This window comes from Erythrolamprus reginae, chromosome 10 (assembly GCF_031021105.1).
Source record: "Erythrolamprus reginae isolate rEryReg1 chromosome 10, rEryReg1.hap1, whole genome shotgun sequence".
Classification (NCBI taxonomy): Eukaryota; Metazoa; Chordata; class Lepidosauria; order Squamata; family Dipsadidae; genus Erythrolamprus; species Erythrolamprus reginae.
In genome coordinates this window covers 44,323,637-44,448,275 of record NC_091959.1, presented here as the reverse complement: position 1 = coordinate 44,448,275, position 124,639 = coordinate 44,323,637, and the positions used below count along the sequence as shown (strand labels likewise).

General features: G+C 43.4%; 1 protein-coding gene and 1 long non-coding RNA gene across 3 annotated transcripts; one reads left to right on the top strand and one right to left on the bottom strand.

Annotated features, from left to right (window-relative positions):
- Window positions 1-5,322: 5,322 nt before the first annotated feature.
- Window positions 5,323-101,570, bottom strand: RBM19 (RNA binding motif protein 19). 2 transcript variants are annotated; one of them, XM_070762971.1, is made up of 25 exons: window positions 101,448-101,570; window positions 99,439-99,621; window positions 98,532-98,663; window positions 97,495-97,536; window positions 94,473-94,647; window positions 90,478-90,773; window positions 89,014-89,094; window positions 88,727-88,805; window positions 87,745-87,816; window positions 86,368-86,568; window positions 83,119-83,249; window positions 81,631-81,752; window positions 79,863-79,959; window positions 78,517-78,627; window positions 76,134-76,334; window positions 73,478-73,592; window positions 70,966-71,117; window positions 68,761-68,821; window positions 67,150-67,229; window positions 63,225-63,280; window positions 61,474-61,590; window positions 33,074-33,179; window positions 25,403-25,523; window positions 10,841-10,955; window positions 5,323-6,308 (listed from the first exon to the last, which is right to left on the bottom strand). In XM_070762971.1, the coding sequence occupies exons 1-24, from the start codon at window positions 101,481-101,483 to the stop codon at window positions 10,864-10,866; spliced, it is 2,859 nt and encodes a 952-aa protein (XP_070619072.1). In that variant the 5' UTR covers window positions 101,484-101,570; the 3' UTR covers window positions 5,323-6,308; window positions 10,841-10,863. The 2 variants fall into 2 exon arrangements, with proteins under 2 accessions (XP_070619072.1, XP_070619073.1); XM_070762972.1 differs by having other exon boundaries at window positions 5,931-6,185.
- Window positions 101,571-111,351: 9,781 nt separating this feature from the next.
- LOC139172952 (uncharacterized) lies at window positions 111,352-113,972 on the top strand. Its single transcript, XR_011559958.1, has 2 exons — window positions 111,352-111,448; window positions 112,029-113,972. It is a non-coding gene; the product is annotated as an uncharacterized lncRNA (long non-coding RNA).
- The last annotated feature ends 10,667 nt before the right edge of the window (window positions 113,973-124,639 follow it).

Here is a 124,639-nt window from a genome sequence, read left to right as displayed (position 1 = left end):
TTTCGCAACGGCATCACCATCGCCAAGGCCTGCATGCAAATTCGGTTGCGGGCCACAGCGACAGAGGCAGGAAACGACACTGCTCAAAAAAATAAATAAATAAAGGGAACCCTTAAACAACACAATATAACTCCAATTAAATCAAACTTCTGTGAGATCAAACTGTCCACTCAGGAAGCAACACTGATGGACAATCCATTTCACCTGCTGTCGTGCACATTCAACTTTGTACAGAACAAAGTATTCAATGAGAATATTTCATTCATTCAGATCTAGGATGTGTTCTTGAGTGTTCCCTTTATTTTTTTGAGCAGTATAGATAGATATAATGTAGATAGATAGATATAGATTAAATAGCTAGCTAGCTAGCTAGCTATAGATAAAGTAGAGATAGATAGATAGATAGGCAGATAGATAGATAGATAGATAGATAGATAGATAGATAGATAGATAGATAGATAGATAGATAGATAGATAGAAACATAGAAGCCTGACGGCAGAAAAAGACCTTCTGGTCCATCTAGTCTGCCCTTATACCATTTCCTGTATTTTATCTTAGGATGGATATATGTTTATCCCAGGCATGTTTAAATTCAGTGACTGTGGATTGACCAATCACGTCTGCTGGAAATTTGTTCCAAGGATCTACTCCTCTTTCAGTCAAATAATATTTTCTCAAGTGGCTTCTGATCTTTCCCCCAACTAACCTCAGATTGTGCCCCTTTGTTCTTGGGTTCACTTTCCTATTGAAAACACTTCCCTCTGGAATTTTATTTGGCCTTCTCCGGGTCCCGTCGACCAAACAATGTCGTTTGGCGGGCCCCAGGGGAAGAGCCTTCTCTGTGGCAGCCCCGGCCCTCTGGAATCATCTCCCCCCCGGAGATTAGAACTGCCCCCACACTCCTTGTCTTTTGTAAATTACTCATCTATACCGCCAGGCATGGGGGAGTTGAGACACCTTTCCCCCAGGCTTTTTTTTAATATTTATGTTTGGGTATGTATATGTTGTTTGCTTTTTAAAATATGATAGGGTTTTATGTGCTTTTTAATATAAGATTTGTTTTCGTTGGAATATTGTTTTTATTATTGTTGTGAGCCACCCCGAGTCTTCGGAGAGGGGCGGCATACAAATCTAATGAATTGAATTGAACCCTTTAACACATTTAAATGTTTCGATCATGTTCCCCTTTTCCCTTCTGTCCTCCAGACTATACAGATGGAGTTCATGAAGTCTTTCCTGATATGTTTTAGGCTTAAGACCTTCCACCATTTTTGTAGCCCATCTTTGGACCTGTTCAATTTGATCCATCTCTTTTTGTAGGTGAGGTCTCCAGAACTGGACACAGTATTATTCCAAATGGGGTCTCCCCAGCGCTCTATACAGCGAGATCACAATCTCCCTCTTCCTGCTTGTTGTACCTCTAGCTATGCAGCCAAACATTCTACTTGCTTTCCCTACTGCTTGACTGCAATGAGAAACGGCCACAACTTGGCTTTTTCCCCCCAGCGCTGTTGTTATAACTTTGAACAGTCAGTAAATGAACTGTCGTAAGTCGGGGACCTTCCCTAATTGGTTGACTTGTCCCCTGTCCCTTTCGGCTGTTCCTTGTCTATTGTGCTGGCTGCGCCCCCTGGTGGCGAAAGGAACGAATAAAAACGGAAGGAGAAATTTGGAAGCGGAAGCAAGAATCTGCATGTCGGAACGAGTTGAGAAAAAGCCTGGAATGGAGCAGAGAAGTCAATTTGCAATGGCAGAAAACATTTTGCTTTCTTTCTCTCCCACCTTGGATTTTTCTACTCAGCTCTTCTTCCTTCTTGGGTTTAGCCCTTAGACCTATATACCGCTTCGTAGTGCTTTTACAGCCCTCTCTAAGCGGTTTACAGAATCAGCCTCTTGCCCCTAACAATCTGGGCCCTCATTTTACCCACCTCTGAAGGACAGAAGGCTGAGTCGACCTTGAGCCTGGTGGGATTTGAACTGCCAAATGGCAGGCAGCCTGAAGGCAGAAGAAGTAGCCTGCAGTACTGCAGTCTTAAGCACTGCGCCCCCATGATAGATTGATAGATAGATAGATAGATAGATAGATAGATAGATAGACAGACAGACAGACAGACAGACAGGCAGACAGAAAGTAGGTAGGTAGATGATAGATAGATAGATGATAGATAGACAGACGGTAGGTAGGTAGGTAGATGGATGGATAGATGATAGATAGATAATTAGATAGATAGACAGACAGACAGATGGTAGGTAGGTGGATGGATGGATAGATGATAGACAGATGGTAGGTAGATAGATAGATGATAGACAGACGGTAGGTAGGTAGGTAGATGGATGGATAGATGATAGATAGATGATAGATAGACAGACGGTAGGTAGGTAGGTAGGTAGATAGATGGATGGATAGATAGATGATAGATAGACAGACAATAGGTAGGTAGGTAGGTAGGTAGATGATAGATAGATAGATAGATAGATGGTAGGTAGATAGATGATAGACAGACGGTAGGTAGGTAGGTAGATGGATGGATAGATGATAGATAGATGATAGATGGATGGATGGATGGATGATAAATAGATGATAGATGATAAATAGATATAGATAGATAGATAGATAGATAGATAGACAGACAGACAGACAGACACAGACAGACAATAATGGGTGGATGATATGGTATATGGATATAACATAGATGAGAAATAATATATATGGATGGATGGAGGATGGATAGATGGTATGGACATAGATGAGATAATATGGATGAATTACTTTTGGAAGCTATTTAGACACAAGGTTGGAGACCCCTGGTATGGAGTCTCCTGCTCAAGCTGGGGGTTGGATTAGAAGACCTCCAAGGCCCCTTCCCCACTATTATTCTACATTCTCTTGAGCGACCTTCTGACCAGGAGAACATTCCAAAGTGGGCTTTCCCCTTCCTGCATGAATCAAACCTATCGGACATTAGCTAGGCCACCTTTTTCTCGCTTCTGCCTCTCCCTTAATCTCTTTGTTTTCCTTCCTTCCTTCTTCCTGAATCTTTGTTTTCCTTCTTTCTCCCTGAATTTTTCCTTCCTTCCTTCCTTCTCCCTGAATCTGTTTTCCTTCCTTTCTTCTCCCTGAATCTCTGTTTTCCTTCCTTTCTTCTCTCTGAATCTTTGTTTTCCTTCCTCCTTCCTTCCCCCTGAATCTGTTTTCCTTCCTCCCTTCCTTTCTTCTCCCTGAATCTGTTTTCCTTCCTTCCTTCCTCCTTCCTTCCTTCTCCCTGAATCTGTTTTCCTTCCTTCCTTCCTCCTCCCTGAATCTGTTTTCCTTCCTTCCTCCTCCCTGAATCTGTTTTCCTTCCTTCCTTCCTTCCTCCTTCCTCCCTTCCCCCTGAATCTGTTTTCCTTCCTCCCTCCCTCCCTATCTACCCTTCCTTCAAAGGTCTGAGATATTTAGCCCCCAATCTTCGACCCCTCCTGCCTGAAGAAGTTAACCAAGGCCGCTCCGCCAATGGGGACCCCCACCCCCCACCCTTGATGGAAAGCTGCTTAGCTGTCAAGCTGCCAACTCTACTTCTCTTCTTCCCTTTTCGTCCGCTAACGCGGCCGCCCGATTATTTTCCTGGCACACGGAGGAGGCTGGTTTGCATATTTCGCCGATTCAGGTCACATCCCCGTTCACACACGCGCGGGCGCTGTAGCCAGCGTCTGTTGATATTCTCGGTCCCTTGCCCAATTTCCAGTTTGAGGTGAAAGCCTTCCTTATTAGCCAATTTGGGTACCCATTTACTGTGAATTACTCAGCCTGATTATTATTCATGAATGGATAAATCTCAAATCTCGGCTCCCCCGCTAGGCCGTTTTGCTCGTCCTCCTCTCTCCGGCTCGCGGAATGAATATATTTTAAAAGGAAAACAGAAGGCCGCGAACGACGACGCTTCGATACCGCAAACACCACCGACGGCTGAGAAAGGATGTCAGGCTGGCAAAGACATTGTTTACCCCACAGGCGCGATGTGCCAAAAATAGAAGAATTCTTTATTGGCCAAGTGTGATTGGACACACAAGGAATTTGTCTTTTGGTGCATAGGCTCTCAGTGTACATAAAAGAAAAGACATAATAGAATAGAATGGAATAGAATAGAATAGAATAGAATTCTTTATTGGCCAAGTGTGATTGGACACACAAGGAATTTGTCTTTGGTGAATAGGCTCTCAGTGTACATAAAAGAAAAGACAGAATAGAATAGAATAGAATTCTTTATTGGCCAAGTGTGATTGGACACACAAGGAATTTGTCTTGGGGGCATAGGCTCTCAGTGTACATAAAAGAAAAGACAGAATAGAATAGAATAGAATAGAATAGAATAGTAGAATAGAATAGAATTCTTTATTGGCCAAGTGTGATTGGACACACAAGGAATTTGTCTTGGGGGCATAGGCTCTCAGTGTACATAAAAGAAAAGACATAATAGAATAGAATAGAATTCTTTATTGGCCAAGTGTGATTGGACACACAAGGAATTTGTCTTGGGGGCATAGGCTCTCAGTGTACATAAAAGAAAAGACAGAATAGAATAGAATGGAATAGAATAGAATTCTTTATTGGCCAAGTGTGATTGGACAGACAAGGAATTTGTCTTGGGGGCATAGGCTCTCAGTGTACATAAAAGAAAAGACAGAATAGAATAGAATGGAATAGAATAGAATAGAATTCTTTATTGGCCAAGTGTTATTGGACACACAAGGAATTTGTCTTGGGGGCATAGGCTCTCAGTGTACATAAAAGAAAAGATAAATTTGTCAAGAATCGTGAAGGAATCATAATCCCCTCAACATTGTTTTTTCCCATCACTCATGTCACCCATTTCCTCCCACTTATGATGCAAGGGGTCAGACTGTATCTTGTTGCTTGTATCCTTAAGATTTTTATTAATATTGATTGTTTCTTCGTTGCTTATTTGACCCCTATGACAATCATTAAGTGTTGTAACCTCACGATTCTTGACAAATGTATATTGAGAGCCTACGCACCAAAGACAAATTCCTTGTGTTTCCAATCACACTTGGCCAATAAAGAATTCTATCTATCTACAACACTTAATGATTGTCATAGGGGTCAAATAAGCAATGAGGAAACAATCCATATTAATAAAAATCTTAAGGATACAAGCAACAAGTTACAGTCATACAGTCATATATGGGAGGAAAGAGAAGAGGAGAATAGAATGGAATAGAATAGGAAATAATTGGAATGGAATGGAATAGAGTATGGAATAAGAATAAGAATAGAATGGAATAGAATATAGTAGAGTAGAGTAGAACAGAGCAGAGTAGAATAGAATAGAATTCTTTATTGGCAGTCAGGAAACAATTTAATAAAAATCTTAAGATACAAACAACACATTACAATCCTAAGTGGGAGGAAAAGTGTGATAGGAATGATGGGAAAAACTAGTAGTAATAATAGTGCAGACTTAGTAAAAGGTTTGACAGTGTTGAGGGAGTTATTTGTTTAGCAGAGTGATGGCGTTTGGGAAAAAATTGTTCTTGGGTCTAGTTTTCTTGGTGTGCATTGCTCTGTAGCGACATTTTGAGGGAAGGAGTTGAAAAAGTTTGTGTCCAGGATGCAAGGGGTCAGTAAATATTTTCACCGCCCTCTTTTTGACTCGTGCAGTGTATGGGTCCTCAATGGAAGGCAGTAATTGTTTTTTCTGCAGTTCTGATTCTCCTCTGAAGTCTGTGTCGGTCTTGTTGTGTTGCAGCACCAAACCAGACAATTATAGAGGTGCAGATGACAGACTCAATGATTCCTCTGTAGAACTGTATCAGCAGCTCCTTGGGCAGTTTGTGCTTCCTGAGTTGGCACAGAAAGAACATTCAGAAAGAAAAAAGCAGCATCCAAACAGTCTGGCATCCTCCTATGTTGGCAAGAAACAAACCAGGATTTCCTTCATGTAATGCTGGCTTTTATTTTATTTCTTTTTTTGGAAAAGAGGTGATCCTTTTCCCCAGGTAGGCCGCGAAAGCTGCTAATCCAATTAACACATCTTGGGTTTAAATTCTCCCTTTCCTTTGTCTTCCTCCCCTGGAGGGGAAAGCTCTGTCGAAATCGATCGCCCGGAGAACTCTGACGCAAATCCCTTCGGCGGGCGCGGAGACCTGTGTAGCCTCCTGAGTTTATTTATTTTTTTGACCGGAGCTGAGAAAAAAAACCAGAGTGGGAATTTCTCCCAGATGTGGGATTACCAACCGTCCTTATACCGAAATGAATGTGGTGTAAGACACATGTCTTGTAGCTGTGACTCACTGCTGTGCGACACCGCTGTTACAGAGTGAAAAAACAAAAAGTCACAACAACAACAACAACAACAACAACAACAACAACCCTCTCTCTCTCTCCCCTCCACCCTGGATATTTAAAAACAATAAAGCTATTAAAACCAGTGCCAATCATAGGCCAAATTATTTCACAAGGAGTCTTGTTAGGCAGATAAAATGAGAATCTTCTCACAAAGAGGGAGGAAGAAGAGGAGGAGGAGGAAGAAAAGGAAGAGGAGGAGGAAAAGGAGGAGGGAAGGGTGAGACGGAAGGGAGGAGGAAGAGAAGAAAGATGAGGGGGAAAAGAAAAGGAAGAAAAGGAAGAGAAGGGGGAAAAGCCGGAGGAAGAGGAGAAGAAGGGAGAGGAAGAGGAGGGAAGAAGAGAGGGAGAGGAGGAGGAAAAAGAGGAGAAGGAGGAGGAGGGGAAGGAGGAGGAGGGGGAGCAAAAGGAAGAGGGAGGGGGAGGCTGGAAGGAAGAGGAAGAGAAGGAGGAAAAGAGGAAGAGTGGAGGAAGACGAGGAGGAGAAGGAAGAGAAGAAGGAAGAGAGGAGGAGCAAAAGTAGGAGAGGGAAGAAGAGCGGGAAGAAAAGGAGGGATTTGCAATATTAATATGTTAAATGAAACTGTATTGGATCTGTAATAACAATTTTATGAATTATCCTTTTTTTAACAATAAAAGTTTAAATATTTTTTTAAAAAAAAGAAAAGGAAGGAAGGAAGGAGGAGGGGAGGAGGAAGAGGAAAAGGAAGAGAGGACTGTGGGGTTCTTGGCGGTCCCTGAGCTTAGCTGTTTTCTTGCAAATCCTTCCTTCCTTCCTTCCTTCCATCCATCTTTCCTCCCTTCCTTCCTTCCTTCCTTCCATCTTTCCTTCCTTCCTTCCATCTTTCCTTCCTTCCTTCCTTCCTTCCTTCCTTCCTTCCTTCCTTCCTTCCTTCCTTCCTTCCTTCTTCCCTCCCGGAATCTCTCTTTTGAGTTGTTGGAACTGTACCTGTGAAAATCTACAAAAACATATATATCCATATACATACATATATATTTTAAAAAAGATTTCCATAAAACTCTACATAAGATTTTTAGAAGAGCGTCTGTCCCCTTCTCCTCTCCTCCAACGTCCCACCCCTAACTCTCCCCTCCCCGTTTCTCAACCCCCGGTAACCCCGAGCATCTGACTGGCAAGCATTTCACATATCAATCCCAGCAGAACAAATTGAATTCGATGTTGAAACCAAGCTGGGTTTCTGTTTGCCAAAGCCTACCTACTCTGCTCGCACTAATCCTTTCCCGGCTGCTGAAGACCACAGAAGGCGTCTTACGGGGAGACTTGGCTTGCCATGAAAAAAAAAAAAATTACACGGGGAGGGAAGAGATGACGCCCAAGTACAAGTAGCAGAGACCTCCCTAACTCTTGTCGGTGTCCTTTTAACTTGGATGTTCCCCTAGAGCAGTGTTTTTCAACCAGTGTGCCGTGGCACACTAGTGTGCCGCGAGACATGGTCAGGTGTGCCGCGAAGCTCAGAGAGAAAGAAAGCAAGAGAGAGAGAAAGCAAGAGAGAGAGAAAGAAAGAGAGAAAGAAAGAAAAAGAAAGAAAGAGCAAGAGCGCGAGAGAAAGAGAACAAGAGAGAGAAAGAGAGAAAGACAGAGAGAGCAAGAGAGAGAAAGAAAACAAGAGAGAGAGAAAGAGAGGGAGGGAAGGAGGGAGAGAGAAAGATATAGAGGGAGGTAGGGAGGGAGAGAGAAAGAGCAAAATAGAGAGGAAGGAAGGAAGATAAAGAGGGATGGAGAGAGAGAAAGAGGAAGGAAGGGAAAGAGGGAGAAACAGAGCAAAGGGGAGGAAGAGAGAGAGAGATAATTTTTTTGCCCAAACTTTTTTTAGCCCCCCTCCCCTCCCCCGCTCAATGTGCCCTAGGGTTTCATAAATGTAAAAAATGTGCCGCGGCTCAAAAAAGGTTGAAAATCACTGCCCTAGAGGTAAATTTTCTGGCTTGGTATAGAAGAGAAGGCAAAACCGCAGTGGAGGTGGCGTTAAGCTTGTCATCAGCTTAGAGCCTTTACGTTGCCATAAATGTGATCCAATTTCCTCTCAAATTCTGTTTTTATCCTTATCTGGTGCTCGTTCAAATTGGCGGACTAGAGTCTTGGATGTAGGTAGTCCTCAGCTGACCCCACATTTTTGCTGCTGAGCCAAATACTCATAAGGGGCTAAGCCAAATGTAAAACTTTTTTAGTTGGTTTTCCTTGAATGCGGTCGATTTTGTCGTCTGCCAATTATTAGTCCATAATTTTTCCCAGTTCAATTGTGTAACCAAAATTTATTCCCCAGCTTATCACATTTTCTTTTACAATCTCCACTTCTGTTTCATAACAAATCAAAAATGTATATATTTTGCCAATAAGAAACATAGAAACATAGAAGACTGACGGCAGAAAAAGACCTCATGGTCCATCTAGTCTGCCCTTATACTATTTCCTGTATTTCATCTTACAATGGATATATGTTTATCCCAGGCATGTTTAAATTCAGTTACTGTGGATTTACCAACCACGTCTGCTGGAAGTTTGTTGCAAGGATCTACTACTCTTTCAGTGAAATAATATTTTCTCACATTGCTTTTGATATTTCCCCCAACTAACTTCAGATTGTGTCCCCTTGTTCTTGTGTTCACTTTCCTATTAAAAACACTTCCCTCCTGGACCTTCTTTAACCCTTTAACATATTTAAATGTTTCGATCATGTCCCCCCTTTTCCTTCTGTCCTCCAGACTATACAGATTGAGTTCATTAAGTCTTTCCTGATACGTTTTATGCTTAAGATTTTCCACCATTCTTGTAGCCCGTCTTTGGACCCGTTCAATTTTGTCAATATCTTTTTGTAGGTGAGGTCTCCAGAACTGAACACAGTATTATTCCAAATGTGGTCTCACCAGCGCTCTATATAAGGGGATCACAATCTCCCTCTTCCTGCTTGTTATACCTCTAGCTATGCAGCCAAGCATCCTACTTGCTTTTCCTACTGTCCGACCACACTGCTCACCCATTTTGAGACTGTCAGAAATCACTACCCCTAAACCCTTCTCTTCTGAAGTTTTTGATAACACAGAACTGCCAATGCAATACTCAGACTGAGTAATTAATTTTTCATCGTCTTTTAGGAGTGTCCTGTCCGCTCCTTCTCACTTTTGAGATCAACTGATTTAATCTCTTCAGGCTTAAGATGAGATCCTCTCCCATCTGGTGCTCCGAAGGTGGGCTAAAATTTCCACTTCCAAGATCTGAGCTCGTAAGGGATTTGACTGTGTTATTTTCTCCCTTGACTCCTAAAAGATTCGGATGTTCTTTCCCAAATCCTGAAGGATTTAAGTGAAGGCTTGACCACGCTAACCCTCAGCGTTCTGCCCTTCTCTCTCCATCTCTGACTTCCCAGGGAGTTAGGGGTCTTGATCCTACAGGCAATAAATTCTGGTGGAATTTAGAAGCTGCTTTAGCTGGGATTAACTCTGGGCTGCCCTCTTTTGTCCTCTCCACCCCATACATGCTGCGAAAGGACCCCGAGGCGTCAGGAAAGGATGGTCTTCCACAGGGATAAACGGATACCCCTGGAAGCTTGGGCTTATTGCAGAAACACCATGGGAAATAGCTTTTTCGTCTGCAGAGGATTAATCTGGCAAATCTGCCTCGTCTCCTACCAAGCCAGGTGTGTGTCATAGGAGCTATCGGCCACCTGTACACGAAGCCTTTGCCTTACGGGCCAAGTTTTGAGCCCCAAACGTCCATCGCTCCAATGAGGCAAGTGAGTTTTGACCCGTTTAATGCCATCCTTGACATAGTTGTTAAGTTAGCTGACGCGCTCGTAAAATGAATCGGGCTACCCACCTTGGATTGGCTTGTAGGCAAAGGGGACATTGCAACCATCAGCAGGAGGAGGGAGAAGAAGAGGAGGGTTAGAGGGAGGAGGAGGAGGAAGATGAGGGAAAAGAAGAAGAAAGGGGGAAGAAGGAAGAGGAGGAGGAGAAGAGGAAGGGGAAGAAGGAGGAGGAGGAGGAGAAGAGGAAGGGGAAGAAGAAGGAGGAGGACTAGGAGGAGGAGAAGAAAGAAGAACAGGAGGAAAAGGAGGAGGAGTAGGAGGAGGAGAAAGAACAGGAGGAAGAGAAGAAGGAGAAGAGAAGACGGAGAAGAGAAGAAGAAGAAAGAAGAAGAACAGGAGGAGAGAAGAGAGAAGGAGAAGGAGAAGAAAGAAAGGGAACAGGAGGAAGAGAAGGAGGAGGAAGAGAAAAAGGAGGAGGAGGAGGAAGAACAGGAGGAAGAGAAGAAGGAAGAGGAAGAAGAGAAGGAGAAGGAGAAGGAGAAGGAGAAGGAGAAGGAGAAGAAGAAGAAGAAGAAGAAGAAGAAGAAGAAGAAGAAGAAGAAGAAGAAGAAGAAGAAGAAGAAGAAGAAGAAACAACAACAAAACCAAAACCCTGTAAGGAGATAAATTGTATTGGTGAGGACCAAGTGAAGATCTCAATCAAATTCCTTAGAAACAGGATACTTCACATACCTTTAGGTTTCGAAGTGGCGATTCTAGCTAGTCTCCTCATTGTCTCCTTCATCATCCTCAAGCTTCCCCATGATTTCTTCTAAAATGGCTGTCCGCTTTTTCTTGACGGGTGGATCTGGGTAAGACAAAATGACACCGTTGAGTGGAAGTGGCAGAGCAACAAGTTTTCTGTCTCCTTAGTCAAGTAACCCCAACACTGTCCTAGTGGAGATGCCCTAGGGCCCAGGCAGATAGCACTAACCAGGCTTACAGAATGCAGAATAATACACCTGGAAGGGACCTTGGGGGTCATCTAGTCCAGCCCCCTGCTCCAGCAGGAGATCCCATATCAGGGGTCCCCAAACTTGGCAACTTTAAGACTTGTGGACTTCAACTCCCAGAATTCTTCAGCCGGAGCTCTGGCTGAAGAATTCTGGGAGTTGAAGTCCTCAAGTCTTAAAGTTGCCAAGTTTGAAGACCTCTGCCCCATACCATTCCGGACAAATGGCTGTCCAATTCTTTTCGTGAAAACCTCCACTGATGGAGCTCCCACAACTTCTGGAAGCAAGCCATTGTTGATTTTTCTCATGTCTACATCGAGGTTGGATCTCTCTGTTATGATCTTAGAAACATAGAAACATAGAAGACTGACGGCAGAAAAAGACCTCATGGTCCATCTAGTCTGCCCTTACACTATTTCCTATATTTTGTCTTAGGATGGATATATGTTTATCCCAGGCCTGTTTAAATTCAGTTACTGTGGATTTACCAACCACGTCTGCTGGAAGTTTGTTCCAAGGATCTACTACTCTTTCAGTCAAATAATATTTTCTCATGTTGCTTTTGATCTTTCCCCCAACTAACTTCAGATTGTGTCCCCTTGTTCTTGTGTTCACTTTCCTATTAAAAACACTTCCCTCCTGGATCTTATTTAACCCTTTAACATATTTAAATGTTTCAATACTGTCTCCCCTTTTCCTTCTGTCCTCCAGACTCTACAGATTGAGTTCATTAAGTCTTTCCTGATACGTTTTATGCTTAAGACCTTCCACCATTCTTGTAGCCCGTCTTTGGACCCGTTCAATTTTGTCAATATAAATATATAAATAATAAAACAGTTTGCCTCATTAATGTTATTTTGAAGTATCGGTATATTTTTAAATTACTTATTAATAATAAAATATGCATGGAAAAATATTTCCCCCCAAAAAAATGCTGGGGAAAAAAGTTGTAAGACGTATTGGGGGTTTCAGGGGGGTCGGCTAATATAAGCCGTACCCCAAAAGTTAGACATATGTCTTACTTTCGGGGAAACACGGGGGTATTGCCGGGGGGGGGGGGGAGCCCGATGACGTCGCTTCCAAGCTCCCCGCGTGCCCCTCGCCTTCGCCTCGCCGCCACCGCCTCTTCCCCGGCTTGGCAAAGCGAAGGACGGCGCTGGTCCGAAGCGAGCCGAGGCGGGCGGCGGCTTGCAGCGAAGGCGCTCGTCCCAGCAACCGAGTCCTGCCGAGGCTTGGCTGCAAGCGGCCAGCGAGGCCGACCGGCTCCGAGGCGAGCAGCCGGAGCTGCGCCCTCCTTCGCCCGCCTCCTTTCCGGCAGGCAGGTGGGGCTGCCCAACTGCGCAGAGTGGCTCCTCCCCTCCAGACACACGCTTCCCCGACACGCGTCTGCGGCTCCACGCGTGCACCGAGGGAAATCCTTTGTGCCTTGCCGCCGAGCTCTCCCACCTGCTCGGCGGCCGCAAGCCTCTCCCTGCCACCGCACTGCCGAGGGAACCGCCGCCAGGGCTGCTGCCGCGCTGCCGAGCAGATCAGCTGCTGGGCGGCCGAAGAAACCTTCCCTGGGTCTTCCCCGCCGCCCACGCAAAGGAGAAACCCCGATCTTCGGCTCTTCGCTGCTGCACCGCCGAGAGGATCGCCGCCAGGGCTGCTGCCGCGCTGCCGAGCGGATCAGAGGCCGGGCGGCCGAAGAATCTTCCCTGGGTCTTCCCCGCCGCCCACGCAAAGGGGAAACCCCAATCTTCGCCTCCTCGCTGCTGCGCCGCTGAAAGGACCCTTTCAATTTTTTTCCAATGTAAGACATACCCCGAAAGTAAGACGTAGTGGGGCTTTTGGGGGTAAAAAGAAAGTAAGACACTGTCTTACTTTCGGGGAAACACGGTAGAATCTTCCACCCATTACTTCTTTTTCTGCCTTCAGGTGCTCTGGAGCAGGGGTCTCCAACCTTGGGAACTTTTAAGCCTGGAGGACTTCAATTCCCAGAATTCTGCAGCCAGGAAAGCTGGCTGGAGAATTCTGGGAGTTGAAGTCCTCCATGCTTAAAGTTCCCAAGGCTGGAGACCCCTGCTCTGGAGGATAAGCCAACTCCCTCTTCTCTTTATTGTGCCACCCCTAGTCCTTTCTCTTTCTTAAGCTCAAAATATCGCTACAGAGCACCACACACCAAGATAACTAGACACAAGAACATTTTTCCCCGAACGCCATCGCTCTGCTAAACAAATAATTCCCTCAACACTGTCAAACTATTCACTGTCTGCACTTCTATTTCTACTAGGTTTTTCTCATCCTTCCCATCACCCATTTCCTCCACTTAAGACTGTAACTTGTTGCTTGTATCCTTAAGATTTTTATTAATATTAATTGTTTCCTCATTGCTTATTTGACCCCTATGACAATCATTAAGTGTTGTGCCTCCTGATTCTTGACAAATGTATCTTTTTCTTTTATGGACACTGGGAGCCTGTGCACCAAAGACAAATTCCTTGTGTGTCCAATCACACTTGGCCAATAAAGAATTCTAATTTTTTTAAAGGTCTTTACATAGAACGAAGATTTGCCGCTGGTACTATATGCCATAGAAATGCTATAAGGTAAGAAATATGTCTATTAAGACAGCTGGGTGTTGGTGGTTGTATTTGTCATTTGTTGTATTTGGCTTTGTTTGTATTTGTTGTTGCCTTTTTTCTTCTTTTTGTATTTATATGTTTAACCCAAGACATTGTATTATATAGCTGCGGTGGCGCAGCAGGTAGAGTGCTGTACTGCAGGCCACTGAAGCTGTCTGCAGATCAGTAGGTCAGCAGTTCAAATCTCATCATCAGCTCAAGGTTGACTCAGCCTTCCATCCTTCCGAGGTGGGTAAAATGAGAACCCGGATTGTGGGGGCAATATGCTGGCTCTGTTAAAAAGTGCTATTGCTAACATGTTGTAAGCCGCCCTGAGTCTAAGGAGAAGGGCGGCATAAAAATTGAAAATAAATAAATAAATAAATAAATAAATAAATAAATAAATAGCACCAAACCCCCCCAAAAATAATTCTATTCCATTCTATTTCACTCCATTCCATTCCTTCTATTCTATAAAAAGCGATTATAAAATGGAATAGGATAAAATAACCATTTTAAATGAAATTTGGAATAAAAGACGAATTAAAATGAAGTTGGAATAAAACACAGTCTTAAAATAAAATTTGGAATAAAACACAGTCCGAAATGAAATTTGGAATGAAAGATGAATTAAAATGAAATTTGGAATAAAAGACGAATTAAAATGAAGTTGGAATAAAACACAGTCTTAAATAAAATTTGGAATAAAACACAGTCCGAAATGAAATTTGGAATAAAAGACGAATTAAAATGAAATTTGGAATAAAAGATGAATTAAAATGAAGTTGGAATAAAACACAGTCTTAAAATAAAATTTGGAATAAAACACAGTCCGAAATGAAATTTGGAATAAAAGATGAATTAAATGAAATTTGGAATAAAAGACTAATTAAAATGAAATTTGGAATAAAAGACTAATTAAAATGAAATTTGGAATAAAAGACTAATTAAAATGAAATTTGGAATAAAAGATGAATTAAAATGAAATTTGGAATAAAACACAGCCTGAAAGGAAATTTGGAATAAAATACAATAATTTAAGAGTATTCCTAAGTAAAACCACTAAAGTGGAATGCCTCGTGTTATTTCGCTTAGTGGTACATTATTGGATTCTAGGAACCTTCACTTCTGCCACTGTGCAGATGTGTCAGCTTTTTCCAACACTTTCCTCTACGTCCCTACCCTTCCCCCCCTTGCTCTTTCTGGCTCCGGTAATTGCTAAGAAAAAGAAACTAAGGAAGGTTTAAGAGAAAAGTGCAAAAAAAGCTACCATGAAAGCAATCATTCCCACCCCCAACCCAGCTCCTTGGATCTGTACAAAAATCCTTTTGTTGACCTCAGCTAAAAGTTTTGCAGAAGAGTCAAAAGTTGACCGCGTTGAGCTGCTCCATACCTATAGGGGTTTTCCGCGGCCTTTTGAGGATGGGGGATGGATCCGATCAGGAAGAACCAAAGATGAGAACAATTTTCCCCCTTTCCTCCTGGACAGGTTTTATTTTTTTTTTAATCATTTTTTAAAAATTTATTTTAATTTATTTACCTACTTAAGAACTTAATTCGTTCTGTAACCAGGTTCTTAAGTAGAAAAGTTTTTCAGTAGAAGCAATTTTTCCCATAGGAATAGATGTAAAAGCAAATAAGGCGTGCAAACCCATTAGGAAAGAAATAAAAGTCTCGGAAGAATATCGAATAGAATAGAATAGGTAAGAATGTAGAATAGAGCAGAGAAGGGAAGAATATAGGATAGAATAGAACAGAACAGAATAGAATAGAATAGAATAGGTAAGAATGTACAATAGAATAGAGAAGGGAAGAATATAGAATAGAATGGAATAGAGCAGAGACAGGTTACAAGCGGTGTGCCACAAGGGTCTGTTCTGGGTCCTATTCTTTTTAATATGTTTGTGAGTGACATAGGGGAAGGTTTGGTAGGGAAGGTTTGCCTATTTGCCGATGACTCTAAAGTGTGCAATAGGGTTGATATTCCTGGAGGGGTCTGTAATATGGTAAATGATTTAGCATTACTAGATAAATGGTCAAAGCAATGGAAACTGCAGTTTAATGTTTCCAAATGTAAAATAATGCACTTGGGGAAAAGGAATCCTAAATCTGAGTATTGCATTGGCAGTTCTGTGTTAGCAAAAACTTCAGAAGAGAAGGATTTAGGGGTAGTGATTTCTGACAGTCTCAAAATGAGTGAGCAGTGTGGTCGGGCGGTAGGAAAGGCAAGTAGGATGCTTGGCTGCATAGCTAGAGGTATAACAAGCAGGAAGAGGGAGATTGTGATCCCCTTATATAGAGCGCTGGTGAGACCACATTTGGAATACTGTGTTCAGTTCTGGAGACCTCACCTACAAAAAGATATTGACAAAATTGAACGGGTCCAAAGACGGGCTACAAGAATGGTGGAAGGTCTTAAGTATAAAACGTATCAGGAAAGACTTAATGAACTCAATCTGTATAGTCTGGAAGACAGAAGGAAAAGGGGGGACATGATCGAAACATTTAAATATGTTAAAGGGTTAAATAAGGTTCAGGAGGGAAGTGTTTTTAACAGGAAAGTGAACACAAGAACAAGGGGACACAATCTGAAGTTAGTTGGGGGAAAGATCAAAGGCAACTTGAGAAAATATTATTTTACTGAAAGAGTAGTAGATCCTTGGAACAAACTTCCAGCAGACGTGGTTGGGAAATCCACAGTAACTGAATTTAAACATGCCTGGGATAAACATATATCCATTGCAAGATAAAATACAGGAAATAGTAAAAGGGCAGACTAGATGGACCATGGGGTCTTTTTCTGCCGTCAGTCTTCTATGTTTCTAATATAATAGAATAGGTAAGAATGTACAATAGAATAGAGAAGGGAAGAATATACAATAGAATAGAATAGGTAAGAATGTAGAATAGAATAGAGAAGGGAAGAATATAGAATAGAATAGAATAGAATAGGTAAAAATGTAGAATAGAATAGAGAAGGGAAGAATATAGGATAGAATAGGTAAGAATGTAGAATAGAATAGAATAGAGAAGGGAAGAATATAGAATAGAATAGAATAGGTAAGAATGTAGAATAGAATAGAGAAGGGAAGAATATAGAACAGAATAGAATAGAATAGGTAAGAATGTAGAATAGAATAGGGAAGAGAAGGGAAGAATATAGAATAGAATAGAATAGAATAGGTAAGAATGTAGAATAGAATAGAGAAGAGAAGGGAAGAATATAGAATAGAATGGAATGGAATAGAATAGAGAAGGGAAGACTATGGAATAGAATTGGATAGGATAGGATAGAATAAAATAGCATAGCATAGCATGGAATGGAACAGAACAGGATAGAATAGAAGGCATGGCATGGCATGGCATGCTCTTGGGTCTTCTTAACCAAAGTCCTTCTGCACTGGTGAGAAAGTTTCTTGGAGTCTAAAATTCAATTTTCCCCCCACCTGTTCTGCGTATCCCGCAGGAGCCCATGGCTGAAACTACTCCTTATTTGCTCCCCCCCCCCTCTGTCTCCCTCGACAATTGTTAAAAACACAGGAGCAGAAGTACCACCATCCTGGCTTCCTGTCAAGGAATTAATTGAAAAATAAAATCATTGGTGTATGGAAGGAGTGGGGGGTGGGGGGGAAGCAGGGTGGATTCCCCCAAATGCAGAACCGTTTGGGTTTGGAGTGGGAACAGGATTTGGGGAAGGGGATTTGGGTGGGAGGGGGAATGTCCGCCTCTTGTCAGGTTAATTTCCCTTATATTGATGTTTTCCTGACATTTATTTGCTGTTTATCTTGGGGAAGCAGCTGTAATGCTAGGAGAAAATGCAGCAGCTTGTTCTGTCTGTTTATTTTACACCCTATTTTCCCCGAGTCCTGGGGAAAAAAAAAAGTACATTTATTTGTTTGTTGGAGACGGGCGTTTTTGATGGGGAAGATTGGGATTTGAACAGCTGTTCTCCACATGGAGAGAGAGAGAGAGAAAGAGAGGGAAAGAAAGAGAGAGAGAAAGAGAGAGGGGGGGGAAAGAGAGAGAGGGAAAGAGAGGAAGAGAGGGAAAGAGAGAGAGAGAGAGAAAGAGATAGAGAGAGGGAAAGAGAGAGAGAGAGAGAAAGAGAGGGAAAGAAATAGAGAGGGAAAGAGAGAGAGGGGGGAAGAAAGAGAGAGGGAAAGAGAGAGAGAGAGAGAAAGAGAGGGAAAGAAAGAGAGAGAGAGAGAAAGAGAGAGAGGGGGAAAGAGAGAGAGGGAAAGAGAGGAAGAGAGGGAAAGAGAAAGAGATAGAGAGAGGGAAAGAGAGAGAGAGAGAGAAAGAGAGGGAAAGAAATAGAGAGGGAAAGAGAGAGAGGGGGGAAGAAAGAGAGAGGGAAAGAGAGAGAGAGAGAGAGAAAGAGAGAGGGGGGAAAGAGAGAGAGGGAAAGAGAGAGAGGGAAAGAGAGGGAGAGAGGGAAAGAGAGAGAGAAAGAGATAGAGGGAAAGAGAGAGAGAGAAAGAAAGAGAGAAAGAGAGAGATACAGATTGAGAGAGAGCAAGAGAGAGAGGGAAAGAGAGCGAGAGAGCGAGAGAGAGAAAAAAGAGAGATTGAGAGAGAGAAAGAGAGAGAAAGAAAGAGAGAGAGAGAGAGAGAGAGACAGATTGAGAGAGAGAGAGGTCTCCTGAAATGAGGGAAACGGCAGAAAAGGAAGATTATATCAGGGGAAGGATGAGTTCAACCATCTCCCACAATTCACTAGTGACTTTAAAAACCAACAAACTTGGGCCATTACAGTGTGCTATGCAGAGATCATCCTGGACTTATGTCCACAATTGAGTCTGAAATGGGTGAACAGTGCAGTCAGGCGGTAGGGAAAGCAAGTAGAATGCTCGGCTGCATAGCTAGAAGTATCACAAGCAGGAAGAGGGAGATTGCAATCCCATTGTATAGAGCAGTGATTTTCAACCTTTTTTGAGCCGCGGCACATTTTTTACATTTGCGAAACCCTGGGGCACATTGAGGGGGGGGGGGCTAAAAAAAGTTTGGACAAAAAAAATCTCTCTCTCTCTCTTCCTCCCCTTCACTCTATTTCTTTCTCCCTCCCTCTTTCTCTCCCTTCCTTCCTCTTTCTTTCTCTCTCTCCATCCCTCTTTCTTTCTCTTCCTTCCTTCCTCTCTTTTTTGCTCTCTTTCTCTCTCCCTCCCTACCTCCCTCTATGTCTTTCTCTCTTTCTCCTTCCCTCCCTCTCTTTCTCTCTCTCTCTCTCTTGCTTTCTCTCTCTCTCTCTCTCTCTTTCTCTCTTTCTTTCTTTCTCTTGTTTTCTCTCTCTCTCTTGCTTTCTTTCTCTCTCTCTTGTTCTCTTTCTCTCTCTCGCGCGCACTCTTTCTCTCTCTCTCTTGCTTTCTTTCTCTCTCTTTCTCTCTCTCTCTTTCTCTTGTTTTCTCTCTCTCTCTTTCTTTCTTTCTCTCTCTCTTGTTCTCTTTCTCTCTCTCTCTCTCTCGCTCTTTCTCTCTCTTGCTTTCTTTCTCTCTTGCTTTCTCTCTCTCTGGCTTTCTCTCGCCCTTGCTTTCTTTCTCTCTGAGCTTCACGGCACACCTGACCATGTCTCGCGGCACACTAGTGTGCCACGGCACACTGGTTGAAAAACACTGGTATAGAGACCACATTTGGAATACTGTGTCCAGTTCTGGAGACCTCACCTACAAAAAGATATTGATAAAATTGAACGGGTCCAAAGACGGGCTACAAGAATGGTGGAAGGTCTTAAGCATAAAACGTATCAGGAAAGACTTCATGAACTCAATCTGTATGGTCTGGACTCTGGAGGACAGAAGGGAAAGTGGGGATAGGATCGAAACATTTAAATAGGTTAAAAGGTTAAAAAAGGTTCAGGGGGGGGTGTTTTTAATAGGAAAGCGAACACAAGAACAAGGGGGCACAATCTGAGATTAGTTGGGGGAAATATCAGAAGTAAAGTGAGAAAATATTATTTTCCTGACAGAGTAGTAGATGCTTGGAACAAACTTCCAGCAGACGTGGTTGGTAAATCCACAGTAACTGAATGTAAACATGCCTGGGATAAACATAGATCCATCCTAAGATAAAATACAGGAAATAGTATAAGGGCAGACTAGATGGACCAGGAGGTCTTTATCTGCTGTCAATCTTTGATGTTTCTATGTCCCTAGACCAGTGTTTTTCAACCAGTGTGCCGTGGCACACTAGTGTGCCGCGAGACATGGTCAGGTGTGCCGTGAAGCTCAGAGAGAAAGAAAGCAAGGGCGAGAGAAAGCCAGAGAGAGAGAAAGCAAGAGAGAAAGAAAGCAAGAGAGAGAAAGAGCGAGAGAGAGAGAGAGAAAGAGAACAAGAGAGAGAGAAAGAAAGAAAGAGAGAGAAAACAAGAGAAAGAAAGAGAGAGAAAGAGAGAGAGAGCAAGAGAGAGAAAGAAAGCAAGAGAGAGAGAGAGAAAGAGCGCGCGCGCGAGAGAGAAAGAGAACAAGAGAGAGAGAAAGAAAGCAAGAGAGAGAGAGAAAACAAGAGAAAGAAAGAAAGAGAGAAAGAGAGAGAGAGCAAGAGAGAGAGAGAAAACAAGAGAGAGAGAGAGAGAAAGAGAGGGAGGGAAGGAGAAAGAGAGAAAGACATAGAGGGAGGTAGGGAGGGAGAGAGAAAGAGAGCAAAAAAGAGAGGAAGGAAGAGAAAGAAAGTGGGATGGAGAGAGAGAAAGAAAGAGGAAGGAAGGGAGAGAAAGAGGGAGGGAGAAAGAAATAGAGTGAAGGGGAGGAAGAGAGAGAGAGAGATTTTTTTTGTCCAAACTTTTTTTAGCCCCCCCCCTCAATGTGCCCCAGGGTTTCGCAAATGTAAAAAATGTGCCGCGGCTCAAAAAAGGTTGAAAATCACTGCCCTAGACAAACCATTGTAAGTGAAGGATTCCTTGTATTCACCAAGCTGGATTGCAAAATTGGTATGCATTTTATATAGCGGTGGGTGTATTTTGTACACATCTTTTGTTGTTGTTGTTATAATTGGCATTTTGTGTATAAAATTGCTGCAAGCAGGCTTTGATCACACCCAGGTACGATTGTGTATTGTACAGAAGAAGCACTTGGTGTCTTTGAAGGCACAAGAAATATATATATATATACACACTTTAAAAATGGCTCGTTTCTAGAAATGATTCTGCGACTTCGCATCTCAGCTATGCTCACGTTTTGGGTCTCACCTCGCTCGGCTCATTGTTTTTATTTTTGTTATTTACTGGGATTTATACAATCACCCGCCTACTGTACGTGACTCTAGGCAACTTAAGAGTAAAGTAGATGAAGCCGATAAAATGCGTAACGTATAAAAATAAAAACAGGGCCCTCTCTTCTTTGGTACTGCATTTTTCCCCTCTCATTAGATTCTCAGCTCAGGCTAACGAGATAGGATGGGGAGGGTGGAGGAATGTTACAGGGGGAATATTTAAGCGTGGGTTCATACAATACATTGGCGGGAGCTAAGATCGAGTCGCGTTCCATGTGTTTTACAAACTCACCTAGCGTGGTGCCAGACGATGGAAGAGAGAGAGAGAGAGGGAGATTGGGAGGAGGAAAAAGAAAGATTGAGAGAAAGAGAGGGATTGAGAGAGGAAAGGGAGGGAGGGAGAGGGAGAGAGAGAGAGAGGAAAGAGAGGAAGAGAGGAAGACAGAGAGAGGGGAGAGATTGAGAGAGGAGAGACAGGGAGAGATTGTGAGGGGAAGAGAAAGAGATTGAGAGAGGAGAGGGAGGGGGAGAGGGAGAAGGAGAGGGAAACCTTGAGAGAGGGAGATGAAGATTGAGAGAGGAGAGGGAGGGAGAGAGAGGAAAGAGAGAAATTGAGAGAAGGAAAGAGGTAGAAGGAGAAAGAAAGATTGAGAGGAAAGAGATTGTGAGGGCAAAAAAGAAAGATTAAGAGAGAGAAGGAGATTAGAGAGGAGAGGGATGGAGAGAGAGGAAGAGAGATTGGGAGGAAGAAAAAGAAAGAGAGAGAAAGAGAGAGATTGAGAGAGGAAATGGAGGGAGAGAGAGAAAGAGAGTGAGAGGGGGCAAAGAAAGATTGAGAGGGGGGAGAGAAAGATAGAGAGAGAAAGAGAGATTGAGAGAGAAAAGAAAGAGGAGAGAGAAAGATTGAGAGAGAGAGAGGAAAGAGATTGAGGGGAGAAAAGAGAGTGAGTGAGAGAGAGGGAGGGAGGGAGGGAGAAAGATTGAGAGAGAGGGAGAGAGAAAGGGAGAGAGGGAGAGACAAAGATATATATGTATAGAGAGAGAGGAAAGAGAGATTGAGAGAGAAAAGAAAGAGAGAAAGATTGAGAGAGAGAGAGGAAAGAGATTGAGGGGAGAAAAGAGAGTGAGTGAGAGAGAGGGAGGGAGGGAGAAAGATTGAGAGAGAGGGAGAGAGAAAGGGAGAGAGGGAGAGACAAAGATATATATGTATAGAGAGAGAGGAAAGAGAGATTGAGAGAGAAAAGAAAGAGAGAAAGATTGAGAGAGAGAGAGAGAGGAAAGAGATTGAGAGAGAAAAGAAAGAGGAGAGAGAAATATTGAGAGAGAGGAAAGAGTGATTGAGAGGAGCGAAGAGAGAGAGAGAGAGAAGAAAAGAGAGAGAGAGAAGAAGAGGGAGAGACTCATCTCAATCTCTCTTGACTAACCCAACTGACATCCTTTCCGTGTTGTTGTAGAGGCCTCCTTCTTATGCATTCCCCTGACCCTCCCAGGCTGACTTTGCCTTCTCAGCTCGCTCCCACCACCACCCTCCCACCCCATTCCAGGCTTAGCCCGGTCGGTGGGAGAATTTTCCTCCTGTCAGTTTAATTCTTTGATCGATGGGGAAGAGCAGGAAGACGCAACCCAGCGCAGCTGGCCTCTCAAGTTACCCCTGGCAGGGGATCGCCTTCGCGGTTGGGGACGGCGGAGTGGAATGCTGGCGGAGCGCGCCGAACACAAGTCAATAGCAATTTAGCGGGATTGGGAGCAGGTCCTTCCTCCTCACGCTCCGCGGCTCCCAGGAGGCAGGAGTCGCATGCAGGATTATTACCGGCTCGCTCGGAAATATTTCCAAAACAATCCTCCGAGAAGTGTGTGTTTGTGTGTGTCTTGCGTTTGTGTGTGTGTGTTTGCTTGGGGTGGGGAGGGAGGAAAAGGAAGCAAAGAGCTGGAGCTTCGAAAGCCGTTGGCTCCAATTGCAGCGACGGAATTCGTTTGGGAGTTTCTTGCAAACAGCAACAGCTCATAGAATAGAATAGAATAGAATAGAATATTGGAATGAATAGAATAGAATAGAGTACAATAGAGAAGAATAGTATAGTATAGAATAGAGTATAATAGTGTAGAATAGAATAGAATATTGGAATGAATGGAATAGAATAGAATAGAACAGAATAGAATATTGGAATGAATAGAATAGAGTACAATAGAGAAGAATAGTATAGTATAGAATAGAGTAGAGTAGAGTAGAGTAGAATAGTGTAGAATAGAATATTGGAATTAATGGAATAGAATAGAACAGAATAGAATATTGGAATGAATAGAATAGAGTAGAATAGAATATTGGAATGAATAGAATAGAATAGAATAGAGTAGAGTAGAACAAACTCCCAGCAGACGTGGTTGGTAAATCCACAGTAACTGAATTGAAACATGCCTGGGATAAACATACCGTATATCCATCCTAAGATAAAAATACAGGAAATAGTACAAGGGCAGACTAGATGGACCAGGAGGTCTTTTTCTGCCGTCAATCTTCTATTCTATTCTATTCTATTCCAGTCCAGTCCAGTTTATAGTCTATTCTACTCTACTCTACCCTACTCTAGTCCTGTTCTATTCCATTCCATTCCATTCTATGGATGATGGAGAGCCTCCATCGACGCAGCTCTAAGGTGAGGATGGAGAGAGGACCGACCTTCTGCAGGAATCAGCCCAGAAGCAACGAAGGAAACACGAGAAAGAGGAGGCAGAAATCAAAGCCGATACCGAACCCATTTCCCTCCTTCGCCCGAAGAACGGCAAACAAAAGATTTTTATTTTTATTTTTAAAAGAAAAGATACCACTGCTATTATTACGCTCCGGCCAATGGATTTCCCAGACCACCGCGGCCACAAAATAAAGCCTGAAAGGCCTCTTCTGCTGCGGGCATGCTGTTCGAAATACTCTGGGCTTTGAATAACACACAGCCAGAGGTTGGTTCTTTCCTCCCTCCCTCCCTCTTTCTCTCTCTCGTTCTCTCTCTCTCTCTCTGCTATTTCCTTCCCGGCTTCCAAATAGAATAAGAGCAAAGAATGCTTTCTGGGCAGGAGAGGTGGGGATGCCCCAAATGTTTTGAAAGTGGGAAACAGGTTGCGTGGTTAACAAAGGGGGAAAATAACCCCCGAGTGGGGTGGAGTGAGTAGAAAGACACATGCAGTCACTTCTTCCGAAACAGACTTTTGTGGATTGAGGAAGTTCTTTCTTTCTTTCTCTCTCTCTCTCTCTCTCTGGACATTAGCTTTCACTGTGGCCGGAGTGTATTCTGGGGGAGGGGGTTTCTTTTCTGTTGCACCCCCCACCCCCCTGCATCCATGCTGTTCCTTTGAACAGGGAAGGGGTTCAAGGCACTTTGCTGCCTGAAGTGGAGGCCAAGCGGTGAGGCTAAGTTTGGTTAGTCAACACAAAGGCGGGGGAGCAGGAGGGGGAGAGAGAGAGAGAGGGGTTGGCTGGCAGGGGGAGGGGGGCACTTTCTAAGCCCCAAACTTATCCATTTCGCTGGAAGGGGGGGTAGAGCAAAATGCAGGTGTTCCTGCATTGACTGAAAAGGAGGAGAGGGGAGAGGAAGAAGAGGAGGGGAAGAAGAAGAGGAGGAGGAGCAGAAAAAGAGAAGAAGAAGAAGAAGAAGAAGAAGAAGAAGAAGAAGAAGAAGAAGAAGAAGAGGAGGAGGAGGAGCAGAAAAAGAGAAGAAGAGGAGGAGGAGCAGAAAAAGAGAAGAAGAAGAAGAGGAGGACGACGACGACGAAGAGGGGAAGGAGGAGAAGAAAGAGCAGGAGGAGAAGAAGAGGAAGAGGAAGAAGAGAAGGAGCAGAAGAAAAAGAGAGGGAGGATAAGGGGTGGAAGAGGAAGAGGAAGAAGAGGAGGAGCAGAAGAAAAAGAGAGGGAGGATAAGGGGTGGAAGAGGAAGAGGAAGAAGAGGAGGAACAGAAGAAAGGAGGAGGAGGAGAATAAGAGGAGCAGGAGGAGCAGAAGAGGAGAAGAATAAGAGGAGGAGGAAAAGGAGATGGAGCAGAAGAAAGAAGAGGAGGAAATGAATAGGAGGAGGAGGAGAAGGAAGAGGAAGAAGAGGAGAAGGAGCAGAAGAAAGAGGAGGAGGAAGAGGAAGAAGAGGAGGAGGGGGTGGAGGAAGAGAAGGAGGAGGAGGAGAAGGAGGGGAAGGAAGAGGAGAAGGAAGAGAAGGAGGAGAAGGAGGGGAAGGAAGAGGAGGAGAAGGAGGAGAAGGAGGAAGAGAAGAAGGAGGAGGAGAAGAAGGAGGGGAAGAAAAAAGAAGAAAAAAGAAGGAAAGAATAAGAAGGAGAAGAGAAAGGAGGAGGATGAGAAATGAAAGGAAAGGGAGAAGAGGAGTAGGGAAAAGAGAAGGAAAAACAAAAGAGGTGGAAGAAGGCATCCGTTTCCACCCCTCCAAATTGCTCCCATAAGCTTTCTTTCACCCAAAACAATTCAAAAAACAAAAGAATAACTCAGATCAGGCGCATACCGTGAAAATGCTCGGCTGTTTTTCTTCGCAGGGACTCTACCGTTTCCTCCGAATCTGCCCATTCCAGCACCAGCCTCCTGCCGTACAGATGGGTACTGTGGCACAGGGCACCGAAGGCTCTCTGCGGGACAAGGGGAAGGAAAAATAGAGTGGTTTTCAGAAAGTTGTCAGAGAAACCTGGTTTGGGCCCGTCAGTATATTGGGTTTGTCAATATCCAGCAATGTATATTTGGAGGAAATAGTATAAAGTTGCTTTAAGAGCCAGGCTGCAATAATGTTGCTTTAAGAGCTCGGCTGCAATTAACCATAAAAGGGAGACAGCTATGTTGCTCTCTATTGCATTGTATTGTTGGTTGGTGGTGGCTATTGTGGTTAGTATTGATAATGCTTGCTATAGTGTTCGGAAACTTCAGATCGTGCAGAATGCAGCTGCGAGAGCAATCATGGGCTTCCCTAAATATGCCCATGTCACACCGACACTCTGCAGTCTGCATTGGTTGCCGATCAGTTTCCGGTCACAATTCAAAGTGTTGGTTATGACCTATAAAGCCCTTCATGGCACCGGACCAGATTATCTCCATGATCGCCTTCTGCTGCACGAATCCCAGCGACCGATTAGGTCCCAAAGTGGGCCTTCTCCAGGTCCCGTCAACTAAACAATGCCGTTTGGCGGGACCCAGGGGAAGAGCCTTCTCTGCGGCGGCCCCAGCCCTCTGGAATCAGCTCCCCCCAGAGATTAGAATAGCCCCCACCCTCCTTGCCTTTTGTAAGCGCCTTAAAACCCACCTCTGCTGTCAGGCATGGGGGAACTGAGATATTCTTTCCCCCTAGGCCTTTACAATTTATGCATGGTACGTTTGTATGTATGATTGGTTTTATAACAAGGGTTTTTAGCTGTTTTTAGTATTGGATTGTCACATGCTGTTTTTACCACTGTTGTTAGCCGCCCCAAGTTCACGGAGAGGGGCGGCATACAAATCCAATAAATAAATAAATAAATAAATAAATAAATAAATAAATAAATAAATAAATATATTGCTGTGTGCTAAGTTATGTTATGTGCTAAAGTATCGCTGTGTCCGAAGATATTGCTGTGTGCTAATAATATACTATATTGCTGTGTGCTAAATACTGGTCTATGTATTTGCTGTGTGCTGAATGGTAAATGTACTTGCTGTGTGCTAAATACTGCCGTGTGCTAATAATATGAGATATATTGCTGTATGCTAAATGGTCTATTCACTTGCTGAGTCACTCACTGGCAGTTGGAACAGAGTTCTTTTCAGGTGGGGAGGGGCAGTAGAACACCTTAGTGTCAGAGCATGTTAAAAACAATATAAGAAATGACTAATGATCTAATAGTCATTTCAAAAAATCCTTTCTTAACGAGCACCTAGAAGCCAAGAGGAACATACGTGCCAAGGTTCAAGTTTGTAGGCTTTACCGTTCTGGAGATTTCGTGATGATGCGTGAGTGGCATTTGGCATTTATATAGATACATAACCAAGAAAAAATATATTTTTTTCCAGGTTCAGGACCCTGGACAGCAACCTAACAGCTAAGACTACAAGGATTTATCACGAATGTACAGATCGGCTCTCATCACATGGAGTCAACTGTTTGCATTGTACCATTCATTAAACATACACACACACCACACACACACACACCAAGCCAAGTTGATTCAGTTTTCACTTGGGACAATGACTGGATTCAGGAGCATTTTACTTTCAAAAGTTCAAACACGTCAGAGCCTTACAAATTACTTTGGCAGTGTTCTCCTCCTGCTACAATTTAAATGGCAGCCTCAAGTTAAAACAAAGATCATAAAACTGCCCCCTAGTGGTTGGCAAGTGAACGGGTGTAATTGTGCAACCTTTGTGTAATGCACACCTGACAAGTGCAGGCTTCGATGTCAGCTCCAGCATCAGGAGTCTAAGAAAACAATCTATTCAAGCAAGTATTATAAGTTGGCAATAAAGTCATTTGTGTATCCACGTCGTGTTTACCAACCATGAGTCACTGTTTGATTAGGGGACTGCAAAAAACACTTATACAGTGATCCCTCTATTATCGCGAGGGTTCCGTTCCAAGACCCCTCGCGATAATCGATTTTTCGGGATGTAGGGTTGCGGAAGTAAAAACACCATCTGCGCATGTGCGCCCTTTTTTTTCTATGGCCGCGCATGCGTAGATGGTGGAGTTTGCGTTCCCCGCCGCCCACGCAAAGGGGAAACACGATTCGGCTCCTCGCTGCTGCTGCGCTACCGAGCAGATCAGCTGCTGGGCGGCCGAAGGAACCTTCCCTGGGTCTTCCCGGCCGCCCACGCAAAGGGGAAACCCCGGCTCCTCGCTGATGCCCGCCGCTCGCCCGCCCGCCAGCAAGAGGGGGAAGACCCAGGGAAGGTTCCTTCGGCCGCCCAGCAGCTGATCTGCTCGGCGCAGCAGCAGCGAGCAGACGAAGATCGGGGTTTCCCAGCCGCCCACGCAAAGGGGAAACCCCGGCTCCTCGCTGATGCCCCCGCCCGCCCGCCGCCCGCCAGCAAGAGGGGGAGAGATAGAGAAAGAGAGAGAAGGAAAGAAAGAGATGAGAGAGGGAGGAAGAGAGTGTGAGAGAGGAAGAAGCAAGATAGAGAAAGAGAGAGAGAAAGAAAGATGAGAAAGGAAGGAAGAGAGTGATGTCATCGGGTGGAAAAATCGCGATATAGCGTTTCGCAAAGATCGAGATCGCGAAACTCGAGGGATCACTGTATTTTAAATCTAAAAATACTCCATTTGGGGAGTGAAATGTTTCAAATATTCTGAGCTCAGCAGAGCATGCTTCGAACTGAAGCAGCCGTCTGTATTTTAAGAAGTACTTTTAAGAAGTATTTTAGATATATAGAACCTCTAGTGGTTATTCGATAAGTTGCTGTTGAATTAATTAATCTCATGTAGAAATGAAAGTTTGAAGTAAGATGGGTATAATATAGAGTTTGATATTGTTTATAATGATGTGATGTAATTTTTCAATGTAAGGTGGGGGGGAAATTTATTTATTTATTTATTTATTGGATTTGTATGCCACCCCTCTCCGTAGACTCGGGGCGGCTAACAACAGTGGTAAAAACAACATGCGACAATCCAATACTAAGACAGCTAAAAACCCTTATTTTAAAACCAATCATACATACAAACATACCATACATAAATTGTAGAAGCCTAGGGGGAAAGAATATCTTAGTTCCCCCATGCCTGACGACAGAGGTGGGTTTTAAGAAGCTTACGAAAGGCAAGAAGGGTGGGGGCTACTCTGATCTCTGGGGGGAGTTGGTTCCAGAGGGCCGGGGCCGCCACAGAGAAGGCTCTTCCCCTGGGTCCCGCCAAACGACATGGTTTAGTTGATTGTTGGTTTTTGAGGTTTTATTTTGATAATATTACGTAAGTTCTACAGAATGTTTTTTTATAACGGAAGGAAATAAGTTTCCACTGAATGATTAATAGAAAGAGAAAATGTTTATATATGTTTTACTTTACGCACGGTTTTAGTGTTTATACTTACGTATTGTTTTTTATTCTATGTTGGAGAAAAATAAAATTTCTATTTGCAAAATGATCAGGATGGGACGTTTCCAATTTGAGAGGGTTTAAATGTGCTACGTTTTGCTAATCGGAAATCATTGGTTTCAATTCTTGCTGGACTTCAAAGATGCAATCCAAGGAGAATGACATCTGAGAACTGTCGACATCTCCCAAGATTTGGGTCCAGACTGTCAAGGTCTTACAAGTTGGATCCCCTTTGTACAAACGAACAGGCCAGAAAGAAATGTTCACAACCTAAGAACGTGTGGTGTTCACATTTGCAATTGGCTGTCATAGATGCTATTATATGGATGGGCAATCCAACATGCATATACAGTGATCCCTCGATTTTCGCGATCTCGATCTTCGGGAAATGCTATATCGCGATTTTCCCCACCGATGACATCACTCTCTTCCTTCCTTTCTCATCTTTCTTTCTCTCTCTCTTTCTCTATCTTGCTTCTTCCTCTCTCACACTCTCTTCCTCCCTCTCTCATTTCTTTCTTTCCTTCTCTCTCTTTCTCTATCCCTCCCCCTCTTGCTGGCGGGCGGCGGGCGGGCGAGCGGGGGCATCAGCGAGGAGCCGGGGTTTCCCCTTTGCGTGGGCGGCTGGGAAACCCCGATCTTCGTCTGCTCGCTGCTGCTGCGCCGAGCAGATCAGCTGCTGGGCGGCCGAAGGAACCTTCCCTGGGTCTTCCCCCTCTTGCTGGCGGGCGGGCGAGCGGCGGGCATCAGCGAGGAGCCGGGGTTTCCCCTTTGCGTGGGCGGCCGGGAAGACCCAGGGAAGGTTCCTTCGGCCGCCCAGCAGCTGATCTGCTCGGTAGCGCAGCAGCAGCGAGGAGCCGAATCGGGGTTTCCCCTTTGCGTGGGCGGCGGGGAACGCAAACTCCACCATCTACGCATGCGCGGCCATAGAAAAAAAGGGCGCGCATGCGCAGATGGTGTTTTTACTTCCGCAACCCTACATCGCGAAAAATCGATTATCGTGAGGGGTCTTGGAACGGAACCCTCGTGATAATAGAGGGATCACTGTATACTGATATGAGTATACAGTGTTCCCTCACTTTTCGCGGGGGATGCGTTCCGAGACCGCCCGCGAAAGTCGAATTTCCGCGAAGTAGAGATGCGGAAGTACATACACTATTTTTGGCTATGAACAGTATCACAAATCTTCCCTTAACACTTTAAACCCCTAAATTGCAATTTTTCATTCCCTTAGCAACCATTCAGATTATTACTCATCATGTTTATTTATTAAAGTTTATTAAAAAAAATATTTATTAAAGGCAGGCGAAAGTTTGGCGATGACATATGACGTCATCGGGTGGGAAAAACCGTGGTATAGGGAAAAACCCCACAAAGTATTTTTTAATTAATATTTTTGAAAAACCGTGGTATAGACTTTCCCCAAAGTTCGAACCCGCGAAAATCGAGGGAACACTGTACTACAGTATAGTATACTATATACTCATATCAGTGGCTGTGGTATACTGATTTATTTTATCTCAATTATCTTTCAACTGATCAGAGAAATCCCTTTTCTTAAAGAATTCCATTCCATTCTACATTCTATTCTATTCTTATTTTATTCCATTCTCTATTCTATTCTATTTCATTTTATTCTATTCCATTCTATTCCATTCCACTCTATGTTGCTGGTTCTGTTTGATAACCAGCAACATTTTGGCACGATCTCCCAAGGGACAATTTGGTTTGGTTAAACTTGCTCAAACATTAGTAATAATTCTTTCAATCCTCCAGTTGACCTGTTTCTACCTTCCAATAACCACTTAATTAAAACTCTATGGCTAATAGAAAACAGAACCTCAGAGTTGGAAGGGACCTGGAGTTTTTCTAGTTCAAGAGAGCCTATACCAGAGGTAGGCAAAGTCGGCTCTACTATGACTTGGGGACTTCAACTCCCAGAATTCCTGAGCCAATCCTGCTAGTTCAGGAATTCTGGGAGTTGAAGTCCACATGTCACTCATTTATTTTATTCAACTATCCCAAAGGACAAGATAGATAACTTTGAACCATCGCTAAACCTACAGCCGTCCAGTCGAAGGTCGACCCGTAAATAAAGAGGCAGAAGGACCATCCACACGAGAGTGCAAAACAACCCACAACATCATGGGGCAGGACCATGTGGGCTGACACACAGATGGAAGCCGTCTGGGAACCGTCTGGGGTTTCTACCATGACGGACGTCGTAGATCAAGCCAGGAAGCCTCCGAGGTCACCTCCCCCGGGGTCCCCCCATCTCACCAGGTCTAAATGGTTGCAATTTGGCGGATGGGGCCACGCCGTCCCCTCTTTCCCCGCTGCCCTATTAAACGCTCAGCCCGGCAAACCCAGAGGGAGTCGACCATTAGTGAGGTACAAAAGAGTCGACAGCATTAGGAGGTTGATAGATTTCTCATTCTTCCTTCAAGACAAAAGGGTGATCGGAGCCGAGGGCCTGGCCAAGGCAGGGCAGCTGAGTCTCTTCTGCCAAAGGGGAGAAGATTCATTCCTTGGTTGGAAGGGGTTTTTGTTGTTGTTGTTGTTGGAAAGGACAGTTGACTTTTTAATGCTCTCCTGCACCCTCCGCACCGTAGGAATATATCTAAATCTATATAACTATGTCTATGTACAGTACATGTGTATGTATATCTATATCTATATGTGCTTGTCTACGTATATGTATATGATGTCTGTGTGGGTATACACACATATACAATACACATACACACACATCTATTTATTATAGCTATAGATGTGATATAGATAGTTGATAGATAGAATAGATAGATGATAGATAGTAGATAGATGATAGAGAGACAATAAGATACTCTGGATAGATGGATAGGATAGATAGATGATAGATAACAGAGAGATGGATGATAGATAATAGATAGATGATAGATAATAGATAGATGATAAATAATATAGATTGATGATAGATAATAGATAGATGATAGATAGAGACAGATAGATACTGTAGATGGATGGATAGGATAGATAGATAGATAGATTAGATAGATAGATGATAGATAAATAATAAGTAGGTAGATAAATAGATAGATAGATAGATAGATAGATAGATAGATAGATAGATAGATAGATAGATAGATGATAGATAAATAATAGGTAGGTAGGTAGATAGGTAGATAGATAGATAGATAGATAGATAGATAGATAGATAGATAGATAGATAGATAGATAGAGACAGATAGATACTGTAGATGGATGGGTGGATAGATAGATAGAAAGAAAGATAGATAGATAGATAGATAGATAGATAGATAGATAGATAGATAGAGATAGATACTGTAGATGGGTGGATGGGTGGATAGATAGAAAGAAAAAAAGATAGATAGATAGATAGATAGATAGATAGATAGATAGATAGAGACAGATAGATAGATACTGTAGGATGGATGGATGGGTGGATAGATAGATAGAAAGATAGATAGATAGATAGTTAGATAGATAGATAGATAGATAGATAGATAGATAGATAGATAGATAGATAGATAGATAGATAGGATAGAGAGAGAATAACACCTAAGGACTTGGGAAGCAAAGCACACGTGGACACTGAATGGCCCTTCTGGGGAATAAATAGAATGAAAGAGGAGTGGTGGTCATAGGAGACAACAGTTCGTATTTCTGAAGATTTTGCTCCTAGTGTTCCGTGCCACAAAGACTGCTTGCCAGAACTTAATTTGCAGCCTTTCAGGCTGGGAGCTCATCCCAGCCTTGCAATTATCACAAAGACCTGATAAGGTCTGTTGCTGCCGTTAACTCCTTGAAGGACTCTTGCCTGGACTTTTTGGTGGGTGTAATGCAATTATTCACAGGAGGTAAATAAAGAGGGGTTTTTTTTTCGTGACAAGGAGTCTATTTCTTGCTTCTGCGAAGGCTGGGCAAGAACAGCAGATGAGACCGTCACTCTCCGGGCTTCCTTTTGTCCAGGGTTATATGTCAGAATAAGGGCTGCCTGCTTTTTGGGAAAATCCTAGGATAGGGTGTTTCAGAAATTGTCAGAACACATGCAGACATATGGCGACTGTTCAACCTCAGACGACAATTGACCTCAAGGTTTCTGTCATGGGAGAGTTCGCTCACCTTGGCATCCTGCTTGGTAAGGAAATCCACAAAGCCGAAGCCGCGATGAGATCCGGTTCCGAACATTTTCTTCGGCAGACGGACTGTCTTCAGCTCCCCAAAGGTGCTGAGGTCCAAGGAGGAGGAGGAGGAGAAGAATGAAAAGGAGATGAATTTCAAAGTTAAAGTTCAAAGGTTAGCCTCCAATCTCCTATAATAGGTGTCCCCCTGACCCTGTGGACTAGCATCGACGTGCAGCATGCCACAAACCTGGCCACATATATAAGCAAAGCCCCATTCTCATGGGATGCAGGCAGCACACAACCCCACAGCCGCTCTGGGTCCTCGGAGAGGGGCGGCCTACAAGTCTAATAGAAACATAGAAACATAGAAGACTGACGGCAGAAAAAGACCTCATGGTCCATCTAGTCTGCCCTGATACTATTTTCTGTATTTTATCTTAGGATGGATACATGTTTATCCCTGGCATGTTTACATTCAGTTACTGTGGATTTACCAACCACGTCTGCTGGAAGTTTGTTCCAAGGATCTACTACCCTTTCAGTCAAATAATATTTTCTAATGTTGCTTTTGATCTTTCCCCAAACTAACTTCAGATTGTGTCCCCTTGTTCTTGTGTTCACTTTCCTATTAAAAACACTTCCCTCCTGGACCTTATTTAACCCTTTAACATATTCAAATGTTTCCATCGTGTCCCACCCTTTCCAGACTATACAGATTGAGTTCATGAAGTCTTTCCTGAAACATTTTATGCTTAAGACCTTCCACCATTCTTGTAACCCGTCTTTGGACCCGTTCAATTTTGTCAATATCTTTTTGTAGGTGAGGTCTCCAGAACTGAACACAGTATTATTCCAAATGTGGTCTCACCAGCGCTCTATATAGCGGGATCATAATCTCCCTCTTCCTGCTTGTTGTACCTCTAGCTATGCAGCCAAGCGTCCTACTTGCTTTCCCTATCGCCTGACTGCACTATTGAAATTGAATTCAATAAATTGAATTGAACTGAATCCCCTGCAGTCCAAGGAAAAATCCTGCCCCAAACGGTCAGGGCCCTCTGCCCTAGAATGAGCCCCTGACCCAATTCACGTTTGCCCCGCACGCCTGGTCTGAGCTATGAATTAGTTACTTTCCCCCGACACTTTGCCCAAAGCAGTGAACCCTAAAGGAATGAAATGTGCTCTACTGGTGCCAATTCTATTTCCAGAGAGTCAAAAGGTCTCGTCTAAAAGTTTTCTTAAGTCAGCACTACTAAATTTTGGGGTTATTTTTTTTTCCGTCTCGAGAACAAAAGTACTCCATGTATAGCACAGTCCCACAGAGTTGGTCTCCTCTGGGTCCCGTCAACTAAACAATGTCATTTGGCGGGACCCAGCGGAAGAGCCTTCTCTGTGGCGGCTCCGACCCTCTGGAATCAGCTCCCTCCAGAGATTAGAACTGCCCCCACCCTCCTTGCCTTTCGTAAACTCCTTAAAACCCACTTCTATCATCAAGCGTGGGGGAACTGAAAGATCTCCCCCTGCCTATGTAGTATTTTTTGTGTATGATATGACTGTATGTATGTTTTTATATATTGGGGTTTCTTGTTCTTTAGACTTTTTAAATGTATTATTATTATATTAGATTCTAACTATTAGATTTGTCATTATATATTGTTTTTATCCTTGCTGTAAGCCGGAGAGGGGCGGCATACAAATCTAATAAATAATAATAATAATAATAATAATAATAATAATAATAATAATAATAATAATAATAATAATAGCAGCAGTCCTCAACTTACAAGTGCTTATTTAGTGACAGTTTTAAAGTTGCAGCGGCACTGAAAACAAAGCGACTTATGGCTGTTTTTCCACACTTATGACCACTGCAGCATTCTCGTGGTCATAGGATCGAAATGGATACAGGAAATATCGTATTTTTTTGAATATACTGGAAATATCGTATTTTTTTGAATATAAGATGCACCTTTCTCATTCCCAAAAGAGGCTGATAATTAGGGTGTGCCTTATACTCTGAATGTAGCTTCCCCCCCCCCCCAGCCCTAACTAAGTGCTAACGATCTTCCTAGCTCTTAGCTTGCAGGCTCTTTCTTGCTTACTCTCTGCAAAGAATGTTTTCCAAGCCTTAAGGTCTTTGCAGGGCTTTTTTCATTGCTCTAATTTGCTCTGAGTAAGTTTCTTTCCAGCCCTAACCAGGTGCTAACGATGTTCCCAGCTTTACTGGCTTGCAAGCTCTTTCACTGTTACTCTCTGCAAAGAGTATTTTCCAAACCCTAAGTCTTTGCAGGGGTTTCTTTCCATTGCTCTCTTTGCTCCGAATGTTTCTTTCCAGGTGCTAATGGTGTTCCCAACTCTTACTGGCTTGCAAGCTCTTTCACTGTTACTCTCTCCAAATAACGTTTTTTTTAAAGCCCTACCCAGGGGATAAAATAATCTGCTGAAACAGTCCAGACTAAGGATGCTAGCCAGATGAATACCTGGTAAGCAGATTCTTTTCCTTATTTTCCTCCCCGCAAAACTAAGGTGCGTCTCCTCATCACCTCGAGATTCGACTACTGTAATGCTCTCTACATGGGGCTACCTTTGAAGAGTGTTCGGAAACTTTAGATTGTGCAGAATGCAGCTGCAAGAGCAATCATGGGCTTCCCAAGGTATGCATTGGTTGCCGATCAATTTCCGGTCCCAATTCAAAGTGTTGGTTATCACCTATAAAGCCCTTCATGGCATTGGACCAGAATATCTCTGAGACTGCCTTCTGCCGCACGAATCCCAGCGACCGGTCAGGTCCCACAGAGTTGGTCTTCTCCGGGTCACGTCAACTAAACAATGTCGTCTGGCGGGACCCAGGGGAAGAGCCTTCTCTGTGGTGGCCCCGACCCTCTGGAATCAGCTCCCTCCAGAGATTAGAACTGCCCCTACCCTCCTTGCCTTTCGTAAACTCCTTAAAACCCACCTTTGTCGTCAGGTGTGGGGGAACTGAAACATCTCCCCCTGCCTATGTAGTGCATGATATGACTGTATGTATGTTTTTATATTGGGGTTCCTTGCTTTTAGATTTTTTAAATGTACAATTGTTATTTTAGATTTTAAATTATTAGATTTGTCAATATATATTGTTTTTGTCACTGTTGTGAGCTGCCCCGAGTCTGCGGAGAGGGGCGGCATACAAATCTAATAAATAATAATAATAATAATAACTGAGATATCTCCCCCGGGCCTATACAATTTATGTATCGTATGTTTGTACGTATGTCTGCTTAATAATGGGTTTTTAAAAATATTTTAAATTTTAAATTATTAGATTTGTTATGAACTGTTTTATTGTGTTGTGAGCTGCCCCGAGTCTACGGAGAGGGGCGGCATACAAACCTAATAAATAAATAAATAAATAAATTTGCTTAATGACTGCACAATTTACTTAACGACCGCAGGGATACACTTAGTAACACCAGGTGCTAAAATGGGGCACCGATCCCCTAAAACAACTAACTCTCTTGCTTAGCCACAGAAACCTGGGGCTCAACCTTGGTCGCAAGTCGAGGACCACTTAATATATGCAACGAGGGGGAAATGAAAAATTCCTCGGCCGATTCCGCGGCAAAGCAGCTGTTTCTCCAGGGCCACGTCAGACGCATTTATCAACCCCCGGCGTGCAAATCGGAGATCCATGAATATTTGATGTGCCCTCCGACCACAAAGGTGCGCTATTTTATCCGATGTTCTCCCTCCCTCCCCCCCCCCACGTGCAAAAGCACAGGGCTCGGGGAAGCCGCCGGGCCGCAACACGCACATCTGGGAATAAACACGGGTAAAAATGTTGTCAACGCTCTCATGAAAACGATAGAAAGCTTAAATCCGAGGAGTTAACCCCTCTGTGCCGACGGCATGACCAAGCATCCATCGGCTGAATTTGGTCGGGGCGTCGCGGAGGATAAGTGAGACATGATGAAGCCTCTACATGAATCCACACGTTTCTCCTCTCTCTCCCTTTCTCCTTGGAGTCCTTCCCTCCCTCGCTGCCTCCTCGTGGCCTCCGTTCGCCTTTCGGCATTAACGCACACACACAAACACACACTCACAAAAACACATGTCAGGCCGCAGTGATTTTAGTCGGGGGTCCTCTGGCCTGCCACACTTGATGCTATTTAAAAATGTAATTCTTCGCTGCGGGAATCTGGGAGGAGTAAGTTAGAAATAGAGAAACATAGAGGATGGAGGGCAGAAAAAGACCTCAGGGTCCATCTAGTCTCCCCTTCTACTGTGTCCTGTGCTTTATCTTAGGATAGATATACACTGCTGGAAAAAATAAAGGGAACACTTAAACAAAACAATATAACTCCAAGTAAATCAAACTTCTGTGAAATCAAACTGTTTGCTATCTATCTATCTATCTATCTATCTATCTATCTATCTATCTATCTATCTATCTATCTATCTATCTACCTACCTACCTACCCATCCACCCATCTATTATTTCTCTGTCTATCATCTATCCATCCATCCATCATCTGTCTGTCTGTCTGTCTGTCTATCCATGTATCTATCATCTATCCATCCATCCATCCATCATTTGTCTGTCTGTCTGTCTGTCTGTCTGTCTGTCTGTCTACCTACCTACCTACCCATCCATTATCTGTCTGTCTGTCTATCATCTATCTATCTATCTATCTATCTATCTATCTATCTATCTATCTATCTATCTAATCTATCTATCATCTATCCATCCACCCATCATCTGTCTGTCTGTCTATCCATCTATCCATCCATCATCATCTGTCTGTCTGTCTGTCTGTCTGTCTATCTATTTAATCTATCTATCTAATCTATCTATATATCTGTCTACCTACCTATCTACCTACCTACCTACCGTCTGTCTGTCTGTCTGTCTGTCTATCTATCTACCTACCTACCTACTGTCTGCCTACCTACCTACCTACCTACCTGCTCCTTTTATGACTTTTATTGTACACCCCCCCCCCCCCCCAGAATCCTACTGCGGGGGAAACAGGAAGGTTCTTGAACAGCATCCCTACAGAATAATTTTTAAAAATATCTCCGCTAGGGGTGGGGGAGACGAATAAGAAGCGCCCAGCCCCAATCCCAACCGCCCCAAATCCAGAATTCCAACAGGCCTCCCCCTCCCACCCACCCACCACCGCTTCCGAGTGACTCCTCGGGAGAGAACAATGGGGTAACTAAGGATTCCCAGACCAGGCAAAACCCGCCCCCCTCCCTTCCCCGCTGTGTTGATAATTAGAATCCATAACACGGCCATAGACATCTCCCAAGCTGCGAAAAATGAACGCTTTCATGCCCCCCCCCGCCCCCACTCTCCTCCGAGCCTCTCACACCTCTTTTCCAATTACGATATTCACCTCTTAAGGAATCGGAGGTGGCACCAATTACCCTCCGCGGAGCTGGTGGGTGCCCCGTCTACGAAGAATAATTTATGTTTTGATCAACAAGGAGAGTTCTCACATTTCTAATTTGTTATGGGGCAAGGGATGGGGAGGGGGGAGGGTTGCTCAGCGTGGGCGTCTGGGGAGAGGGGTGTGTGTTCGTGTGTTTGGGGGAGTGGGGGATGAGGGAGGTAGGAAGAAGAAGTGCCCTAGAGTGCCTCCCGTCCCCTGTCCTATTGCTCTCCTATATCTCCTCTACCTTCTATTCCTATATCTCTTCTTCTATTCTTTCATTGATATGTTTTATTCCTATATCTTCTCTTCTATTCTTTCTTAGATATATTTTACTATGAGTATATCCTCTATAACCTTCATCATGTATTTTACGTGTGTGTGTGTGTGTGTGTGTGTGTGTGTGTGTGTGTGTGTATGGCCCTGGGTTGGGCCGAGAGGCAAAAAAGGAGCTGTGATGTTCTTTCAATATACCAGGGTGATTCGACACAAAATGTAACCCTTCCCTGGTACAGAGCTGAAGGGATTGGATACTGTAGCCTAGAGGATAATTCTCTGCCTTACAAGGCAAAGGTTGCAGGTTCAAGTCCCAGTGGGTATGGCTAGCTGATGAGGCCAAAATAAGGCCGAAATAGATCTATTCTAGTCTCCCTTAATTTTCAAATTCAGCTTAAACATGTGACATACATACATACATACATACATACATACATACATACATATATATATGTCACATGGTGGTTTTTTTTGCTGAATTTGAAAATTAAGGGAGACTAGGATAGATCTATTTCGGCCTTACTGGGATTTGATCCTGCAGCTTCTGCCTTGTAAGGCAGAGAATTAACCTCTAGGCCACCAGATCTGATCTCTTCAGCTTTGTACCAGGGAGGGGCTATATGTTCTTTCTGTTGGATCACCCTGGTATATTGAAGGAACATCACAGCTCCTTTTTTGCCTCTAGGCCCAACCCAGGGCCATTTCAAGGCAGTTAATTTATTCATAGCCAAAAAACTATGTTCTGTATGTATCACATGGGTGGGTGGGTGGGTGGGTGGGTGGGTGGCTGGCTGGCTGGCTGGATGGATAGATAGATACATAGATGGATGGATAGATAGATAGATAGATAGATAGATAGATAGATAGATAGATAGATACATGGATAGATGGATAGATAGATAGATAGATAGATAGATAGATAGATAGATAGATAGATAGATACATACATACATACATACATACACCCACTAAAACACTCATTGTGTATTGGACAAAATAAATAAATAAAAAAAATTAAATTAAAAATAAATAAATAAATAAGGATGTCTTGATGGGACCGTACTGGATTTCCTCCGACAGCCTCGAGTGGCACCAGTGTGTGTGTGCGAGAGCCCCCCGATTTGTATGCAGACGTGTGTGTGAAAAGAATAATTGGGGAGAGGGGGGTGATTCTTCTCCCGGGGGTGGGGGGGTGGGGGGGGAGAGATCAAGCTCACGCCAGCAGGCGAGCCAACACATGCTTCTTTCCCGAGAGAGGACACATCGAACACATCCAAAGTCTTCATCCTTTCTCCAAAAATGTTGGAAAAGGCACAATTTTCATTTTGACTAGCACCGACTGTGTTTACCCAGTTTAGGGAATGAGACGTTTGCAAGAGGACCAGCAAGTTCAGGGAGTAAAAAGGAGCGTCTCCCCCCCTCCCCCCAATTTCATTTTGCTGGCTTTCGTGCCTAAGGCGGGACTAGAACTCACAGTCTCCTGGTGATTGGCCCAAAGCCATCCGGTCGACTTTTATGCCTAGGAGGAACAAGAGCTCACCGTCTCCCGGTGATTGGCCCAAAAACACCTGGTCGACTTTCATGCCTAAGGCGGGACTAGAGCTCATGGTCTCCTAGTGATTGGTCCATAGGCACCCAGTCGACTTTCATGCCTAGGGCGGGACTAGAGCTCATGGTCGCCTAGTGATTGGTCCATAAGCACCCAGTCAACTTTTATGTCTAGGTGGGACTAGAACTCATGGTCTCCTAGTGATTGGGCCATAAGCACTCAGTCAACTTTCATGCCTAAGGCGGGACTAGAACTCATGGTCGCCTAGTGATTGGTCCATAAGCACCCAATTTTTATGCCTAGGTGAGACTAGAACTCATGGTCTCCTAGTGATTGGGCCATAGCTTCCCAGCCGACTTTCATGCCTAAGGCAGGACTAGAACTCATGGTCGCCTAGTGATTGGTTCATAGCTTCCCAGTTGACTTTCATGCTTAGGTGGGACTAGAACTCATGGTCTCCTAGTGATTGGGTCGTAGGCACCCAGCCGACTTTCATGCCTAAGGAGGGACTAGAACTCATGGTCGACTTTCATGCCTAAGGCGGGACTAGAACTCATGGTCGCCTAGTGATTGGTCCATAGGCACCCAGACGACTTTCATGCCTAAGGCGGGACTAGAGCTCATGTTCGCCTAGTGATTGGCCCAAAGCCACCCAGTCGACTTTCATGCCTAAGGCGGGACTAAAGCTCATGGTCGCCTAGTGATTGGCCCATAGCTTCCCAGTTGACTTTCATGCCTAAGGAAGAACTAGAACTTACTGTCTCCCGGTGTTTCGTCCAAAATCACCCAGCTGGCTTTCATGCCTAAGGTGGGACTAGAATTCATGGTCTCCCAGTGATTGGCCCATAGGCAATCCTCCCTTTCATCTTCCTTTCCTTTCCTTTCCTTTCCTTTCCACTCTCTTTTCCTTATCTTTCCTTGCGTTCCCTCTCTTTTTTCCTTATCTTATCTTTCCTTTCCTCCTTTTCTCATAGAAACCTAGAAGACTGACGGCAGAAAAAGACCTCATGGTCCATCTAGTCTGCCCTTATACTATTTCCTGTATTTTATCTTAGGATGGATCTATGTTTATCCCAGGCAGGTTTAAATTCAGTTACTGTGGATTTACCTACCACGTCTGCTGGAAGTTTGTTCCAAGGATCTACTACTCTTTCAGTAAAATAATATTTTCTCATGTTGCCTTTGATCTTTCCCCCAACTAACTTCAGATTGTGTCCCCTTGTTCTTGTGTTCACTTTCCTATTAAAAACACTTCCCTCCTGGACCTTATTTAACCCTTTAATATATTTAAATGTTTCGATCATGTCCCCCCTTTTCCTTCTGTCCTCCAGACTATACAGACTGAGTTCATGAAGTCCTTCCTGATACGTTTCTCCTTTCTTTCCTTTCCCCCATCTCCTTTCCATTCCTCCTCTCCTTCCCTTTTCTTTCATCTCTTTCCTTTCCTTTCCTCCCCTCTACTCACCTTTCCTTTCCTCTTTTTCCTTTCCTTTCCTTTCCCTATCCTACCCTATTTTATTTTCAGGATCAGTCAGCAATCCTCTGTCCTAGATTCCATATCTTCACCCTAAGAACAGAAGCTGGGTCTCTCTCCCCTCCAGCCCTCGCCCCAAAGAAATGACAGGACTGGGGTGGGGGGACCCCAGGAAGAATGGTTCAAATGGCATGAGAGCTGCCACAGCTTTAAGAGTGCCAGCTTCATCCCGGTCATTCATGCCAGTAGGATGCTTGGCTGCATAGCTAGAGGTATAACAAGCAGGAAGAGGGAGATTGTGATCCCCTTATATAGAGCGCTGGTGAGACCACATTTGGAATAATACTGTGTTCAGTTCTGGAGACCTCACCTACAAAAAGATATGGATAAAATTGAACGGGTCCAAAGACGGGCTACAAGAATGGTGGAAGGTCTTAAGCATAAATCTTATCAGGAAAGACTTCATGAAATCCATCTGTAGAGTCTGGAGGACAGAAGGAAAAGGGGGGACATGATCGAAACATTTAAATATGTTAAAGGGTTAAATAAGGTCCAGGAGGGAAGTGTTTTTAAAAGGAAAGTGAACACAAGAACAAGGGGACACAATCTGAAGTTAGTTGGGGGAAAGATCAAAAGCAACGTGAGAAAATATTATTTCACTGAACGAGTAGTAGATCCTTGGAACAAACTTCCAGCAGACATGGTTGGTAAATCCACAGTAACTGAATTTAAACATGCCTGGGATAAGCATATATCCATTGTAAGATAAAATACAGGAAATAGTATAAGGGCAGACTAGGTGGACCATGAGGTCTTTTTCTGCCGTCAGTCTTCTATGTTTATATCCTCCTTGCCCACCCTTTCCTCGCCAATCCTAACCCGTTTTGGGTTTTGCCTGTAAAATAACACCTTCCTGGTTTGGCAAGATGTCAGAAGGCAGGTGGGATCGTCTTGATTAGGAAGAAGAAGAAGAGGAAGAGAGAGAGAGAGAGAGAGAGAAAAAAAAGGCAGCGGCGAGATATCGTAATTAGAGGAGTCATTAGCAATGTGCGCAGCAGAGGGTCTTGTAAATGAAGTGTAGATTTGAGTCTCTTTTCAACTCACCGGGAATATGAACAGTCAGTCCGATTAGTTAATGGGACCAGTTTCTTACAGCAGCAGGAAATGGGGGAGGTTGGGAGGCACTGAAAGAGGCAAAGAAAATGCTAACGAAGCCAGTGATATTGGCTAAGAAAATAGAATGGAATGGAATAGAATAGAATTCTTTATTGGCCAAGTGTGATTGGAACCCCAAGGAATTTGTCTTTGGTGCAGATGCTCTCAGTGTACATAAAAGAAAACATACATTAGAAAAGAATAGAATGGAATGGAATGGAATAGAATTCTTTATTGGCCAAGTGTGATTGGACACCCAAGGAATTTGTCTTTGGTGCATAGGCTCTCAGTGTACATAAAAGAAAACATACATTAGAATAGAATAGAATGGAATGGAATGGAATAGAATTCTTTATTGGCCAAGTGTGATTGGAACCCCAAGGAATTTGTCTTTGGTGCAGATGCTCTCAGTGTACATAAAAGAAAACATACATTAGAATAGAATAGAATGGAATGGAATAGAATAGAATTCTTTATTGGCCAAGTGTGATTGGAACCCCAAGGAATTTGTCTTTGGTGCAGATGCTCTCAGTGTACATAAAAGAAAACATACATTAGAATAGAATAGAATGGAATGGAATAGAATAGAATTCTTTATTGGCCAAGTGTGATTGGACACCCAAGGAATTTGTCTTTGGTGCAGAGGCTCTCAGTGTACATAAAAGAAAACATACATTAGAATAGAATAGAATGGAATGGAATAGAATATAATTCTTTATTGGCCAAGTGTGATTGGAACCCCAAGGAATTTGTCTTTGGTGCAGATGCTGTCAGTGTACATAAAAGAAAACATACATTAGAATAGAATAGAATGGAATGGAATAGAATAGAATTCTTTATTGGCCAAGTGTGATTGGACACCCAAGGAATTTGTCTTTGGTGCATAGGCTCTCAGTGTACATAAAAGAAAAGATACATTAGAATGGAATAGAATAGAACGGAATGGAACGGAACAGAATATAATTCTTCATTGGCCAAGTGTGATTGGACACATAAGGAATTTGACTCTGGTGCAGATGCTCTCAGTGTACATAAAAGAAAACATACATTAGAATAGAATAGAATGGAATGGAATAGAATAGAATTCTTTATTGGCCAAGTGTGTTTGGACCCACAAGGGATTTGTCTTTGGTGCAGATGCTCTCAGTGTACATAAAAGAAAACATAGAATAGAATAAAATAGAATAGAATTATTTATTGGCCAAGTGTGTTTGGACCCCCAAGGAATTTGACTTTGGTGCAGATGCTCTCAGTGTACATAAAAGAAAAGATATATTCATTAGGAATCATAAGGTATAACACAGAAATAATACAAATGAGCAATCAAACCCTATTAGGAATGAAGTTCGTCAAGAATCGTAAGGTACAACACTTAATGATTGTCATAGGGTACAAATAAGAAATCAAATCAAATCATAGACTAGAATGGAATGAATAAGGAAAGAAGCAAGAACAGAACAGAATAGAATTCTTTGCCATAGCTTCGCCATCACTGCCCTAATTAATTCATGAGCCCCAAGCCACGTTTCAAACAAAATCCAGCTATTTATGAGGAGCGACATGTCAGCACATCCCCAAATGGAGTCAGCTCTGCCCCACATAAATTTACATCCCGCTTCCTGTCTCCCCGCTCCTCCCAAGATGTGTCATAAATCACAATCCTCCAACGAAGCACTTTCCTGGACTGTAGAGAACATGCCTCTCCGATTGACTGTGATAACGTTAGGCTGCGGCCTTGAGGAAGATATGTGTGGAGTGTGCTTCTGGTTGCTGCTGTCAGCTTTCCCCACCTCTTGCCTATGATGACTCGAGAGCAGGCCAGGAATACTTTAGGACAGTGATGGCGAACCTTTTTCTCCTTGAGTGCCGAAAGTGGATGGACGCCTGCTGTCGCGCATGTGCGAGTGGCCACACCCATAATTCAATGCCTAGGTAGGGCGAAAACAGCTTCTCCTGCCCTCTGGAGGCCGGAAACGGCCTGATTCCCAACTTCTGGTGGGCCCAATAGGCTCCTGTTTTGCCCTCCCCAGGCTCCAAAGGCTTCCCTGGAGCCGAAGGAAGGTAAAAATGCCCCACCCCATGTTGTGGTTAGCTCTGGCCCAGCTCCTGCCCCAAGGACTGTGGATGTGGGGGAGACATCCACATGCTGCAGGCCTGTTTTGCCCCCGGTGGAATCTGCTGATGAAGGCTCCTCTGACCAAGAAGACATGAGTGACAGGGAGGAGAGTGGGGCAGACAGCTCAGAAGGAGATCAATTCTCTAGCTCCTCCTTGGATTCAGAACAAGAGTTAATGGTACAGCCTCGCATGCGGAGAGCGATGCATAGGCAGCAACAACTGAGAGATTATTATCAAAGAAAATGAGGCCACCTGTGGTTGGGTGGGGCTGTGGTAATTAGTGAGGCTGCTATAAAGAGCAGCCTGTGGGTTTGGCTATTGTGGAGGATTATCTGATCGTTGTGTTTCGTGACTGCTTTACTGACTTTGACCTTTTGTGTGCTGATTTTTCCCCGCTTTGAAACTAAACCAGAGCAAAGTGTGTTTCACTTTGTGAAAGAAGAAGGACTGTGAATTGCCTCACAGCTGCAAGCTAAGTATCACAGAACTGATAAGGGACTTGTACAAATTACCAGTTTGTTTGGAGACCAGTGCTCTTTGCTATCCCAAAAGAGGGCTTAGTTTATGTGAATTTTCATTATAAAGAACATTGTTTTGAATTTTCAAACGTGTGTGTGTGTCTGAAATTTGTACCTGTGAATTTTTGGGAGGAGTCTACCAGAGAGCCCGACAGAACACCTCATTTGCCTGGAGGCTCTCTGGGAGCCAAAAACGCCCTCCCAGAGCCTCTGTGTGGGTCAAAAATCAGCTGCCCAGCACACACATGCACGTTGGAGCTGAGCTAGGGCAAATGCTCGCATGCCAGCAGATATGGCTCCGTGTACCATCTGTGGCACCTGTGCCATAAGTTCGCCATCGCTGCTTTAGGAGTTGACAGCCTTGCTTTTTCAACTGTCATCCCTCCTCCCAGTTGTTCCTAATTGACAGCTTCTCTCCTGCAGCTGGAGAGACGAGAACGACACATTTGGGAAGGTGTGGTTGCTGTGCTACCAGCTTTGCCGTAATTGAGTGCGATGGAGCTCTTGGAGAAGAAACATAGAAACATAGAAGACTGACGGCAGAAAAAGACCTCCTGGTCCATCTAGTCTGCCCTTAAACTATTTCCTGTATTTTATCTTAGGGTGGATCTAGGTTTATCCCAGGCATGTTTAGATTCAGTGACTGTGGATTGACCAACGATGTCTGCTGGAAGTTTAGGCCAAGCATCTCCTACTCTTTCAGTCAAATAATATTTTCTCATGTGGCTTCTGATCTTTCCCCCAACTAACCTTAAATTGTGCCCCTTTGTTCTTGTGTTCACTTCCATATTGAAAACACTTCCTTCCTGAACCTTATTGAACCCTTTAACATATTTAAATGTTTCGATCGTGACCCCCCCTTCTCTTCTGTCCTCCAGACTATACAGATTGAGTTCATTAAGTCTTTCCTGATAGGTTTTAGGCTTAAGACCTTTCACCATTTTTGTCGCCCGTCTTTGGACCCATTCAATTTTATCCACATCTTTTTGTAGGTGAGGTCTCCAGAACTGAACACAGTCTTCCAAATGTGGTCTCACCAGCACTCTATACAGCGGGGCCACAATCTCCCTCTCCCTGCTTGTTATACCTCTAGCTATTCATCCAAGCATTCTACTTGCTTTCCCTACCGCCTGACCACACTCTTCACCCATTTTGAGACTGAGGGGAAGGAAGGAGGGTGTCAGCAGAAGCCTTAGAGGGTGACTTCACGTTAATAAACCCAATTCCTCTGATGGGTAGAGGGCTCTCTCTGACCCCAATATTTAAATTTACAGGGATGCTGGAAAAAATTGGCTCTTAGATGGCATAAGAACCTAAGAAGAGCCCTGCTGAATCAGGCCAAAGTCCATTGAGTCCAGCATTCTGTGTCACACAGTGGCCCACCAATTGTCCATGGGGATCTTGAGCAGAAAGAGAAGGCAAAACCCTCCCTTTCCCTTGACCCCCAACAAATGGGACCCAAGGGAAACCTGCCTGCTTCAACCAACATAAAGGCAGCATTTAGATGTCCATTTAAATAAGGGAGAGAAGGAAAGGAGAAGGAAGGAAGGAAGGAAGGAAGGAAGGAAGGAAGGAAGATAAGAACCTAAGAAGAGCCATGCTGAATCAGGCCAAAGCCCATCGAGTCTAGCATTCTGTGTCCCACAGTGGCCCACCAATTGCCCATGGGGATCTTGGGCAGAAAGAGAAGGCAAAACCCTCCCTTTCCCTTGACCCCCAACAAATGGGACCCAAGGGAATCCTGCCTGCCTCAACCAACATAGAGGCAGCATTTGGATGTCCGTTTCAATAAGGGAGAGATGGAAGGAAGGAAGGAAGGAAGGAAGGAAGGAAGGAAGGAAGGAAGGAAGATAAGAACCTAAGAAGAGCCATGCTGAATCGGGCCAAAGCCCATCGAGTCCAGCATTCTGTGTCCCACAGTGGCCCACCAATTGTCCATGAGGATCTTGGGCAGAAAGAGAAGGCAAAACCCTCCCTTTCTCTTGACCCCCAACAAACGGTACCCAAGGGAATCCTACCTGCCTTTCTTGGTTGATGAGTGAGCCTAACTTTCTGTCTCAGAAGGTCACAACAGGGGAATCACAACACTTTGGGACACAGCAACGGTCGTAAGTATGAATCACTTGCCAAGCATCTAAATTTTGATCCCGTGACGATGAGAATGGCACAATAGTCATAAGTGTGAAAAATAATCGCAAGTGCCTTTTCCCAGTGCCGTTGTAACTTTGAACAGTCACTAAAGGAACCACTGTAAGTCACATTGTTACAAAACTTGCTTCAAGAATTTAAAAAATAAAATAAAACAGTCTTTTTTAAAAGACATTTCTCAATCTAAAATTTACTGGAGTTTGATGTTGGCTTTCTCTAATTCCCCCAAACTGGCAATTGACTTCATTAATTGCTTTAACGAGGAGAATAAGTAGAATTTTGCAGAGGAGATCAAATGAATGCAAATCCACTAAGGTGAAAAAAAAAATCTCATTAAGCCTCTCCATTAAAGAAATGAAAAAGTCTTGGAAATGAGGGGGAAAAAATCTTTAGAAATGAAGGAACGTTGGGGCCTTCAAAAATCAGAAAATAATCCCAAGAGGCTAAAAATGGAACAGTAGCCAAGAGACCCCCCCAAAACTATCTTGACGGAAAGGAAAATAATAAAATTGCTCCAAAGCATCTTGAAGGCCAGACAAGGAACAATGGATGGAAACTAAACAAGGAGAGATTCGACCAAAGGGAGAAATTTCCTGACAGTGAGAACAATCAACCTAATGGAACAGAAGTTGCCTTCAGAAGTTGTGGGAGCTTCATCAATGGAGACTTTCAAGAAGAGTTATGAGTTATGTTACTAACATAATTCATGTACAGCCCACTAAAATAATCCTCCCCAGCTTGAACTGATAGTTGATTGAGGGCAAGGATACTGGATTTCCTAGTAGTCTAGTAGTTTGTCAGAAAATTTGTCAGAAATGGTGTAAGGTCTACTGCTTGGTAGGTGGGGGTTGGACTAGATCAGTGATTTTCAACCTTTTTTGAGCCGCGGCACGTTTTACATTTACAAAACCATGGGGCACATTGAGGGGGGGGGGCGGCTAAAAAAAGTTTGGACAAAAAAATTCTCTCTTCCTCCCTTTTGCTATATTTCTCTCTTCCTCTTTCTCTCCCTCTTTTTTTCTCTCCCTCCATCCCTTTCTTTCTCTCTTCCTTCTTTCCTCTTTTTTGCTCTTTCTCTCTCCCTCCCTACTTCCCTCTATGTCTTTCTCTCTCTCTCTCTTGCTTTCTTTCTTTCTCTCTCTTTCTCTCTCTCTCTTTCTTTCTCTCTTGTTCTTTCTCTCTCTCTTGCTTGCTTTCTCTCTCTCTCTTGCTTTCTTTCTCTCTCTCTTGCTCTTTCTTTCTCTTGTTTTCTTTCTCTCTCTCTTGCTCTTTCTTTCTCTTGTTTTCTTTCTCTCTCTGAGCTTCGCGGCACACCTGACCATGTCTCGCGGCACACTAGTGTGCCACGGCACACTGGTTGAAAAACACTGGACTAGATGACCTACAAGGTCCTTTCCAGCTCAGTTAATCTGAATCTATCAAAGAAGATCAAAGGCTTGGAGACTAAAATATGATTCAACTTGGAAATGGTTGTGGTTGGCTCTGGCCCAACTCCTGCCCCAGGGAATGGGGAGATGGATGCAGGGGAAACTTCAACATGTCATAGGCCTGTGTTATTGCCGACAGAATCAGTTCAGAGTTTAGTTTCCTCGGATGAAAAAGAATTCTCATAACATCACACATAAACACCGCAACGAGAATTGCGATAGCACAACTCTGGAAAAATGACCAGACCCCAACGGAAGAATTAATTATAGATAAGATATATACATGCGTGGAGATGGACGAACTCACTAACTCAATTAAGGGAAACAAAATCACGGAATCAAAACTAACATGGCAAAAATGGCATGAATGGGTTCAAAAGAGAATATAGAAACAATATACAGTGATCCCCCGGTTATTGCGTTCCCGACCATTGCGAACAGGCTAATTTGCGATTTTTCAACCCGGAAGTAAACAACACCATCTGCGCATGCGCGCCCTTTTCTTTCTATGGCCATGCATGCGTAGATGGTGGAGTTTGCCGGGCAGATCAGCTGCTGGGCGGCTTCCCTGGGTCTTCCCCCTCTTGCCGGGGTTTCCCCTTTGCGTGGGCGGCGGGGAAACCCCAGCCCCGCTTCCCAGCTGAGTGGCGCGAGCAACGGCGTGGGTGGGCGAAGGGCGGGCGGCGGGCGTGCGGACAAGCGGCGGCCGCACCAGCAGCGGCGGCACGAGCGGCGGCGGCACGAGCGGCGGCCGGACGAGCGGCGGCCGGACGAGCGGCGGCGGCACGAGCGGAGGCGGCACGAGCGGCGGCCGGAGAAGCGGCGGCGGCACCAGCAGCGGCGGCACGAGCGGCGGCGGCACGAGCGGCGGCGGCACCAGCAGCGGTGGCACAAGCGGCGGCGGCACGAGCGGTGGCCGGACAAGCGGCGGCGGCACGAGCGGCGGCCGGAGAAGCGGCGGCCGCACCAGCAGCAGCGGCACGAGCGGCGGCGGCACGAGCGGCGGCCGCACCAGCAGCGGCGGCACGAGCGGCGGCGGCACGAACGGCGGCCGGACAAGCGGCGGCGGCACGAACGGCGGCTGGACAAGCGGCGGCCGCACCAGCGGCGGCCGGACAAGCGGCGGCGGCACGAGCGGCGGCCGGACAAGCGCCGGCCGCACCAGCAGCGGCGGCACGAGCGGCGGCGGCACGAGCGGCGGCGGCATGAGCGGTGGCCGGACAAGCGGCGGCGGCAATAGCAGCGGCTGGAGAAGCGGCGGGCAGGCGGGCAGCTCCTCAGCTGTTGGGCGGGGGTCTTCCCAGGTGCGGAAGTAAAAAACACCATCTGCACATGCGCGGCCATGAAAAAAAGGGCGCGCATGCGCAGATGGTGTTTTTACTTCCGCAGCGCTACTTCGCGAAAACCCGCTCATTGCGGGGGGTCCTGGAACGGAACCCTCGCAATGATCGGGGGATCACTGTAATAAGAAGCAACAGTACAATGGAAACAATCTACAGCTACCTTGTAAAAAGTTTTATTTACCAGTTATTGAATATAATAAATATTAGAACATAAAAGTATGAAATATAATGTATATAATGGAATGTAACAGGTAAAAATTTATTATAAGAATTTTAAAAGAGATGGTTTATAATCTGTAAAACAGAATGTGTGATTTGAACTATATGTGAAAACTCAATAAAGAAATTTATTAAAAAAAAGAAGAAAAAGAAGGTGGGAGTGACTCGGCAGAGGGGGGCTTGGCACACAGCCCAGGCAGTCAATCTCCCTTATCTTCCGTTGATTCAGATGTTGACGTTTTGGACCCACGCAAGCGCAGAATTATGCGTAGAAGAGACCAAGTAAGAACATATTACAGGAGAAAAGTGAGGCTACCTGTGTTTGGTTGGGGCTCCAGTAATTAGGGCTGCTGCTATAAATAGCAGCATGTGGGTTTGGCCGTTGTGGAAGAGTATCTGATCGGAGTTCGTCAGGAATCTTGTGTTGCTGGACTTTGTTGCTTTTTCACGCCTTTGAAACCAAAGCAGAGCAACATGTGTGTGTGTGTGTGTGTCTCACTTCATTGGAAGAAGAAGGGGTGTGAAGTTTCTTCACAGCTGCTAGCTAAGTACTTAATGACTGCTTAAGGGAAATTGTACAGACTACCCGGTTGTTTTGGGAAGAGTGCTCTTTGCAATACAAAAAGAGTGCTTTGTTTATTTTGAATTTTGTGATAAAGAACATTGTTTTGAATTTTCAAACGTGTGTGTGTCTGAAATTTGTACCCTTGAATTTTCGGGAGGCTTCTACCAGAGAGCCCGACAGAACAGAAATAAGGAGAAATTTTCTGACAGTGAAAACAATCAAGCAACAGAAGTTGCCTTCAGAAGTTGTGAGAGCTTCATCAATGGAGACTTTCAGGAAAAGACTAGACTGCCATGTGTTAGAAATGGTGTAGGGTCTACTGTTGGTTGGAGGGGGTGGACTAGATGACCTACAAGGTCCCTTCCAATTCTGTTAGTCTGAATCTATCAAATAAGATCAAAGACCTGGAGACTAAAACATACCAGAAATGGTTGCAGGATCTGGGCATGGCTAGTCTAGTGAAGAGGGGGACATGAGAGCAGACTTCCAATATTTGAGGGGCTGCCCTAGAGAGAAGGGGGTCAGGCTGTTTTCCAAAGCATCCAAAGGCCAGACAAGGAATAATGGATGGAAACTGAACAAGGAGAGATTCAACCTAGAAATAAGGGAGAAATTTCCTGACAGTGAGAACAATCAACCTAATGGAACAGAAGTTTATTTTATTTATTTATTTATTAATTATCTATTTATTAGATTTGTATGCCGCCCCTCTCCGAAGACTCAGGGCAGCTCACAACAACGATAAAAACAATATTATAATGGCACAAATCTAATATTAAAAATAACTAAAAACCCCATCATAATTAAAAACCAAACAGCACATACATACCAAACATAAATTATAATGAGCCTGGGGGGAAGATGTCTCAAATCCCCCATGCCTGGCGGTATAGGTGGGTCTTAAGTAGTTTACGGAAGACAAGGAGGGTGGGAGCAGTTCTAATCTCCGGGGGGGGGGGAGTTGATTCCAGAGGGCCGGGGCCGCCACAGAGAAGGCTCTTCCCCTGGGGCCCGCCAGACGACATTGTTTAGTCGACGGGACCCGGAGAAGGCCAACTCTGTGGGACCTTATCGGTCGCCTTTGGATGTTGTGGGAGCTCCATCAATGAAGACTTTCAAGAAAAGACTAGACTGCCATCTGTTAGAAATGGTGTAGGGTCTACTGCTTGGTTGGGGGGGGGGGGGGTTGGACTATATGACCTACAAGGTCCCTTCCAGCTCTGTTAATCTCTATGTTCTAGCCAAACAGCCATTTCAAAGACTTCATGTTACCATTTGCCAAGCAGGAAAAACACACACAAATGTTCTTAAGAGGGGTATAATCTTCGGCAAGAACGAGATGTACCATCTTGATACTGCGATTTAAAGAAACCAGGGCCCTGACTGCGGTAACAATGAGTGGTGAGTTTTATTTAGGATGGGGTTTTTTTTTAAAAAAAATACACCGTCGTTTTTGTATTGTTTCCCGTTTTAAAAGGGTTGTTTTCCTCTGCTTTTGGTTCTGTTTATCTTTTTTTTCACGGCGGCGAAAGATGAATAGCATCGCGATCGCGTGAAGCGATTAAAAAACCCCAACTTTTCTTTGTATTTTTATATATACAGTGGTACCTCTACTTAAGAACGCCTCTACTTAAGAACTTTTCTAGATAAGAACTGGGTGTTCAAGATATTTTTGCCTCTACATAACAACCATTTTCTACTGAAGAACCCGAGCCCGGGAAAATTTCCCAGGAAAATTGAGAATGGCACGAAGGTCCAGCCAGTTTCATGCCATTCCCCCTTGTTGGTTATGACCTATAAAGCCCTTCATGGCACCGGACCAGATTATCTCAGGAACCGCCTTCTGCCGCACGAATCCCAGCGGCCAGTTAGGTCCCACAGAGTGGGTCTTCTCCGGGTCCCGTCAACGAAACAATGCCACTTGGCGGGACCCAGGAGAAGAGCCTTCTCTGTGGCGGCCCCGGCCCTCTGGAACCAACTCCCCCCAGAGATTAGAACTGCCCCTACCCTCCTTGCCTTTCGTAAGCTACTCAAAACCCACCTCTGCCGCCAGGCATGGGGGAATTAAGACTTCCTCTCCCCCTAGGCTGATACAACTGTATGTATGGTATGTTTGTACGTATGCTGGTTTTATATATTAAGGGGTTTTAAGTTAGTTTTTAGTATTGGATTTTTACTGTACATTGTTCATGACTGTTGTTAGCCGCCCCGAGTTTTCGGAGAGGGGCGGCATATAAATCCAATAAATGAAATGAAATGAAATGAAATTCTGGCCATCTCGGGCTTTTCTGGGCTGCCAGAGGAGCCTTTCAGTAGCACTTTTCTCTTCCTTCTCTCTTTCTTCTTCTTTCCTTTCTTCCCTCTTTCCTTTTCTATCCCACCTCTAATCACCCTTTCCCCCCCCCACGTTATTCTTGGACTATTAAATACTACAGCTATAAGACTATCCAAATAAGAATATTGAATACAAAATATCTACAAATAGACAAATATTTGGAATGTATATACAATAATATATTTTTATTTTATTTTTTATTTTATTTTTTTATTTTATTAATAGAGTTGAAAGGGACCGTTAGGTCATCGAGTCCAACCCCCTGCCTGAGCAGGAAACCCTACAGCACCCCAGCCAAATGGAAGTCCAATCTCCTCTTGAAGGTGTCCAGAGTTGGGGAGTTCACCACCTCCCCTGGCAGGCAGTTCCATTAAGCCACTGTATAAAAATACTGTTTACCCCATGTCCCTCCCACTTCTCTTTTTTGTATTCCCATCCCCCTTTTCCCTGTTTTCTTTTTTTTATATATAACCTAATAAAGTATTTTTTATTTTTTTTAAAAAAAGAGGCTTTGGAAGTCCAGAGCGAACGAAGCATTTTCCTTTCTCTGGATGCTTGGAGAGGGAATAAACCTCTGCCAGTGTCCAGAGAAAAGAAATGTTCCTTTTGCTCTGGGCTGCCTCAGAGTCCCTCTTTTTTTTTTTAGCCTTAATTTTAAGGCTCACCTCACCTTCTTCCTTCGGCAGTGACTGTCCTCCTCTTCTTCCTCCTCCTCCTCCTCCTCCCACCCAAATTCCAAACTTTTATTTCTTTCCCAATGGGTTTGCATGCATTATTTGCTTCTACATTGATTCCTATGGGAAAAATTGCTTCTTCTTACAAACTTTTCTACTTAAGAACCTGCTCACGGAACGAATTAAGTTCTTAAGTAGAGGTACCACTGTATAGGATTATTTTTCCTATTTTCCTCCCCCAAAACTAAGGTGCCTCTTATACTCCGAAAAATATGGTAATAAATAAATAGAGCTATCTATCCAGCAGACGTGGTTGGTAAACTTCCAGCAGACGTGGTTGTTCAATCGACAGTCATTGAATTTAAACATGCCTGGGATAAACATAGATCCATCCTAAGATAAAATACAGGAAATAGTATAAGGGCAGGCTAGATGGACCAGGAGGTCTTTTTCGGCCGTCAAAGCCCAGCACATTTAAGGAAATTTAAATATAAAGCCAGGCAGATATTCCAGAAACCCGAGGGAAATGCTGAAGGATTCTAGGGCTGAGCTAGGAAAGAGCCCTGGAGATGACCTGGGCAAAAATGAGCTGGATTGTCCAGCCCAGGGACTGAATTTGGAATTATTTGGAATAATACTGTGTCCAGTTCTGGAGACCTCACCTACAAAAAGATATGGATAAAATTTACTTTACTAGATAAATGGTCAAAGCAATGGAAACTGCAGTTTAATGTTTCCAAATGTAAAATAATGCACTTGGGGAAAAGGAATCCTCAATCTGAGTATTGTATTGGCAGTTCTGTGTTAGCAAATACTTCAGAAGAAAAGGATTTAGGGGTAGTGATTTCTGACAGTCTCAAAATGGGTGAGCAGTGTGGTCGGGCAGTACGAAAAGCAAGTAGGATGCTTGGCTGCATAGCTAGAGGTATAACAAGCAAGAAGAGGGAGATTGTGATCCCGCTATATAGAGCGCTGGTGAGACCACATTTGGAATACTGTGTTCAGTTCTGGAGACCTCACCTTCAAAAAGATATTGATAAAATTGAACGGGTCCAAAGATGGGCTACAAAAATGGTGGAAGGTCTTAAGCATAAAACGTATCAGGAAAGACTCAATGAACTCAATCTGTATAGTCTGGAGGACAGAAGGAAAAGGGGGGACATGATCGAAATATTTAAGTATGTCAAAGGGTTAAATAAGGTTCAGGAGGGAAGTGTTTTTAATAGGAAAGTGAACCCAAGAACAAGGGGACACAATTTGAGGTCAGTTGGGAGAAAGATCAGAAGCAACGTGAGAAAATATTTTTTGACTGAAAGAGGAGTAGATGCTTGGAACAAACTTCCAGCAGACGTGGTTGGTCAATCCACAGTCACTGAATTTAAACATGCCTGGGATAAACATAGATCCATCCTAAGATAAAATACAGGAAATAGTACAAGGGCAGACTAGATGGACCAGGAGGTCTTTTTCTGCTGTCAGTCTTCTATGTTTCTATGTTTCTAAATTGAACGGGTCCAAAGATGGGCTACAAAAATGGTGGAAGGTCTTCAGCATAAAACGTATCAGGAAAGACTTCATGAACTCAGTCTGTATAGTCTGGAGCAGTGTTTTTCAACCAGTGTGCCGTGGCACACTAGTGTGCCGCGAGACATGGTCAGGTGTGCCGCGAAGCTCAGAGAGAAAGAAAGCAAGAGAGAGAAAGAGAGAGAGAGAGAACAAGAGAGAAAGAAAGCAAGAGAGAGAGAGAGAAAGAAAGCAAGAGAGAAAGCAAGGGAGAGGGAAAGAGAACAAGAGAGAAAGAAAGCAAGAGAGAGAGAAAACAAGAGAAAGAAAGAGAGCTAGAGAAAGAAAGCAAGAGAGAGAGAGAGAGAAAACAAGAGAAAGAAAGAGAGCAAGAGAGAAAGAAAGCAAGAGAGAGAGAAAGAGGGAGGGACAGAGAGAGAGAGACAGCAAAAAAGAGGAAGGAAGGAAGAGAAAGAAAGAGGGATGGAGAAGGAGAGAAAGAGGGAGGGAGAGAGAAAGAAATAGAGAAGGGGAGGAAGAGAGAGAGCGAGAGAATTTTTTTGTCCAAACTTTTTTTAGTGCCCCCCCCCCCCCCCCCGCTCAATGTGCCCCAGGGTTTCATAAATGTAAAAAATGTGCCGTGGCTCAAAAAAGGTTGAAAATCACTGGTCTGGAGGACAGAAGGGAAAGGGGGGGACACGATCGAAACATTTAAATAAGTTCAAGGGTTAAATAAGGTTCAGGAGGGAAGTGTTTTCAATAGGTCTTCTATGTTTCTATCCATCCTAAGATAAAATACAGTATAAGGGCAGACTAGATGGACCAGGGGGTCTTTTTCTGCCGTCAATCTTCTCTGTTATCTATGTTTCTATGTTTCTATCTCAATATGTTTTGTTTTTGTTTTTAAAGTGAGCTTATTATTGGCAAGCAAAGCGTTTTGCTCCTGCGTTGGCCTCGAGGCTCTGCGGAATGCAAACAATCCCCTCGGCCAGCAAAACAGTTTAGTGCAAAGAGACAATTTTTTTACTGGGTTTTTTTTATCCCCTGTTGGTTCTTTGTGGAGGGAAGGGGTGCAATGAACGCGAGAGACCCCACTTTGCTCGCGCTTCTCTGCTGTTAATCAGATTCTAATTGCATTCATCACGAAGCCAGAGGTGGCCGTAGCCAATAAGGAGGTGATGGCAGGCATATGACAGAAGCTGTCAAAATAGCCTTCGGAAAAGGGGAGGGGGGGTCCCAGAGATGGGTGGGGGCGGGCGCGACTCGATGATAATGCGAAAATGAGATACAAAACTAGGGGGAAGAAGGGGGGGGGCGCGTGTTGAAATGGAAATGCATGCACGCACGAGACTTTCCTCTGGCTACGGGCAATATTTACGTAGAATTGACAAATGCAGAGAGAACACTTTAACATCGCCGCCCTTTTAAAAGAAAAAAAGGAAAGGAGTTGCTGGGGGGGGGGGGGAGATTCTGAGAGTGGGGCTACTATTGGTGTTGGTTATTGCCTATAAAGCCCTACACGGCTCAGGGCCAGGCTATTTACGGGACCGTCTAGTGCCGCATACCTCCCAGAGACCAATAAGACCACACAAAGTTGGCTTCCTCCAAATCCCGTCGACTAAGCAATGCAGGGCCGCGGGGCAGGGCCTTCTCTGTGGCTGCCCCAGCTCTCTCTTTCTGTACCGTTACTGTTGTAAGCTGCCCTGAGTCCTTCCTTCCTTCCTATCTATCCTATCTATCTATCGTATCTATCTTCTATCTATCCATCTATCCATCTATCCATCTATCTAATCTTATCTTATCTTATCTTATCTATCTATCTATCTATCTATCTATCTATCTATCTATCTTATCTATCTATCTATCCTATCTATCTATCTATCTATCTATCTATCTATCTATCTATCTATCTATCTATCCTATCTATCTATCTATCTATCTATCTATCTATCTATCTATCTTATCTATCTATCTATCTATCTTATCTATCTTATCTATCTATCTATCTTATCTATCTATCTATCTATCTTATCTATCTATCTATCTTATCTATCTATCTATCTATCTTATCTATCTTATCTATCTATCTATCTATCTATCCTATCTATCCTATCTATCTATCTATCTATCTATCTATCTATCTTATCTATCTATCTATCTATCTTATCTATCTATCTATCTATCTATCTATCTATCTATCTATCTATCTATCTTATCTATCTTATCTATCTTATCTATCTATCTATCTATCTATCTATCCTATCTATCTATCTATCTATCTATCTATCTATCTATCTATCTATCTATCTATCTACCTATCTATCTATCTTATCTATATCTGTCTGTCTGTCTGTCTGTCTGTCTGTCTGTCTGTCTGTCTGTCTATAGCAGGAAGAGGGAGATTATGATCCCGCTATATAGAATGCTGGTGAGACCACATTTGGAATACTGTGTTCAGTTCTGGAGACCTCACCTACAAAAAGATATGGATAAAATTGAACGGGTCCAAAGACGGGCTACAAGAATGGTGGAAGGTCTTAAGCATAAAACGTATCAGGAAAGACTGAATGAACTCCATCTGTATAGTCTGGAGGACAGAAGGAAAAGGGGGGACATGATCGAAACATTTAAATATGTTAAGGTTCAGGAGGGACATGTTTTTAATAGGAAAGCGAACACAAGAACAAGGGGACACAATCTGAAGTTAGTTGGGGGAAAGATCAAAAGCAACATGAGAAAATATTATTTTACTGAAAGAGTAGTAGATCCTTGGAACAAACTTCCAGCAGACGTGGTTGGTAAATCCACAGTAACTGAATTTAAACATGCCTGGGATAAACATAGATCCATCCTAAGATAAAATAGAGAAAATAGTATAAGGGCAGACTAGATGGACCAGGGGGTCTTTTTCTGCTGTCAGACTTCTATGTTTCTATGTTTCTATGTTTCTATCTATCTATCTATCTATCTATCTATCTATCTATCTATCTATCTATCTATCTATCTATCTATCTATCTATTTATTAGATTTGTATGCCACTCCTCTCCATAGACTCGGGGCGGCTAATAAAAATAATAAAAACAGCATATAACAAATCTAATATTTAAAATAACTAAAAACCCTCATTAAAAAAACCAAACATACACACAAACAAACAAACAAACAAACATACCATGCATAAATTGTATAGGCCTAGGGGGAAAGGAATATCTCAATTCCTTCATGCCTGATGACAGAGGTGGGTTTTAAGGAGCTTACGAAAGGCGAGGATGCTGGGGGCAATTCTGATCTCTGGGGGGAGCTGGTTCCAGAGGGCCGGGGCCGCCACAGAGAAGGCTCTTCCCCTTTAGGATTGGGTGGCAGAGAAGTTGAATGAAAGAATAAATAAATAAAATAAAAATATTCCCATTTTGCGGAATGCAAAAGGCAGCAGAAACGGTGGGTGTTTTAACGAAGTTTAAAAAGGAGAGCAGGTCTGGTCTAATGGCGAAGGCTCCTGCTTAGAACTCCTTAGTCAACGTAGAACTAAGGAGAAATTTCCTGACAGTCAGAACAATTAACCCGTGGAACAGCTTGCCTCCAGAAGTTGTGAATGCCCCAACACTGGAGGTTTTTAAGAAGATGTTGGATAACCCTCTGTCTGAAGTAGTGTAGGGTTTCCTGCCTAAGCAGGGGGTTGGACTAGAAGACCTCCAAGGTCCCTTCCAACTCTGTTGTATTTATTATTATTATTATAAGAAAGCCCGAGATGGTTTCATGAGATCAAAAGCCTCAAATGAAAAAAACACTCCTGCGTACGAATATTAAAGACCGACCGGCCTCACAGCAGGCATCTTTTTCTGTTCTGCTTTCTTTTTATTGCTTCTCCCACTCAGCTCCCAACTGGACTTTTTAATCTGTTCAAGTATCTACCAATTTCCACCCAAGGGCTTCTATTAGGTTTAAAAGCAGCCCACTGGCTCACTTCCCTCCCTGGCAAAGCACAGGAGCGCCCCCTGCAGATCCAAGAAGGAAACACTGAGATTCCCACTAAACTTTTCAGCGGCTGGAAACAGCCCAGTTGGTTAAGTGCATCTGAAGGCTTGATCGAGTTCTATGGAGCTTGACGTTCTGAAGCAGTCTTGTGGGTTTAAATATATATATATATATATTCTGGCAACTTTAAGATGGGTGGAATTCTACCAGACGTGGAAAAGATGGTGTAACTGGGTCGACCCAAAAAATATTTAAAATTTTAAGCACTTACAATGCAAGTCAAATATGTTATTTCCTAGCAATCTTGTTACCCGTTGTTATCCCTTTATTATAAAATATGGGATACAAGAGTGAAATATACATGACCCAGATTCTTGTAAAAATATGAACACAGTAAACAATAGTGAAAGCTGTAGTAACAACGCCAAACTGTAGGCAGGCAAAAACATGTTTTGTTATCACTTATTAAGTGTTTTTTCCCCTTTCTTTCTTCCCTCTCTTGTGTACTGTGTGTATTGATTTATTGTTTTCTTTTCTTGGCATTGTATTTGTCTTGTTTCAGTGTAAATAATTAATTTAAAAATATTTTTTTTAAAAAAAAATGGGTGGACTTCAATGGCCAATATCCACCCATCTTTTTAAAAAATAATTTTTATTAAGTATAAATATCTGTTTTTAAAAAAACATTAAAAATATTATATTGGTATATATTGGCCTCCTTCAGTCTCGAAAGACCATGGTATTATGCTCTGGGTTAAAAAAATTAAGATGTAGACAAGCATATAAACAAAACAACACACTTACAAATAAACATAAAAACCTCTTTAACAATAGCCACCCATCTTAATCGACATACAGTAATACCTCATCTTACAAACGCCTCGTCATACAAACTTTTCAAGATGCAAACCCAGGGTTTAAGATTGTTTTGCCTCTTCTTACAAACTATTTTCACCTTACAAACCCACCACTGCCACTGGGATGCCCCGCATCCAGACTTCCGTTGCCGGTGAAGCACCCGTTTTTGCGCTGCTGGGATTCCCCTGAGGTTCCCCTTCATGGGAAACCCCACCTCCAGACTTCCATGTTCCCAGCATCGCAAAAACACTGAGGTCCGGAGGTGGGGTTTCGAGGACTTTGGTGTTTTTGCAATGCTGCAATTTCACTGATGCTCCCTTCGCTGGGATACCCCACCTCCGGACTTCCGTTGCCAGCGAAGCGCTCGTTTTTGCGCTGCTGGGATTCCCCTGCAGCATCGCAAAAACACAGAAGTCTGGAGGTGGGGTTTCCCATGGAGGGGAGCTTCAGGGGAATCCCAGCAGCGCAAAAACAGGCGCTTTGGCTGGCAAAAGGGGTGAATTTTGGGCTTGCACGCATTAATCGCTTTTCCATTGATTCCTATGGGAAACATTGTTTCGTCTTACAAACTTTTCACCTTAAGAACCTCGTCCTGGAAACAATTAAGTTTGTAAGACAAGGTATCACTGTATTTGCAGCTGAACTTGAGCTGTCTCTGAGCTTGGCTGCTTTCTTTCAGATATTTTGGTACTCAAATAGGAAGTTTAATGTTCCTAGTTATAATAACGTTAAGCCAGTTGGGTAATGAAATAACCAAACTCGGACATCACCAAAGACCTCACAACATCCTCTCTCTCTCTTTTTTTTTTTTTTGGGGGGGGGATACAAGGACCAGTCCTCTCTTCCTTACCTGAAAAGTTCTCTGATCTCTTTCACCGTGGCTTGGAAGGGGATATTCCGCACCAAAATCTTGGAATTCACTTGCTTCTTGCTGGCTTGCTTCTTGCGAGCAGTTGATATGGTGGACCTGTTGATCCAAAAGGGAAGGGCGGTCAGTGCTGGGAGCAAGGCTGTTTTCTTGGGTCAAGCATGAGATTGAAGCCAAGCACGTTGGCATTTTAGCTTATTTTTTTTTAATAATATACTTTATTAAATTTTCATAAAAATTGACATACACACAAACACACATTTAACATGAAATTGGGGTTGTAATTACCCCTCTTATTCAAGAAGTCAAATCATATTACAGAAAAAAGAATACATTATGAATACCTTAAATCGACATATTAATTTGAGTGAAAAGAAGAAATTTTGTTTAATCTTATATAAAAACCTTCGTACACAGACAAAATAACAACTCAAAATTTAAATCATCACAATACTTCTACGATTCTAACCTGGTTTTAACTTTTACTTCTTCTTCTTATCTATCCATATATACACTTTATTCTAAATCTCATAAAATTCTGATTCTTCTTGGTTATTTAACCGTCTTGTCATCATATCCATTTCAGCGCAGTCTAATATTTTCTTAATAACCTCCTCCTCTTTGGGAATACCTTCCCCTTTCCAATTTTGCTCCTATACTATCCTGGCCGCTGTCGTTATATGCATAACTAGATGTAAAATATCTTTCTTATATTTCTGTTTGGTTATACCCAGTAAGTAAAATTCCGGAGTTTTTTCTATCTCTTGCCTTACTATATCTTTTATTATTCTTTCTATCATTTTCCAATATATCTTGACTTTACAACAACTCCACATTGATGATAATATGAACCTATTTCTTTCTTACACTTCCAACATTTTAGCTTAAAGGGGACCTCCAAGATCTATTGAGGATAAGAACCTAAGAAGAGCCATGCTGAATCGGGCCAACGCCCATCGAGTCCAGCATTCTGTGTCACACAGTGGCCCACCAATTGTCCATGGGGATCTTGAGCAGAAAGAGAAGGCAAAACCCTCTTTCCCTTGACCCCCCAACAAATGGTACTCAAGGGAACCCTGCCTGCCTCAACCAACATAGTGGCGGCGCTTGGACATCCGTTTCAATGACCACCTATGATACCCTTGGCATCCATGAATTTGTCTCATCCTGCCTTGAAGCTACCCAGGCTGACAGCTGTCACGACCTCTCCTGGGAGGGAATTCCATCAACCAAGGACCCTCTGAGTGGAGAAATATTTCCCTTTACTTGTCCTCACTTTCTTACCTAGGAGTTTTAGGGAGGACCCCCTCCTCTTGGTATTGTGTGATAGAGAAAAGGATTTGCAAATTCAGAGAAATTCAGAGGAAATGTATGTGATTATGTCTTTTTTTATAATAAATGGGGTTTTTTCATGGGGTTAGTTTTAGATATTATATTTGACTTCTCTTATTGCGTTGTATCTTTTGTATTTGTATTATTATTTTGTAAGCTGCCCTGAGTCCTTCGAGATTGGGCAGCATAGAAGTCAAATAAATGAATGAATGAATGAATGAATGAATAAATTTATAATTTTTTCTCTATCTCCCCTTTTCTATCCCGTGCATGATAGAAATAGTGCAAGGGCAAACTAGATGGACCATGAGGTCTTTTTTCTGTCATGAATCTTCTATATTTCTATGAGTTTCTCCAAACAGGGGAAGGAACAAGAGTGACATCACTTTTTCAAAACTTACTTGGTGGCTCTTTCAGAGATTTTTACTTCCAGCTGGTGGCTGTCCACGGAGCAACCCTGGAAAAAAAAACAAATTTGGCTGGTGAAAGAATGTTCTTTCTGCAGGAACTCAAAAAACTCAAACTGCCCAAGGAGCTGCTGATCCAGTTCTACAGGGGAATCATTGAGTCTGTCATCTGCCCCTGCATAACTGTCTGGTTTGGTGCTGCAACCCAACAAGACCGACACAGACTTCAGAGGATAATCAGAACTGCAGAAAAAACAATGGCTGCCAATCTGCCTTCCATTGAGGACCTGTATACTGCACGAGTCAAAAATAGGGCTGTGAAAATATTTACAGACCCTTCGCATCCTGGACATAAATTGTTTCAACTCCTACCCTCAAAACCTCACTACAGAGCACTGCACACAAAGACAACTAGACACAAGGAGTTTTTTCCTGAATGCCATCACTCTGCTAAACAAATAATTCCCTCAACACTGTCAAACTATTCATTAAGTCTGCACTCCTATTACTACTGTTTTTTCTCATCATTCCTATCACCCTTTTCCTCCTACTAAGGATTATATGACTGTAACTTGTTGCTTGTATCCTTAAGATTTTTATTAATATTGTTTCCTCATTGCTTATTTGACCCTATAATCATTAAGTGTTGTACCTCATGATTCTTGACAAATGTATCTTTTTTTTTATGTACGCTGAGAGCATCTGCACCAAGACAAATTCCTTGTGTGTCCAATCACACTTGGCCAATAAAGAATTCTATTCTATTCTATTCTATTCTGTTTTCTTTTATGTACACTGAGAACATATGCAGCAAGACAAATTCCTCGTGTGTCCAATCAAACTTGGCCAATAAAATTCTATTCCATTCCATTCTATTCTATTCTATGATTGGATTTGATTGCTTATTTTGTATCCTATGACTATGATTCTTGACGAACTTATCTTTTCTTTTATGTACAGTGAGAGCATCTGCACCAAGACAAATTCCTTGTGTGTCCATTCACACTTGGCCATTAAAATTCTATTCTATTTTATTCTGTTCTGATGGGATGGCTGGAACCCTCTCTTTCCACCAAATAAAATGCCACATCCAGCACACCAACCCCAGTAGCAGATTCTCTGAGAACCTTGATTGAAAGCAGGACTAATTAATTAGAGAGCAGGATTTCAGCCCACCCTTTGCAAGATCGGTTCTTAAAGACAAGGTCAACTGTATGACTGATCAACCAGACCCAACATGGGAGTCTGTTGGGCCCAAGAAATCAATCTCCCTTAGCTGGGAGGTCCCCCTGTCCGTTGGTGGCGACGAGTCTTTAAATCCATCACAGTTGGAGGACACCAAGTTCAGGAAGGCTGGTCCTTCCTAGCTCACAATGAAAGGGGAGCGAAGAAAGTAGAGAGATGGAGATCATAAATCAATGTTTACTGCGCTAAATAATATTCCAAGGTGGAAGGGGGTCATCCATGAAGTCTATTTCCATCCATTATTCAGGGTCCATCACAGAGGTACCTTGAAAGGCACGGAAACCAAGAGTGTGAACCAGGAATATGCCTAGACAGAGCAATGAGGGAGGGCGATGGCTGAGTGGTTAAAGATGCTAAACTTGTCACCGGCAGAGCTGACAGCCCAGGTTCGAGACCTGAGCAGGGACTGACCGAATAGTTCCTGTTCCTGGCTCCAGGCCGCCTAGCAGTTTGAAAACATGCAACTAAATAAATAGGTATCACTTCGCTGAGAAGGTAAACAGAGTTCTAAGCACCTCAACATATTGTTCCCAAGTTTGAGGACTTTTGTGGTTAGCTCTGGCCCAGCTCCTGCCCCAAGGAATGTGGAGGTGAAGGTGTGGGAGACATCCACATGCCGCAGGCCTGTTTTGCTCCCAATGGAATCTGCCGACGAAGCCTCCTCTGACCAAGGAAGCATGAGTTTGGCAGACAGCCCAGGAGGAGATCAATCATCTGTATCATCCCTGGATTCTGAACAAGAATTAATGACACATCCACGCATGCGTAGAGTGATGCATAGGAGACAACAACTGAAGGATTATTACAAGAGAAAATGAGGCCACCTGTGTTTGGGTGGGGCTCCAGTAATTAGGGATGCTGCTATAAATAGCAGCGTGTGGGTTTGGCCGTTGTGAAAGAGTATCTGATCACAGTTTTTCAGGAATCGTGTGTTGATGTTTTCTGGACTTTGTTGCTTTTTCACGCCTTTGAAACCAAAGCAGAGCAACGTGTGTGTGTGTGTGTCTCACTTCGTTGAAAGAAGAAGGGGTGTGAGGTTTCTTCACAGCTGCTAGCTAAGTACTGATTGACTGCTTAAGGGACATTGTACAGATTACCCGGTTGCTTTGGGATGAGTGCTCTTTGCAATACAAAAAGAGTGCTTAGTTTATTTTGAATTTTGTGATAAAGAACATTGTTTTGAATTTTCGAACGTGTGTGTGTCTGCAATTTGTACCCTTGAATTTTCGGGAGGCTCCTACCAGAGAGCCCGGCAGAACAAGGCCCAAATACTGATTGACAGGATGAGCTACCTCAACATATTGTTCTGTTGACTAGCCCAGGTTCAAGGCACGAGCATTGATTGACAGGATGAGCTCCTATTCTTGACTCCAGCTCCAGCCTGCCTAGCAATTTGAAAGCATGCAAATGCGACTAGATAAATAGGTATCACTTTGCTGAGAAGGAAACGGGGTTCTGAGCGTCTCAACATATTGTTCTGTTGACTAGCCCAGGTTCGAGGCCCGAGCACTAATTGACAGGAAGAGCTCTCGTTCCTGGCTCCAGCTCCAGCCTGCCTAGCAATTCAAAATCATGTGAATGCGACTAGATAAATTGGTACCACTTCGCTGAGAAGATAACAGAATTCTGAGCACCTCAACATCGGACCAGAATACCTCCGGGACCGCCTTCTGCCGCACGAATCCCAGCGACCAGTTAGGTCCCACAGAGTTGGCCTTCTCCGGGTCCCGTCAACTAAACAATGTCGTCTGGCAGGACCCAGGGGAGGAGCCTTCTCTGTGGCGGCCCCGAGCCTCTGGAACCAGCTCCCCCCTGAGATTAGGATTGCCTCCACCCTTTTTGCCTTTCACAAACTTCTTAAAACCCACCTCTGCCGTCAGGCATGGGGGAACTGAGGCATCTCCCCCTGGACTATATAATTTATGAATGGTATGTTTCTGTGTGTGTCTTGTTTTTTAAATAAGGGGTTTTTAGAGACTTTTTAATATTAGATTTGTGATACATTGTTTTTTGTTATTGTTGGGAGCCGCCCCGAGTCTGCGGAGAGGGGCGGCATACAAATCTGATAAATGAATGAATGAATGAATGAATGAATGAATGAATAAATATTGTTCCGTTGACTAGCCCAGGTTCGAGGCCCGAGCACTGATTAACAGGATGAGCTCCCATTCTTGACTCCAGTTCCAGCCTGCCTAGCAGTTCAAAATCATGCGAATGCGACTAGATAAACAGGTATCACTTCGCTGAGAAGATAACAGAATTCTGAGCAACTCAAAATATTGTTCTGTTGACTAGCCCAGGTTCGAGGCCCAAGCATTGATTGACAGGATGAGCTCCCATTCTTGACTCCAGTTCCAGCCTGCCTAGCAGTTCAAAATCATGCGAATGCGACTAGATAAATAGGTACCAGTTCGCTGAGAAGATAACAGAATTCTGAGCAACTCAAAATATTGTTCTGTTGACTAGCCCAGGTTCGAGGCCTGAGCACTGATTGACAGGATGAGCTCTCGTTCCTGGCTCCAGCTCCTGCTCCCCCAGCAGTTCGAAAGCATGCAAATGCAACTAGATAAATAGGTAACACTTCGGTAAGACGGTAACAGAGTTCCATGAGCCTCGAACGTATAGTTATGCTGACCACTGTGGGCCATTCCGACAGACCACCAGGCACTCTTACCTGCAGTTGCTTGACCGCTTTCTGGGCGTATTCTGGTTTCTTGTACTCCACAAATCCAAACCCCATGGAGAGGAGGTTGCCTAAAAAGAACACCAGAGGAAGATCAGAAATGGAATTATCCACAGTAACTGGATTTAAACATGCCTGGGATAAACATGGATCCATCCTAAGATAAAATACAGGATTTAGTATAAAGGCAGACTAGATGGACCAGGAGGTCTTTTTCTGCCGTGAAACTTCTATGTTTTTATGTTTCTATATTTCTACTTCCCTTTTCCTTCTCTAGCTTAGAGATCCTCAGCCTTGGAATTCACCAAGTTTGTTTGTTTATTTATTTATTTAACAACAACAACATTTCCCAAATATGCCCATGTTACACCAACACTCCGCAGTCTGCATTGGTTGCCGATCAGTTTCCGATCACAATTCAAAGTGTTGGTTATGACCTATAAAGCCCTTCATGGCACCAGACCAGGTTATCTCAGGGACCCCCTTCTGCTGCATGAATCCCAGCGACCAGTTAGGTCCCACAGAGTGGATCTTCTCCGGGTCCCGTCAACTAAACAATGTCGCTTGGCGGGACCCAGGGGAAGAGCCTTCTCTGTGGCGGCCCCGGCCCTCTGGAACCAACTCCCCATAAAGATTAGAATTGCCCCCACCCTCCTTGCCTTTCGTAAACAACTTAAAACCCACCTCTGCCGTCAGGCATGGGGGAATTGAGACCCTCTTCCCCCTAGGCCTTTACAATTCTATGCATGGTATGTATGTATGTTTGGTTTTTTATATTAATGGGTTTTTAATTGTTTCTAACATCGGACTACTATTGTACACTCCTTTATTGTTGCTGTTAGCCGCCCAGAGTCTCCGGAAAGGGGCGGCATACAAATCCAATAAATAAATAAATAAATAACAACAGAGTTGGAAGGGACCTTGAAGGTCTTCTAGTCCAACCCCTGCTTTGGCAGAAAACCCTACACTACTTCGGACAGATAGTTTTCCAACATCTTCTTTAAAACTTCCAGTATTGGGGCATTCACAACTTCTGGAGGCAAGCTGTTCCACTGATCAACCGTTCTCACTGTCAGGAAATTTCTCCTTAGTTCTAAGTTGCTTCTCTCCTTGTTTAGTTTCCACCCATTGCTTCTTGTTGTACCCTCAGGTGCTTTGGAGAATGGGCTGACTCCTTCTTTGTGGCAACCCCTGAGATATTGGAACACTGCTATCGTGTCTCCCCTGGTCCTTCTTTTCATTAAACTAGCCATGCCCAGTTCCTGCAACCGTTCTTCATATGTTTTAGCCTCCAGTCCCCTAATTGTCTTTGCCACTCTTCTCTGCATTTATTTATTTGCAATACAGTACGTGATCAAATCTAATATTTAAAAGTACTAAGAACTCAAGTGCTTGAATTTTGACCGTGAGGATGCTGTGATGGTCCATAAGCGTAAGAACTGATTGTAAGTCACTATTTTTCAGCACCCTTGTAACTTTGAACGGTCATTAAATAAAGGGTTATAAGTCGAGAACCAACCAGCTGTGGGTTGAAGGAATTAAAAGTCAAACACCCCTGTGGTATGAAAGAACTCCAAGGGCAAAAATCATAAAAATGCATACCGGTTTTATCTTTCTTCTTCGAGACTGTGCAACTCCGCACAGCACCAGCTTTGGAAAAAACCTGGAGAAGAAGAAAGAGAAGCACACTTTTTCAGTTTTAATCTCCTGTATTGGGCCACTCTGCTTTTCTCCCAGACAGGAAGGACAAGAGGGAGAGGGGGGGCAGGTGGGGGGGGGGGGAGAGAGAGATGGAGAGGGGTAGGCTATGTGACATCAGAAGTCTACACTAGCAAACTAGGAGCTGGGTTTGTGTTCCTGGCTAAGCAAGCAGAGCGGAATATGGATGGCCATGAAGCACAAAGCAGGTTCCATAATGTGGATTACTTGATTGCGTCAAAGGCAGTCTCTGAGATTTAATTCAAGAGAAAGAAGGACGATGCCTATAAAATTCTAAGATTATGGAGGGAGGGAGGGAGGGAGGGAAGGAAGGAAGGAAAAGACAGGAAGGGAAGGAAGGAAAAAAGTAAGAAAAGAGGGACAGAGGAAGGGAGGGAGAAAAGGAAGGAAGGAAGGAAGGAAGGAAGGAAAAGACAGGAAGGGAAGGAAGGAAAAAAGTAAGAAAAGAGGGAAAGAGGGAGGAAGGGAAAGACAGAGGAAGGGAAAGACAGAGGAAGGGAAGGAAGGAAAAAAGTAAGAAAAGAGGGAAAGAGGGAGGAAGGGAAAGACAGAGGAAGGGAAGGAAGGAAAAAAGGAAGAAAAGAGGGAGGAAGGGAAAGACAGAGGAAGGGAAGGAAGGAAAAAAGGAAGAAAAGAGGGAGGAAGGGAAAGACAGAGGAAGGGAAGGAAGGAAAAAAGGAAGAAAAGAGGGAAAGAGGGAGGAAGGGAAAGACAGAGGAAGGGAATGAAGGAAAAAAGTAAGAAAAGAGGGAAAGAGGGAGGAAGGGAAAGAAGGAAAAAAGTAAGAAAAGAGGGAAAGAGGGAGGAAGGGAAAGACAGAGGAAGGGAAGGAAGGAAAAAAGGAAGAAAAGAGGGAAAGAGGGAGGAAGGGAAAGACAGAGGAAGGGAAGGAAGGAAAAAAGTAAGAAAAGAGGGAAAGAGGGAGGAAGGGAAAGACAGAGGAAGGGAAGGAAGGAAAAAGGAAGAAAAGAGGGAAAGAGGGAGGAAGGGAAAGACAGAGGAAGGGAATGAAGGAAAAAAGTAAGAAAAGAGGGAAAGAGGGAGGAAGGGAAAGACAGAGGAAGGGGGGGAAAAGGAAGAAAAGAGGGAGGGGGAGGGAGGGAGAAAGAGGAAGAGCAGAAAGGAAAAGACAGGAAGGAAAAAAGTAAGAAAAGAAAGAAGGAGGGAGGGAGAGAGGAAAAGACAGAGAAAGGGAAGGAAGGAAAAAAGGTAAGAAGGGAGTGAGGGAGAGAAGGAAGGCTCCAAAATTATTTGACACATAATCAGAACGAGCGATTTGATCTGCCTCACTGGGCAAACCAGAGAGGAATCAAAACCAGATAAGTTAATTCCACTTTATTATCAAGCTACACTGACAGAATCTTGCAAGTTTAAAAGTACAATTCTCCCCCTGCCACTTTTACCACTTGAGAAACTAGGGAGGGTTTCTTCTAAAGCCTCTTGCCCCACCCATGACCCAGCTGTGGGCTATGCCCTCTCTTATCTGGCCAACCTGCCTTCCATTGAGGACCTGTATACTGCATGAGTCAAAAAGAGGGTAGGGAAAATATTTACTGACCCCCTCGCATCCTGGACACAAACCGCTTCAACTCCTACCCTCAAAACGTCACTACAGAGCACTGCACACCAAGACAACTAGACAAAAGGAGTTTTTTCCTGAATGCCATCCCTCTGCTAAACAAATAATTCCGCCAACACTGTCAGACTTTTTACTAAATCTGCACTTCTATTCTACTAGTTTTTCTCATCATTCCTATACTTTTCCTCCCACTTAGGACTGTATGACTGTAACTTGTTGCTTGTATCCTAAGATTTTTATGAAAATTGATTCTTTCTTCATTGCTTATTTGACCCCTATGACAATCATTAAGTGTTGGACCACAGGATTTTTGACAAATGTATATTTTATTTTATGTACGCTGAGAGCATATGCACCAAGACAAATTCCTTGTGTGTCCATTTACACTTGGCCAATAAAATTCCATTCTATACTATTCTATTCTCTCCTCTCGGCAGCCTCTCTTCTCTCCATCTCTCAAGGTCTTTCCCGCAGCGCCATTACATAGCCATGAAATCCTCGAAAATCACCTCTCTTAGCGTGTCTTCTGTAGTGCTGAAGTTGAGATTTTTTATGAAAATGGTACAGCCCGGTAGGCTCTCTTCTTCTTCCTCCTCTTCCTCCTCCTCCTCTTTTTCCTCCTCCTCCGTTTCCTTTGGAGCATCATTTTTTTCAGAAATCCCTGCAAGAGAAGGAAGCACGAGGTTCGGCCAGAAAGGAATGCACGACTTTTTTTTTCTCAGCCTACAGTAATGCGAAACTTTAGATCTACATTATTTGAATTGTCAGGAGTGCGTGTGTAAATTTGGCGTTTCTTCAGACAGAGAGCATAGCTGCAGCCGTGTTTCGAAATGGCATCTGTAAGGGATGTACATTACAAGCAGTGTATCGTCATTGAATTTCTCACTGCGGAGAAAGAAACTGTTGGGAACATTCACAGACGTTTGTGAGCAGTTTATGGAGAATCTGCAGTTGACAGAAGTACGGTTAGTGTTCGGAAACTTCAGATCGTGCAGAACGCAGCCACGAGAGCCATCGTGGGGCTTCCCAGATTCGCCCACGTTTCTACAACACTCCGTGGCTTGCATTGGCTGCCGATCAGTTTCCGGTCACAATTCAAAGTGTTGGTTATGACCTTTAAAGTCCTGCATGGCATTGGACCAGAGTACCTCCGGAACCGCCTGCTACCGCACGAATCCCAGCGGCCAATAAGGTCCCACAGAGTTGGCCTTCTCCGGGTCACATCGACTAAACAATGTCGTTTGGCGGTCCCCAGGGTAAGAGCCTTCTCTGTGGTGGCCCCGGCCCTCTGGAATCAACTTCCCCCGGAGATTATGTTTATGTTTATTTAGATTTGTATGCCGCCCCTCTCCGCAGACTCGGAGAACTGCCCCCACCCTCCTTGTCTTTCGTAAATTATTCAAGACTCACTTATACCGCCAAGCATGGGGGAGTTGAGACACCTTTCCCCCAGGCTTCTTTATATTTTGTTTCATGTTTGGTATGAATGTGCTGTTTGGTTTTTAAATATATGATAGGGTTTTTTATGCTTCTTTTAATATTAGATTTGTTTTGCTATAATATTGTTTTATTGTTGTGAGCTGCCCTGAGCAGTGTTCCCTCTAATTTTTTTGGGGGTGGGCGGAAAAGGATAGTGTCTGAGCGGCAGACCCTTCGGGACTGGGCGGCACAGAAATAATAAATAAATAAATAAACAAACAAACAAACCAACAAATTAAAAACCCACCCTGTTTTGCCTCGGAGAATTTCAAAATAAAATACTGTACTGTGTGTCTATAACAGTGAGCTCATAATAGGGCAACTCTATCAATATCAAAATGCCACTTAAATAGTTGAGCTAGTTTCAAACTAGATTTTGATTTTCTTTCTCTCTTCCTTACTCCCATTCTTTTTCTTTCTCTTTTCCTTCCTCTCTTTTTTCTATCTGTTTCTCTCTCTTCCTCTCTTCCTCTCTCTCTCCTTCCCTCTCACTCTTTCCCTCTCGGCTTCTGGGCAGGTTTGGAAAACTCTGAGTTGATGATGATTTTTAAGTGAGCGATTGCTCACTGCTCAGCTTAGAGGCCCTGAATCTTTGGAGAGGGGCGGCATACAAATCTAAATAATAATAATAATAATAATAATAGTAGTAGTAGTAGTAGTAGTAGTAGTAGTAGTAGTAGTAGTAGTCATCTAAAACCATCCCAATTTCTCATGCGGCCCCATGGCAAAATGAATTGCCCACCCCTGTTATTGACTCAAAGTTGACGATATAAGTCTAAGTGCCCATTACTAGTACAGTGATCCCTCGATTTTCGCGATCTCGTTCTTCGCGAAACGCTATATCGCGATTTTTCCACCCGATGACGTCACTCTCTTCCTTCCTTTCTCATCTTTCTTTCTCTCTCTCTTTCTCTATCTTGCTTCTTCCTCTCTCACACTCTCTTCCTCCCTCTCCATCTCTTTCTTTCCTTCTCTCTCTTTCTCTATCTCTCCCCCTCTTGCTGGCGGGTGGCGGGCGGGCCGGCGGGTGAGCGGGGGCATCAGCGAGGAAGACCCAGGGAAGGTTCCTTCGGCCGCCCAGCAGCTGATCTGCTGGGCGGCCGCAGCAGCAGCGAGCAGACGAAGATCGGGGTTTCCCCGCCGCCCACGCAAAGGGGAAACCCCGATCTTCGTCTGCTCGCTGCTGCTGCGCTGCTGAGCAGATCAGCTGTTTGGCGGCCGAAGGAACCTTCTCTGGGTCTTCCCCGCTGCCCACGCAAACTCCACCATCTGCGCATGCGCGGCCATGAAAAAAAGGGTGCGCATGCGCAGATGGTGTTTTTACTTCCGCAACCCTACATCGCGAAAAATCGATTATCGCGAGGGGTCTTGGAACGGAACCCTCGCGATAATCGAGAGATCACTGTATAGTCTGAAAAACTAAGGAAGAGTTTTTTCTCTTTTCCGTTATGCAGCCGTGGGCTTTGCTCCATCTTATCTGATCCAAATGCATGATAACGTGGAAGTAGTTCTACTCAACTACCCCGGGGGCCCCAATTATACCTTTCTGGGTTTGTTCCTGGTCTTCCTTTTCCTCTTCAACCTCTGGCATTTTTCTCCCAGGACCAGAAAAGATCCCCATGGGTGCCCATTCGAGGTAGAGAGGGATATGCTGGAACTGACCAAGGAAAAAGGAAACCAGGACAAAATAAGTTAAAATGAGGAAAGGAAAAAAAATATTCCATACAAATCAATGTAAGGATTTTTTTTTAAAAACCCACCATAAAAACATCACAACAAAATAAATACAACAATATAGAATAGAGACAAATAAAGTATTGGAAAAAAGTAAATAATTGGTTGTGTCAAATAACAAACATAAAAATTGAATATACACCAGAGTTTTTTCTACCGGGCATTATGAGAGGGTCTTACTCTAAAAATGTAAAATACAGTGGTACCTCAAGATACGAACCCCTCGTCTTACGAACAACTTGAGATACGAACCCGGGGTTCAGAAAAAATTTGCCTCTTCTTACGAACTTTTTTCATGTTACGAACGCCAAACCCGAACTTCCGGGTTGGCTTCGGGAGGTTGCTGGGAAGCCCCCCAGCCGGCTGTCACCTTTTAAAACAGCCGAGCAGCTCCCCAGCAGTCTCCGAAAGCGGTTTGCTCTCCATGTGTCCTCAACCTTTCACGGAGGGTTTTCCACCTCTCCTCTTCCCAGTTTGCTCTCCATGTGTCCCCAACCTTTCACGGAGGGTTTTCCACCTCTCCTCTTCCCAGTTTGCTCTCCATGTGTCCCCAACCTTTCACGGAGGGTTTTCCACCTCTCCTCTTCCCAGTTTGCTCTCCATGTGTCCTCAACCTTTCACGGAGGGTTTTCCACCTCTCCTCTTCCCAGTTTGCTCTCCATGTGTCCCCAACCTTTCATGGAGGGTTTTCCACCTCTCCTCTTCCCAGTTTGCTCTCCATGTGTCCTCAACCTTTCACGGAGGGTTTTCCACCTCTCCTCTTCCCAGTTTGCTCTCCATGTGTCCCCAACCTTTCACGGAGGGTTTTCCACCTCTCCTCTTCCCAGTTTGCTCTCCATGTGAAAGGTTGGGGACACATGGAGAGCAAACTGGGAAGAGGAGAGATGGAAAACCCTCCGTGAAAGGTTGGGGACACATGGAGAGCATGGAGAGCAAACTGGGAAGAGGAGAGGTTCGGGGGAGGGGTGCTGGGAAGCCCCCCAGGCCGGCTGTCACCTTTTAAAACAGCCGCGGGGGGCCCGCCGAAAGCCGTTTTTTTGCGGGGGGGTTTTTGGTTGCACGGATTAATTGACTTTACATTGTTTCCTATGGGAAACAATGTTTCGTCTTACGAACCTTTCGTCTTACGAACCTCCTCCTTGCACCAATTAAGTTCGTATCATGAGGTATTACTGTATTTAATCTTGCATATAACAACAGCGGCAAGGATTGCATTCGCACAGAATTGGAAAAACCCACAAATACCTGAAGACAACGAGATTATCAAGAAAATATACGACTGCGCAGAGATGGACAGATTGACAATGGAATTAAATAATCAAAAAGATTCGGACTACAGTGTTCCCTCGATTTCCGCGGGGGATGCGTTCCGAGACCGCCCGCAAAAGTCGAATTTCCACGAAGTAGAGATGCGGAAGTAAATACACTATTTTTGGCTATGAAAAGTATCATAAACCTTCCCTTAGCACTTTAAACCCCTAAATTGCAATTTCCCATTCCCTTAGCAACCATTTAGATTATTACTCACCCTGTTTATTTATTAAAGTTTATTTAAAAAAATATTTATTAAAGGCAAACAAGTTTGGCAATGACATATGACGTCATCGGGTGGGAAAAACCGTGGTATAGGGGAAAAACCCATGAAGTATTTTTTAATTAATATTTTTGAAAAACCGTGGTATAGACTTTTCGCTAAGTTTGAACCCGCGAAAATCGAGGGAACACTGTACTATGAAATCTGGACAAAATTTATTTATTTATTTATTAGATTTGTATGCCGCCCCTTTCCATAGACTCGGGGCAGCTCACAACACAATAAAACAATAAAAATGGAACCAATGGACAAAAAAAAAGAAACTCAAACTAAACATCGAAATAGAACATCACGAAATTTAAAAGCAATTAAAACACAATGTTGATAGAAATGTATGTATGATGCTGACTCACCTGTAAATATGATTATGTATTGTTTTTAAAACAGAAAAATATCTAATAAATATATTTTTTTTTAAAAGAAAGGAATGGAATGGAATAGAATAGAATTTTATTGGCCAAGTGTGGACACACAAGGAATTTCTCTTGGTGCATATGCTCTCAGTGTACATAAAAGAAAAAGACACATTGGTCAAGAATCGTGATCAATATATGAGAAACCTAAATTTAAAATTAGATCTAAAAACCCTGATACATTAAAAACAACCGTCCACATTCATACCATGTACATTCCAATCATTGGTCGGAGCTACCGGCAAAGGTGAGTTTTTAAAGCTTTGCGGAAGGCCAGGAGGTGCAGCGACATGAATCACCCGAGGGAGTTGATTCCAGAGGGCCGGGGCCACCACAGAGAAGGTTCTTCCCCTAGGCCCCGCCAAGTGGCATCGCCTAGCTGACGGGACCTGGAGAAGGCCGGCTCTGTGGGACTTGACCACCTGCTGGGATACATGAGGCAGAAGGAAAGGTCTACCTTGGAATAGGCTAACTTGGTGAAGGCCTTTTTTGCTTCGGTGGGTTCCAGGAACTCCACGATAGCCGTCACTCCTCCCTCGGGGAGCAGGACCCGCCCCAGGCTACCGAAAGGCCCGAAGACTTCCTCCAGCTGCTCTGCCTTCGTGCCAGCGGGCAGGTTCTTCACCAAAATCACCGTCTTGCTCCGTTCTCCGGCCGCCTGGAAAAAAGGAAGGAGAGGCTGCATTGCAAAGCTAACATTTGCCCCGAACGGTTATCAAAAGCCAAGGATTTTAAAGTTCAAGGGAAGCAAGGCTGCTGGTTTGATGGTGTCTCTTGCTTCCCTGCACGTAGAAAGGGAGAAAATGAGAGAAACCTCTTCCCTCCCCCTTTCTTTTCTTTCTCTCTTTCTCTCCTTTACTTTCTTTTACCTCCTTCGTTCCTCCCCTCCCTTCCTCCCTCAATTCCTCTTCCTTCCTTCCTTCCTCCCTTTCCCCTTTTTCTTCTTTTCTTTTTCTTCCTTTCTCCCTCCCTCCTTCCTGCCTCCCTGCCTCCCCCAATCTACCTTCCTCCCTCTCTCCCTCCTGCTTTCTTCCCTCAATCTATCTTCCTTCCTCGTCCCTCCCTCAATCCCTCTTCCTTCCTCCTTTCCCCTTTGCTTTCTTCTTTTCTTTCTTTCCTCCTTCCCTCCCTCCCTCCCTCCTTCCTGCCTTCCCCCTCAATGTATTGCCTTCCTTCCTTCCTCCCTTTCTTCCGCCCTTCCCTCCTCCTCCCTTCCTCAATTCCCCTTCCTTCCTCCCTTTCCCTTTTCTTTCTTTCTTCCTTTCCTTCTCCCACCCACCCTCCATCTATCTTCCTTCTTTTCTCCCCCCCTCCTTCCTGCCTTCCTGCCTCCCTCCCTGCCTCAATCTACCTTCCTCCCTCCTGCTTTCTTCCCTCAATCTATCTTCCTTCCTTCCTTCCTCCCTCCTCCCTCCCTCCCTCAATCCCTCTTTCTTCCTCCTTTCCCCTTTGCTTTCTTTTCTTTATTTCCTCCTCCCTCCCACCCTCCATCTATCTTCCCTTCCTCCTCCCTACCTCCCTCCTTCCTGCCTTCCCTCTCAATGTATTGCCTTCCTTCCTTCCTTCTCTCCTCCTCCCTTCCTCAATCCCTCTTCCTTCCTTACTCCTTTCCTCTTTGCTTTCTTCTTTTCTTTCTTTCCTCCTTTCCTCCCTCCGTCCATCTATCTTCCCTTCCTCCTTCCTCCCTCCTTCCTGCCTTCCCCCTCAATGTATTGTCTTCCTTCCTTCCTTCCCTCCTTCAGTTCACAACAGAAAAAGAAACCAGAGAAAAAGAAAAAAGGTGAAAGAAAATGAGATTAAAAAAAAAACAGAAAGAAAAAAATAGAAAGTGCTTTTCAATATTTCCCCCCAGCATATACAGGCACATATATATTTTATATATACACTGCTCACAAAACTAAAGGGAACACTCAAAAAACACATCCTAGATCTGAATGAATGAAACATTCTCACTGAATACTTTGTTCTGTACAAAGTGGAATGTGGACAACGGCAGCAGGTGAAATTGATTGTCCATCAGTGTTGCTTCCTAAGTGGACAGATTGATTTCACAGAAGTTTGATTGACTTGGAGTTATATTCTCTGTTGTTTAAGTGTTCCCTTTATTTATTTGAGCAGTATAGTTTATATATTGTGACCTCTCTTCTAAAGCTACATCATACTTCTTTCCTCTCTCTAATCCAGTGTTTTTCAACCAGTGTGCCGCGGCACACTAGTGTGCCGCGAGACATGGTCAGGTGTGCCGCGAAGCTCAGAGAGAAAGAAAACAAGAGAGAGAGAAAGAAAAAGAGAAAGCAAGCAAGAGAGAAAGAAAACAAGAGAGAAAGCAAGAGAAAGAAAGCAAGCGAGAGAAAGAGAGGGAGGGAAGGTGGGAGAAAGAGGGAGGTAGTGAGGGAGAGAGAAAGAGCAAAAAAGAGGAAAGAAGGAAGAAAGAAAGAGGGATGGAGAGAAAAAAGAGGGAGAGAAAGAGGGAGAGAGAGAAATACAGCGAAAGGAAGAGAGAAATTTTTTGTCCAAGCTTTTTTTAGCCGTGCCCCCCCCCCCCCCCTCAATGTGCCCCATGGTTTTGTAAATGTAAAAAATGTGCCGCGGCTCAAAAAAGGTTGAAAATCACTGCTCTAATCTATCCTTTCTAATCACCCAAAACCTAAATCCACTTCTGTTTTGTTTTCATGTCGATGCAAAACTCTGAGAAGCTCGCTTTCTACAGGCAAGGAGCTTCGGAACTGTAGAAACGCTTTAACAAATTCCTCTTTTCTGACAGCTTTCAACTACCTTTTTAACGATGTCTCCGATTAAGTGAGAAGAAAGGAGGCTTCGAACGTCCACCGTTCTCTTACCTGGCTGAAGGAATCCAGACTGACTCCGTGGTCGAGCAGGAACTGCCGAACGTTTTGAACAAGCTCCGTTTCCCCGAGCGCTACCCTTACAGCCACGCTGCCCTTGCCTTCCTGCCACGAGAAAAAAAGAAGAGGTATCAAGTTTTGGTTACCACGCTGTATAAGAATAGAATAGAATAGAATTTTATTGGCCAAGTGTGATTGGACACACAAGGAATTTGTCTTGGTGGAGGCAATTGGGTGGGGGCCAATTGGCATCTCCAGGGGGAGTTGATGCTGGAGGGCCGGGGTCGTCACAGAGAAGGCTCTACCCCTAGGTCCCGCCAGACGGCATTGTTTAGTCGACGGGACTAGGAGTAGGCCAACTCTGTGGGACATAATAATAATAATAATAATAATAATAATAATAATAATAATAATATAGTAGATTTGTATGCCACCCATCTCCGAAGACTCGGGGCGGCTCACAACAATAATAAAAAAACAATATTATAGCGAAACAAATCTAATATTAAAAAGAAGCATATAAAACCCTATCATATTTAAAAACCAAACAACACATACATACCAAACATAAAATATAAAAATCCTGGGGGAAAGGTGTCTCAACTCCCCCATGCCTGGCGGTATAGGTGGGTCTTGAGTAGTTTATGAAAGGCAAGGAGGGTGGGGGGCAGTTCTAATCTCCGGGGGGAGTTGATTCCAGAGGGCCGGGGCTGCCACAGAGAAGGCTCTTCCCCTGGGGCACGCCAAACGACATTGTTTACTCGACGGGACCTGGAGAAGGCCAACTCTGTGGGACCTTATCGGTCACTGGGATTCGTGCGGTAGCAGGCGGTTCCAGAGGTACTCTGGTCCAATGCCATGCAGGGCTTTAAAGGTCATAACCAACACTTTGAATTGTGACCAGAAACTGATCGGCAGCCAATACAAGCCACGGAGTGTTGTAGAAACATGGGCGAATCTGGGAAGCCCCACGAAGGCTCTCGCGGCTGCGTTCTGCACGATCTGGAGTTTCTGAACACTTTTCAAAGGTAGCCCCATGTACAGAGCGTTGCAGTAATCGAACCTCGAGGTGATGAGGGCATGAGTGACTGTGAGCAATGACTCCCTGTCCAAATAGGGCCGCAACTGGTGCACCAGGTGAACCTGGGCAAACGCCCCCCTCGCCACAGCCGAAAGATGGTGTTCCAATGTCAGCTGTGGATCGAGGAGGAAGCCCAAGTTGCGAACCCTCTCTGATTCCCTGATATTTCCCGAACCGTCGATTTCCCTGATAATTCCCTGTTTTTCAGGTTTGCTGGACACCCTGCACAACAGGTTTTTTTTTTTTTTTAAATACTCACATGATCCAGCACTTGACTCTTGGTAGCGTTGTATTTCTGTGCAACGGCGTCTGCCACCGCATTCGTCCCCATGAAGAGGGTGTTCCAATTGTGAGAGCTGGGTGGAGGACAAACAGGGTAAGTTCCACTGTTTGGGAGGACTGGAGAAGAATAACATTCTCGAAATAGAGGAATGGAGTGTGAAGCTGTCGGCATTTATCTATCTATCTATCTATCTATCTATCTATCTATCTATCTATCTATCTATCAGATTTGTATGCCGCCCCTCTCCGCAGTCTCGGGGCCGCTCACAGCAATAATAATACAATGTAAACAAATCTAATATTTAAGTTAATTTAAAACCCCAATTTAGAAACCAATCATACATACAAACATACCATGCATAAATTTTATAAGCCTAGGGGGAGGGAAAGTGTCAATTCCCCCATGCCTGACGACAGAGGTGGGTTTTAAAGAGCTTACGAAAGGCTAGGAGGGTGGGGGCAACTCTGATATCTGGGGGGAGTTGGTTCCAAAGGGTCGGGGCCGCCACAGAGAAGGCTCTTCCCCTGGGTCCCGCCAAACGACATTGTTTAGTTGACGGGACCCGGAGAAGGCCAACTCTGTGGGACCTAACTGGTTGCTGGGATTCGTGCGGCAGAAGGCGGTCCCGGAGATATTCTGGTCCGGTGCCACGAAGGGCATTTGCAGAAATGGCTTAAAGCGCTCGGTTTGGACCGAAGGAACCAAGAAGGCAAATTTTGTATTGAATTTAACTTAATTTATCTAATTTATAGGCTGCTCATTCCTTCCGGATTTTGTTCAGCAAAAAGCCCATGTAAGGTTTCCAGATTTTTCCAGATTTGTCCTTGATCGCTTGGTCACGAAACGTACAAATCTGGAAAGAGTGGAAACCTTATAGGGTTTTTTTGCCTAATGAATAATCAAATAGGAAGAGGGGATTTATGGATCTGAGGATAAATTATTAAATGAGAAAGCCGGGAGATCTGCAAAACAACAACAACCCCATTTTAAAGAGAAGAGCGACTATAAGGTTGTAATTATCTATTGAAAAGAAAGATCAGAATTCATTTAAATATTCCTTTAGGGTTTTTTCTTTTTTTACCCTTTTACAGTATATTTTTTCCTCACTTTTTAAATTTATTTTATGATTAGATTAGATTAGAATTCATTATTGGCCAAGTGTGATTGGACACACAAGGAATTCGTCTTGGTGCTCTCAGTGTACATAAAAGAAAAGAGACATTTATCAGGAATCATAAAGTACAATACAATGATTGTTATAGGGTAGAAATAAGCAATCAATCATAGAATAGAACAGAATAGAATTCTTTATTGGCCAAGTGTGATTGGACACAGAAGGAATTTGTCTTTGATGCAGTTGCTCTCAGTATACATAAAAGAAAAAGAAACATTTGTCAAGAATCGTAAAGTACAATACTTAATGATTGTCATAGGATACAAATAAGAAATAAAAATCAAATCAAATCATAGAATGGAATGGAGAAGGAAAGAAGGAAGAACAGAACAGAATAGAATTCTTTTTTGGCCAAATGTGATTGGACACACAAGGGATTTGTCTTTGGTGCAGATGCTCTCAGTGTGCATAAAAGAAAATATACATTTGTTAAGAATCATAAGGTGCAACACTTAATGATTGTCACAGGGTACAAATAATCAATCAGGAAACAACCAATTTATTATTTATCATAAAAGAACTCTTAAGAGAGAGTGGGGAGGGGGAGAAATAACTTATGAAGGCACAAACCTCAAGCTGTTTGCTTTCTCTTTTGAGGCCTTTTGCTTCTTGTACGAAGATGACCCCGCAGGATCTGAGCTCTCCGCTTCTTCCTTCTTGACGGTTGAAGGCAACACGTGCAACATTCGGCCCTAAGAGACAAAAGAGAAAATCTGAAATATCAATCCTGGAAACAGAACGAGTGGAAAGCCCCAAAGTTATCCTGGATCCCCAAGTCTTGAAAAATCTCTGCAGCTGTCAGGCTCTAAAACCTAAGAAAGACACGCTGAGGTTCTTCTCTGCAATCTTCTTTTATTGCTCCTTGCCTGTAGACTGAATCTTGCCAACTTCTATGCAGTGTTCTTTATTGCTCCTATATTATTATTATTATTATTATTATTATTATTATTGTTGTTGTTGTTGTTTTATTATTGTTATTATTGTTGTTATTATTATTATTTATTGGATTTGTATGTCGCCCTTCTCCGTGGACTCGGGGCGGCTAACAAAAGTGATAAAAACAATATGTAGCAATCCAATAATAAAACAACTAAAAACCCCTTATTATAAAAACCAGACATACATACTGACATACCATGCATAAACTGTAGAGGCCCAGGGGGAAAGAATATCTCAGTTCCCCCATGCCTGACGGCAGAGGTGGGTTTTAAGGAGCTTACGAAAGGCGAGGAGGGTGGGGGCAATTCTGATCTCAGGGGGGAGTTGGTTCCAGAGGGCCGGGGCCGCCACAGAGAAGGCCCTTCCCCTGGGTCCCGCCAAACGACATTGTGTAGTTGACGGAACCCGGAGAAGGCCCACTCTGTGGGACCTAACTGGTCGCTGGGATTCGTGCGGAAGAAGGCGGTCCCTGAGATATTCTGGTCCGGTGCCATGAAGGGCTTTATAGGTCATAACCAACACTTTGAATTGTGACCGGAAACTGATCAGCAACCAATGCAGACTGCGGAGTGTTGGTGTGACATGGGCATTTTTGGGAAAGCCCATGATTGCTCTCGCAGCTACATTCTGCACGATCTGAAGTTTCTGCACGTTCTGGAGTTTCAGATTGAATCTGGCCAACTTCTATGCAGTTTTTTTAATTGCTCCTTGCCTATAGACTGAATCTTGCCAACTTCTAAGCAGTGTTCTTTATTGCTCCTCGCCTATAGACTGAATCTTGCCAACTTCTAAGCAGTGTTCTTTATTGCTCCTTGCCTATAGACTGAATCTTGCCAAATCAGACTACATGTACCATAAGACATATCCTCTGGGAACTATGATGGAAGCGCTATCTTCACCCTCTTTCACCCACAAAAGCTACTTATACTGCAAAGAACTACTTGTACGTTGAATCTTATCCCATTAAGAAAAATGCTATTATAATGTAAGCATTTACACCCCAATGGGAAACCAAAGAAAAAATCTTTAACTGCCCAGATCATCCGCTGTCTAACTCCCATTGCCTGGGGCAGCCGCGTAAGATATGCAACATAGAGACATCCACCCATCAGTTTGTACCTGGAAAACCTGTCCATCCACGTCTGCAAATGCCTTCACAGCATGCTCGGGAAACATGTAGGTGACAAACGCAAAGCCTTTGGGCTTCTTGGTCAGGCCGTCAATAGGGAAGTGGATCTCGGAGAGAGGCCCTGTGGAATAACAGATCCATTGGAAAAGGGTTGTGGGAGAAGCCTTGGTGGCACAGTGGTTAGAGTGCAGCACTGAAGGTGACTTTTGCTGCCTGCCAGCTGCCTGACATACATACATTCATTCATTCATTCATTCATTCATTCATTCATTCATTCATTCATTTATTGGATTTGTATGCCGCCCCTCTCCGTAGACTCGGGGCGGCTAACAACAATGATAAAAACAGCATGTGACAATCCAATAATAAAACAACTAAAAACCCTTATTATAAAACCAAACATACACACAGCCATACCATGCATAACTTGTAATGGCCTAGGGGGAAGGAATATCTCAACTCCCCCATGCCTGGCGGTATAAATGAGTCTTGAGTAGTTTACGAAAGACAGGGAGGGTGGGGGCAATTCTAATCTCGGGGGGGGGGAGTTGGTTCCAGGGGGCCAGGGCCGCCACAGAGAAGGCTTTTCCCCTGGGGCCCGCCAAACGACATTGTTTAGTCGACGGGACCCGGAGAAGGCCAACTCTGTTTGGCAGTTCAAAGGTTGACTCAGCCTTCTACCCTTCCAAGGTGGGTAAAACGAGGACCCCGATTGTTGGGGGCAAGAGGCTGACTCTGTAAAAGTGCTTAGAGATGGTTGCAAAGCACTGCGAAGCTGCTGCGATGGGTGCCCGGGATTTGGGTGCAATGGGCGCCCAAGGTTTTTCTCGCTGATTGCGGAGTTTTGAATTTGGGGGCTGAAGGAGAATGGGTATGGGGCCACTGAATTGATTGACGTTGGCTCTCTGGAATAGGGTGGTCAGCTCAAGTTTCATCTCCTGTCACTCTACAGTTGAGAAAAGCCTCGCCTTCAATCTCGATCAAGAAATTCTCGGGCGGCACTGACATGTGTCGATTTTGTGCGCTTCAGTAAGCATCTTGGGCCCCCATCGCAGCAGCATTCATGTCCTTAGCATTCAGGTAGCGTTATTACAGCACGCACTTCGCACTTGGAGGGAAACGGAACGAGGACGCTCATCTCTAATCTTCGCCACAACATCAGTCAAAGAAACAAAGAAACATAGAAGATTGACAGCAGAAAAAGACCTCCTGGTCCTGGTCCATCCAGTCTGCCTTTATACTATTTCCTGTATTTTATCTTAGGATGGATCTATGTTGATCCCAGGCATGTTTAAATTCAGCGACTGTGGATTGACCAACCACGTCTGCTGGAGGTTTGTTCCAAGCATCTACTACTCTTTCAGTCAAATAATACTTTCTCGCGTGGCTTTTGATCTTTCCCCCCACGAACCTCAGATTGTGCCCCCTTTGTTCTCGTGTTCACTTTCCTATTAAAAACACTTCCCTCCTGAACCTTATTTAACCCTTTAACGTATAAATTCAGTGACTGTGGATTTACCAACCACGTCTGCTGGAGGTTTGTTCCAAGCATCTACTACTCTTTCAGTCAAATAATACTTTCTCGTGTGGCTTTTGATCTTTCGCCCCACTAACCTCAGATTGTGCCCCCTTGTTCTTGGGTTCATAGTCGATGATCTACTGACCCCTGGGCACTGTTCATTCTCTTCCGCTGGCTTCCCGCTACACGATAGGAATACCAACTTCCCCTGGGAACATTCCCCGTGAGAACTACATGCCTTGGTAACCTTAGTATCCGGATAACCCTCGTATGTTCAAATCTAAGAAGATCTTTCCTGTTTTTCGGGAACAGCTTTTTGGAAAACAGTCTCCCAATAATGTAATATCCAAATAATACCCCACAAAATACGTCCTGCCTGTCGGAGACTACTTCACCTTCAACCACAACAACACAAGAGCACACAACAAATTTAAACTTAATATTAACCGCTCCAAACTTGACTGTAACTGGGTTGTCGAAGCGTGGAACTCATTACCGGACTCCATAGAGTCATCCCCAAATCCCCAACACTTTATCCTTAGATTATCTACGGTTGACCTATCCAGATTCCTAAGAGGTCAGTAAGGGGCGAGTACAAGTGCACTAGAGTGCCTTCCGTCCCCTGTCCTATTGCTCTCCTATATCTCCTATACCTTTCTTCTATTCCTATATCTCTTCTTCTATTCTTTCATTGATATGTTCTATTACTGTACCTTCTTTTCTATTATTTCTTAGATATATTTTACTATGAGTATCTCCTCTATAACCTTCATCATATATTTTACTATGTGTGTGTGTGTGTGTGTGTGTGTGTGTGTGTGTGTGTGTGTATATATATATATATATATATATATATATATATATATATATATATATATGTCACATGTTTTTTTTTGCTGAATTTGAAAATTAAGGGAGACTAGGATAGATCTATTTCGGCCTTATTTTGGCCTCATCAGCTAGCCATACCCACTGGGACTTGAACCTGCAACCTTTGCCTTGTAAGGCAGAGAATTATCCTCTAGGCCAGTGTTTTTCAACCAGTAGTGTGCCGCGAGACATGGTCAGGTGTGCCGCGAAGCTCAGAGAGAGAAAGAAAGCGAGAGAGAGAGAGAGAGAAAGAAAACGAGAGAGAAACAGCGAGAGAGAAAGAAAACAAGAGAGAGAGAAAGAAAGCAAGAGAGAGAGAAAGAGAACAAGAAAAAGAAAGCAAGAGAAAGAGAAAGAGAGGGAGGGAAGGAGAGAGAGAGAAAAGAAGAGGGAGGGAGGGAGAGAGAAAGAGAGCAAAAAAGAGGAAGGAAGAGAAAGAAAGAGGGATGGAGAAAGAAAGATGAAGGGAGAGAAAGAGGGAGGGAGAGAGAAATAGAGCGAAAGGGAGGAAGAGAGAGAGGGAAAATTTTTTGTCCAAACTTTTTTTAGCCCCCCCTCCTCCCCCGCTCAATGTGCCCCAGGGTTTCATAAATGTAAAAAATGTGCCGCGGCTCAAGAAAGGTTGAAAATCACTGCTCTAGGCTACAGTATCCAATCCCTTCAGCTCTGCACCAGGGAAGGGTTACAAATTTTTGTGTCGAATCACCCTGGTGTATTGAAGGAACATCACAGCTCCTTATTTGCCTCTCGGCCCAACCCAGGGCCACTAATATACCCACTCAAACCCTCATTGTGCATTGGACAAAATAAATAAATAAATAAAGATAAATAAAATATTATGACAATTTACCGTGTTTGGAAAAGATGGGCTCCAATTCCTCTTCCGTGCAGGTATAAGGAAGGTTCCTCACGAAGAGCCTCCCGGATTCCGAAAGATCTTCTTCTTCCTCATCGTCTTTTTTGGCCCTCTGCCAGACCTGGCCTGATCCCTTCTCAGAGGGCTTCCCCTTAACACCCTTCTCTTCCGGAAACAGCTCAATGTACCGGCCGCCTGCCAAGTGAAATGCACAATACAGGTAAGTCCTCGACCCTGATTGAAGTCCCTGAGTCCTAGGGGATTAGGTGACATAGAAGTCAATTGAATTGAATTGAATTAAATTACGGCAGCAACAAAGTCCCAAATTTCTGTTGCTAAGTGAGACATTGTTCCCTCATTCAATAAAAATAAAAATATTATGACGCGCAATTATAACGTTTCATTTTCATTTCATCAAAGAAGACAACTTTTGTTTCGTTCTGGTTGTTTGCTCGGACATTATTGTTTCATAGAAACATAGAAGTCTGACGGCAGAAAAAGACCCCCTGGTCCATCTAGTCTGCCCTTATACTATTTCCTGTATTTTATCTTAGGATGGATCTATGTTTATCCCAGGCATGTTTAAATTCAGTGACTGTGGATTGACCAACCACGTCTGCTGGAAGTTTGTTCCAAGGATCTACTACTCTTTCAGTAAAATAATATTTTCTCATGTTGCTTTTGATCTTTCCCCCAACTAACTTCAGATTGTGCCCCCTTGTTCTTGTGTTCACTTTCCTATTAAAAACCTTATTTAAGCCTTGAACATATTTAAATGTTTCGATCATGTCCCCCCTTTTCCTTCTGTCCTCCAGACTATACAGATTGAGTTCATTAAGTCTTTCCTGATACGTTTTATGCGTAAGACCTTCCACCATTCTTGTAGCCCGTCTTTGGATCCGTTTCAATGATGATTCTGTGTGATCAAAGAAATGATCTGTCGGATTTGGTTTATGCTTGGACTCTGGGCTTGTTTTTCAGACGCTAGTTAGCACCTGGCACCGAACAGACTTATTTTTCTAATTTCCTGAACTTTAAAAAAAAAAAAAAAACTCACTACTCAGAAAATGTTAGGAGTAAATGCTTAAATGTTGTAAAATCAATGTGTGTGTGCCTATTTCCTGGGGGGGGGGGGATCATTGCTGGGGCAGAACAGGTGCGCTGGGATGCTCCTCTTGAAATCAAGCAAATTTTACTTCCCAAACTAAATTTGTACTATACTTGAGTGTATACACAACACCTTTTGCGTGTTACATTTTAAACATGTGCTTAAAATGACATCTCTTCCACCCTTTGTACATGAAGGAAAATGAAAAATAAATCCCTTAGCCCAAATAATCCTTCCTGAGTCAAAAACAGTAGGAAACTTACCCATGTATTCTCGATCCCTCTTTAGGGCTTTCTCTTGTTCTTCCACAGTCTTAAAATCGACAAATACGTACCCTGTGGAATTTGAAAATCATTATGGACATTCTAATTATTTAGAGAACTTAAAGAGAACAGAGAAAAGGAGGAAACACTGTTCTATCCATTTGAATTACAGTTTAATGGGACAGCGGTATTACAAGCATAAAATTGTTTTAACTTTTTCACCCAGTGTCATGCATGTACACACGCATACACAGACAATCGCACCACACACAAATACCTGCGGCACACTGCATTATTTATGATAAAGGTTTTGGTCTTGAATCAATTATGAAATGGAGTCCTTCACACACACACACACACACACACACACACACACACACACACACTTAGCAGATTTAATGGGAGGGAGGAGGAAGGAAGGAAAGAAGGAAAACAAAGAAAGATTCAAGGAGAGAGAGAGGGAAACAAAGATTGATTCAGGGAGGGGGAAGGAAGGAAGGAAGAAAGGAAGGAAGGAAAGAAAGATGGAAGGAAGGAAGGAAGGAAGGGAAGAAGGAAGGAAGGAAAAAAGGAAGGAAGGAAAAAAGGAAGGAAGGAAAGAAGGAAGGAAGGAAGGAAGGAAACTGCAACCTACTTCAAGATGGGATTGTTTAGGAAGCTGTATGATGCTAATGTTAAATGTGCAATAATGCTAAATAATAATAAAGCTGCAATTTTATTTAGAATCCCAGCACAAGTACAATGGACTGAGTCCAGTGTTAGCCCACCACCCTTTAAAGGTCTTCCACTTATAGATTTCTCATTTTCGGTGTTCCACCAAAATATTCTCTTTTTGGCTTTGCTGGAAGTTAATGAGCCAGCAGCCTAAACAATGCAAGGTGACAGATATACTACCTAGGACCTGTGCAAAGCACTCTTGACAAAACAAAGGTGGAACCACAGTCCATCTAAGAGCATCAGTGAAAAAAATCCCCATTATTACCTGTTTTGTTCCCATGCGCGTTCCTTGCAATCCGGATTGCCAGTGGCCGGAGGGGCACAAAAAATTCTTTCACGTTTTGCTGAATCCATAAAAGGTAGAGAAGCAAGGGGGGAAAATGATCTATTTAACATTGGATTCCTAGTCTGGTCTATTTTGAAGGGCTGTCATGCAACAGCCATCCAGGTTTAGCATCCACCATAGAAGATGAGTTCTCTCCCCGCCCCCCACCCCCTGGCCTTTGGGAAAATAAAAGACTTAAGATGGGCTACAAAAGGGGGCTTACTTACCTCTGTGACATTGAAGGGGGCACCCCGCATTTTCACTGTGAATGCCGTAGTGGGCTCAGTGCCTGCGACTGATCTGTTTTCCTAGGTAAGAAATACAGAAACATCTGTGCGTTTTATTTCAAACCGGAGTGCCAAGAAATGGCCTTCTGCAGAATAGAATAGAATAGAACAGAACAGCATAGCATAGAAATATTGGTACATTGATACATTGATATATTGGAATAGAATACAACAGAATAGCATAGAAATATTGGTACATTGATACATTGGAATAGAACAGAATAGCATAGAAATATTGGTACATTGATATATTGGAATAGAATAGAACAGAATAGCATAGCATAGAAATATTGGTACATTGATATATTGGAATATAATATAATAGAACAGAACAGAATAGCATAGCATAGAAATATTGGTACATTGATACATTGATATATTGGAATAGAATAGAATAGAACAGAACAGCATAGCATAGAAATATTGGTACATTGATACATTGGAATAGAATAGAACAGAATAGCATAGAAATATTGGTACATTGATACATTGATATATTGGAATAGAATAGAACAGAATAGCATAGAAATATTGGTACATTGATATATTGGAATAGAATAGAATAGAACAGAATAGCATAGAAATATTGGTACATTGATATATTGGAATATAATAGAATAGAACAGAACAGAATAGCATAGCATAGAAATATTGGTACATTGATACATTGATATATTGGAATAGAATAGAATAGAACATAATAGCATAGCATAGAAATATTGGTACATTGATACGTTGATATATTGGAATAGAATAGAATAGAATTATTGGTATATTGGAATATTAGAATAGAATAGAAATAGAAATACAATAGAATAGGATAGGGTAGAATAGAGTAGAAGAGAACAGAATCTTTATTGGCCAAGTGTGATTGGACACACAAGGAATTTATCGTTGATGCATAAAGTTTCTTTCCCCACCCTAACCAGGTGCTAACAATGTTCCCAGCTCTTACTGACTTGCAACCTCTTTCATTGTTACTCTTTGCGAATAATGTTTTCCAAGCCCTAAGTCTTTGCAGATTTTTTTCCCATTGCTCTACATGCTCCGAATGTTTCTTTCCAGGTGCTAATGATGTTCCCAGCTCTTACTGGCTTGCAAGCTCTTTCATTGTTACTCTCTCCGAATAAGGTTTTTTTTTAAAGCCCCAACCAGGGGATAAAATAATGTGCCGAAGCTGACCAGACTAAGGACGCTAGCCAGATGAATACCTGGTAGGCAGATTCTTTTCCCCTATTTTCCTCCCCCAAAACTAAGGTGGGCCTTATACTCCGACAAATACGGTATATAAAGAAGTTAATGAATCCAACTGAATCAGTTTGTCTGCGTGTGTTTTCTGGAAATGGTTTTCTGCAACAAACTCTGATAGAATTGGATAACACACCATGAAGACTTGGGACGTACCTGTGAGGTCATTTTGGTACCCTTGGCGTCCTCGGTGACGTTCTGCACATTGACCTTTCCGGTCAGCTTGGTCTTGGTGTCAGAAATAGCCCTTGGCTTGAGGCTGGTCTTCTTTTCCATCTCTTCTTCTTCTTCTTCTCCTCCTCCTCCTTCGGACGCCTCACTGTCCACCTCCTCACTCTCGCTCTCTCCTTCTGACGATGATTCGTCCCCCTTCACCACTTTGGATCGCAAATAATCCATGTCGGAGAGTTGTTGAAGGGTTGCTTCCTTGCTCGGAGAGTTTCCTCCTTCCCCTGGGGATGGAGAAGGGCAGAACATCAGCTACCAACTGTTCTGGTTTCTGGTAGAAGTTTAGTAATTACAAATAACTCTCATTAAATGCATCATTCCATGAATAAAGCAACTCCGTTTATTTCTCTGCTCTCCTGTATTTCCAACACATTCCAGACATCACTCGGTCCATTATCTCTCTCAGCCGCATTCCTCACATTCCTTTTCCTGCTTCACTTAGACAAGATTTATTTCCTAACTACATAGCTTTAAAAAAACAGCAGCACTGACTAAATATCTCCGGGACCGCCTTCTGCCGCACGAATCCCAGCGACCGGTTAGGTCCCACAGAGTTGGCCTTCTCCGAGTCCCGTCAACTAAACAATGTCGTCTGGCGGGTCCCAGGGGAAGAGCCTTCTCTGTGGCGGCCCCGACCCTCTGGAACCAGCTCCCCCCCGGAGATTAGAACTGCCCCCACCCTCCTTGCCTTTTGTAAAGTTCTTAAGACCCATCTCTGCCGTCAGGCATGGGGGAACTGAGACATCTCCCCCGGGCCTATACAGTTTATACATGGTATGTTTGTGTGTATGTTTGTTTTTAATAATGGGGTTTTCAGTGTTTTTTAAATTATTAGATTTGTTCCTATACAGTGATCCCCCGATCATTGCGAGGGTTCCGTTCCAGGACCCCCCGCAACAAGCGGGTTTTCGCGAAGTAGCGCTGCGGAAGTAAAAACACCATCTGCGCATGTGCAGATGGTGTTTTTACTTCCGCAGCGCTAGCGAGGAGCCGAAGATTGGGGGCGGCGCAGCTGTTTTAAAACGTCGCCGCCGACATGGGGGGCTCGCTAGCACACCCCCCGAACCCCCAACCCGGGTTTGGGGGGGTGCTAGCGAGCCCCCCATGTCGGCGGCGACGTTTTAAAACACCCGCGCGCCTTCCCAACTGAGCCCTCAAGCCAAGCGCCAAAGGCGAACTTCTGCGCTTGGCTTGAGGGCTCAGTTGGGAAGGCGCGCGGGTGTTTTAAAACGTCGCCGCCGACATGGGGGGCTCGCTAGCACCCCCCCGAATCCCCAACCCGGGTTTGGGGGGTTGCTAGCGAGCCCCCCATGTCGGCGGCGACGTTTTAAAACACCCGCGCGCCTTCCCAACTGAGCCCTCAAGCCAAGCGCCAAAGGCGAACTTCTGCGCTTGGCTTGAGGGCTCAGTTGGGAAGGCGTGCGGTTGTTTTAAAACGTCGCCGCCGACATGGGGGGCTCGCTAGCACCCCCCCGAACCCCCAACCCGGGTTTGGGGGGGTGCTAGCAAGCCCCCCATGTCGGCGGCGCCGTTTTAAAACACCCGCGCGCCTTCCCAACTGAGCCCTCAAGCCAAACGAACCCGGGTGGCCGGGCGAGCAGCGAGCGAACGGCGGGTGGCCGGGCGAAGGGCGGGCGAGCAGCGAACGGTGGGCGAGCGGGTGCTGGGGAGGGCTTCTCGCTCTCCCGCCAGCAAGAGGGGGAGCGAACGGCGTGGGCAGGCTGCGGACAAGCCGTTCACTCGGGCCGCTTCCCAGCTGAGTACTCAGCTGGGAAGCGGCCCGAGCGAACGGCGTGGGCGGGAGAAGGGCACGCGAGCCGCGGGCAGGCAGGCTGCGGACAAGCCATTCGCTCGGGCCGCTTCCCAGCTGAGTACTCAGCTGGGAAGCGGCCCGAGCGAAGCGGCAGCAGCGAGGAGTTTGCGTGGGCGGTGGGGAAACTCCTCGCTGATGCCCGCCAAGAGGGGGAAGACCTAGGGAAGCCGCCCAGCAGCTGATCTGCCCGGCGCCATCTACGCATGCGTGCCCATAGAAAAAAAAGGGCACGCATGCGCAGATGGTGTTCTGACTTCCGGGTTCAAAAATCGCAAATTAGCCTGTTCGCAATGGTCGGGGACGCAATAACCGGGGGATCACTGTATTGTCTTTGTTATTGCTGTGAGCCGCCCCGAGTCTACGGAGAGGGGCGGCATACAAATCTAAATAATAATAATAATAATAATAATAATAATAATAATAATAATAATAATAATAATAAATACAATATAAAATACTTTGGCTTACATTAGCATGGTAAAAACACCTCCACATTTCTTTTCAGCAACGTTGAAACTCCACCCTTCTTCTCCACTAGCCCTCTGACATGCCAATACATCACTACAATATTTAACCCATTCCTCTCCTTAATATCTTCTTCCAGACCTTTGCTCTCTACGTTTCTGAATCCTTCTGAATTTAGGATTAATCCAGCACGCGTCTGATTCTCCCTCACTAGATCCTGAACTCATAGCCCCATCCTGGGGCTGGCCTCCCACCTGTTCTACTACCTGTAACCCCGGGGCCCCCACTACTTCATAAACACTATCTGAATCCGAGTCCTCAATATCTTCGTCATCCTCCAACTGATCAGGAGTATGTACAACACCAACTGTTTGGGAGACTTAGCAGGGTCACAAACTGATGAGGAGGCAGCTTTAAGGTGGAAAGGAAGAAGGGAGGTGAAATATAGATTTATATATTGCTCCACATTGCTTTACAGCTCTTCTCTAAGCAGTTTACAGAGTCAGCCTGTTGCCCACAATAATCTGGATCCTCCTTTTACTGACCTTGGAAGGACGGAAAGCTATCAACCCTCAGGTGTTGAGAATCAAACTGCTGGCAGTTGATAGAATTAGTCTGCAATATTGCATTCTATTTATTATTATTATTATTATTATTATTATTATTATTATTATTATTATTATTATTTATTAGATTTGTATGCCACCCCTCTCCGTAGACTCGGGGCAGCTCACAACAACAATAAAACAATTCACAACAAATCTAATAATTTAAAAGTCACTAAAAGCCCCTTATTAAAAAGCAAAAACATACACACAAACATACCATGCATAAACTGTATCGGCCCGGGGGAGATGTCTGACGGGCAGAGGTGGGTTTTAAGGAGTTTACGAAAGGCAAGGAGGGTGGGGGCAATTCTAATCCCTGGGAGGAGCTGGTTCCAGAGGGCCGGGGCCGCCACAGAGAAGGCTCTTCCCCTGGGGCCTGCCAAACAACATTGTTTAGTCGACGGGACCCGGAGAAGGCCAACTCTGTGGAACCTAACCGGTCGCTGGGATTTGTGCGGCAGAAGGCGGTCCTGGAGATATTCTGGTCCGATGCCATGAAGGGCTTTATAGGTCATAGCCAACACTTTGAATTGTGACCGGAAACTGATCGGCAGCCAATGCAGACTGCGGAGTGTTGGTGGTACTTCTAACCACAGTACAGGAAGGAAAGAAGGAAGGAAAAGACTCCGTGAGGCCTCTCTAGGACTCTCCTGGGAGGAAACAGGGCCGGAAAAGGCGGTGAGAAGCCTCCGTGGAGCCTCTCTAGGACTCTCCTGGGAGGAAACAGGGCCAGAAAAGGCGGTGAGAAGCCTCCGTGGGGCCTCTCTAGGAATCCTCTGAGAGGAAACAGGACCAGAAAGGCCGGGGAGAAGCCTCCGTGGGGCCTCTCTAGGAATCTCCTGGAAGGAAACAGAGCCTCCACCCTCCCTGTGGTTTCCCCAGTCGCACACATTATTTGCTTTTACATTGATGCCTATGGGAAAAATTGCTTCTTCTTACAAACTTTTCTACTTAAGAACCTGGTCGTGGAACGAATTAAGTTCGTAAGTGGAGGTACCCCTGTATTGATAAAACCTCAACAAGAATGTCTCCATTACTTTCAGCAAACTCCGCATCCGTCTCCTCGCTCGAGTCCCCATCGGAATCAAAGTTCAGATAATCTTCAACCACTTTAGCACGTTCTTCCGCTTTCGTGTCATTGGACCAAGTAGCCACCTGGGACCGTTTTTGATGGACAGCCAAGAAATCTTGAAACGCTGTTTCTCCTTCCAGCTGGAAAAGATAGGATCGCGGTTAGAAAGGATCGTGGTTAAAAGAAATCATACAATATTTGGGACAATTATTATTATTTATTAGATTTGTATGCCGCCCCTTTCCGTAGACTCGGGGCGGCTCACAACACAATAAAAACAGTTTATAACAAATCTAATAATTTACAATTTAAAATATTAAAAAACCCCATCATTAAACAGACATACACACAAGCCTACCATACATAAATTGTATAGGCCCGGGGGAGATATCTCAGTTCCCCCATGCCTGACGACAAAGGTGGGTTTTAAGGAGTTTGCGAAAGGCGAGGAGGGCAGGGGCAGTTCTAATCTCTGGGGGGAGCTGGTTCCAGAGAGTTGGGGCCGCCACAGAGAAGGCTCTTCCCCTGGGGCCCGCCAACCGACATTGTTTAGTTGACGGGACCCGGAGAAGGCCCAGGTCGCTGGGATTCGTGCAGCAGAAGGCGGTCTCAGAGATATTCTGGTCCGATGCCATGAAGGGCTTTATAGGTCATAGCCAACACTTTGAATTGTGACTGGAAATTGATCGGCAACCAATGCAGACTGCGGAGTGTTGGTGTAACATGGGCATACCTAGGGAAGCCCATGACTGCTCTCGCAGCTGCATTCTGCATTCTGCATACAATGCCTTCACCAAGGGCAAAGTTTGAAGGACAATGTCTTCTATTTCAGTGTGCAGTTATTTTAAGAACATGAGAAAAAAAATGGAAGGATCTCGGGGATTCCAAAAAATCTCCATCCCTGCCACAAATCTTGAAAATGTTAAATTAATGTGGCTAACGTGTTGTTGTCGAATCCCAGCGACCGGTCAGGTCCCACAGAGTTGGTCTTCTCCGGGTCCCGTCGACTAAACAATGTCGTCTGGCGGGACCCAGGGGAAGAGCCTTCTCTGTGGCGGCTCCGGCCCTCTGGAATCAGCTCCCTCCAGAGATTAGAACTGCCCCTACCCTCCTTGCCTTTCGTAAACTTCTTAAAACCCACCTCTGTCATCAAGTGTGGGGGAACTGAGACATCTCCCCCTGCCTATGTAGTTTTAGTGCATGATATGATTGTATGCATGTTTTTTTATATTGGGGTTCCTTGCTTTCAGATTTTTTAAATGTACAATTGTTATTTTAGATTTTAAATTATTAGATTTGTCAATATAGATTGTTTTTATCACTGTTGTGAGCCGCCCCGAGTCTGCGGAGAGGGGCGGCATACAAACCTAATTAATAATAATAATAATAATAATATTATTAATTAGACTTGTGTGTCGCCCTTCTCCGAGGACTCGGGGCGGCTCACAAAATACAATACAATAACATGTGTACAAATCTAATAGTTAAAAACTCTAACCTAAAATCCCCTTACATTTTAAAAAACCCAGTCAACTAATTCAATTGCATCCACACATAACATTTAATGGTCAGAAAGAAGAGGGGAAAAGATCTAACTGCCCCAGGCCTGGCGACATAGATGGGTCTTAAGGCTTTTGCGAAAGGCAAGGAGGGTGGGGGCAGTGTGAATCTCTGGAGGGAGCTGATTTCAGAGGGCCGGGGCCGCCACAGAGAAGGCTCTTCCCCTAGTTCCCGCCAGATGACTTATTAATATTACCAATTAGTTGCTAATCTTTTCAATTCAGTGGTATAAAAACGGAAAAAAAACCAAGCATTTTTTCCTCTACCTTTTTTTTTCAATGCAAGGAAATCGCAAAGCAGAAACTTAAGCAATAAAATAAACAAACTTGAAGGATATAAGTAGCAAAAGCAAAAAATAAAAGCAAAATAAAAAGTAGAATATTAGCCCCCCGAGTCTACGGAGCTGCCCCGAGTCTACAGAGAGGGGCGGCATACAAATCTAATTAATAATAATAATAATAATAATAATAATAATAATAATAATACAGTGATCCCCGATTATCGCAAGGGTTCCGTCCCAAGACCCCTCGCGATAATCGATTTCTCGCGATGTAGCGGTGCGGAAGTAAAAACACCATCTGCGCATGCGCGCCCCTTTTTCCATGGCCGCGCATGCGCAGATGGTGTTTTTACTTCCGCACCTGGGAAGACCCAGCAGCTGAGGAGCCGCCTGCCTGCCCGCTTGTCCGCCGCTTTTCCGCTTGTCCGCCGCTCTGGGAGTTGAAGACCCAGGGAAGGTTCCTTCGGCCGCCGACCAGCTGATCTGCTCGGCAGCGCAGTAGCAGCGAGGAGCCGAAGATGGGGTTTACCCGTTGCCCACGCAAAGGGGAAACCCCATCTTCGGCTCCTCGCTGCTACTGCGCTGCCGAGCAGATCAGCTGGTGGGCGGCCGAAGGAACCTTCCCTGGGTGCCGCCCGCCGCTCGAGAGCAAGAGGGGGAGAGATAGAGAAAGAGAGAGAAGGAAAGAGATGAGAGAGGGAGGAAGAGAGTGTGAGAGAGGAAGAAGCAAGATAGAGAAAGAGAGAGAGAAAGAAAGATGAGAAAGGAAGGGAGTGACGTCATCGGGTGGAAAAATCGCGATATAGCCTTTCGCAAAGATCGAGATCGCGAAACTCGGGGGATCCCTGTAATAATAATAATAATAATAATAATAATAATAATAATAATAATAATAATAATAATAATAATAATAATCACAAACGTAGGCCGTAACCCATTCATGTTACAAAAATGATACACTAGCAATCTAAAAAGAGCAATGGAAAGCGATGTTACAAAATTCAATAACTCCCAAAACAAAACCCCCATGTGGTGTTTTTTTGGCCAAACAAACAAAAGAAAACCTGCTTAATTCAAATATCGACAAACATCTTTCTTTGGCTACTTGTGGATATCACTATCCTCCTTGGGAATGATTCAGGTTTACCTCTTTCAATTGTCCCGCTTTGTTTTTCTTCTTTGTTCCATCCTAGGAAACAAAAGGAAAATAGATTCAAAACATTACATAGTCCCCCAGTGAAGGGTTGCTGGCTCCCATCGCTACCAGTGTTCTCCCTGCGTTGCTTGGCGTCTCCGGCGGGGCCTCGTGAAATTTTGCTTTTGCACATGTTCAGGGAGAAAAATCTCACTAGGTGACGTGCTCTCTCGTGAGATTTCGGCATCTATCTATCTATCTATCTATCTATCTATCTATCTATCTATCTATCTATCTATCTATCTATCTAATCTATCTGACAAAATTGAACGGGTCCAAAGACGGGCTACAAGAATGGTGGAAGGTCTTAAGCATAAAACGTATCAGGAAAGACTTCATGAACTCCATCTGTAGAGTCTGGAGGACAGAAGGAAAAGGGGGGACATGATCGAAACATTTAAATATGTTAAAGGGTTAAATAAGGTCCAGGAGGGAAGTGTTTTTAATAGGAAAGGGAACAAGGGGACACAATCTGAAGTTAGTTGGGGGAAAGATCAAAAGCACCATGAGAAAATATTATTTGACTGAAAGAGGAGTAGATCCTTGGAACAAACTTCCAGCAGACATGGTAGCTAAATCCACAGTCACTGAATTTAAACATGCCTGGGATAAACATAGATCCATCCTAAGATAAAATACAGAAAATAGTATAAGGGCAGACTAGATGGACCATGAGGTCTTTTTCTGCCATCAGTCTTCTATGTTTCTATGTTTCTATATTGGGCATATATTAACCTAGCCGCCGTAGTCATATGGATAGCCTGATGCTTTTCTAGTTTTTGATGAAATATTCCCAGCAAAAAACGTCCTGGTTTTTTTTTTTCTATTTTAGTGCCTAAAATTTCTTCCAACCAGTCTGTAATTACGTTCCGGAAGGATTTTGCTTCTTTGCACTAGGTTGAGGCAGATACAAAGTAGAATAGCTTGGAGCCTTTATCTAAAATGCGTGATAAAGCTTGTTTACAAAAAAATAAAAAACTTTTTCTTACTTGTTTCTTTTCCGCACGGTCTGAATTCTTTGTGGATGTTTTAGAGGCTTCCTTTAACAATTGGGGCTTGCTTGAATGTTTGCTCCAAGCTTTAGGCTTCGATGGATCCCCAAAAGACTTACATACTTCAACCTAGGGGGGGAAAGAGCAATTTATAAGCCTACAGTCTATAGAGATTCTCAGTCATCCAGGTCATGACTGTGGAAAGTTACTGTTCAAAAGACAATTGGGTTTTCTTTAGGCTTTTGTTCCCGCTGAAAAATGTTTCGTTTCTCATCGAAGAACCTTCTTTATTTTTAATAGAAGAAGAATTAGAACTGAAGAAGCTTCTTGGATGAGAAGTAAAAAATTTTCAAGGAAAAGCAATAAGCCTACCCAAACATCAGTTATTTCATGAAAGTGGATTTATACAGGAGATCAGGTGATTCTCAACCTTTCTAATGCTGTGACCCCTTAGTATAGTACATTATGTTCTGGTGACCCCCAACCACAAGTCCAGTGCCCATTTTCCCAACAGAGCTTTAATATGTTCCAAGGTGCTACAATAGAAGCTTTATTTCCTAACACCATGGGAAATTTATCTTTTCCCATGGTCTTAGGTGACCCCTGTGAAACGGTCCTTCGACCCCCAAAGGGATCTCCAGGTTGAGAACCACTGCTATATAGTGTCTTCATCTGTCTTAGATCAAGGAGAGAACGAGATGAACTGAATCACTGAAGTTTCTTAATAACAATCTAAGGATTAACATTGTGCCTGAAGTTTGGGAAGGGTTAGCAAACCTATTTTGCACCTTAAACTCCTAGAAATCTTCCAAAAGCCTGAAAATATCCAGAACAGTTGGTTCAATTTCAAAGGACATTCCTCTCTCCCAGGCTAAACAAATATAAAAGCAAACATGTAGCTCACCGTGACTCTGGATGTATCTATGAAGCTTTTGTTGAAATGAGCCTGGGCAGTTTTGGCATCTTCTTCCGACTGGAAGCCAATAAACCCAAATTTCCGGAATTTGCCATCCTTGGTGAATTTCAAGCAGCAATCGGTCAGCGTCCCAAAGGCGGCAAAGAGATGGCGGAAGCGTTCTTCCTTGATCTGTAGGAGAAGCAATGGCGATCAAGTCATCCCAGCAGAGCTAAGAAGGCTGATGTGAATCAGCCCAGTCCTCCTAATGATGGGACCAATGTCACCCAGCCTGTTTTTGTGTGCAGGCTTGAATTAAAACTCCTGCTCTCCTAGAGACTGGACCAAAGTCACCCAGTCAGCTTTCACACCCAACACAGGACTGGAACTCTCTGTCTCAGATATTGATAAAATTGAACGGGTCCAAAGACGGGTTACAAAAAGAGTGGAAGGTCTTAAGCATAAAACTTATCAGGAAAGACTTCATGAACTCAATCTGTATTCCCTGGAGGACAGAAGGAAAAGGGGGGGACATGATCGAAACATGTAAATATGTGAAAGGGTTAAATAAGGTTCAGGAGGGAAGTGTTTTTAATAGGAAAGTGAATACAAGAACAAGGGGGCACCATCTGAGGTTAGAAACATAGAAAACTGACGGCAGAAAAAGACCTCACGGTCCATCTAGTCTGTATAGTGTAGTATAGTATAGTATAGTATAGTACAGTGACTTTCAACCTTTTTTGAGCCGTGGCACATTTTTTACATTTATGAAACCCTGGGGCACATTGAGAGGGTGGGGTGGGTGGGTGGGTTCTTAATAAAGTTTGGACAAAAAAATTCTCTCTCTCTTTCTCCCTTTCGCATTATTTCTCTCTCCCTCCCTCTTTCTCTCCCTCTTTCTTTCTCTCTCTCTCCATCCCTCTTTCTCTTCCTTCCTTCCTCTCTTTTTTGCTCTCTCTCTCTCCCTCCCTCTTATGTCTTTCTCTCTCTCTCCTTCCCTCCCTCTGTTTCTCTCTCTCTCTCTTGCTTTCTTTCTCTCTCTCTTGCTTTCTTTTTCTTGTTCTCTCTCTCTCTCTTGCTTTCTTTCTCTCTCTCTCTTGTTCTCTTTATCTCTTGCTTTCTTTCTCTCTCTCTCTCTCTTGCTTTCTTTCTCTCTCTTCCTTTCTTTCTTTCTCTCTCTGAGCTTCGCGGCACACCTGACCATGTCTCACGGCACGCTAGTGTGCCCCGGCACACTGGTTGAAAAACACTGGTATAGTATAGTATAGTATAACTATTTCCTGTATTTTATCTTAGGTCTGTTATGCAATATTGTCTAGGAAAAGGCTGATGGTCACACCTCTCAAAAACACCTCTTATCCTTACCTTTCTTCCTCTCTCTTATCCTATCTTAGAAACATAGAAGACTCACAGCAGAAAAAGACCTCCTAGTCCATCTAGTCTGCCCTTATACTTTTTCCTGTATTTTATCTTAAGGTGGATATATGTTTATCCCAGGCATGTTTAAATTCAGTGACTGTGGATTGACCAACCACGTCTGCTGGAAGTTTGTTCCAAGCATCTACTACTCTTTCAGTAAAATAATAGTTGGGGGAAAGATCAGCAGCAATGTGACATAATATTATTTGACTGAAGGGGTAATAGATGCTTGGAACAAACTTCCAGCAGACGTGGTTGGTCAATCCACAGTAACTGAATTTAAACATGCCTGGGATAAACATAGATCCATCCTAAGATAAAATATAGGAAATAGTATAAGGGCAGACAAGATGGACCAGGAGGTCTTTTTCTGCCGTCCATCTTCTATGTTTCTATGTCCCCCAGCCGGCTTTCAGGCCCAAATCAGGTCTAGAATTCCCCGTCTCCTAGTTTTTGGCCTCTGATACTTTAACTCCTGCACACAGCTGACCATTCCGCCTATGCAGCTGCAGCCCTCCAAGCTACAACTGGCTGTCCAAGATGCAAAAAAAGCCACGATTTCTACCTCCGCCGCAACCCCCTCGCCCCACTTTGCTCACCCCGTTGGGCAGATTCTTCACAATCAGCCGCGACATGCTGCCCTCGGAGGCGGCCGCTTGCAGGGAATAGCCGAGCCCCGCTTAAACACGCGTCAGCCTGGGCGCCGCCATTTTGCCCGGGCCGAGAGATCATGTGACGTCAAGTACCCTCCCCTCTGCGCCTGCGCGCCCGGCGAAACGCCTCTCTGCGTAAGCTGTTGAGGGCGTTCTGGCGCTGTAGCTCTAAAGGGGGAAAGAGCGATAATAATTGATAGATTCTTCCGGTTCTTAATGCGGGGACTGAAAAAATGTTTGAGAGGGATTCTCTCTCTCTCTCCCCCCCTCCTCATATACGGGATTTCAATCGTTTTCTGCAGTTTAGAAAGATAAAATTCAGTGTTGCCCCAAAGAATCAAGCCATTCAAGGAGCGTGCATAAGTGAACCAGTGCCTTCCCTGTCCTGATGTTTCTGTTTTGCTAGTATCATGTATATAAATATTATAATTTTTTTTATTTACATATATATACAAATATTACAAATAGAACCTAGACATACGAAGTTAAAACTCACAAAAAACGGACGAGGGATGGATGAAGGAGAGAAGCAACGTAGAATTAATTATTTTTAATTCGTTATTAATTAACTATTTACTAAGTCTGCACTACTATTACTACTACCCTGTTTCCCCGATAGTAAGACACCCCCGATTGTAAGACGTATCGGGGGTTTCAGGGGGGTCGGCTAATATAAGCCGTACCCCGAAAGTAAGACATATGCCGCCTCCCTCTCATCTAGCTGCCTTCCTTTTTTAAGCGGGAAGAAGGGCGCGCTTTCGCTGCCTTCTTCCGGGACCAGGGAGGGGAGCTGTGAGGGAGGCGGCCTGTTGAGGCCCAGCCCACCGGGGAGTTTGGCTGACAGAGGGACGAAGCCAGACTGCTAAGCTTCGGCTCGTTAGAGGGAGCTGTCGGCCGGAGACGGCGGGGCTTGCTGCAGCGAGCGACCTGCTCCTGCCTTTGCTTTCGCCTCCTCGAGAGCCAGTGAAACTTGCCAGCGGAACCGAGTTAGCTGCAGGGAGGAAAGAGGCAGCATCGAGGGGTCACGACGCAGCCTCTCCGCGGCAGTCGAGGTGGGCGAGGGCCCTGCCTTGGCGACCGTGGGTTGCCACCGTTATGAACCGGCGGGCTCCTCAGAAATGGCCCTGCAAGGGAAGCCGCCCGGCCAGAGGTAGGAAAGTCCCCACCCATCCGGGGCGCTTCCTTCCCATTGGCGCTCTCTTCAGATCCTCCTCCCCTCGCTCTGGGTGAGCAGCGCGGCGTGGCGGCGGTGATGGAGGAGAAGGAAGAGGAGAAGAACGAGGGCGGCTGTCGCCCTTGAGGAGGCTGCCCTGGAGCCCTGAGGTTGAACTTGGAAAAGGGCTCACGAGGCTCCTGTCCCGCGGCTGCCCTTCTGGACTCTGGGGAGATGCCGCCTTCAGGAACGCGACCCTTTCAATTTTTTTCCAATATAAGACATACCCCGAAAGTAAGACATAGTGGGGCTTTCGGGGATAAAAAGAAAGTAAGACACTGTCTTACTTTCGGGGAAACACGGTAGCTTTTCTCCCATTGCCCATTTCCTCCCACTTAGGACTGTATGACTGTAGCTTGTTGCTTGTATCCTTAAGATTTTTATTAATATGGATTGTTTCCTCGTTGCTTATTTGACCCCTATGACAATCATTAAGTGTTGGACCTCATGATTCTTGACAAATGGATCTTTTTTTTCTTTTATGTATGCTGAGAGCATCTGCACCAAGACAAATTCCTTGTGTGTCCAATCACACTTGGCCAATAAAATTCTATTCTATTCTATTCTATTCTTATTTTATTCCATTCCATTTTCTATCCCATTCCATATTCTATTCTATTCCACTTTAATTCTATTCTATTCTATTTTTATTTTATTCCATTCCATTTTCTATCCCATTCCATATTCTATTCTATTCCACTTTAATTCTATTCTATTCTATTCTTATTTTATCCCATTCCATCTTCTATCCCATTCCATATTCTATTCTATTCCACTTTAATTCTATTCTATTCTATTCTTATTTTATTCCATTCCATTTTCTATCCCATTCCATATTCTATTCTATTCCACTTTAATTCTATTCTTATTTTATCCCATTCCATCTTCTATCCCCTTCCATATTCTATTCTATTCCACTTTAATTCTATTCTATTCTATTCTATTCTTATTTTATCCCATTCCATCTTCTATACCATTCCATTTTCTATTCTATTCCACTTTAATTCTATTCTATTCTTATTTTATCCCATTCCATCTTCTATCCCATTCCAAATTCTATTCTATTCCACTTTAATTCTATTCTATTCTATTCTTATTTTATTCCATTCCATTTTCTATCCCATTCCATATTCTATTCTATTCCACTTTAATTCTATTCCATTCTATTCTATTCTTATTTTATTCCATTCCATTTTCTAACCCATTCCATATTCTATTCCACTTTAATTCTATTCTGTTCTATTCCATTCCATTATATTCTATTCTATTGGTGAGAACAATTAACCAGTGGAAGGACTTACCTCCAAAAGTTATGAATGCTCCAACACTGGAGGTTTTTAAGAGGATGTTGGTTAACCATCTGTCTGAAGTGGTGGAGGGTTTCCTGCCTAAGCAGGGGGTTGGACTAGAACAGTGCTTTTCAATCAGTGTGCCGTGAGACATGCTCAGGTGTGCCATGGGGAAATTAAACATAGGTCCCCAAACTACGGCCTCCATGCCGGATATGGCCCAAGGAGGCCATTTATCCGGCCCACCGCCAGCCACCTCCATCCAAACATAAACATTCCACTCACAATCCCTCCACCTATCAGCGACAGGAAGAGTGGAGGCCCAGGGAACACTCACTGACCAATCACCTTCTAGGATTCATCCCCACCACTAGCGATGAACCAATAGCAGGTCGCCTCTCATCTACGCCCAGGAAGGCCCCGTTCGGGCTGCCTCACACTTGTCATTTTGCGGCCTTGGCGAGTAGTTGAAGCTGCTAGTCCTCCCCGTGGTCCCGATTTCTAATCCTGGTCAGGACTGGAGGTAAATGTTGCCACCCCTAGATGAAACCTCAGCTGGTTATCCTGATGATGTAGATAGATATTTGTCCAGCTTTATATCCAATTTCATGAACACAGTAAATAGAAGTTTGAGGAGATAGTTGTGTGGGAAGTCAACTGTGAAGTCAAAGGGAGTGAACACATTCATTTTTGTGACACCAGATTGTCATTTCATTTGCAATATTCTTGCCCTGAAAAACGTTGAGTTCTTGTGCTTAGCCAAGTAAAGTCAGTTTTGAAATACATGGAAGTACTTTTGAGTTAGCCTATCCAGGGGCTATTCTTTTGAATTAATAATAATAATAATAATAATAATAATAATAATAATAATAATTTATTAGATTTGTATGCCGCCCCTCTCCGAAGACTCGGGGCGGCTCACAACGATAAAAACAATATTATACTGGCACAAATCTAATATTAAAAAAAACTATGATAATTGAAAACCAAACAGCACATACATACCAAACATAAATTATAAGGAGCCTGGGGGAAAGGTGTCTCAAATCCCCCATGCCTGGCGGTATAGGTGGGTCTTAAGTAGTTTACGGAAGACAAGGAGGGTGGGAGCAATTCTAATCTCCGGGGGGAGTTGATTCCAGAGGGCCGGGGCCGCCAAAGAGAAGGCTCTTCCCCTGGGGCCCGCGAGACGACATTGTTTAGTTGACGGGACCTGGAGAAGGCCAACTCTGTGGGACCTTATCAGTCACTGGGATTCGCGCCGTAGCAGGCAGTTCCGGAGGTACTCTGGTCCAATGCCATGAAGGGCTTTATAGGTCATAACCAACACTTTGAATTGTGATAATATGTATAATATGTACTGTGTTAGAGTGTCATTTTGTGTTATTTTGGTTGGTGGTGTGCCCCAGGATTTTGTAAATGTAAAAAATGTGCCGCAGCTCAAAAAAAGTTGAAAACCACAGGACTAGATGACCTCCAAGGTCCCTTCCAACTCTGTTGTCATATTCCATTCCATTAAATTACATTCTGTATCTTTCTACCTACTGATTAAGTTCCCCCCTCTATCTACATATGTTCTTCGGAAACATTAAACAAAGTTCAAATGAGAACCGGCAATAGGGCATCGAAATCTCCCCCCCCCCCTCCTCTTTGCCCGGAGTCCTTTGAAAACACTTGTTCAAAGCATGCGCACAGGCAGCCCCGAGTTAATGCAATGCTTCCGGGAACGGTCGGCAGGTGGCGGCAGAGGACAGGAACAATCTCCAACTCGCTCCTCCGGGAATCGCTATTTACAGGATGTTACAGGAAAAAAATATACAAAAAGGTTTGGTTTTGTTGCCCCTGACACTGAACAAGAACGAGAGACTTACGGAGTGGGTTCACAATAAGCCTTACTTTTTTTCAGCCATGGTTTATAGCTAGTCCTCGATTTATGTCCAATTATGCTTATGCTTCTTCCTCCTCCTCCCTCTTGTTCAACAATGGATTATAGCTAATCCTCAATTTATGACAAGGTATGCTTATGCTTCCTTCTCTTCCTTTTGTTCAGCCATAGTTTGTAGCTAGACCTCAACTTTTGACCAATTATGCTTATGTTTCCTTCTCGCCCTCCTCCTCCTCCCCCTCCTCCTCCCCCTCCTCCTCCTCCTTTTGTTCAGCCATGGTTTATAGTTAGTCTTATGGCCAATAATGCTTAGGCTTCCTCTTTCTCCTCATTTATTTATTTTATTTTATTTTAATTGGATTTGTATGCCGCTCCTCTCCGAGGACTCTCCTCCTCCTCCTCCTCCTCCTCCTCCTCCTCCTCCTCCTCCTCCTCCTCCTCCTCTTTCTTTTGTCCAAACCTGGATTATAGCTAGTCCTTGGTTTATCACCACTTATGTTATGCTTCCTTCTCCTCTTATTTTTGTTCAGCCATGGTTTATAGGTAGTCCTTGGTTTATGACCAATTATGCTTATGTTTCCTCTTCCTCCTCCTCCTCCCCTGTTTTCTTCTGGATTATAAACTGCCCAGAGTCCATTTGGAATTGGGCAGCATATAAATACCACTAATAAAATAGGTAGGTAGGTAGGTAGGTAGGTAGGTAGGTGGAGAGAAAGAGAGAGATTATAGAAAGGGGGAAAAGATAGATAGATAGATAGATAGATAGATAGATAGATAGATAGATAGATAGATAGATAGATAATTATAGAAAGGGGGGAATAGATAGATGTTTAGATGGATAGGTAGGTAGGGGGAGAGAGAGAGAGAGATTATAGAAGGGGGGATAGATAGATAGATAGATAGATAGATAGATAGATAATTATAGAAAGTGGGAATAGATAGATGGATAGATGGAAAGGTAGGTAGGTAGGGGGAGAGAGGGAGAGAGAGAGATTATAGAAGGGGGGAAAGATAGGTAGGTAGGTAGATAGATAGATAGATAGATAGATAGATAGATAGATAGATAGATAGATAGATAATTATAGAAAGGGGGAATAGATAGATGGATAGATGGAAAGGTAGGTAGGTAGGTGGGGGGGGAGAGAGAGAGAGAAAGAGATTATAGAAGGGGAAAGATAGATAGATAGATAGATAGATAGATAGATAGATAGATAGATAGATAGATAGATAGATAGATAGATAATTATAGAAAGGGAATAGATAGGTATGTAGGTAGGTAGGTAGGTAGATAATTATAGAAAGGGGGAATAGATAGGTAGGTAGGTAGGTTGATGGATAGACAGACAGACAGACAGACAGACAGACTTAGAATGGTTTTAATTTTTCCTCCTTAGGGTTTCCAGTTCTTTTTAATGTTTCTTTTATTAATTGTCTCGTTGTGTCCTTTCAATTGGAATCTTCACTTGGCTGCCCAGTGTCCCTGTTGGGAAGAGAGCCAATGCAGCTCATGGCTGAACTGAATGAAAACTTTTTTTAAAAAGAAGAAGAAAGAAGCCCGGAGCAGGCCGGCCGCTTGGTGGGAAGGGCTGGAGCCGGCTAATGCTCCCTAATAAGAGACTTTCTCCCAGCCATCCCGTCCGGATCAACCTGCCAAGTGGCATTAGGTGTCTGCCTTTATCTAATGAGCTGGACAGACGATGGCCAAACCCACGGGGGCAGAGGTCACCCAGCGAGGAAATAATATTATGGGATGCCTGCAGCCCCACGACTGGATTCTCAGAGGGCAGACCAGAGACCTAAAAATGCAAAGCCTCTGTGGCTGGTCTCCTGGGGTTGGGCGCAGTGGGGAGGGGGTGGCTCAGCCTTACTGGTGCATCCTTCCTGCTGGCCCTTGCTAAACCAGTCCCATTAAGCCAGTGCTTCTCAAATAGTGGGGTGGACTCCCCGGGGGGGGGGGGCACGGAGCCATGCCATGGGGGGCATGTGACTCCGGGAAGTCAAGTATGCAGAAGTGATGGAAAATATTTGTTGATAGGTAAGTAGGGAGGGAGGGATATATATATATATATATATATATATATATATATATATATATATATATATATATATATATATTAGACAGACAGACAGAGATAGACAGACAGACAGATAGATAGATGATGGAAGATAGATGAGAGAGAGAAAGAGAGATATGATAGATTGGAGAGAGATAGAGATGGATGATAGAGAAATAGATGGGTGATAGACAATAGATGATAGATGAGAGAGAGATACGGATGAGAGATAAGATAGATGATGATGGAGAGATGATAGAGAGATGATAGAGAGATAGATGGGTGGGTGGGTGGATGGGTGGGTGGATGGATGGATAGATAGATGGTAGGTAGGTAGGTAGATAGATAGATAGATAGATAGATAGATAGATAGATAGATAGATAGATGAGAGAGAGAAAGAGAGATATGATAGATTGGTGAGAGAGAGAGAGAGAGATGAATGATAGAGAAATAGATGGGTGATGGACAATAGATGACAGATGAGAGAGATGTGGATGAGGGATAAGATACATGATGGACAGATGAGAGATAAATGATAGATAGATAGATAGATAGATAGATGAGAGAGAGAAAGAGAGATATGATAGATTGGTGAGAGAGAGAGAGAGATGAATGGTAGATAAATAGATGGGTGATGGACAATAGATGACAGATGAGAGAGATGTGGATGAGGGATAAGACAGATGATGGACAGATGAGAGATAAATGATATATATATAGATAGATAGATAGATAGATAGATAGATACCGTAGATAGATAGATAGATAGATAGATAGATAGATAGATAGATATTAGATGATAGATGATTGATCAGATAGATATGTAGGTAGGTAGGTAGGTAGATAGATAGATAGATAGATAGATAGATAGATAGATAGATATTAGATGATAGATGATTGATCAGATAGATATGTAGGTAGGTAGATAGATAGATAGATAGATAGATAGATAGATAGATAGATAGATAGTGATAGACAGACAGACGGATGGATGGACTGACTGACAGACAGACAAGTAAATGAGCCAAGAAGCACGGGGGCAGCTTCTCTCTAGCAAAGGAACCTGGAAGAGAGGCAGCCGCCTGATCCTTCCCACCCACCCTGGTCCTCCTCCATCCATCACCCTTCCTTTCTCCTGGTTTCCTTCTTTGCTGGAGCCCGAGTGGGCTGCCCAGGATAGTCCAGGCAACAGCTGCCTTTGATCAAAGCCACATCTGGGCTTGCCAGTGCGGAGGAGGAGGAGGAGGAGGAGGAGGAGGAGGAGGAGGGAGACTGCGCTGTGATCAAAGGTTGGAGCCCTCTGACAGCCTGATCGAATGGGGGGAGGGGGACAGAGAGGGAGGGGGGCTGTCAACACTAGCCCTCTGCTCCTTTCCTTGCTACCCCCCCCCCACCCCACTTCGGTCTCCAACATCCGAGAACAGAGAGAAACAGGGGTTCCCAGTTTAGGGGAATCCTTTGCAAAGAGGCCTGCCTTGGAAAGTGGGGGTTGGCTCAGAGCCTCCATTGTCCCCCCCTCCCCTCCATCTCTGCCCTCTTCCACCCCACCCACCCCCCAACTTTCACTCTTTTGAGTGAAGAGTGGGACAGGGGTGATCCGAAGTGCAGCAGAAAAGCGAATCTGGTTGATGGATGGTTGGGAATCGGCGTTCAGGCAGAAACAAACAAACAAGCTAACTAACTAACTAACTAACTCACTCACTCACTAAATAAATAAATAAATAAATAACTAAATAACCAACCTACCGACTCACCCACCCACTCAACAAACAAATAAACAAACAAACAATTCCCATTGCAAGATGGGTTCCTGAGCATAAGAAGAGTGTTAAAGAAGTTTGAATCATTCAACATTGGTTTTTTTTTTACAGGCTTGTAATATAAGCTGTTTTGGATACAGAGCAGTGTTTGGATGGAGATTTACTCAAATACCAGGCAGTCCTCGAGTTATGATATCCACTGAGCCCAAAATTTACGTTGCTAAGTGAAAGATTTCTCCTCCTCCTCCTTCTTTCTTCCTCCTTCCTCCGTATTCCTCTTTCTTTCTTTCTTTCTTTCTTTCTGTCTTTCTTTCTGTCTGTCTGTCTTTCTCTTCTTCTTCTTCTCCTTCTTCTCCTTCCTTCTCCTTCTCCTTCTTCTTCCTCCCTTCTCCTTCTCCTCCTTCCTTCTCCTTCTTCCTCCCTTCTTCTTCCTCCCTTCTTCTTCTTCTTCTTCTTCTTCTTCTTCTTCTTCTTCTTCTTCTTCTTCTTCTTCTTCTTCTTCTTCTTCTTCTTCTTCTTCTTCTTCCATTTTCTTCCCCTACCCCAACTCCTCCTACTCTTTGTGTTCTTCCCCTGTGAATTCAGTTGGACAGAGAGAAAGGACACTGGTCGTATTCCCCAAATCAGTGTCCACACCTAAGGGAAGACTGGAATTGACAACCTAGGCTACCAATCCAGTATGATGCCAATTTGAAAATCTCAATGGCCTTTTATTTTCCTATTTCCCGGTTGCAAATATCTTTGCTCCTAATTTTCTTCACCGCACAGAGGTCAAGCGCAAAGAAAGTGTAAGGAGTCGTTCCACTATCTCTCTTGTTTATCTCCCTCATCCCACACCTGGAAATATTTGCAGAAATAACAAAGAACGCTGGGCCCGAGAAAAAAACAAAGGGGAATTGTCAGCGTTATGCTGCAAGGGAGACATCTGGCCAATTTGCAAAAATGGTGATAACCATCTTTGCCTTTTGGACGGTTGCACTCTGGCCAGCCGATGCCCAGCAGGGCTGCAGAAGACATGTGAATTGGCCCGGTGGATATTTTTTCACAACTTCCTTCTGAAACCATGTTAGGCCTAACTGGAGATGCTGTGCCCCCAAGTCTCCCCATGGTCATGAGAAGTCAAGTTGCATCAGCTGGGCGCCAAGTCACACTTCAGAGAAGGAAAAACAAAATCTATGTGTGTGTTTGTGTTTGTGTGATGGGAGAATAACATAACAATGGAAAGGGACCTTGGAGGTCAACCATGGTTTATAGCTGGACCCAGTAATGGTTTATAGAAACATAGAAACATAGAAGATTGACAGCAGAAAAAGACCCCCTGGTCCATCTAGTCTCCCCTTATACTATTTCCTTTATTTTATCTTAGGATGGATCTATGTTTATCCCAGGCATGTTTACATTCAGTTCTTGCGGATTGACCAACCACGTCTGCTGGAAGCTTGTTCCAAGGATCTACTACTCTTTCGGTAAAATAATATTTTCTCATGTTGCTTTTGATCTTTCCCCCAACAAACCTCAGATTGTGTCCCCTTGTCCTTGGGTTCACTTTCCTATTAAAAACACTTCCCTCCTGGACCTTATTTAACCCTTTAACATATTTAAATGTTTCAATCATGTCCCCCCCTTTCCCTTCTGTCCTCCAGACTATACAGATTGAGTTCATTAAGTCTTTCCTGATACGTTTGATGCTTCAGACCTTCCACCATTTTTGTAGCCCGTTCGATTTTATCAATGTCTTTTTATAGGTGAGGTCTTCAGTTTATTATTTATTTATTTATTTATTTATCTATCTATTTATCTATTTAGATTTCTTTACTTGGTTAGCACCTGGTTAAGGCTGGAAAGAAACATTCAGCGCAAGTAAAGTAATGGGGGAAAAAACCATACAAAGACAGAGTTTGGAAAATATTCTTCATAGAGAGTAACAATGAAAGAGCCTGCAAGGTAAGAGCTGGGAAGAGTGTTAGCAGCTAATTAGGGCTGGAAAAAAGCTACATTCAGAGTATAAGACACGACAAATTATCAGCCTCTTTTAGGGAGGAAAAAGGTGCATCTTATACTTTGAAAAATACACTATTGGCTGACTTGGTTGCTATGCCTATTCATTGGCTGACCTTGTTACCATTGGCTTTCCCAGTTCATGAATAATCTGACAATAGATTCAGGCAATTCAAGAGAAATGCAAGCTTAAGTTCTCTACAAGAATCTGACCAACTAACAGTCAAGGGAAATTTGGTATACGATTAAGAAGAATTATTACACCTCAATACCCAAATGGCTATTTCCAAATGAATTACTAACTTTTCCTAATCTTTTCTCCCATAGCAAAATATTGAGATACCACCAACTACTTGACAAATCCTATCTTCTTATACCAAAACAACAATTACAAGAAAAAGGGATAAATATGGATTGGCTATCATACTTACAAATCAAATCAAAATACAAACAATTTGGATTCCAAAACGACAACGCAATAGATACAATCTTTTTCGGCCCTCTACCAAAAATGATTTCTAAATGATACAATTCTTTATTAACACTGGAAAATTGCAAAGAGCAAGTTAAAGGATGTATGATAGCCTGGGCTCAAAATTTTGGTTACACGATCAATTTAACTGAATGGGAGAAAACTTGGACAATAAATTATAAGATGACCACAGCAATGTCCTATAAAGAATATTGAGATACCACCAACTACTTGACAAATCCGATCTTCTTATACCGAAACAACAATTACAAGACAAAGGGATAAATATGGATTGGCTATCATACTTACAAATCAAATCAAAATACAAAGAACATAAAAAACAATTTGGATTCCAAAACGACAACGCAATGGATACAATCATTTTCGGCCCTCTAGCAAAAATGATTTCTAAATTATACAATTATTTATTAACACAGGGAAATTGCGAAGAGCAAGTTAAAGGATGTATGATAGCCTGGGCTCAAAATTTTGGTTACACAATCAATTTAAGTGAATGGGAGAAAACTTGGTCAATAAATTATAAGATGACCACAGCAATGTCCTATAAAGAAAACCAAAATTATAGACTGTGCGGAAATGTCCAAAATAGCAATGGAAACACAAAACAAAAAAGATTCAGAATATTGTAAAATATGGGATAATTGGTACAAATGGGTTTCAGCAAAAAAAATACCAAACTTTTATATTATGAAAATACTAATAACCTTATCTTATTTCTGAACGTTCAAAATTGATTCAAATTAATTTACAAAACAATTCCAAAACCAACTAAATTGTAATCAAATCAAATCTTTCCCAACTCCAAATCTTTCCACCTGTAACTAAACTTTAAAATCTTCGTACTCTTCTTTTATAAATCACCTTTACTTATCTATTATTACCCAATATATATAGATGTATACATATACTAGAAATTGATATTTCATTGGAAACGAGATGTAAGATTTACTACTACAATTTAAGATATACTGTACAGTGATACCTCATCTTACAAACCCCTCGTCATACAAACTTTTCGAGATAAAAACCCAAGGTTTAAGATTTTTTTTGCCTCTTCTTCCAAACTATTTTCACCTTACAAACCCAAGCCGCCCGCCACTGGGATGCCCCGCCTCCGAACTTCTGTTGCCAGCGAAGCATCCGTTTTTGCGCTGCTGGGATTCCCTTGAGGCTCCCCTCCATGGGAAACACCACCTCTAGACTTCCGTGTTTTTGCGATGCTGCAGGGGAATCCCAGCAGCACAAAAACAGGCACTTCGTTAGCAACAGAGGTCCGGAGGTGGGGTCTCCCAGCGAGGGGAGCCTCAGCGAAATTGCAGCATCACAAAAACACGGAAGTCCAGAGATGGGGTTTCCCATGGAGGGGAGCCTCAGGGGAATCCCAGCAGTGCAAAAACGGGCGCTTCAGCTGGCAGAAGGGGTGAGTTTTGGGCTTGCACGCATTAATCACTTTTCCATTGATTCCTATGGGAAACATTGTCTTGTCTTACAAACTTTTCACCTTACAAACCTCGTCCCGGAACCAAATAAGTTCGTAAGACAAGGTATCACTGTAGTTGGTAATAATAAGGATACTGTTTATTTACAATGTTTAAGAAACATTATAATGATACTAAGGAATTTATGTACCATGATGTATAATGTTACTATTTTTCCAAATTTCTTGATTTTCTACCCCCTTTCCCTACCCCCTCTTTTTTTCTTCTGTTCATCCTTTCCTTCCCCCCCCCTTTCCCCCCTTTTTTTCTGTATTTATAAATAAATTATATTTTTTTTAAAAGGAATTTAAGGTAGGCTGGACTTGTGGGCAGTCAGGGAACCTTCACTCAGCCTGGCCTTTTCCTACAAAATTATGGTTCCAAATTATCTTTTACTCTTGATTTAAAAAAAAAAAAGCACTCGCTTTTTATTATCTATTTTTTTATTTTTATGATCTACAAATCTACAAATCATAGAAACATAGAAGATTGATGGCAGAAAAAGACTCCCTGGTCCATCTCCGAGTCTTCGGAGAGGGGCGGCATACAAATCGAATAAATAATAAATAATAATAATAATCTAGTCTACTATTTCCTGTATTTTATCTTAGGATGGATCTATGTTTTTCCCAGGCACGTTTAAATTCAGTGACTGTGGATTGACCAACCACGTCTGCTGGAAGTTTGTTCCCAGCATCTACTACTCTTTCGGTAAAATAATATTTTCTCATGTTGCTTTTGATCTTTCCCCCAACAAACCTCAGATTGTGTCCCCTTGTTCTTGTCTTCACTTTCCTATTAAAAACACTTCCCTCCTGAACCTTATTTAACCCTTTAACATATTTAAATGTTTTGATCATGTCGTGCCCCCCCCCCCCCCCCACTTTTCCTTCTGTTCTCCAGACTCTACAGATTGAGTTCATGAAGTCTTTCCTGGTAAGTTTTATGCTTAACACCTTCCACCATTTTTGTAGCCCGTCTTTGGACCCGTTCAATTTTGTCAATATCTTTTTGTAGGTGAGGTCTCTAGAACTGAACGCTCAAATTATCAGTTCAATTTTTTTTTTCAGTTTCATGTGAAAAGTCTGTAAGAGCTTTCCAGTCAGCAATAAATGTAGATATTGCCATTCTTTTTTAAAAAAAAAATCCAAGGAATTACATTTGTCCATCTCTGCAAGTCCCACCATCATCATCAATCATTCCTCTACTGTCGGGGGGAAAAGCCCAAACTTTTCCACTATGGAACATATACTAATCTTGCTATAGTTAACAAAAACAGAGTTCTGTGCCTTCCCCCACCCCCTCCCAGTTGTCTGCCTGTCACATTAATCCTCAGAAAAAAAGGCCCTCTGATTTCGGTTCTACTTTAATCTTTAAAAATCTTCGGAATAAGTGAATGTATTTGAATGCAAAATGTCTTGGCTTTATTAGACGTCCACCGAGCTTGATAAATGGTCCCTTCGCAGCCTCTTCGTTCTCATGTCGAACCAATGGTATTTTTCAAGTCTTGATAATCCTTCCTTGTTGAATTCCACTAACAGAAGCATCAACTACCATCCCATAACCCCGAAGGAGTGTCAAACTGGAAGCTTTAAACATCTAGTTTCCATCTGTCTCCTCTCTGGCTGGGATGGAGTTCCTAGATTCGTAGGGAATTCGGCGTGTCTGAGCCAAAACTAACAAAGGCACATAGATTCTCATTCATTACCCTTGATTCCATCATAAAACACACTGGGTGTCTTCTGTTTGCATTTCGACTTGAGGGATGGCCTCTTCTACAGAAGGAGCATCGGATGGATATAGGACAAGCGGCATAGGTCAACACAGAGAAGTTCTAATGCCAGGCAATTGCGCGGCCGGTATCCAAATCAAAGATGCTGTAGTATTATATAAATAAATATGTTTCACACATACACACACACTGACTTCTACCATATCTTCCCCCTAGGCCTTTACAATTCTATGCATGGTATGTATGTATGTATGTCTGGTTTTTATATTAATGGGTTTTTAATCGTTTTTAGTATTAGATTACTATTGTACACTGTTTTATTGTTGCTGTTAGCTGCTCCGAGTCTCCGGAGAGGGGCGGCATACAAATCCAATAAGTAAGTAAGTAAGTAAGTAAGTAAGTAAGTAAGTAAGTAATTAAATAAATAAACAAATCTTATCTCTAAATCATCTATCATCCATCCATCCATCCATATCCATCTATCCATCCATCCATCCATCTCTACATTCTATCTATCTGTCTGTCAGTCTCTACATTATATCTTCTTTAAAAAAATATTTTTTACTGAGTTTAAACATTAAAAACAAACATACAGACAATACAAAACAACACATTTCCAAATATTCATAACAACCACCTTCATGATTCTAGGTTGAATTGCCTTAACGTTAGATTTCATGTATATGTTAAGTTAAACTGTATTTCATTTAGAGCTTTTATCTGTTTCTCTATTAGTAAATATATGTATCCTTATATCCTTATATAACTCCTTACATATCCTTATATATACATAGATAGATATAGTGGAGATAAATCTTTACATGCATATGTAAGGATCTACATTCTACCTATCTGTCTGTCTGTCTGTCTGTCTATCCATCTTTCATCTATCTATCTATCTATCTATCTATCTATCCATCTATCATCTATCTATCCATCTATCATCTATCTATCTATCTATCTATCCATCTATCATCTATCTATCCATCTATCATCTATCTATCTATCTATCTATCATCTATCTATCCATCTATCATCTATCTATCTATCTATCCATCTATCCATCTATCCATCTATCATCTATCTATCTATCTTATCTATCTATCTATCATCTATCTATCTATCTATCTATCTATCTATCTATCTATCTATCTATCTATCTATCTATCTATCTATCTTGTGAACCGCCCCGAGTCTACGGAGAGGGACAGCATACAAATCTAATAAATAATAATAATAATAATAAATACTATCTATCTATCTATCTATCTATCTATCTATCTATCTATCTATCTATCTATCTATCTATCTATCTCTTCCAAGCATTTGAACCATCCATTTAATATCCACTCATACCAGGGCTGGAGCAGTGTGTCCATTATATTATTATTATTATTATTATTATTATTATTATTATTATTATTAACAACAACACCATAACAACAACAACAACAAGAAGAACAGAGTTGGAAGGGACCTTGGAGGTCTTCTAGTCCAACCCCCTGCTTAGGCAGAAAACCCTACACTACTTCAGACAGATGGTTATCCAACATCTGCTTAAAAACTTCCAGTGTTGGAGCATTCACAACTTCCGGAGGCAAGCTGTTCCATTGATCAACCATTCTGACTGTCAGGAAATTTCTCCTTACTTCTAAGTTACTTCTCTCCTTGTTTAGTTTCCACCCGTTGCTTCTTATTCTACCCTCAGGTGCTTTGCAGAAGAGCTTGATCCTTCTTCTTTGTGGCAACCCCTGAGATATTGGAAGGCTGCTATCATGTCTCCCCTCTGGTCCTTCCTTTCATTAAACTAGCCCTGCCCAGTTCCTGCAACCGTTCTTCATATGTTTTAGCCTCCAGTCCCCAAATCATCTTTGTTGCTCTTCTCTGCACTTTTTCTAGAATCTCAACATCCTTTTTGCATCATGGCGACCAAGACTGAATGGAGTATTCCAAGTGTGGCCCTACCAAGGCCTTATAAAGTGATATTAACACTTCATGTGATCTTGATTCTAATGCAAATCTAAATAATAAATTATTTTTGTAGAAAAACCAGAGACAGAGGTGACCCCTTTACATGGAACCACAATTGAAAAATCTTAACAGGGAAGATAACAACTTGGGCGTCCTCCTCGATCCACAGCTCACATTAGAGAACCATCTTTCAGCTGTGGCGAGGGGAGCGTTTGCCCAGGTTTGCCTGGTGCACCAGTTGCGGCCCTATTTGGACCGGGACTCACTGCTCACAGTCACTCATGCCCTCATCACCTCGAGGTTCGACTACTGTAACGCTCTCTACATGGGGCTACCTTTGAAAAATGTTTGGAAACTTCAGATCGTGCAGAATGCAGCTGCGAGAGCAGTCATGGGCTTCCCCAAATATGCCCATGTTACACCAACACTCCGCAGTCTACATTGGTTGCCGATCAATTTCCGGTCACAATTAAAGTGTTGGTTATGACCTATAAAGCCCTTCATGGCATCGGACCAGAATATCTCCGAGACCGCCTTCTGCCACACGAATCCCAGCGACCGATTAGGTCCCACCGAGCGGGCCTTCTCTGGGTCCCGTCAACTAAACAATGTCGTTTGGCGGGCCCCAGGGGAAGAGCCTTCTCTGTGGCGGCCCCGACTCTCTGGAACCAGCTCCCCCCAGAGATTAGAACTGCCCCTACCCTCCTTGCCTTTGGTAAACTCCTCAAAACCCACCTTTGTCGTCAGGCATGGGGGAACTGAGATATTTCCCCCGGGCCTATATAATTTATGTATGGTATGCTTGTATGTATGTCTGCTTAATAATGGGGTTTTTAAAATATTTTAAATTGTAAATTATTAGATTTGTCATGAACTGTTTTATTGTGTTGTGAGCCGCCCCGAGTCTACGGAGAGGGGCGGCATACAAATCTAGCAAATAGATAGATAGATAGATAGATAGATAGATAGATAGATAGATAGATAGATAGATACAGACAGACAGACAGACAGACAGACAGACAGACAGACAGACAGACAGACAGACAAACAAACAAACATTAAGAAGGGCGGATGGAATTGCACTCTGCCTTTGAGTTCATTTTTTGATATATTTTTTTTCTCATCCTTTATATCGAGAAAGCACAACGTTTTTACGGAGCGAGCCGGAGACAAAAGCCCTTAGTTGGGTGGCGTCGCGGGTGGAGCCAGTCGGAGAGAAAGAAGAACTTTTGATTTAATGTGATTTTACATTCCACTGAGTTAATGACATGGAGTTAATAACAAGGAGGGCTTGTGTGTTTAGAAACCCTCCCTCCGCCCGGGCTGACATTTCAAAAACGGCAATCTGCTTGGCCACCTTTGAAAGGGTTAAGGTTACTCAGAGTTTAGCGACCACTTGTTGATGTGATCCCGTCCCCTCGGAAGGGAATTGCCCAAATGAGCCTTGATGTCCCCAAGTTAGGGCAAAAGTTGGCTTAGCGGGGAAAACTAAGTTGGTAGCCAAGAGGCGGCCTTTAACCCCCCGAGCAACTGAGACGCTTGGAGAAAGACGCACCAGAGACAAACTCCGGGAAGATCCATTCTTTGCTAATTCCATCTTAAAAAGCTGGAGCCACTGTCACCTCTCATTAAGGGAGGCCAACGCCGTCCCCGATTAACATCTCTGCCGACCAGTTAAGCATGTGAATGCTTGGGAGAGTTTTCTGCGCAGGCTTGGGCTCGACAGAAGCCTAGAACCGAGTAGTCGCAGGCAGCCCTTGGTGCATGGACAACTTCACCGGGTTTTTTTCCAAGTCAGGCCTACCTAAGTTGATGGGGCTTGTAGCCAAGGCCAGCAGAATAAGAGACTAACAAATTTGGAAAGGAATCTTGGAGGTCTTTCTAGTCCTCTAATGTTCTGGCTATGCAGGTGCTGAGTTTTCCCAGGCAGATCATAGAAGAGGTTGAAGAAGAAGAAGAAGAGGAGGAGAAGGGAGAAGAAGAAGAGGAGGAGGAAGAAGAAGCGGAATGAGAAGGAGAAAGACTAGAAGGAGAAGAAGAAGAAGAATAGAAGGAGGTGGAAGAGAGAGGAGAAGAAGGAGGAGGAAGAAGAAGAAGAAGAGGAGGAGGAGGAGGAAGGGAAAGGAAGAGAAAGGAGGAGGAGGAGAATTCAATTCGATTTATTCGATTTATAAGCCACCCATCTCCAAAATGGACTCTGGGCAGAAAGAGGAGGAGGAGGAAGAAGAAGAGGAGGAGGAGGAGGAAGAAGAGGAGGAGGGGAAGGGAGGAGAAGAAGAGGAGGAGGAGAAGAAGAAGTGGAAGGAGAAGGACTAGAAGGAGAAGAAGAATAGAAGGAGGTGGAAGAAGAGGAGGAGGAGGAGAAAGGAAGAGGAAGAAGGAGGAGGAGGAGAATTCAATTCAATTCTCTTTATTCGATTTATAAGCCACCCATCTCCAAAATGGACTCTGGGCAGAAAGAGGAGGAGGAGGAGGAGAAAGAGAAGAAGAAGAAGAAGACCTGGTTTCCTTTCACCACTAAGTCAGAGAGGAAGAACCTTCTTGGACAAGAAGCAAAACATCTTCAAGGGAAAATCAAAGGAAGTCTAGCAGCCTCTTGAAAAAGCACCTTTGGGAGAACTCTGACCTGGGGTGACTGAGGATTTCCAGGGGTATCTTGCTTGGGCATTTCACTTCCCTCCTTGCACTACAACCATGGGCCACTAGAGGTCGCCCATACACACTAAATCACCACATATTCTTAGGCCAGGACACCTTCACCTCAAGCGTATGGACTCTATTATATTTTCTAGCCATTTCTACCTTCCCATACTTAGTAGCGCTGAAGATGGAAATATGCCCAGGAACAGGGGTGGGTTTCACTTTGCATCAAAATTCAGCTTACTGCACACAAGATTTTGGTGGTTTTCGGTGATTTCCTCACTTCTGCACGAGAGCAAAAAACCCCGCCGAAAATCCGTGAAATTTCCTTCGTATGCGCAGGAAGGCGAATCTCGTGTCAATGCAAAGTGGAACCCAATGCATTTTCCTTTCTCTGGGCGCTTGGAGAGGGAATAAACTTCTGCCAGCGCCCAGAGAAAAGAAACGCTCCCTTCACTCTGGGCAGTAACTGTCTTCTTCCTCCTCTTCTTCCTCCTCCTCCTCCCACCCAAATTCTGAGCTTTTATTTCTTTCCTAATGGGTTTGCACGTATTATTTGCTTTTACATTGGTTCCAATGAGAAAAATGGCTTCTACTTACAAACTTTTCTAAATAAGAACCTGGTCACGGGACGAATTAAGTTCGTAAGTAGGGGGACCACTGTATATAAATAAATAAAGTAAAATAAAAGTCCCAAATCTTACATTATCTACAATTGACCTCTCCCCTTTTCTAAGAGGTCTGTAAGGGGCATGCATGTGCACTTATGTGCCTAATGTCCCCTGTCCTACCGTCCTACCGCTCTCTACATGGGGCTACCTTTGAAAAGTGTTCGGAAACTTCAGATCGTGCAGAACGCGGCCGCGAGAGCCATTGTGGGGCTTCCAAGATTCGCCCACGTTTCTACAACACCCCGTGGCCTGCATTGGCTGCCAATCAGTTTCCGGTCACAATTCAAAGTGTTGGTTTTGACCTTTAAAGCCCTACATGGCATTGGACCAGAATACCTCTGGAACCACCTGCTACCGCACGAATCCCAGCGACCGATAAGATCCCACAGTGTTGTGGTTAGCTCTGCCCCAGCTTCTGCCCCAAGGACTGTGGATATGGGGGAGACATCCACATGCTGCAGGCCTGTTTTGCTCCCGGTGGAATCTGCTGATGAAGGCTCCTCTGACCAAGAAGACATGAGTGACAGGGAGGAGGGGAGTGTGTCAGACAGCTCAGAAGGAGATCAATTATCTAGCTCCTCCTTGGATTCAGAACAAGAGTTAATGATACAGCCACGCATGCGGAGAGCGATGCATAGGCAACAACAACTGAGAGATTATTATCAAAGAAAATGAGGCCACCTGTGGTTGGATGGGGCTGTGGTAATTAGTGAGGCTGCTATAAAGAGCAGCCTGTGGGTTTGGCCGTTGTGGAGGATTATCTGATCGTTGTGTTTCGTGACTGCTTTACTGACTTTGACCTTTTGTGTGCTGATTTTTCCCCGCTTTGAAACTAAACCAGGGCAAAGTGTGTTTCCCTTTGTGAAAGAAGAAGGACTGTGAATTGCCTCACAGCTGCAAGCTAAGTATCTCAGAACTGATAAGGGACTTGTACAAATTACCAGTTTGTTTGGAGATGAGTGCTTTTTGCTATACCAAAAGAGGGCTTGGTTTAAGTGAATTTTCATTATAAAGAACATTGGTTTGAATTTTCAAACGTGTGTGTGTCTGAAATTTGTACCTGTGAATTTTTAGGAGGATTCTACCAGAGAGCCCGACAGAACACACAGAGTTGGCCTTCTCCAGGTCCCGTCGACTAAACAATGTCGTTTGGTGGGCCCCAGGGGATGAGCCTTCTTTGTGGTGGCCCCGGCCCTCTGGAATCAACTCCCCCGGAGATTAGAACTGCCCCCACCCTCCCTGTCTTTCGTAAACTACTCAAGACTCACTTATACCACCAGGCATGGGGGAGTTGAGAGACCTTTCCCCCAGGCTCTTTTATATTTTGTTTTATGTTTGGTATGAATGTGTTGTTTGGTTTTTTAAATATGATAGGGTTTTATATGTTTTTTAATATTAGATTTGTTCTACTATAATATTGTTTTTATTATTGTTATGAGCCACTCCGCATCTTCGGAGAGGGGCGGCATACAAATCTTTCTATTACTACGTTCTACTTATGTTATGTTATGTTAATATGTTCTATAATACTATACTTGTTTGACAAACAAACAAACAACAAACATGGGGGAACTGAGATACTCTTTCCTCCTAGGCCTTTACAATTTTATGCATGGTATGTCTGTATGCATGTTTGGTTTTATAATAAGGGTTTTAATTGTTTTAATATTGGATTGTTATATGCTGTTTTTATTACTGTTGTTAGCCGCCCCGAGTCTATGGAGAGGGGCAGCATACAAATCCAATAAATAAATAAACAAACAAACGAATGAATAAACAAACAAACAAATACAAAAATACAAAAATAAAATAAAAGAAATAAATAAAATAAAAGAATAAAGTAAAGTAAAGTAAAATAAAATAAAATAAATAAAATAAATAAAATAAATAAAATAAATAAAATAAATAAAATAAAATAAATAAAATAAATAAAATAAATAAAATAAATAAAATAAAAAATAAAATAAATAAAATAAATAAAATAAATAAAATAAAAAATAAAATAAATAAAATAAAATAAATAAAATAAATAAAATAAAAAATAAAATAAATAAAATAAAATAAATAAAATAAATAAAATAAATAAAATAAATAAAATAAATAAAATAAATAAAATAAATAAAATAAATAAAAATAAAAAATTAAATAAAATAAATAAAATAAATAAAATAAATAAAATAAATAAAATAAATAAAATAAATAAAATAAATAAAATAAATAAAATAAATAAAATAAAAAATAAAATAAATAAAATAAATAAAATAAATAAAATAAAATAAACCTGGCCTTCAGAAACGTGTACTTTTTCTTGTTCCGACAAGAGAAGTTCCAGCAACAGATGCCACCAGTGCTTCCCAAAAAAGCGTCCAAAGAATTCCTGGTCTTCTTTGCCCGGCATCCTTTGCTTTCTCTCCTCTGTCTCAAAGCCTGGGTTTGCCCTGCAAACACCCATCTCCTCCTCCCCTCCAAATGGATCAGCTGAGAGAATATCAGCCCCCTGAGTGGCAGGAGATACAAGAAGGCCTTGATAAGATGTTTCAAGTGGCAGTTTGCTGTAAACATTCCCACTGGGGATGTTAGATTAGAGGGCTGGGTGAAAAAGAAAGGGGGGGCCCTTCCTCTGTGCCAAGCGAATGGGGCTGATGGGTGGGCAGGCAAGGGAGTTGTTGAAAAGGAAGGGGGGGGGATGGATGGCGCTGGGAAAGAGGGGGGTAGGCGGTCCAAGGTGTACCACTAAGTGGTTTGGCTGCTGGAGTGTCAGGTTTACAGCGTTGGTGATTTTGCAGGATGGGAAGGAAAGAAGGGAGGGAGGGAGGGAGGGAGGGAGGAAGTTTACAATATATAAATTAAGGAAAGAAGAAACGAAAGAAGAAAGGAAGTTTGCAATATGGGAAGTAAGGGAGGGAGGGAGGGAGAAAGGGAGTAAGTAAGTAAATAAGTTTGAATTGCATAAATTAAGGAAAGAAGAAATGAAATAAGGAAGGAAGTTTGCAATATGGGAAGGAAGGAAAGAAGGATATAAATTAAGGAAAGAAGAAATGAAGTTTGCAATATAGGAAGGAAGGAAGGAAAGAAGGAAGGAAGGAAGTTTGCAATATATAAATTAAGGAAAGAAGAAATGAAATATGGAACGAAGGAAGGACACTTGTAATATGGGAAGGAAGGAAAGAAGAAACTTTGCAATTTGTAAATTATTATTGTTGTTGTTGTTATTATTATTATTAAGGCGACGTAGTTCTAAGCTTTCTAAACCTAGGATTGTAAATCTAGTTGCGTAGGATATTCTGCTGCTAGTGGAGGAGTGGAGGGCTCTTCTTGTAAAGTATCTCTGGACATTTTCTAAAGTGTTGATGTCCCAAATGTGATGTAGGTTCCAGACAGATGAGCTGTATTCAAGGATTGGTCTGGCGAAAGTTTTGTATGCTCTGGTTAGTAGTGTGAGATTACCAGAGCAGAAGCTACGTAGGATTAATTTAACAACTCTTGAAGCCTTTTTGATGATGATGCTGCAATGGGATTTGACATGTAGGTCATTTGATAGGAGTTTTCCAAGGTCTTTTACAGAGTGAGGGTTGTCTGTAAACCAGCAGAGTCAAAAATCGGACGACCGATCAAGATCAGATGACAACCACGCCTGTGGTTTGTGTGTGCCTACTCACAAACGCATCCCAAGTCCACACTTTCGACTGAGGCATGATAGATTTTGCTGGGCTTGGGCTGTGAGACTCAGCTTTAGGGGAGGATAAAAATTGCCCAGCCGGAGTTATTTATATCTTCTATCTTGCAAATAGCTCACCTATCTTGGTGCGGGCATTTCGCTGAGTTAGCTGTTAAATGTTTGTCCTGCATTCCTTGAAAGACTTCGCTCTCTCTCTGCCCAATTTTGTCTTGACAATGGAACTAAAGTTTAGAGTTTAGAGTTAGGAAGAAGGGCTGTGTTCACACAACATGCT

Excerpts from the sequence above, each read along its gene's own strand:
- RBM19 (XM_070762971.1), bottom strand. The coding sequence starts at position 101,483 with ATGTCGCGGCTGATTGTGAAGAATCTGCCCAACGGG. Across the intron at positions 87,817-88,726 it reads CGCGCATGGGAACAAAACAG|GGTACGTATTTGTCGATTTT; the intron begins GTAATAATGGGG and ends CAAATTCCACAG. Across the intron at positions 10,956-25,402 it reads AACAGCCGAGCATTTTCACG|ATCCACCCGTCAAGAAAAAG; the intron begins GTATGCGCCTGA and ends TGTCTTACCCAG.